A 144179-nucleotide genomic window follows, 5' to 3' on the forward strand; every position below is an offset into this window, starting at 1 on the left:
GGTGGTTTACATTCAGCCACTGAAGCAATTTATTTATTGTTTGTTGAAAGCTTTAAGCAGCTCTTGGTTTGTCCGCAGAATCTTTACTGTCGTTTGGGACAGTAAATAGCATGTAACGGAATGATTAATTTTAAACCTTAAATTCTGACAAACTCAGTCAGTAGTGTGGCATTTTCCAGGCTACCTTGGAGGGATATTTTTGTCTGCTAAAATGATAATGGAAAGTTCCCAAAAAGTGTGAAATCTAAAATATGTGAAAAGAGAATAATTTGGACATTATTTAATACATTTTTTAACAAACATAACTGGTAAGTAGCAGATACCTTATCTTCTTTTTAAGTCTCCTTAATTGAGTTTCACCTCACAAGGTCAAAATTCCTTGAGGGTTTCTCCAGTCTCCAAGTTATGTTGGGTCTCCGATACTTGTCCCCAACTTGTCTTGTATGCAGCAGATGCTTTGCCTCCCCCTTACAATTAAGTATCATCAGAGGACGTGGAACCAGGGGCAAGGACTCCCAATGCTAGGGTTTTCTGCTCTGTTGGCACAATCAGGACCCAATGTAATTATGGAGGCTTCTTTGCTCAATGAATTGAGGTGAACCAGCCTTCAGATGGTGAAATCACCCAAAATGGATTTTTTTTAAAAAGCAGATTTGGCCATTACATAGGATGCTGAGGAAAACATGCTCAAGGACAGGGGATCTGGGAAACTCAGCTTCCGTTAGAGTTTCTGGCTGTTTGGGTTAGGTGCGTGCCAGGGTTGTGTGAGTCATGGCACTGCTGCCTGCCTGGCCCATCATAATTAGATGACGCACTGACTCCACAAACTCTGGCGGGATCAGCTCTTTAGGGCACCAGTGGGCACAATCCTGCAGCAACTGGTGGGAAGGCATCCCAAAGAATTTCTGTGCATAAATATGTGTGTGAAAATTTGAATAATATAATGTGAACATGGAGTTGGAAACTGCTTTTATGTATGATGTCATGCTTAAACCAATTTAATGATTTTCTGAAGAGTTTTTGGGGTTCGGGATTATTTGTTGGGAGCTCCAATTCTGAAATAGGTTGCTTCTTTTCCTTTTACTCTCCTTTGTGCCCTTGCTTACTAGTCTCCCATCACCAACCTCCCTTTCCCCTCCAAGGTTGTTGAATGTGTTTTCGCCTCTCAGATCTCTGCCCATTTCTCCCAAAGATCCCTATCTGAATCTCTCCAGTCTCTCAAACCCTTGTGCCACACAAGCACCAGGCAATAACCATCTTCAACAAGGTAGAATCTAACCTCCTCCCCTTGACATTCAATGGCATTACCAGTGCTGAATCCCCTCCCACTATCAACATCCTGGGGTCACCACTGACCAGAAACTTAACTGGATGATTCACATAAATACTGTGGCTACATGTGCAAGTCAGAGTCTAGGAAATCTGTGGTTGTTATTCACCTCCCGACTCCCCAGAGCCTTTCCACCATCTACAAGTCATAAATCAAGAGTGTGATGGAATACTCTCCATTTTCCTAGATGGGTGCAGCTCCAACAATAATCAAGAAGCTCAACACCATTCATGACAAAGCAGCCCTTTTGATTGGCACCACATCCACAACCTTAAATATTCACTCCCTCCACCACTGGTATATAATGGTAACAGTGTGTACCATCTAGAACAGGGTTGTCCAACATACGGCCCGCGGTCCGGGATCCGGCCGGTCAAAGGTTTCCATCTGGCCCGAGGGTATAAACTATACCCGGGGTCGTTAGTCATCCTCCCCAGGGCTCAGAGACTGGAGATGGGAAATTTCCCATTGTCTTCTTCTTGCAGAGCGGCCTTTTTAAAAACATTGCACTGTCAGTTTCACAGCTGCTGAAGCAGAAACACACTTCCCAACTTTGACAGATTGGGGGTTTTCTGACTTTTTTTAAAGCCTGTCAGAAAACCCTGGATCTGTCCCATATAGGGAAGTGCATTCAGCAGCTGTCAGCTGTGAAACTCAGCGCGATGTTTTTAAACAAACTGACCAACCACAAAGCTGCTGTGCTGAGCACTCCCACTGTCTGCAACTGTCAGAAAGAGGGAGAGAGAGGGAAACAGAGAAACAGAGAGAGAGAGAGATGGGGGAACAGAGAGAGAGCGGGGGGGGGAGGGGGGACAGAGAGAGAGGGGGGGACAGAGAGAGAGAGAGAGAGGGACAGAGAGAGAGAGGGAGAGGGAGAGAGAGAGAGAGGGGGGGAGAGAGACAGAGAGGGGGGGGACAGAGAGAGAGAGGGGGGACAGAAAGAGAGAGAGAGGGTGGGGGGACAGAGTGGGGGGGGGGGGGGACCAGCGGTGGGGGGGGGGAAGGACAGAGAAAGAGAGAGAGGGGGCTACAGAGAGAGGGGGCATAGAGAGAGAGAGAGAGAGAGAGAGAGAGGGGGAGGGAGAGAGAGAAAGAGGGGAAAACACAGAGAGAGGGGAAAACAGAGAGAGAAGGGGGACCATAGAGAGAGAGGTGGGTGATGGGGGGGGGGGGGGGGTGTGTACAGAGAAGGGAGATTCTAGAAGATGCACTGCAGTAATTCTCCAAGGTTTCTTTCACAGTGCCATCTAAACCCATGTCCTCTATACCCTAGAAGAACAAGAGCAGCAGGCACATGGGAACACCAATGCCTGCAAGTTTCCCTCTAAGTCACACACCATCCTGACTTGGAACTATATCGCTGTTCCTTCACTGTTGCTTGGGTCAAAGTCCTGGAACTCCCTTCCAAACAACAGTGTGAGTGTACTTAAACCACACAGACTGCAAAGCTTAAAGAAGGCAGCTCACCACCACTTTCTCAAGGGAAATTAAGGATGGGCAATAAATGCTGGTCTTTCCAGGGATGGCCACATCCCATGAACGAATAATAAAAATGCTACTGTCCCTCCTACAGCACAGAAACAGCCCTAACAAAAGTCATGAAAGACACTCTCTGCAAGTGTGGTGCATTAGCCCTCTTCATCCACCTGGACCTCTTGGCAGCCTTTAACAAAGTCGATCAGATGAACCTCCTTCAACACTTCTCCTTCATTGTGCAGCAAAATAGGACTACTTTCACTTGTTTCCACTCTTACATATCATAGCAATAGCATCTCCAGCAATTCCTTCCTTTCCCACTCCCACACCATAGTCTCCTGGGTCTCCAAGAATCCACTGTTGTTTTCATCTTTTTCCTCACCTAATTGCTCTGTGATGAGATTATCCAAAGCCACGGGGCAGTATCTACATCTGATGACATCAGATCTCTTGACCCTCCATTTCAGCCCAATCTAAGCTTCTGACCTTATATCTTCTCCATCGCAATGAATGTTTACTTAAATTTTACTTCCATGTTATTGGCAGGGCTAAGCAATTTCACACCCAATAGATCAGTTAAAAGCTTTACAGTCCTGCCACATCCAATGGTGAATGGTAATATAAAAGCAAAATACTGCAGATGCTGGAAATCTGAAATACAAACAAGAAATGCTGGAAATACTCAGCAGGTCTGGCAGCATCTGTGGACAGAGAAGCAGAGTTAACGTTTCAGGTCAGTGACCCTTCTTCAGAACTGGCAAATATTAGAAATGTGAAAGGTTATAAGCAAGTAAAGCGGGGGTGGAGCAAGAGATAACAAAGGAGAAGGTGTAGATAGGACAAGGTCACAGAGAATAACCGACCAGAAGGACATGAGGCAAAGGCAAATGGTATGTTAATGGTGTGTTGAAAGACAAAGCATTCGTACAGATAGGGTGTTAACGGACTGATAATTGAACAGCAGCAAGTACAAACATGAAAAAAAAGTGGATAAGCAAACTGAACAAACTAAGATGAAAAAAAATAACCACACACAAAAAAAAGCAGGGGAGAGACCATGATCAAGAAGGTGGTTCTCCCAGGACGAGGCTAGCCCATTGCAATTTGGGTGTGCTGATGCCTGCGATGTCCCCAAATGCATGGGCAGCACAGTGGCGCAGTGGTTAGCACCGCAGCCTCACAGCTCCAGTGACCCGGGTTCAATTCTGGGTACTGCCTGTGTGGAGTTTGCAAGTTCTCCCTGTGTTTGCGTGGGTTTCCTCCGGGTGCTCTGGTTTCCTCCCACATGCCAAAGACTTGCAGGTTGATAGGTAAATTAGCCATTAGCAATTGCCCCTAGTATAGGTAGGTGGTAGGGAAATATAGGGACAGGTGGGGATGTGGTAGGAATATGGGATTAGTATAAATGGGTGGTTGATGGTCGGCACAGACTCGGTGGGCCGAAGGGCCTGTTTCAGTGCTAAACCTCTCAACTAAACTAAACTAAAAGCCCGTCATGCTCTGAAATTCTTGAACTCAATGTTCAGTCCGGCAGGCTGTAGTGTGCCTAATCGGTAAATGAGATGCTGTTCCTCAAGCTTGCGTTCATGTTCACTGGAACACTGCAGTAATCCCCAGGACAGAGATGTGAGCATGAGAGCAGGCGGGAGTATTGAAATTGCAAGCAACCGGAAGCTCGGGGTTATGCTTTCGAACTGAGCAGAGGTGCTCCGCAAAGCCCAGTCTGCATTTGGTCTCCCCAATGTAGAGGAGACCACATTGTGAGCAGCGAATACAGTATGTTACATTGAAAGAAGTACAAGTAAATCGCTGTTTCACCTGAAAGGAGAGAGAAGGTAAATGGGCAGGTATTACACCTCCTGCGATTGCAGGGGAAGGTGCCGTGGGAAGGGGATGAGGTGATGGGGTAACAGAGGAGTGGACCAGAGGGAATGATCCCTTCGGAATGCTGACGGGGAAGGGAAGGGAAGATGCGTTTGGTAGTGGCATCACGCTGGAGGTGGAGGAAATGGTGGAGGATGATCCTTTGGATATGGAGGCTGATGGGGTGGAAAGTGAGGACAAGGGGAACCCTGTCGCGGTTCTGGGAGGGAGTGGAAGGGGTGAGGGCAGAGGTGCAGGAAATGGGCCGGACACGGTTGAGGGCCCTGTCAACCACAGTGGGGGGGAATCCTCGGTTGAGGAAAAAGGAAGACATATCAGAAGCGCTGTTATGGAAGGTAGCATCATCAGAGCAGATGCGTCGGAGACGGAGAAACTGGGAGAATGGAATGGAGTCTTTACAGGAGGCAGGGTATGAAGAAGTGTAGTCGAGGTAGCTGTGGGAGTCGGTGGGCTTATAATAAATATTAGTAGACAGCCTATCCCCAGAAATGGAGAGAGAAGTCGAGGAAGGGAAGGGAAGTGTTGGAGATGGACCATGTGAAGGTGAGAGAAGGGTGGAACATAGAAGCAAAGTTGATAAAGTTTTTCAATTCGGGGCGGGAGCAGGAAATGTCACCGATAGTCATCAATGTACTGGAAAAAGAGTTGGGGGAGGGGGCCTGAGTAGGACTGGAACGAGGAATGTTCAACATATCCCACAAAAAGACAGGCATAACTAGGAACAATGCGGGTACCCATAGCAACACCTTTTACTTGAAGGAAGTAAGTGGAGTTGAAGGAGAAGTTGTTCAATGTGAGAACAAGTTCAGCCAGGCAGAGGAGGGTGGTGGTGGATGGGGACTGGTTGGGCCTCTGTTCAATAAAGAAGCGAGACCGCTCAAACCGTCCTGGTGGGAGATGGAGGTGTAGAGAGATTGGAAGTCAATAGTGAAGAGGAGCTGGTTAGGGCCAGGAAACTGGAAATTGTCAAAATGGCATCGGGCGTCAGAAAAGTCACAGATGTAGGTGAGAAGAGACTGTATTGGGAGAGAAAGGATAGAGTCAAGATAGGAAGAAATAAGTTCAGTGGGGCAGGAGCAGGCTGACACAATGGGTCTGCCGGGACAGTCCTGTTTGTGAATTTTTGGAAGGAGGTAGAAGCGGGCTGTCCGGGGTTGCAGGACCATGAGGTTGGAAGCTTTAGGGAAGATCTCCAGAGGAGATGAGGTCAGTGACAGTCCTGTAGACAGTTGCTTGATGTTCGGTGGTGGGGTCACGGTCCGGGGGAGGTAGGAAGAAGTGTCTGAAAGTTGGCGCTGAGGCTCTACAAGGTAGAGGTCGGTACGCCAGACAACAACAGCACCACCCTTGTCTGCAGGTTTGATGACAATGTCGGGGTTAGTCCTGAGATAACGAAGTGCCTCAAGTTCAGAGGGGGACAGGTTAGAATGGTGGTGGACAATTAAATAACTAACAGGAGGAGGAGGCTCCAAAAACATCCCCATTCTCAATGGTGGCAGAACCCAGCATGTCAGTGCAAAAGACAAGGCTGAACCATTTGCAACCATCTTCAGCCAGAAGTGCTGAGTGGATGATCCATCTCGGCTTCCTCCTGAGGTTCCCACCATCATAAATGCCAGTCTTCAGACAATTCAATTCACACCACGTGATATCAAGAAAAAGCTGAAGGGACTGGATACAGCAAAGTCTATGGGCCTTAACAAGATCCTGGTTGTATTACAGAAGACTCGAGCTCTAGAACCAGTGGTGCCCCTAGCCAAGCTGTTTCAGTACAGCTACAACACTGGCATCTGCCTGACTGTATACAAAAATCAGGACAAATCCAATCCAGCCAATTACTGAAAGATGGCAGTTCTAATGAAGGATCACTGACCTGAAACTTTAACTCTGCTTCTCTCTCCACAGATGCTGCCAGACCTGCTGAGTATTTCCAGCATTTCTTGTTTTTATTCCAGCCAATTAATGCCCTATCAGTCTACTCTCAATCATCAGCAAAGTGATGGGAGGCTTCGTTGACAGTATCATCAAGTGGCACTTAAACAGCAACAACCTGCTCACCGATAAAGGCCTGCTACTCGACCCAAACCTGACGGGACCCGATGACATGTGTCAGGTTTGGGCCCCTCTTTCGGGTCTGGCTTTCGGGCTCAGCTCGGGCCGGACAGACAGGGTAAGTGCTCTGCCGGTAAGTATTAAAAATAAAAAAAAAACTTAGCTGGGATGAAACCGAGTCTGCGCAGTGAGCGAGTGACGTCACTATGACGTCATCACGCATGCACTGCAGCTTCCTGGAGGTTCCGAGTCGGAAGGTAAGTAAAGGGATGGTTGGGTTCAGCTCGGCTCAGGTCGAGTGGGGTTGGGCTCAGGGCGAAATTGGAGGGACTTGGGCTGGGTCAGGCTCAGGTCCGCTGTGGATCGGTTGAGTTCGGGTCGGGTTCTTTCTCCTGACCTAAGCAGGCCTTTACTCACCGATGCTCAGTTTGGGTTCCACCAGGGCCACTCGACTCCAGACCTCATTACAGCCTTGGTCCAAACATGGATAAGAGCTGAATTCCAGAGGTGAGGTGAGAGTGACTTCCCTTGACAACAAGGCAGCATTTGATTGGGTGTGGCACCAAGGAGACCTAGCAAAATTGAAGTCAATGGGAATCAGGGGGAAAACTCTCTGCTGGTTGGAGACATAGCTAGCACAACAGAAGATGGTTGTGGTTGTTGGAGGTCAATCATCCCAGCCCCAGGACATTACTGCAGGAGTTTCTCGTCCTTGGCCCAACCATCTTCAGCTGCTTCATCAAATGACCTTCCCTCCAACAGAAGGTCAGGAGTGGGGATGTTTTCTGATGAGTTTGCAGTGTTCAGTACCATTTGCAACTCCCCAGATACTGAAAGCAGTCTATGCCCACATGCAGCTAGACCTGGACAACATTAAGGCTTGGGTTGATAAATGGCAAGTAATATTCACAATTAGGAATGGGTAATAAATGCTGGCCTTGCCAGTGATGCTCACATCCCAAGAATGAATAAAACATATTTCTGTGACATCACTTGCCCTACCTCATAACTGCTGCTGATACCCTGATTCATGTTTTTGTTACTTCCAGATTCAACCATTCCAATATTCGCCTGCCTGGCCCCCTATCCTCCATCTTCCACTGCTTTCAGTTTATACAAGTCACAGCTGCCTGTATCCTATCCTGTATCAAGTTATGCTTTCCCATCATAACTGTTTTCGCTGAGCTACCTTGGCTCCTTGTGCCCGAACGACTCAAATTTAAATTCATGTCCTTGAGTATAAATCACTCATGGCTTCTTCTCCTCTAACTGTGCAATCTCTTCCAGTCCTACAATCTTCCACCACACTATCTGTTCCTGTGACTCTGGCCTCTTCTGTTTTCTATTTGAAGGTTCACTCTGTGCTCCATCATTAACAGATGCCTTCAGTTTCTTTGCTCCCATTTCTGGAACTCTCCCCCTCTACCACTTCACTACTCTACCTCCCTCTCCTGCTTTAAATTTTTTTTAAATCCACCTGTTTGACGAAGCTTTCAATCTCTTCTTCTGCAACTCATTGTTCATTCATTTTTCTGAAACCTCTGAAGTTTTTTGGGAGGTTTTTCTACATGAAATGCACTTTATAAAGCTGTTGTTGTTAACCCTTCTTTCCCAAACTACAACACAGCAAACTTAAATTTACATGGTGCCTTTGATGTAGAAAATTATCTCAATAAACTTTGCAGTGTTAGCTGTGCTGTAAAAGATCCTATGGCACAATTTTGAAGAAGAGCAGCACGAGTTAACCCCGGTGACCTGGCCAATATTTATCCCTCAATCAACATCACAAAAAACAGATTATCTGTCATTATCACATTGCTGTTTGTGGGGGATTGCTGCATTCAAATTGGCTGTCGGGTTTCCTACATTACAACAGTGACTACACTTCAAAAAAGTATTTCTTTGGCTCTAAAGCATTTTGAGACATCTGGTGATTGTGAAAAGTGCTATATAAATGCAAGTCTTTTTTGTTCTACTAAATAGTACCAGTTTCTTAGGCAACAGAAACGTCTTAGGTCTGGTCATCATATCTCAAATGCTGAGGCAAGCACTAATTTTGGAGCTGACCAGAAAAGCTAGGAGAGTAGGAATTCACATGCTTTGCCCTACTTCTTGCTATCATATGACAAACACCAATGTCCATCCAGTGTTAGTAGTCCTGTTTGTTTCATCTGCTGTTATTGAGGGAATGAATGCTTAAATTTTAAAAAACATGTTTTTGAATAATCTCTAGAAGAAATAACCCTGAATGGCAAATAGGGATTAAAACACTTTGGATACCAAAAGGCATGGATTGACCCCATATTTGTTAATAAATGATTTAAAAGTAAAGCATGGAATCTGATTTTATTTACTTTAAAATCTTATTTTTCCTAGATTCTAGAATACCAGGTAGGGGAGGGCAGAAATGAAGTTTTATCAGAACAAAAAATGATGATAAAGGTGGAAGGGGTAAATGTGGAAGGTTATGAAAGTCAGGGGAAGGGTTGATTATCCTCTCTTAAATTGATTTTAACCACATGGCTCTACCCAAAAAAGGAGGGGTGGTCCACCAGTTTGCTCACATGCTGCTCTTGAGGTGGCTGATCAGAAGTGTATGAAAACAGCACAGGACAATTCATACTTTAATTTTATTCTCTGCGTTGTCTATATGGCATGCACCATGTGGAAAGTGCCTAGATTACTTATGTATCATTGTGAATATAAGTACACAAGAAATGATAGGAACAGGAGAAGGCCATTGGGTTCATCTTTTCTTTGATTGTCTATTCTCAGTGCCTCATTTTCTAATGGAATGACCTGACAATGTGTTTTTTTCTGAAATATGAAGGAGTTCCCTGTGGTGCCCTTTCTGCAATGATGTACAGAACATAGCTGCCCTGGATAGTGAGTCATGGGTGAGGCTTCCAGCAAATTCAATACCTCAATATAGTGATGTTAGGAGGTGTCAGAAGTATATGGAAATGGGCTACTTTATATTTATTCAGTGATACAACATTTACACTGAACAGTGAAAAACAAAATTGGGAAAAACAGTGCCTCAAGCTTTGGTGGGTTGGCAAGAGAACCAAGAGCACTAATGACAACTGAAATTCAGCCCTCTACATGCACATTTCATGCTGCCAGTTTTAAGCCAGCAGCAGCCAATCAAAATATTTGAATCAGGTTCATGTAAACAGGCTGATTTGAAGTTTTGCTGGTTTTGTGCCTCCTTCCACCTCCCCCACCCAGCTCCGCCATATACAACATAGCGGATGTGTGAAGCAGTAATTAGATCTCACCACCTGATCCATGGACTGCTTTGGGAAGGGGCTGTGTAAATGCTATGGTAGTGCTTCAATAGATGGGAGCTGAAATTGATCTGCTATGCAAACAGGAGATCAGTACAAGACATTTATGATGGCCATCAGATCTTTTTCTTTCCCTGTTAAAAAAAACTGTAAATCTAGCTTCCTGTCCAAATCACAAATTGCATTAAGCATTTTTTCCATATCTACTTCCTTTCTGCCTTTAATCATGAAAATAGATATAATTATTATTGCTGGCCGAGCCTGTAGGCATGCTCCACAACTGACAATTAGTTTAGAGACTGCAATCTATAAATGTTGTGCAGTAAGATGATTCTCTGTTCTTACACCAGTTTATCTAATAAAGACAAATAATGCTCCATTTGGAATCAACATTATCCAAACACCGTAATATCATCTGGAAGTCATTTGTAGGTTCTGATGATCTATCACAAGTGTGTGTGAAAAATACGCACCCAGCGTTTATGAGATTTCCAAAATGATGGCCGCCATCTGTGCAAACCCACAAACTCACCCAGCATCTCTCTGGCAAATGGCTGCAAGCCTTTCAGGCCCAGGGAAAACACTGCAGGAATGCAGGGCTATTTATTGTTTATAAAAATAAACCATCTGGACAAAGGCATACAGAGAAATCATATTGAACAGCTGAGAAAGCAAGCTTCTGAATTTATCACTGCCCATCTATGATGCAATCAGACCACACTGACAGACAAAACCTTGAGTTCCCTTCTATTTTGTTGCCCTGTTGCTGAAAATGTATCCTTTTAAACAAGTGGAGTGCACTGTGGGTGGCTAACAATTTCAGATTTTTAATACTTGATTTGTTGTACTAATAACAACGGGCAAATTAGTAAATATAATGTGATTCTCATTTTCCATCATTTGTTTGCTAATTTCTCCTGCTAACTTTTACTAAGAACTGCCATGTAACATTCACAACACTGCCAATCGTAATTGCATAAGTTTTTAACTCAGTTTTCATAAGTACAGAAATCCCCAATAAGAAATGCAACTGGTCTTGCACCTGTAACTGCAGGTAAAATGCAGCATTTATTTTGTATTGCTGAGGGTGACGGGAAAGTCCCAGGAGCTCCATTGCAGAGTTGATTACTTGTGTAAGCAACATCTTTGATTGGAGATTTGGTGTGAGTAAGGATACAGGCAGCAGACTTTTGGACGAGCTTAAATTTATGGAGGGTGGAAGATGGGACTCCAGCCAGCAATGTGTTGGAATAGTCAAGTCTAAAAGGTAATAAAGGCATGGATGAGAGTTTCAACAAGAGATGAACTGAAGCAGCAGTGGAGTCGGGCAATGTTACAGAGGTGGAAGTAGGCAGCCTTATTGTGACACAGATTTGTGGTTGGAAACTGATCTCAGGGTCAAATACGACACCAAGGTTGCAAACAGTCTGGTTCAGTCTCAGCTAGTTGCCAGGGAAAGAGCTGGAGTCTGTGGCTAGGGAATGGCAGGGACCGAAGACAATGGCCTTGGTCTTCCTACCAGCACTCAACACTGGCAAACATCCCATTATTTGGGACCACCCTACCTGTTAGAGCATTAGCTTGCATGATTATCTGGAACCATGGAGAGAATCCCTTTTCCCAGTGATTTGTTACTTCTTCCTGGGCACAACCAGGCTGGTTGGTCTGTCATTAACTCTGGTGTGCTGTAACCCTGCCTGACTCAGATACTGGATCATCAAGTCTGCCACAGAGGTTTTATTTGGCTGCAAACTTTCCTCGTGAGCCATGTGATCTTGTAGCCGCTGCATGACCTGTTTATCTACCGTTCAAGGAGGACAGTCAGTAACAGGTCATTGGACGAGGCTTGGTCGGTGTCAGGAGCTTCTCATGCATGGCACAGTGAGTAGCAAAACCCATCATAAAATGTGTGAGTGTATGATCACCAGCCTCCTGATCACAGCATAGAGACATACCAGACAACATCAAACAGTGGTTTGAACATTTGTGGGGGGGAATTTTATGCCCACGCCCATGGCAGGTTTGGAAGCAGGGAGAACATATAATCGGGTGGGATGGTGGCAGATTGACCCTGCCACCTTCCTGCCTCTGCCAAAATTAAGTCTTGGGTGGGAAGGCCTGTGAATGGCCTTCCTGCCCTGCTGCCATTTGAGGCCCTTAACTGGGAAATGAAAGCCCAACTAAGGGCCTCATCCCACTGCCACCACCACAATTAGCCATGTGGCAAGTGGCTCTGTCGCTGCACAGGAAGCACGGCACGAAAGACGGTGGAAGAATATCTTCTCTCAGAGGGTCCTTAATCTTTGGAATTCTCTACTCCAGTGAGCAGTGGTGGCTGGGTCATTGAATATATTCAAGGCTGAGTTAGACAGATTTCTGATCTACAAGGGAGTAATGGGTTATGGGGGGGGGGGGGTGGTGGGTGATGTGGGGCAGGCAGGAAAGTGGAGTTAAGGCAACAATCAGAACAGCCATGATCTTATGAATGGCACAGCAGGCTTGAGGGGCCAAATGGCCTACTCCTGCTCCTACTTCTTATGTTCTTATGTATGATGGGAGCAACTCCAACAACACTCAAGAAGCTCAACACTATCCAGACAAAAGCAATCCATTTGATTGGCCATTCACCAGCTTAAACATCCACTCGCTCCACCATTAGCAACTTTGGCAGCAGTGTGTACTATCACACTGCAGCAACTCGTCAAATCCCCAACCTCCTTCACCTAGAAGGAGAAGGACAGCAGGTGCATAGGAACACCAGCACCTCCAAGTTTTGCTCCAAGTCACACACCATCCTAACTTGGATATTTATTGCTGTTCCTTCATTATCACTGGATCAAAATCCTGGAACTTCCTACCTAACAGCATTGTGGAGCACCTTCACCACATGGATTGCAACGGTTCAAGTAGAAGACCCACCATTACCTCTAATGGGCAACTAGGGATTGGCAATAAATATCAGCCTTACCAGTGATAATCACGTCCTGAGAATGAATAAAAAAATCATTTAGCTGATGCATGACTCCAGTCACACATCAGCATGGTCGACTCTTAATTGCCCCCAAAGTGGCCGAGTTCAGTTATATCAAATGGCATTTGGGCAATCTGAGATTTGCAATAAATGCGGCCTTGCCAGTGATGCACATCTCCCAAGAATGAATGTTTTAAAAATTAAGAGGAGACACGAGATACAGGGATTATTTATATTTGAATGCAGAAGACTAGAGGAGATTTAATATAGGTTTTAAAAATTATGAAGAGCTTTAATAGGGCAATACTGTTTCCTCTGGTTTGGGAATCAGTGGTCGAAAACTATTTAAATTATCACGAAGGAATAACGAGAGAGAAAAGAGAAATTTACACAGACGTTCCTTTGCCACACGAAATTCTTGAGTCAGCAACTCTTGCATCTAGTAAAGAAGAAGTGGATAAATATTTGAAGTTTGGTAAGATACATCGCTGTGTGGAGACAACAGGGTAGAGAGATTAGTTTTGGACTGCTCCAAGAAAGAGCTGGCACAGACAGAATGGGCCAAATGGCTCCCTCCTATCGTGCACATTTCTATGGTTCTATCTGGGACTGCTGCACATTGAGGTAACCAATGAATTGAATCAAAGCAAATCCATAACTGGGCTCTCTGTAGTCCACTAAACCAAGTATTTCTAGCAGTGAATTATTAACTGACTGATCTTTTTAAGTCTTCTGTTCACTGGAAGGAGCCAGTGGCAAAAAAGGTGAGTTTTGTTCCTTCTTTTACCACCATCATCAGTGCACTGTGCAGTGACCGTAACTCTGTAAGATTTAAGGTAGTTATGGAAAAGGACAAAGAGGGACTGGAAATAAAGGTACTGAATTGGGGGAAGGCCTCTTTCAAAATGATAAAACAGGATCTGGCCAAAGTGGACTGGGAGCAGCTACTTGTAGGAAAGTCTACATCAGACCAGGGGAGTCATTCAAAAAGGAAATAGTGAGAGTTCAGGGCCAACATGTTCCCGTAAAGGTGAAGGGTAGGACCAACAAGTTCAGGGAACCCTGGATGTCAAGGGATATAGAGGATTGGATAAGAAAAACAAAGTGAGGTTATGGCAGATTCAGAGGGCTGAAAATAGCGGAGGACCTAGAGGAGTATAGAAAGTGTAGGGGGCTACTTAAAAATGTAATTAGGAGAGCGGAGAGGGGGCATGAAAAATCACTGCCCGGCAAGATAAAGGAAAATCTCAAGGCGTTTTGTAAGTATATTAAGGGAAAGAGGATAACCAGGGAAAGAGTTGGGCCCATTAGGGACCAAAGTGGCAATCTATGTGTGGAGCCGGAGGACATAAGTGAGGTTTTACTTTTCATCTGTGTTCACTGTGGAGGACGATGTAGGTGTAGAGATCAGGGAGGGGGATTGTGAAATACTTGAACAACTGAGCATTGAAAGGGAGGAGATATTAGATGTTTTAGCGGGCTTAAAAGTGGATAAATCCCCAGGCCCGGATGAGATGTATCCCAGGCTGCTATGTGAGGCAAGGGAGGAGATAGCAGGGGCTCTGACACAAATTTTCAAATCCTCTCTGGCCATAGGAGAGGTGCCAGAGGACTGGAAGACAGCGAATGTGGTGTCATTATTTAAGAAGGGCAGTAGAGATAAACCAGGTAATTACAGGCCAATGTAATTACATCAGTGGTAGGGAAATTATCGGAAAAAATTCTGAGGGGCAGGATTAATCTCCAATTGGAGATGCAGGGATTAATCAAAGATAGTCAGCATGGCTTTGTCAGGGGGAGATCATGACTAACAAACTTGAGTAATTTTTCGAGGTGACTTGCTGTGTAGATGAGGGTAAAGCAGTTGATGTAGTCTATATGGACTTCAATAAGGTTTTTAGATTAGATTAGATTAGAGATACAGCACTGAAACAGGCCCTTCGGCCCACCGAGTCTGTGCCGAACATCAACCACCCATTTATACTAATCCTACACTAATCCCATATTCCTACCAAACATCCCCACCTGTCCTTATATTTCCCTATCACCTACCTATACTAGTGACAATTTATAATGGCCAATTTACCTATCAACCTGCAAGTCTTTTGGCTTGTGGGAGGAAACCGGAGCACCCGGAGAAAACCCACGCAGACACAGGGAGAACTTGCAAACTCCACACAGGCAGTACCCGGAATCGAACCCGGGTCCCTGGAGCTGTGAGGCTGCGGTGCTAACCACTGTGCCACTGTGCCGCCCTTTTGATAAGGTTCTGCATGGGAGATTGGTCAAAAAGGTAAGAGCCCATGGGATCCAGGGCAATTTGGCAAATTGGATCCAAGATTGGCTTAGTGGCAGGAGGCAGAGGGTAATGGTAGAGGGTTGGTTTTGTGAATGGAAGCCTGTGACCAGTGGTGTACCACAGGGATCGGTGCCGACACCCTTGCTGTTTGTAGTGTACTTTAATGATTTAGACATGAATATAGGAGGTATGATCAGTAAATTCGCAGATGACATGAAAATTGGTGGTGTCGTAAATAGTGAGGAGGAAAGCCTTAGATTACAGGACGATATAGATGGGATGGTAAGATGGGCAGAGCAGTGGCAAATGGAATTTAATCCTGAGAAGTGTGAGGTGATGCATTTTGGGAGAATATACAATGGATGGTAGGACCCTAGGAAGTACAGAAGGACAGAGGGACCTTGGTGTACTTGTCCATTGATCACTGAAGGCAGCAGCACAGGTAGATAAGGTGGTTAGGAAGGTATATGGGATACTTGTCTTTATTAGCCGAGGCACAGAATATAACAGCAGGGAGGTTACGATGGAGCTGTATAAAATGCTAGTTAGGCCAAAGCTGGAGAACTGTGTACAGTTCTGGTCGCCACACTATCAGAAGGATGTGATTGCACTGGAGAGGGTGCAAAGGAGATTCACCAGGATGTTGCCTGGGCTGGAGCATTTCAGCTATGAAGAGAGACTGGATAGGCTAGGGTTGTTTTCCTTAAAGCAGAGAAGGCTGCGGGGGGGGGGGGGGGGGGGGCACCTGATTGAGGTATAAAAATTATGAGGGTCATTGATAGGATAGATAGGAGGAAACTTTTTCCCTTAGCGGAGGGGTCAATAACCAGGGGGCATAGATTTAAGGTAAGGGGCAGGAAGTTTAGAGGGGATTTGAGGGAAAAAAAAAATTCACCTAGAGGGTGGTTGGAATCTGGAACACACTGTCTGAAGGGGTGGTAGAGGCAGGAACCCTCACAACATTTAAGAAGTTAAGGGCGGCACAGTGGCGCAGTGGGTTCAATTCCGGGTCCTGCCTGTGTGGAGTTTGCAAGTTCTCCCTGTGTCTGCGTGGGTTTCCTCCGGGTGCTCCGGTTTCCTCCCACATGCCAAAGATTAGCAGGTTAATAGGTAAATTGGCCTTTATAAATTGCCCCTAGTATAGGTAGTTGGTGGGGAAATATAGGGACAGGTGGGGATGTGGTAGGAATATGGAATTAGTGTAGGATTAGTATAAAATGGGTGGTTGATGGTTGGCACAGACTCGGTGGGCCGAAGGGCCTGTTTCAGTGCTGTACCTCTAAAAAAAAAGTATTTAGATGAACACTTGAAACACCATAGCATACAAGGCTCTGTGCCAAGTGCTGGAAAATGGGATTAGAATAGATAGGTGCTTGATGGCTGGCATGGACACGATGGGCCAAAGCACCTGTTTCTGTGCTGTGTAACTCTAATGTTGCTACTTGATTAAGGTCTAGTTCAAGGAAATGGTGCAGTTCATCTATTGTTTCTATTGTGAAGCCTCCTCACACATTACTCCTTGATGAAAACAAGATAGGTGGATTGCCATTGGGTGATATACTGCCTGCAGTAGTATATTATCCTGGAAGCCATCCTACTATTGCTTTGGACTTCATTCACCCTCCTCTGCTGATTGTGCTCATCCTCGGCATCCTAGACTTTTTCCTCCAGAGATGTGAGATTTGTTACGTAGACTGAACATAAGAAATAGGAGCAGGACTAGACCATACGCTCCCTCAAGCCTGTTCCACCATTCAATACGATCATGGCTGATCTTCTGCTTCAATTCCACTGTCAGGCTAACTGGCCTGTACTTTCCTTTTTTCTCTCTCCCTCCTTTCTTGAATAGTGGTGTTACATTAGCTAACTTCCAATCCGCTGGGATCGTTCTCTTCTTCTTAGGCAGTCCCTAAGGAAGGAGGATGACTTTCTTCCACTCCAGGGTTGTGGGTCCTTAGGTGACTGAATAGTCCAATTCTGGATCCGCACACTCTGCCACAGGTGTGGCAGATGCCGTTTGATGAGGCGAGTGAATGGGATGCTCGAAATTCTGAACCCTCCTTCTGCTGTTTGCAAATGGTCACTGCCTGGGCATGTCGATGTTGTTCAAACTGGCTGGCACCATTGTGGATGCTTCTTCTCCATTTTGGGCCGGCTTGAGCAAGAGATTTCCACGAATCGGTGGAGATATCACATTTTTTCAGGGAGGCTTTAAGGACATCCTTGTAGCATTTGTTCTGCCCTCCTAGTAGCCTCTTGCCATGACGGAGCTCGGTGAAGAAAGGCTGTTTTGGATGTCTTGTGTCAGGCATACGGATAATGTGGCCCTCCCAATGTAACTGACCATCCATGACCAGTGTCTTGTTACTGGGGATGTTGGCCTGAGAGAGGGCACTGATATTGGAGCGCCTGTCCTGCCATTGAATTTATATAGGAACATAGGAACAGGAGTAGGCCATTCAGCCCCTCGAGCCTGTCCTTCCATTCAATGAGACCATGGCTGATCCGTGGCCTAACTCCATATACCTGCCTTTGGCCCATATCCCTTAATATCTTTGCTTAACAAAAATCTATCTCAGATTTAAAATTAACAACTGTTCTAGCTTCAACTGCTGTTTGTGGGAGAGAGTTCCAAACCTCTACCATCCTTTGTGTGAAGAAGTGCTTCCTAACGTCTCTCCTGAATGGTCTGGCTCTAATTTTAGACTATGCCCCTAGTTCTAGAATTTCCAACCAGTGGAAATAGTTTATCTTTATCTAGCCTGTCTTTTCCTGTTAATATCTTGAAGACCACCCCTTAACCCCTATAGTCCAGGCATCATTCATGTAAACCTACGTTGCACTCCCTCCAAGGCCAATATATCCTTCCCAAGGTGTGGTGCCCAGAACTGCTCACAGTACTCCAAGTGGGGTCTAACCAGGGTTTTGTACAGCTGCAGCATAACCTCTGTGTCTTTATACTCCAATCCTCTAGATATAAAAGCTAGCATTCCATAAGCCTTTTTGATTATTTTCTGCACTTGCTCATGGCATTTTAAAGATCTATGCACCTGAACCCTCAAGTCTCTTTGGACATCCACTGTAGTTAACCACTTCCCATTTAGAAAGTACCCTGCTCTATCCTTTTTTGGTCCAAAATGGATAACCTCACACTTGCCTGCATTGAAATCCATCTGCCACAGTTTTGCCCATTTACCTAGTCTGTCAATATCTCCTTGCAATTTAACGCTAACATCTAGACAGTCTACAATGCCGCCTAACTTTGTATCATCAGAAAATTTGGATATATGCCTTACTATGCCATCATCCAAGTCATTAATGAATAATGTGAATAATTGAGGCCCTAATACAGATCGCTGTGGGACACCACTAGTCACATCCTGCCAATCAGAGTACTTACCCATTATCCCCACTCTCTGTCGCCTACCACTCAATCAGTCCCCATCCACCGCCACCCTCCTCCGCCTGGCTGAACTTGTTCTCACATTGAACAACTTCTCCTTCAACTCCACTCACTTCCTTCAAGTAAAAGGTGTTGCTATGGGTACCCGCATGGGTCCTAGTTATGCCTGTCTTTTTGTGGGATATGTTGGACATTCTTTGTTCCAGTCCTACTCAGGCCCCCTGCCCCAACTCTTTTTCCGGTACATTAATGACTGTATCAGTGCCGTTTCCTGCTCCTGCCCCGAACCAGAAAACTTTATCAACTTTGCTTCTAATTTCCGCCCTTCTCTCACCTTTACATGGTCCATCTCCGACACTTCCCTTCCTCGACTTCTCAGTCTCCATCTCTGGAGATAGGCTGTCTACTAATATCCATTATAAGCCCACCGACTCCCACAGCTACCTCGACTACACTTCTTCACACCCTGCCTCCTGTAAGGACTCCATTTCATTCTCCCAGTTTCTCCGACGCATCTGCTCTGATGATGCTACCTTCCATGACAGCGCTTCTGATATGTCTTCCTTTCTCCTCAACCGAGGATTCCCCCCCACTGTGGTTGACAGGGCCCTCAACCGTGTCCAGCCCATTTCCCCCATCTCGGTACCCTCACCCCTTCCCCTCCCACCCAGAATCGTGACAGGTTTCCCCTTGTCCTCACTTTCCACCCCATCAGCCTCCATATCCAAAGGATCATCCTCTGCCATTTCCACCACCTCCAGCATGATGCCACTACCAAACGCATCTTCCCTTCCCTTGTCAGCATTCCGAACGGATCATTCCCTCCACGACACCATGGTCCACTCCTCTATTACCCCCACCACCTCGTCCCCTTCCCATAACACCTTCCCCTGCAATCGCAGGAGGTGTAATACCTGCCCATTTACCTCCTCTCTCCTCACTATCCCAGGCCCCAAACACTCCTTTCAGGAGAAGCAGCGATTTACTTGTACTTCTTTCAATGTAGTATACTGTATTCGCTGCTCACATTGGGGGAACCGAACGCAGACTGGGTGACCACTTGGCGGAGCACCTCTGCTCAGTCCGAAAGCTTCCGATTGTTTGCCATTTCAACACTCCCCCCTGCTCTCATGCTCACATCTCTGTCCTGGGATTGCTGCAGTGTTCCAGTGAACATCAACGCAAGTTCGAGGAACAGCATCTCATTTACCGATTAGGCACACTACAGCTTGCCGGACTGTACATTGAGTTCAATAATTTCAGAGCATGACAGGTACCACATTTTACTTTTATTTTTAGTTATATTTTCTTTTTTATGTATTTATATATTTATTTTATTTGGTTTTTTTGTGTGTTTATCTTATTTCATCTTAGTTAGTTCAGTTTGCTTATCCACTGTTTTTTTCAAGTTTGTACTTGCAGCTGTTCAATTTTCAGTCCGTTAACACCCTATCTGTACTAATGCTTTGTCTTTCAACACACCATTAACATACCGTTTGCCTTCGCTTCATGAACTTCTGGTCAGCTATTCTGTGACCTTGTCCCATCTACATCTTCTCCTTTGTTATCTCTTGCCCCACCCCCGCTTTACTTGCTTATAACTTTTCACATTTCTACTATTTGCCAGTTCTGAAGAAGGGCCACTGACCTGAAACGTTAACTCTGCTTCTCTGTCCACAGATGCTGCCGGACCTGCTGAGTATTTCCAGCATTTCTTGTTTTTAATTCAGATTTCCAGCATCCGCAGTATTTTGTTTTTATGCCCACCACAGATGTCAGGCTAACTCGTCTGTAATTTCCTTGGTTCCCCTTTCACCCTTCTTAAAAAGTGCAGTGACATGTGCAACTTTCCAATCCAGTGGGACCACTCCTGAATCTAGGGAACTCTGAAAGATTATAGTTAGGACATCTGCAATGTGCTCCCCTACTTCCTTTAACACCCTCGGATGGAAACTGTCAGGTCCTGGGGATTTCTCACTCTTTAGTTCCATTAATTTCCTTGTTACTGATGTTTTACTTACATTAATTGTATTAGGTCCCTGTCCCCTAACGGCTATTAATTTTTTCAGGACTTCCGGCAAGTTATCCTCCTTTTCAACTGTAAATAATGAGGCAAAGTCATTGTTCAACATGTCTGCCATTTCCCCATCATCAATGACAATATCTCCATTTTCAGCTTTTAGTGGGTCTACATTGCTCTTGACCACTCGCTTTCCCTTTATGTAACTATAAAATTTCTTCTCATTGATTTTGATGTCCCTTGCAAGTTTCCTTTCATAATCCCTTTTAGTCGCTCTTACAAGCTGCTTTGTGACCCTTTGCTGGTTTTTGTATCGATCCCATTCGGCTGGATCTGTGCTGCGTTTTGCAATTTTGTAAGCCCTTTCTTTTAGTTTTCTGCTATCCCTAATCTCTTTAGTTGTCCATAGCTGTTTTTTCTGTGAAGTGGAGCTTTTTCCTCTCAGGGGTATATACTTGCTCTGTTTTTCGTTAAATGTTTCTTTAAATATTCTCCACTGTTCTTCAGTCGTTTGACCCATTAACAGATCTACCCAGTTTACCGTGGACAGTCTCTGTCTCATCCCGGTAAAGTCAGCCTTACCCAAGCCGAATATTCTAGTAGCTGATTCGTGCTTTTCACTTTCAAACGCTACCTTGAATTCGATCATGTTGTGATCACTATTTGATAAATGTTCACGCAGTTAGGCTACTAATTAAATTTGCCTCATTACTCATAACTAAATCTAATATTGCCTGTCCCCTTGTTACATCTAGGACATATTGCTGTAGGAAACTATCCCGGACACATTTCAGAAATTCATTACCATTCTGACAGGTGCTAGTCTGCCTCTCCCAATCTATGTGTAAGTTAAAATTCCCCATTAATACTACTCTGCCTTTGTTACACACTTGCCTAATTTGTGCATTTATACAATCGAACACCTCAGAACTGCTACCAGGGGGTCTATACACAACATCTATTACAGTTTTAGATTCCTTTCTGTTCCTCAATTCCACCCATAAGGTCTCCACTGGATGCTTTCCCCTCATTATATCCTCCCTCACCAATGAGGTGATATTATTTCTAATCAGTAAAGCTCCTCCACCCCCTCTGCCATTTTCCCTGTCCCTCCTGTAAACTTTATAACCAGGTATATTTAGTTCCCAGTCCCGAGCATCCTGCAGCCACGTCTCCGCAATGGCCACCACATCATAATCTTCCATTTGAACTTGCGCCTGCTGCTCATCTAGTTTATTCCTTACACACCGTGCATTTGTATATGGAACTCTTATTTGGGCTATACCCCCTAACCTGTCCCTCAGCACTGATGCTTTATTCGCCTGTTTATTATTTCTCTCTTCTGGTTTAAACAGTATACTTTTTTTTGACCCATTTTTGACCCATTAACAGATCTACCCAGTTTACCGTGGACAGTCTCTGTCTCATCCCGGTAAAGTCAGCCTTACCCAAGCCGAATATTCTAGTAGCTGATTCGTGCTTTTCACTTTCAAACGCTACCTTGAATTCGATCATGTTGTGATCACTATTTGATAAATGTTCACGCAGTTAGGCTACTAATTAAATTTGCCTCATTACTCATAACTAAATCTAATATTGCCTGTCCCCTTGTTACATCTTGCTATTCTTGAAGTAGGGTTCCTGACTGTTTCTTTACTCTCTGCCTTGTTACTTGTTTTTGAAACTGTGTTGACTTCCCCTGAGGCCTCCGCCTCCAACCTATTTACTAATTTAAAGTCCTTGTGACCACCCTATTCCATCCTTTCCGCTAGGACACTGGTCCCAGGTTTGTTCAGGTGGAGCCCGTCCCAACGGTACAGTTCCCTCCTGTCCCAATACTGATGCCAGTGCCCCATGAAATGGAACCCCTCTTTCCCACACCACTCCTTTAGCCATGTGTTTACTTCCCTAATTTTCTTATCCCAATGCCAATTTGCACATGGTTTGGGCAATAATCCAGAGATTATAACCCTTGAGGACCTGTTTTTTAAATTTTGTTCCGAGTTCCTGATAATCCCCAACAGGTCCTCTTGCCTAGTCTTGCCTATGTTGTTTGTCCCAATGTTGACCATAACAACTTGCTCCTCCCCCTCCCTCTCCAATATCCTTTCAAGCCGGTTAGAGATGTCCCTCATCCTGGCACCGGGTAGGCAACATTCCATGCGGGACTCTTGGTCCTGCTTACAAAGGATGCTATCAGTATCTCGGATCTTGCAGGATCTTGCGGAGGCACCGCTGGTGATATCTCTCCAGGGCTTTGAAATGTCTGCTGTACAGTGTCCATGTTTACAATGCATACAGGAGGGCAGGTAACACAGTAGCCTGTAGACCATGTGCTTGGTACCAGGTTTGAGGTCTTTGACGTCAAACACTCTTTTCCTCAGACGACTGATGGCTGTGCTGGCATACTGGAGGCGATGTTGAGTTTCATCGTCGATGTCTGCCCTTGCTGAGGGGAGGCTCGCAAGGTATGAGAAATGATCCACATTGTCCAGATCGTTCTAGAATCTAAGGAATTTTGGAAAACCATAACCTGTGCATCCACTATCTTTGCAGCTACCTCTTTTAGAACCCTAGGAAGGAAGGCGATCAGGTCCTGGGGATTTGTCAGCTTTTAGTGCCTTACGTTTCTCCAATACTTTTTCTCTGCTGATGTTAATTACCTTAAGTTCCTCACTATTATTAGCCCCTTGTTTACCCTTTATTTCTTGTATGTAATTAGTGTCATAAACTGTGAAAACACTATCTTTAACTTTTCAAGTAAACCATGGATGGATCTTTCTTGCTTAGTTTTTGTTTTCTAATGGAATGTATTTTTGTTGAGCATTTTAAATTGCTTCTTTAAATGTTTCCCACTGTTTGGGCTGAATTTTATGTGCCCGCCCCCACCAAAGAGCCACCGTAATCTCAAGCGCGATGGCTCATTTAAATGACGCCATTTTTAAAGGGCTGTCAGCCCTACCAGCTAATTTAAATATTTAAAGAGAAATTGAATGAAATTCAATAAATACATTTCTTTTGCCCCTCTCCTATCCCCCCAATAACAATTAATCATTTGCCCTACCCCCCCAAAACACTTACTTTTACCATCTGATCTACCTCCTCAAACTCCATAAAGTTTAAAGTACAACCCTTTGCACCATTCCCTGCACCCATGACGTGAACTTGATCCTGTCCCCTCCCCACTCACACACTTATAAACTTACCCTCTCCCCTCTCCCCACCAGTGTTGCACCTTGTTTCCCCGAAAGGGATCCGAAGGGTCAGTCTATACGACATTTCTTGTGGACCATGATGAATCTCAGTTACTATAACTCCACCTTCATAGTGATTATCATTAACATGACATAGCCTATAAGGGCATTGTATTGGCGAAACAAGTTCTTAAAAAGGTAAATAATTAACAGCAGACAACATCATTGTGTGCTAACTTAATTCAGGAATTTTGGGAGTCTGGACTCAATGTGCTAATGCCACATCAATGCTAAGACACAAATGACTGTGCATTAACACACTTACTCTGTACCAGCTTTAGAAATTTCACCTCTTCCTATGCCATTTCTGGTTTCTGAGATTTTAAAAGAAAAATTTGTAACTTCCAAAACAGTAGTTTTATTATGCTAAATGCAGTTTTGCTTCTCTGAAAGACAATCAAGCAAAACATGCCATATCTTATCAAGTAAATTGTGGTCATTGAAATGGGTGTGGAGGTATTTCAATTGATACTTTAAAGCATATATTAGTATCCCAATGGATGACTAGTCCTACGGTCATTAACATAACTAAAGGAAAATGCAAGCCCTAATTCTATTTTCCTGTGCTAATCATCTGAGGCCCATTATGTATCCTGCAATTTTACAGTGTCTGCTGACACATACCCTTGGGCAAGGAAACATAATTTCACAAAGTTGCAACATTTAAAGGAAGCTTGAAAAGAAACCAAATTTCACCACATTTTGTCTGCAAAGCATCAAGTTACAAAATTTTCTTTTCTTTCAGGGAAATCGTTTTACTATATTGTAAGCATTGTTAAGTGATGAAACTCTGGTTTGTGGCGAGACTTAACATATTTATGTTAGCAGGAAGTTACAACAATAAAAGCACCATATGGCTATTTGGAAGCCCAGACAACAAAACTTCATTGAACTAAAGTAGGACCACAATCTTGTACCAACGTGAGCTTCAGCACATGATTGGCATAGCCACATTCTCGGTGAATAGCTTTGAGGTTCTTCATCTGAACCAGCAGCTTCCAGGCTTCTCTTCATTTCCTACAATTAAATACTTTGAGTGGTGTGACAATATTCCATCAATAATTACAACCAAATATTTTAATAGCGCAATTAAAAAAAGGCCTAGTGATTTAATCACAAGAGATGCCATTACTTAGATAAAGCAGTTTAATGTTTCACAGCAGTCATGGATGATTGGTAAATAGTGAACACCAATGACAAATTAGGATTTGATCAGGCAGGCAGAACATAGTCAAAAATATTCATTAATAAAAAAAAAAGAAAAAATATAACTGCCACATCCCAGTTAACAAAACACATTCAGAACACTAATACAAAAGCAAAGTACTGCGGAAAATGCTACAAAACACTGTCAGCATGTAATTGTTTTCAGTTTTTAACTGAACTGAACCCATTTAAATTACAGCATTTGCAGAAACCAGCCAAGATTTTGTGCTGTATTCTGCTGATTTTAAGTCAGTAATTGGACAGACATATGTAAATGAAGTGGTAATGGCATGGTGATGTAATTTACCCCATTTTGTTTCACTGTTATCTCATTTATATTGTGTCTTAATCATGCCAATATAAAACTGGCATCCAGGGCTGCAATATACTATCCTGATGCAGAAATATGCTTAAAACAACAAACTTATACAGTTGATGTTGCATCCTAAAACTTAGAAATAATATTACCATTTTTTGTAGTTGCCAACGCTTTCATAGAAACATACAAACATAGGAATAAGAGAAGGCCATTCAGCATATTGAGCCTCTTTCAGTATTCAATTAGAGCATGGCTGATCTGAACTTTAAATCCATTCAGCTGCCTTGTTCCATATCCCTGAATACCCTTGATAGCAAAAATATCTATTGATCTCCATCTTGAAATTTTCAATTGACCCAGTATCCACAGCCTTTTGGGGAATGAGCCTAGGTTTCTAATACCCTTTGTATGAGAAATTGCTTCCTGATTGTATTCCAAAATACCGTAGCTCTAATTTTAAGATTATGCCCTCTTGTTCTGGATTGACTCACCAAGACAATTGTTCCTCTTTATCTACCCTATCAAAACCCTCAATCAATTTAAATACCTTGATTAAATCACCACTCAATTGTTTAAACTAAAGGGAATATAAACCAAATCTATGCAACTTGTCCTCAAAATTTAACCCGTTAAGTCTTGGTATAATTCCGATAAATCTGTGTTGTACCCCTTTCTATGCAGTGACTGTGAAATTTGGCTCCTTAGAGGTGCAAAAACCATAGAGTAGTGATAATGGGGAACTTTAATTATCCTGATATAGACTTGGATCGTAATAATGTAAAGAGCAGAGAGGGGGAAGAGTTTCTAAAGTGTGTTCAGGAGAATTTTCTTGATCAGTATGTATCTGGTCCAATGAGGAAGGAGGCCTTGCTGAATCTGATGCTGGGAATGAGGTAGGTCAAGTGGATCAAGTGTCAGTAGGGGACCATTTAGGGAACAGTGATCATAGTATCATAAGGTTTAGGTTAGCTATGGAAAAAGACAAGGAGCAATCTGGAGCAAAAATATTTAATTGGAGATCGGCCAATTTCATTGGGGTAAGAAAGGATTTGTCCCAGTAAATAGGAAACAATTTTGGCAGGAAAAACTGTAATGGAGCAATGGGCTGCCCTCAAAGGGGAGAAGGTTCGGGTACAGTTGAGGTACATTCTCACGAGGAGGAAAGGTAGGGCAACCAAATCCAGAGCTCTCTGGATACTGAAAGAGATAGAGAGTGAGATGAAGCAGAAAAAGGATGTGTATAAGAGATGTCAGGTTGATAATACAAGTGAGAACCAGGCTGAATATAGAAAGTTCAGAGGGGAAGTGAAAAAGGAAAAAAAGAGATGGGAAGAGTACGTATGAGAAGAGACTGGCAGCTAACATTAAGGAAATCTAAAAGGTTTCTATAGGTATACAAATAATAAAAGGGTAGTAAGAGGAGGGGCGGGGATAATTTGGGACCAAAAAAAGGATCCACACATGGAGGCAGAGGGCCTGGCTAAGGTACTAAATGAGTACTTTGCATCCATCTTTATGAAGGAAGAAGATGCTACCAAAATCATAGTGAAAGAGGAGATTGTTGAGATACTGGATGGGTCAAAAAATTGATAAAGAGGAGGTATTAGAAAGGCTGGCTATACCTCAAGTTGATAAGTCACCAGAACCAGATGGGATGCATCCGAGGATACTGAATAGAGTAAGGGTGGAGATTGCAGAGGTACATATCAAGAGGAAGTCTTCCAGAAGCTTCTCAAGAGAAAGGCTGCATCAGTTTCTTCAGTTCTCACACTGGATTCTCAGGGCTTCTCAAAAAGGTGGAGCAGGATGGGTTGGTTGCTTCTCTCTCTTTGCAGGCTGCAACCCCAACGGAACTCCAAACTAAAACAAAACCAAAACTCCTTACAGCCATAAATCCAGACATGCGACTTCTCTAAGTCCAAACAGTTCCATATTCCATAGGCTCCGGCTGTTTACTTAGCTTAAGACATGTGACTTCCAGTGGGTGTTTTTTTAAAAACAAATCCCAAGTGTCAATTCTGTGATTCTGTGTCCTTCCAGTGACCCTTTAAAAACAAAACAAGTCTAGGCATCTTCTCAGGTATTTTCCACAATCTTTTAAACACAAGTCCTCAAAGAATATTAATAATGGAAGCACTTTCATGACACCACTCTCTGCTTTCTGTCTGTTAACTAATTCTCAATCCATAGCAGCATATTACCCCCAATCCCATCTGCTCTAATTTTGTTTACTAACCCCCCTTGTGGGCCTTCTGAAAATCCAAATGCATCTCATCCACTGGTTTTCCTTTATCTATGCTGCAAGTAACATCCTCAAACAAACTCCAACAGGTTTGTCAAACATGATTTCCCTTTTGTAAATCTATGTTGACTCTGCCCAATCATATCATTATTTTCCAAATGTCCAGTTACCTCATCCTTTATCATAGATTCTAACATTTTTCTACTACTGATATCAAACTAACAGGTCAGTAGTTCTCCGTTTTCTCTCTCGCTCCCTTCTTAAATAGTGGGGTTACATTTGCTCCTTTCCAGTCTGCAGGAACCCTTCCAGAATCTATAGAATTTTGAAAGATAACCACAAATGCACCCATTATCTCTATAGCCACCTCCTTCAATATTCTGAGATGTAGTTCATCTGGTCCAGGGGATTTATTAACTTTCAAGCCAATTAATTTTTCAAGTACTACCTCTTTATTGATACTAATTACTTTCAGTTCCTCATTTTTGCAAGTCCCTTGATTCCCTAGTATTTCTGGGAGATTTTCTGTGTCTTCCTCAATGAAGTCAGACACAAAGTAATTGTTTAGCCTCTCCGCCATTTCCTCATTCTCCACCACAAACTCTCCTGTCTCCCCCTGCAATGGACCCACATTCTTCCTTGCTAATCTTTTCCTTTTCATATACATAAAGAAACTTTCACAGTTGCCTTTATGTTTCTAGCTAGCTTGCATTCATAATCCCTTTCCCCTTTCTTTATCAGTTTCTTGGTCCTCCTTTGTTCATTTCTAAATTGGTCCCAATCTTCCGGCTTACTACTTTTTCTGGCGACCTTATAAGCTTCTTTTGTTAGCCATGGTTGATTCACCTTTCCTGTTGGGTTTTTGTGTCTTCAAAGATTCTACAAAGGTTCTTGTAGACTGGAAAGTAGCAAATGTAACCCCACTATTTAAGAAAGGAAGGAGAGAGAAAACGCGGAACTACAGATGTGTTAGTTTGATGTCAGTAGTAGGGAAAATGTTGGATAATATTATAAAGGATGTGATAACTGGACACTTAAGAAAATAATGGTATGATTGGGCAGAGTCAACATGGATTTATGAAAGGGAAATCATGTTTGACAAAACTGTTGGAGATTTTTGAGGATGTTACTTGTAGCATAGATAAAGGAGAACCAGTGAATGCAGTGTATTTGGATTTTCAGAAAGTTTTTGATAAGGTCCCACACAGGAGTTTGTAAACAATATTACAGCACATGGGATTGGGGTAATATACTGGTATGGATTGAGAACTGGTTTACAGACAGAGAGTAGGAATAAATGGGTCATTCTCAGAATGGCAGACTGTTACGAGTCGGGTACTGCAAGGATTACTGGTTGGGCCACAGCTGTTCACAATCTATATAAATGATTTGTATGTGGGGACCCAACGTAATATTTCCAAATTTGCTGATGACACAAAACTAGGTGGGAATGTAACTTGTGAGGAGGATGCAAGGAAGCTTCAAGGGGATTTGGACAGACTCAGTGAATGGGCAAGAACATGGCAGATGGAATATAATGTGAATAAGTATGAAGTTATACACTTTGGTAGAAAAAACAGAAAGACAGAGTATTTCTTAAATGGTGAGAGGTTGGGAAGTGTTGATGTCCAAAGGGACCTGGGTGTCCTTGTCCATGAGTCACTAAAAGCTAGCATGCAGGTACAGCAAGCAATTAGGAAGGCAAATGGTATGTTGGCCTTCACCACAAGGGGTTTTGAGTACAGGAGTAAAGAAGTCTTGCTGCAATTGTATAGCGCTGTGGTGAGACTGCACCTGGAGTATTGTGTACAGTTTTGGTCTCCTTATCTAAGGAAGGATATACTTGGCATAAAGGGAGTGCAATGGATGTTCACCAGACAAATCCCTGGGATAGTGGGATTGTCCTATGAGGAGAGATTGAGGAAACTGGGCCTGTTTTCTCTAATGTTTTGAAAAATGAGAGGTGATCTCATTGAAAGTTACAAAATTCTTACAGGGTGCAACAGGGTGGATGTAGATAGGATGTTTCCCCTGGCTGGTGAGTCGAGAACCAAGGAACATAGTCTGAGAATAAGGCCATTTAAGACTGAGATGAGGAGAAATCTTTTCACTCAGATGGTGGTGAATCTTTGGAATTCTCTACCCCAGAGGGCTGTGGAAGATCAATCATTGAGCATGTTGAAGACAAAAATCAATAGATATCTGGATACTAATGACATCAAGGGATAATAAAAACAAGAAATGCTGGAAATACTCATCAGGTCTGGCAGCATCTGTGGAGAGAGAAGCAGAGTTAACGTTTCAGGTCAGTGGCCCTTCATCAGAACTGGCAAAAGTTAGAAATGTAATAGGCTTTAGGCAAATAGTGAGACGAGAGATAACAAAAGAGGTGTTGATAGGACAAGGTCACAGAGAATAACTGACCAGAAGGTCATGGAGCAAAGGCAAACAGTATGTTAATGGTGGGTTGAAAGACAAAGCGTTAGTGCAGAGAGGGTGTTAATGGACAGATAAATGAACAGTCCTGGACCAAAGCACAAACATGAAAAAAACAGTGGGCAGGCACACGGTAAGAAAAATGAATGGTGAAACAAACTAAAATAAAAGAAAAAGAAAAAAGAAAAAAGAAAAAAAAACTGAAAATAAAAAGGGGGGCCCCTCATGCTCTGAAATTATTGAACTCAATGTTCAGTCCAGCAGGCTGTAGCGTGCCTAATTGGTAAATGAGATGCTGTTCCTCAAGCTTGCGTTGATGTTCACTGAAACACTGCAGCAAGCCCAGGACAGATGTGTGGACATGAGAGCAGGGGGTGTGTTGAAATGGCAAGCAACTGGAAGCTCAGGGTCATGCTTTCGGTCTGAGCGGAGGTGTTCCGCAAAGCGGTCACGCAATCTGCGTTTGGTCTCCCCTGTGTAGAGGGGACCACATTGTGAGCAGCAAATACAGTATACTACATTAAAAGAAGTACAAGTAAATCACTGCTTCACAGAAAGGAGTGTTTGGGGTCTGGGATAGTGAGGAGAGAGGAGGTAAATGGGCAGGTATTAGACCTCCTGCGATTGCATGGGAAGTGTTGTGGGAAGGGGACGAGGTGTTGGGGTAATGGAGGAGTGGATCAGGGTGTCACAGAGGGAACAATCCTTTTGGAATGCTGACAGGGGAGGGGAAGATGTATATGGTAATGGTAGTGGCATCATGCTGGACGTGGCGGAAATGGCGGAGGATGATCCTTTGGATGTGGAGGCTGGTGGGATGGAAAGTGAGGACAAGGGGTACGCTGTCGTGGTTCTGGGAGGGAGGGGAAGGGGTGAGGGTAGAGTGGCGGGAAATGGGCCGGACATGGTTGACGGTCCTGTCAACCACAGCAGCGGGGACTCCTCGGTTGAGGAAAAAGGAAGATATATCAGAAGTGCTGTCGTGGAAGATTGCATCATCACAGCAGATGCGTCAGAGACGGAGAAACTGGGAGAATAGAATGGAGTCCTTACAGGAGGCAGGGTGTGAAGAAGTGTAGTCGAGGTAGCTGTGGGAGTCCATGGACTTATAATAAATATTAGTAGACAGCCTATCTCCAGATATTGAGACAGAGAGGTCGAGGAAGGGATGGGAAGTGTCGGAGATTGACCATGTAAAGGTGAGAGAAGGGTAGAAATTGGAAGCAAAGTTGATAAAGTTTTCCAGTTCGGGACAGGAACAGGAAACAACACCGATACAGTCATCAGTGTACTAGAAAAAGAGTTGGGGGAGAGGGCCTGAGTAAGACTGGAACAAGGAATGTTCGACATATCCCACAAAAAGATGGGCATAACTAGGACCTTTTACTTGAAGGAAGTGAGTGGAGCTGAAGGAGAAGTTGTTCAATGTGAGAACAAGTTCAGCCAAGCTGAGGAGGGTGGTGGTGGATGGGGACTGGTTGAGCCTCTGTTCAAGGAAGAATTGGAAAGCCCTCAAACCGTCCTGGTGAGGAATGGAGGTGTAGCAAGATTGGAGATCCATAGTGAAGAGGAGCTGGTTGGGGCCAAGAAACTGGAAATTGTAAAAATGACATAGGGTTTCATAAGAGTCACAGATGTAGGAGGGAAGAGACTGGACCAGGGGAGAAAAGATAGAGTCAACATAGGAAGAAATAAGTTCAGTGGGGCAGGAACAGGCTGACACAATGGGTCCGCCAGGACAGTCCTGTTTGTGGATTTTAGGAAGGAGGTAGAAGCGGGCTGTCCAGGGTTGCGGGTCTATGAGGTTGGAAACTGTAGAGGGAAGATCTCCAGAGGAGATGAGGTCAGTGACAGTCCTGTGGAGAGTAGCTTGATGTTCGGTGATGGGGTCATGGTCCAGGGGGAGGTAGGAAGAAGTCTCTGAGAGTTGGTGCTGAGCCTCTGCAAGCTAGAGGTTGGTACACCAGATAACAACAGCACCACCCTTGTCTGCAGGTTTGATGACAATGTCGGGATTAGACCTGAGAGAATGGAGTGCGGCAAGTTCAGAGAGGGCAGGTTAGAGTGAATTGGGGGGGGGGGTGGGGGTCAGAGAAATTGAGATGACCGATGTCACGTCGACAGTTTTCAATGAAAAGATCAAGAGCGGGTAAGAGGTCAGAGGGAGGGTCCAGGTGGAGGGAGAATGCTGGAGGCGGGTGAATGACATCAAGGGATATGGCAATAACGCGGGAAAGTGGCGTTGAGGTAGAAGATCAGCCATGATCTATTTGAATGGCAGAGCAGACTCGATGGGCTGAATGGCCTACTCCTGCTCCTATGTTCCTAACAGAACATACGACAAGTCGTTTGTTCAGACAACAGCTCACCCATGCTCCTCCGCTGGTCCCGCAAAACCATGGATTCCTTCACAGTAATCCATTATTTTCTTATTCCCTCAAAGTTTTAATTATTTAAATTTAAAACCTTGTCTTGTGATTTTCCCCTTCTCCCTCTGAAAACTTCTAACAAATATTATGGTCACTATTTGCAAGATGCTCCTTTACATTAGATTGTCAACTAATTCTGGTTCACTACTCATTACTCAATCTAGTATGGCTTGTTCTCGTGTCAATTCTTTAGCATATTTGGATAGAAATTCCTGGAATTATAATATTGCATTAATGGCACTCCCCATTATTAATTTGTTAAAAAAAAATCTAGCAACTTAGAGTAAAAGGGATATACCATGCTTTCTGATTCTCTGCTGATTACAGGAAGATTTGCACCACTCCTCTGTTAGCCATTCCAAAGTTGGCAAAAGTTTATACTTCACTTAAGGCACCCAATTAAAGTTAATGGCGATCATGAAATTGCTGGATTTATGACGTTAATACGAATTATTCCTGCCACAGCCATTTAGAGTTGATAATTAATGTCATAGAGGGCTGTGTAAATGATGTAATTTATGGTCCTGATATGACACTCGACAATAGTGGCATTGAAAGGGATCAAGGAAGCTGTGGAGTCTCACTCTAGCAGGCAGTGAATTGTTCCTAGAGATGTTTTTTTAAATCCTTTTTATCTTTCTTGGCAGTCTTTTGTGCCAGACCTGCCATTCATATTCCTGTTGATATCGGAAGCAATAACCTTCAGGATGCCAAGCTTTTTTGACACTTAGAAACCAAAATTAGATAGATTTCTTTCAGAAAATAAAATTTTGGGGTACAGTATATGAACAATTTGAGAAATGGTGTGGTGAGTTAAGCATGCTTGGGAGGAAATAGGTGACTTTGGACCTAGGGTACCCAAATAACTCCACTACTGGGGTTTTCCTTGTGTTATTTCTAGGCCTGTTTTAGATTAATTGATGAGATCAATTGCCATGATTACAATTTCAAGTATCATTGTAGCTTACAACTACCAGGATGGTAGAAGGCAAACTACATGGACCTTGGCCTTTTTTTGTCTAGCAATTCCTTTGTACCTGTGAAAGCAGTGAATGTTGTACCCACTGTGTGCTCCACTGTTTCTGATCGTGATGGAGGGACTGTTGGTTCTATAGTTCGTGGGTCAAGCTGTTTGTACACCTACCCTGCAATTCACTCAATAACTTCTGAAGGACCAAACAACAATTCCCAAGCATAACTGGTTTGCAATGTTTGCTTCTTCTGCTTGTTTTTTTCAAAATGCTTTCGTACTTGTTCATTCTGTCTGCTTCTTTCTCTTTCTGGCTCAAATTGAAATCTAATTCACCCTGTTTCCTTTTCTGCCATTTTCTCTGCTTCTTTCTCTATCTTCTTCTTTTATTGATCAAGGAATAAGCCATGTGACACATGTTCATGAGGTCCCAAATGTAACATTGACATTGGTATGCCATTATTGAATCGAAGTTCCAGCAATTTGTGGTGCAAATGTAATGCAATGTCAAAGTTGAGCATAAAACTCAATTAACATTGTTCGCTGCCAAATCCACCATTGTAGCAATTTCTGACCCAATCTGTTTTGTTGATGTTATTTCAGGGATAAATAGTAGCTAAGAAACTGGGAAACCCCAGCTGCTCTTTAAATAGTATCATGGAATCTTTTACATCCACCTGAGCAGGCAGAACCTTAATGCCTTGTCTGAAAGGCAACATTGCTGACAATGCAGCTCTCCCTCAATACTGAACGAAAGTGACAGCCTTGGAGTGGGGCTTAAAACTTGACCTTCTATATCAGAGGTGAGAGAACTACCACTGAGCCAAGTTGAGGGAGGGTGCCTGAGGAAAGGGAGCCATTAACAATGTCGGTTAGCATGGCGAGGAGTAGTTGAGTGGTTAGTAGTTCATTGGGGAGGGGATTGAGGGAGCAGCGTGTGGCTTCTGTGGAAGAATGACCTTGGCGGTGATGGGGGAGAGAAATTGCAGAGGGATAGGGGACCTGGGCTGGAGTGGTTGAATGACTGAGTGGAACTCAGATGGTGGGGGGAGAGGAAGAAAATTAACAGTAGAGACAGCTTATTGGTTTGACTGAATTTTGGAAATGAAGAAATCTAATTGGTCTAGATTTCAAATGACAGACTTTCATATAGTTGACCACACTATTTCCTCAACACCTTTCCTCTATTGTCCAGTTGAGTGGGACTGCCCTTGCCTGATTTCACTTTTATCTATCCAGGCATAGCTGGATTTTCATACAATTCCCACATTACCTCTGGTGTCCCCTAAGCAACCATCTTTGCCCCTCTTCTATCTCTCATTTACATGCTAGCCTCAGTGACATTATCCAAAGACACAATGTCAGGTTCCACGTGTACACTGCCAATACCCAGCTCTATCTCACTGACCTTTTTCAACCCCTGCACTGACATCCGGTTTTGAAAGATCAGAAATGTCCTCCAAATAAATATTGGGAAGACCATGGACACTGTCTTCAACTCTGCCACTAGCTCTGTTCCCTTGCCACTGATTCCAGCCCCCTCCCAGGCCACTGTCTCAGGCTTAACAAGACTGTTTGCAACCTTGCTATACTATTTGATCCTGAGCTGAGCTTCAGACCCCATAACCTCTTTATCACAAAGGCTGCTTACTTGAACCTCTGTAATATCACTGTCTCTGCCCCTGTCTTAACCCCTTGCTGCTGATTCATGCCTTTGCCACCTCTGGACTCAACTATTCCAATGCTCTGCGACTGGCCTCCCATCTTCCACTCTCCATAAACTTGGGCTCATCCAAAAATCTGCTGCCCATCTATTAACTCATACCAAATGCTGGACACTGATCACTTCATGACCTATATTGACTACCAGTCCAGTATTGCTGTCGTGCTGGAGCAGAAAGGTCTGGAGTGTCTGCAACACCACACCAGCCCTCAAGCAGCACTCCTGGGAACCCCTGTGCCAATGGCAGACGTCCAAGGAAGGGCGGGCCCACAGTTTAGTGATGCTGCCTTGCTCATTCTCCTCCAGGCTGCAAGGGAAAGGTGGGAGGTCCTTTACCCCAGCAATGACAAGAAGAGGGTCCTTCCACCTGACTTAGCAAGCCTGGATGGAGATCACAGAGGAGGTAAGCTGCCATGAGGTCATCCAACGAGATTGGGTCCAGTGCAGGAAAAGAGTCAATGATCTCATGCGCTTGGCAAAGTTAAGTTCCACATTGTAGAATTGCTTGCTTTGACCTGGGTGTCCCTACATGGTATGGCACATGGACGTCACTGCCATGTCAAAGACAGGAAGGTTGAGAAGGATTGATGGCACATGACTGGCTGCATATGCGCATCAAGTCACCGTCGTTTGTACTGCAGAACATGTCATACCAATGACAGGGTGAGTCCGTATACCAGACAAAGCATTCCCAGCCGTTGTTGAAACGCCCATGTTGTTACAACTGTGATGTTGATGTTTGGCAATGTTCAATATCTGCATCCTTGCTCTTGCAGGCAAAGAGGGCCCATAATAGAAGGGAGGCGTGCAGGACCCGGTGGCAGGATGCCAGACCTGAGGCCGCTCAAGCCGAAGAAGAGGTGCTGGAGCTAACCGGGAGCCAGGGAGCACATGCCATTTCGGACGTGGAGCTTGGGGTCCCAGATGAACAGAGTGATTATCGCCAAACACAATGATTCCTAATTACATTTCATATGCAGATACTATGCTGTCATCATAGCAATGTTTGTACCATAAAACCTAAATGCCTGTTCTTCACATTGTATCTTTTGGGCAACGCTCCGAGTCGGCCTTGGAGGCCCTGCAGACATCACTCACCTCTGAGGAAGAGACAACCTCAGAGGACGCAATGTTCCATGACACTCCTGCGCCTTCCACCAGCGCAGATCCACTCACCTCGGTGGATAATCGATCAGTATTAGATTCTGGATCACAAGCTGGTGAGAGCACCACACACATGCCAGAACAGCTGACTGAGGCTGAGATAGCTGAGGCCCCTGACAGTTGGAAGACTATGGGTATCCTGGCCCATGCTGAGCCCCAAGCTGATGATGAGCCTCTGGCGTCGGCAGCACGGGTATGCTGGAGTTGCAGAGAGAGGTAAGACAACATCTGGCAGAGATGCCAGAGGCCATGCACAGCCTTGAGCGGACGGTGGGGGGTCCATCCAGGCTATGACAGCTGCCATGTCCCAGGCATGGGAGCTCATGGCTTCATTCATGGAGAGGTTGCTGACCCTCATGGAGAGCCTATATTCCACTGATATGCGCAGACCTGCAAACCCTGGCCTCAGCCATGAGCTCAGCGCAGCAATGGCAAGGCAGGTGAGGGACCAAGAACCTGGAGAGTGTTGCTGCTCCTGGTCCTTCTCCAGAGAGCAGAGAGGTTCCAATGAGCCTTGAGAGGGAGGAGGGGAGCCTGTGCTCCACATCTGGGGGCCCCCCTCAGGGTGATTCCAGTGTGGACATCGGCTCCTCAGCCCCTCCGCTTGTGAGCCCAACTCCAGCAACCACGATGCCTGAGGACAGCCCTGCACTGGTTCGGAGGCCCTCAGGCAGCCGGAGCCCTTCAGGCCTCAGGCATGCAGAGGGCAACCACTGAAGTCATCCCAGGCCAAGGGACAACCTGCTCAGCAGCCTGCCTCCAGTCCAGCTGCCAACGCAGAGGTCACACCGCCAAAGAGCACCCGGAAATGTTTTAAAAAGATGCTTTGACACATATGGATATTCATGGGTGAGATGGCTATGTACTCGTCAATATCAGGAAATGTGCTTCTCTGACAAGTGTAGCCTTTACTGTGTTAAGCACACATGCATCCATGTACCGATTATGTGTCCTCCCATTACATCAGTAACCCGACAGTACTGCCAATGTAAGGAATAATATCATTGCCATGCCAATCTGCATGACATAGGACTGCACGGATGAGGTCACATGGGCTCAGTCAGCTGCTGCCAGTTATGCTGGAGAGACAGATGTTACAGAGGCCGAAGACTTCAGACAAGATGCATGTGAGGAGCATATGTTGCACTTCAGGGATTGTGGAAGCGCTCACTGATCAGGCATTGTCTGACATCCCTTGCTCGCTGCTCGCCATGTCTGCCCTCCATCAATGTGTTCCGTGCTCCCATGCGCGGCTGCTGCTGGATGCCCTCTGAGTTGTCATCATCTGTGAATGTCTCCTGCTCACATGCCTCATCATCTTGCAAGTCCTACGCCCTCTGTACTGCAATGCAGAATGCAGCACACAACAACGATGCGCCCAACCCTGTCTGCTGCATACTGTAGGGCTCCAAATGATCTATCGAGGCAGCAGAAGCGCATCATCATACCGATGGCCTGCTCAATGGCAGCCCGGGTGGAGCTATGGCAGGCGTTGAGGCACTCTTCTGCATCACTGCTGGGATTCCTCACTGGCGTTAGAAGCCACGTCAGTAAGGGGTAGCCCTTGTTCCCAAGAATCCACCCCTGAATTTGAGCCGGTGCAATGAGCAGCAGCAGCACCTGGGACTGGCGCAGGATGAAGGAGCCATGGCAGCTGCCTGGGAAGTGGGAAAACACTTGTAGGAATCACTTCCTGTGGTCGCATACTAGCTGCACGTTGAGCGAGTAAGAGCCCTTTCTGTTGAGGTATGCGGCTGGTTGTTCCTTTGGAGCCTTGATGGCCACATGCGTGCAGTCGATGACCCCTTGCACCTGTGGAGATCCTGCAATGGCCCCAAATCCAATGACCCTCTTGGCCTGAAGCACATATAGTCACCGGCCTTCCTGTACAAGGCATCGGTCACCTCCCTGATACAGCGGTGTACTGCTGATTGCGAAACCCCACACAAGTCGCCGGTGGATCCCTGGAATGATGCGGAGGCGTAGAAGTTTAGAGCCACTGTCACTTTGAGGGCTACAGGCATAAGGTGACTACCAAAGACCAGTGGCTACAGGTCATTATTCAGCAGTGCGTAGAAATGTGACACCGTCTCTATGGACATCCGCTCCGACATTTGCAGGTAGACCATCCGGGTCCTATGGACCCGCTGGCGTCTCTGGGCTAGAATGCACCTTGGTGCCTGCTGCTGTTCACATCTGGGAGCTTTCACATGGACTGTGCCTGTCTTTTGGTTCCGCCTCTGGCTGATATGCCTCATCACAGCACGGGGATCATACTGGGATGCATAATAATGTATACAGAGAAGCTGTTTGCTTATCAAAAGTCGGGTCCCATTGCGAGTGGTGGGGCAGGGGTTGGGAGGGGGGGCGCCACCAGGAAGATTGGGCCCGGCAATCCCTGCATTGGACTGCATGGTGGGCCGCTGCCTCAGCCATCTTCTGGCCACCCTCCACCACGGAGCCCGGCGGGTGCTCAACATAATTCAACCATGGCGTGTGCTGTGGTCATGCAGTGAAACTAAAAACATTCTTGACTGTTCTGTTTGTTTCAAATGTTATTGTGATGCAGAAAAACACAAAACACAGTTAAATAGCAAAAAGCAAATTAAACACTGTGCAGAAATCAAGAAATAAATGAACACGGCAGTTATAGTGCAAAAACATTAAATTACAGCTGTAATCACAATACAAAACATAAACATGAATTACATTTAGACATTCGATGGTTCACCGGATTTTGGTCTTCTATTGAAGTCTTGTATTTTCTCTGAGATGTAATTGTTCATCTTACTGAGCTCTTCCTTGATAGATTCCTCACTGAGCACCTGGGTTTGGTGGTGATGTGTGAAGCATGCTGTAAATAAGAGAAAAAGATAAAGTCACAGACTTCCAAAACAGGTGATAGGGCCTCAGGGTGCTGAGCTCCAGTTGAGAGAAATTTGTGATGTTCTGAACCCTAATGAACTAATTAATTAACTGTAGACACTACATGAAATCAGATTATTCAATGGTTTAGGCACTCTGAATGACTTAAATCATTGTGGACGCCAGTTTAGCACTGCACCAAATGTTATAATGAACCATTACCTTCTGCTGAAACCAACAACGGTTACCTAATGTTTTGAAAATTAATTACAAGAATCATTAACTTGCCATCAATTGCAGTATACAACTGCTCGCTGCATGGCCTTTTCATACTCCATAAAAATTGGGGCTTGCTGACTCTGCCTGGTTGATGCTGGGGGTGCAGGTATGTCTGACACTGTTTGCTCAGACATGGTGCACCGTCACACCTAAGCATGTCTGATTCCCTTGCTGCAACATGAAGAAAAATAATGGGCATCATTCATATAATAGAGTTGGGAGGCCATTTGCGCAACTCCAATTTACTCTATCATCTGTTTCCGATCAGACAGATCTGTAAGGTCTCTGATCCTAGCTGAGTTCTTAGACAAGACTAAAAGGGCAACAGACAATGGTTTTGGTGCAACAAGTCAACAGAATAAATGCTTAAACAAAATACTTAACAATAGGTGATAATTGACAAGCCGCTTTCGATCCTTGAAGCTATCTTCGGTTCTTCTCTGATGTCTTCTTCTACTTGAGCTTCTTTTTCTGTGTGAGTTTTCTCCTGTGGTTCTTCCTCTGTCTCATAGAACAGTACAGCACAGTACAGGCACTTCAGCCCACGATATTGTGCCGACCCTTTAACCTACTCTAAAATCAAACTATCTACATACCCTTCATTCTACTATCATCCATGTACCTATCCAAGAGTCGCTTAAATGTCCCTAATGTATCTGCTTCTACTACCACCGCTGGCAGTGCATTCCACGCACCCACCACTCTCTGTGTAAAGAACCTACCTCTGACATCTCCCCTAAACCTTCCTCCAATCACCTTAAAATTATGCCCTCTGGTGATAGTCCTTTCCACCCTGGGAAAAAGTCTCTGGCTATCCACTCTATCTATGCCTCTCATCATCTTGTACACCTCTATCAAGTCACCTCTCATCTTTCTTCGCTCCAATGTGTTCTGTGGTTCTTAGGACCCTGCTTTTGTATCTTTTTTTTCAGAGCTGCTATATGTCAACTAGCTCCACTTAATTCCAACTGGTTCCACTTTGACTGCCAACTGGTACCAGATGATCCCAAATGGTTCCAATTAAAGTCTACTGGGCAATTGCGAATACCAAATGGTTACCGTTTAAAATTAAAATTATCCCAGACAACACCAGTTGAGACCACTTACTTGGAGCTGAGACCAGAAAACAACTGTTAATAACATTTGATATTTCCAAGTGGTTTAAACTGGTTTGGAAATTTGGAATCCCTCAATGGTTTCACAGCTCCCTAGCTATGTAACCTCCTACACCATTAGAACCCCCTGAGAACTGTGCATTCCTTTAACTCTGGCCGCTTATGCAACCATCACTTTCTTTGGCCCACAATTGGCAGCCATGCCTTCAGGCATCCAGGCCCTAAGCTCTGGAATTCCCTCCCTAATCATCTCCACCTCTTCAGATCTATTTCCTCTTCTGATGCTGCTTAAAACATACGAACAAACGAATTAGGAGCAGGAGTAGGCCACTTGACCCTTTGAGCCTGCTCCAGCATTCAACAAGATCAAGGTGGATCTAATTGTTGCCCTAACTCCACATTCCCGCCTACCCCCAATAACCTTTCACTCCCTTGCTTATCAAGAATCTATCTACCTCTGCCCTTAATAATATTCAAAGACACTGCTTCCACCACCTTTTGAGGAAGAGCGTTCCAAAGACTCATGACCCTCTGAGAGAAAAAAGTTCTTCTCATCTCCGTCTTAAATGGGTGATCCCTTATTTTTAAACAGTGACCCCAAGTTCTAGATTCTCCCTTTCCACATCCACCCTGTCAAGACCCCTCAGAATCTTATATGTTTCAATCAAGTCGCCTTTTATTCATCTAAACGCCAGTGGATACAAGCCTAGCCTGTCCAACCTTTCCTGATAAGACAACCTGCCCATTCCAGTTAATAATCTAGTAAACCTTCTCTGAACTGCTTCCAACACATTCACATCCTTCCTTAAATAAGGAGACCAATACTGTACACAGTATTCCAGATGTGGTCTCACCAATGCTCTGTATAACTGAAGCATAACCTCCCTACTTTTGCATTCAATTCCCCTCGCAATAGCTTTCCTAATTACTTGCTGTACCTGCATACTAACCTTTTGCGATTCATGCACCAGGACACCCAGATCCCTCTGCATCTCAGAGCTCTGCAATCTCTCACCATTTAGAGAATATGCTTATTTTTTAATTCTTCCTGTCAAAGTGGACAATTTCACTTTTTCCCACATTATACTCCATTTGCCAGATCTTTGCCCACTTACTTAACGTATCTACATCTCTTTGTAGTCTCCTTATGTCCTCTTCACAACTTACTTGCCTACTTATCTTTGTGTCATCAGCAAATGTAGCAACCATACCTTCGGTCCCTGCATCTGAGTCATTTATATAAATTGTAAAAAGTTGAGGCTCCAGCATTGATCCCTGTGGCACACCACTTGTTACATCTTGCCAACTAGAAAATGACCAACTTACGCCTACTCTCTGTTTCCTGTTAGCTAGCCAATCTTCTATCCATGCCAACATGTTACCCCTTGCACCATAAGCTTTTATTTTCCGCAATAACCTTTGATGCGGTACCTTATCAAATGCCTTCTGGAAATCTAAGTACAATACATCCAACGGTTCCTCTTTATGCACAGCACATGTTACTTCTTCAAAGAACTCCAATAAATTGGTTAAACATGATTTTCCTTTCACAAAACCATGTTGACTCTGTCTGATTACCTTGAATTTTTCTACGTGCCCTGCTATAATGTCTTTAATAATAGCTTCTAACAATCCCTATGACAGATGTTAAGCTAACTGGCCTGGAGTTTCCTGCTTTCTGTCTCCCTCCCTTTTTGAATAAAGGAGTTATATTCGCTATTTTCCAATCTCATGGAACCTTCCCCAAATCTAGGGAATTTTGGAAAATTAACTAGCATCAACTATCTCAGTAGCTACTTCTTTTCAGACCCTAGGATGAAGTCCATCAGGAGCCAGGGACTTGTCAGCCTGCAGCTCCAACAATTTTCTCTTTGACCACCTCTCCAGATGTCTCCTTCTTTGACTCGGTATCAAATTTTGTCTGATTACGCACCTGCGAAATGTTTTGGGACCTGGGTGCTACATAAATGCAAGTTGTTTTTGTTATAAAGGCTCATTCGAACTTGATGAATTTGGTTGGTTCAATGCATAAAATAGATGTCAGATTTAAATATAAATAAATCCATGTAAATTCAGCATCCCTTTTGTACACTAAACAAGGTATGACTGCTCAAACAGTGTGAGACCATTACTAGTAGCTTGACAGCCTTTTGTATTCTTGATTCACTAGAGCGCATTTTTATCTGCAGATAGCTACCCCTGCTGTGATCATACAGTTTAAATGGAGCAGCACTGATTCTATTAACATGGGACTTGAATTGAAGAAAATGGTAACTTGTAAGTTAAAAATTTCTAGTTAGAGTTTCCATTTATTCAGCAGGCAAAGAATTAAAAATTTAACTTGATAATCATAACTTGAACTGTACAGAAAACAATATGAGTATCTGTTATACAGTGGCAAATGTATGTGTTTTGAAAGAAAGTATTTAATATTCAAAGGATATGCTAATATGAATAAACAACATTATTCTTCCAATTATTAAAACTATGTGCTGACTTAAGGAAAACTTTCAGAATCATAGAATCATAGAAAGTTTACAGCACAGAAAGAAGCCACTTGGACCATTGTGTCTGCGCTGGCCGAAAAACAAGCCACCCAGCCTGATCCCACCTTCCAGCATTTGGTCTGTAGCCCTGCAGGTTATGGCACTTGAGGTGCATATTTGTTTTTTAGAGTTAGAGATACAGCACTGAAACAGGCCCTTCGGCCCACCGAGTCTGTGCTGACCATTAACCACCCATTTATACTAATCCTACACTAATCCCATATTCCTACCACATCCTCACCTGTTCCTATATTCCCCTACCACCTACCTATACTAGGGGCAATTTATAATGGCCAATTTACCTATCAACCTGCAAGTCTTTTGGCTGTGGGAGGAAACTGGAGCACCCGGAGGAAACCCACGCAGACACAGGGAGAACTTGCAAACTCCACACAGGCAGTCCCCAGAATTGAACCTGGGTCGCTGGAGCTGTGAGGCTGCGGTGCGAACCACTGCGCCACTGTGCCGCTGTTTTGATGGACTGCAGCAGGTGCTTGACAGTTTTCCATGTTTGTTTTTTTTTCAATAGAAGTCAGGACTTCCCCTTTCTTTCAGCAGTTCACTGAAATGTTTACAAGCTGCCTAATGGAATGACAGAGCTGTTCGATAGACTGTTCCAAGGTTTACCCCTTTGCTTCTTTTTGAGCTACAGATTATTTAGTTTGTTCAAGCTTGACTGCTTTAATGATTTTTTTTCCAGCCTTAGCTGCATTAATCGAGACTGTGCTGTATTTGGGGATTCACCGCTTTTTATCTTCACGATCGGACCTTTTTTTCATTTTGCACACTTTTCAGGGTTTTCCCCTTTTTTCTCTCTCTCTCTCTCACATGGAGCCTTTAGAAAACATTTTTAAGCTCTTCAAAGGCTTTTATTTAAACCAAGGTTTCTCGATTGTCGGCAAAATGACTAATCCGATTGCTTGCTTTTCAGCTACACTTCAATTCTATATAACTTTTCTCCGCCTTCTCAGGTTGGTAGTCTGTTTTTTCTCTTCAGCGACTTGTTTTGAAGTTTCTTCTCTTCTAGCTGTAGGATTATTGTTGCTTCAAATTTTCTCTTCTGGGTATAGAACTTCAATTCCAGCGCTGTTCACCATGTTATACATTGGGTTCTTTATGCTGCCACCTTACAGAGTCTAGACTGAGAGGTAGTGTTTAAAAATGTATCTTTATTGTATAGTAACTATATACACCCACACTCGTCTATGTGTCTCCTTCAAAAGCAATGCTGCAACTGTTCTCGAGTCTCTCCCACATGATCTCTCAGACACCTTTTAAATGACTTGAGGGTTTCTGCCTCTACTGCCCTTTCAGGCAGTGAATTCCAGAGCCCCACCACCCTCTGGGTGAAAAAGATTTTCCTCATCTCCCCTCTAATCTTTCTACCAATCACTTTAAATCTATGCCCCCTAGTCATTAACCCCTCTGCGAAGGTAAATAGCCCCTTCACATCCACTCTATACAGGCCCCTCGGAATTTTGGACATTTCAATCAAATCTCCCCTCAGCCTCCTCTGTTCCAAGGAGAACAACCCCAGCATGTCCAATCTTTCCTCATAGCTGCATTTTTCCAGTCCCGGCAACATCCTCGTAAATCTCCTCTGCACCCTCTCTCATGCAATTACATCCTTTCTGTAATGAGGTGACCAAAACTGCACACAGTACTCAAGTTGTGGTCTAACCAATGATTTATACAGTTCCAGCATAACCTCCCTGCTCTTGTATTCTATACCTCGGCTAATAAAGGAAAGGATTCCATATGCCTTCTGAACCACCTTATCGACCTGTCCCACTACCTTCAGGGATCTGTGGACATTCACTGTAAGATCCCTCACTTCCTCTACACCTCTCAGTATTCTCCCATTAATCATGTATTCCTTTGCCTTGTTTGACCTCTCCAAAACTTCTCCAGGTTGAAGTCCATTTGCCACTTTTCTGCCCACCTGACCAGTCCATCGATATCAGACCACTTTGAATTGAATTGAAGCTCTAATTGCTGTCGAAGAAAATTCATGGCAGTGATCATTTTGACAGTGTGCCAGCAGTTTGTACCACTTAAGCTTTCCATACCAATGTAAATATATAGACATTGATGGGTCGAAATTGATGTGCATTGCACCCACATTTGGTTGCTAAAAATGCGCAAAGTGAACAAATTTAGCAGCGGAATAGCCTGTGCCAGATCTGCACAAGCTGCTAAATTTGTGGGGGAACATTTTTTGAGGCATCCTGGGCAGATGCCAGGCATTAGGCACCTTACATATGTTACTGAGGTGGCTAACGCCTGTTTAAAGGGGATCCCCTTCAAGCTTCCTGCTCCTTTGCAAGAGTAGTTATCAATGAGCAGGCGTTGGGCCTGCCCCAGTCATGATTCTTCAGTGGCCTCTGAGGTTGCCAACAAAAGCTAAGAGTAAGGTGTATTTTTGTTTTAATTTAAGCTTGCTGTGGAGCCAGGAGAAACAGAAGTGCTCCCTCAACTCCAAAGTCCTGATGATTGCCCCACAGTTACCCAATCTGGAACTAACCTGAATTCCTTTCTTTCATGGGCTGAGCTGTCGTTGGAGGCATGCCAGGGGCCAGCAGCTCACTCGAGAAAGTAGGTGAAGCCTGAAGCCTAGATTTGGGGCATCCTCAAGCTTCTCTGTTCATGTACCCACGGCACGTTGGGAGTCAAATGTCGGAGAGAAAACAGGCACGGCATAATTTCTACCTCTTAAAAGCTAAAAATGAGTCCTCCAAATGGCTCAATTTGTTAAACCACAATAGCAACTTATATTTCTATCACACCTTTAACATAATAAAACATCCCAAGGCGCTTTACAGGAGCATTATAAAACAAAGCTTCAAAAGGAGATATTAGGTCAGATGATCAAAAACTTGGTCAAAGCAGTAGGCTTTAAGCAGTGTTTTAAAGCTTTAAAGAGGTAGAGAGGTAGAGAGGTGTAGGGAGGGTATTCCAGAGCTTGGGGCCTCAGCAATGAGGTTAAGACAGTGAATACAGACTAGGAAGGTTCCAGATTTAATCAGTGATTTCAGCCAGAGTGTCTATAAGGGCCATACAATTGGCCTCAAGGCTACTGGGTGAATGAGGAGAAATGTGACCATGGTTAGTGCTCCTAATTGTTGTCAAGTGACCCTTCTGGTAAAGATAGGATCATTCGTGGTTTTGCCAGCATTCACTGTCAAGGCTGACACATGAAGAATGGTCCCTTGACAAAGGTCTGGGAGAACGTGTGATGTTCATGGAACTACCATGCCAAAGGGATCAAGGGATATGGGGAGAAGGTGAGAACAGGGTACTGAATTAAACGATCAGCCATGATCTTTTTTGAATGGCGGAGCAGGCCTGAAGGGCTGAATAGCCTACTGCAGCTCCTATTTTCTATGTTTCTATGTTACTTTCCAGTAAAAATCAATGCTTCCTGGTTGGGAGGTGGGGGTGGTATCAGGAGGAGGGGGGACTGGCAGGGTGGTGATGGAGAAGCTGAAAAAAGAGAAAAAAATTCTTAACAGGAAACAATAAGCATATCATTTTGTAGTCTAGAATAGACTTGTGTCATCATTTCAAACTTTATGACAGCTACGTCCTTCAATTTTTCACCTGCACATTCTTAAGTGCCAGTTTATCACCACACGGTCCACTAAACAACAGTTTAACCAATGTAAACATAATAAGGCAGCATTTTCAGTGGGCTAATAATTTTATTTTCTAATTACTGCTAAGCAGAAAAGTGATGGTATGCTCAACAACGTCAATACCACTCTGCACATTCAGCTATAACAGCAATAACTTAAGTACAACAGCCAATTTTGATCTTTTGAAAGATGTCCGATACCATCGCTGTGTGTCATGTTGGACTAGATTTTGATGTAATTGTCAAAGCTAATGTAGCGTGACAGACTGTTGTCATGCAGGGCCCCACCCACCAAGAATGAGGAATATTAATTTCGCCACATGAACATTGATTTTTAAACAGTTACTGGAGTAAAGAAGGAACTTGCTTTTTAAAAGAAAGCAACATAAGACCCTTGACTGGAAGGAATTTTTGCACATTTACAGACTGTACTTAAATGGGACAAAGGACCATTCCCTGCTCCAATTTAATCCACAATGGACTTTTGATTACCAGACATTGAGGGTGGAGGAGTTCGCATTCCAGGTTAACTGCTAAGATGGCCGAATATACAAACAGACATGGTCAGACCAGTTTAGTCACAAGACTAACTAGCAGTTGGAGTTGTTTTGAATTTGAACTTGCCACAGAGTTTTAAACTGGCAGAAAGCTGTTTGCTCCTGGACTGAAAAGACTTCTCGTGGCTGGCTTGCCGCAGCCTCTCCCGCCTGCTCCCATCTCTTTCTCACAGAACTGAAGACCCATTGAAGACACATGAGCCTCAAGAGAAAAAAGTCTCCAACAGAGAATAAGGTTTAAGAAGAATACTGGGCTGCAACGAAAAGCAAGACTACCTACAATCAAGGACTCTACAGTGAGTTCGAAGCACAGTGACGAACCTTCTTCAGAGATTGCCTCAAACGTTTTCACTTTATTTTTACTTCTGCTCTTTACTGTCTCTATTTGCATTTGCGTATCGCGTCTGCATGCTAGCGTGGGCCGTGGCGTGTATCAGTAGGTGTTAACTGAATTAGACTTTCAGTTTAAGTTTTAATACATTTCACCTTTCTTCTTTAAACCTAAGAAAGCCTGTGTGTGCTCATTTCTTTGCCTTCTAATTGGAAAGCAGTGAACAAGGATTCACCAAGGGGGAGCTCAAAACAGGGTGTGTTTAAAAACAAAACCCTGTTACAGTAAGACCAGGCGAAGGCTGAAAGGGAACCCTAGACCTCTTTCTCACCTGGTTGTAACACTGTTAAGAATGGACTTTGACATAAGTTGGTATAGCTATTGTGTTTAGTTTAGTTTAGTTTAGTTTAGAGATACAGCACTGAAACAGGCCCTTTGGCCCACCGAGTCTGTGCCGACCATCAACCACCCATTTATACTAATCCTACACTAATTCCATATTCCTACCACATACCCACCTGTCCCTATATTTCCCTACCACCTACCTATACTAGGGGCAATTTATAATGGCCAATTTACCTGTCAACCAGCAAGTCTTTGGCATGTGGGAGGAAACTGGAGCATCTGGAGAAAACCCACGCAGACACAGGGAGAACTTGCAAACTCCACACAGGCAGTACCCAGAATTGAACCCGGGTCGCTGGAGCTGTGAGGCTGCGGTGCTAACCACTGCGCCACTGTGCCGCCCAACCACTGCGCCACTGTGCCGCCCAGAAAATGTGGGCAGACAAGAAGAAAATGTAAAGGAGAATGCCATATGCATGTGAAAAGCTAATATAGGCCTAGAGTGAGTTATCTGGTATTATAACAGGAGCAGTTTATTTGGATGTTTAGTTCAGCAAAGATATGAAACACTGGCTTTGGATTTTGAGCGATTCATATGGCACATTTATATTTTGTAACTAATATTTTAGTTGTTTTCTTTAATATTTTCTCTGCTTATTTTCTCCCTGCCTCTCCTTTCCTGATGGATTCCCAGCGGTGATACAATTCCATAGATATCAGGCACTCTCCAAAATCAGGTAACTTAATACAGCCCAGAAATCAAACCTGGGACCTTTTAGGTCTACATGATTTTGCTGTTACTTGTAAATCCACTGAGCCATCAGGAAAGCCTTTTACAATACATTAAATAATTGTGGATGTGTGAGCCTGAATGTCTTAACCTACCACCCATAGTAAATCAAGATGTAGCAGATCTGAATATTCACCTTGGCAATGGATGTCCCTTGTTACCACCAGATCATTGTCTAAAGGGTCTTTGTGTTTAATGATTTATCTGCTCTAATGTATATATATATATACTGTAAAACAGTTCCCTTCAAGGCAAACTAACAGTAAACGAAAGGAAAGAATATCCCTGATCTGCTAGTGTCCTAACCAACATCCCTTCCTCGACCAATACTACATAAAAAACAGATGAACTTGTTGTTACAGCAACCCTTGCCATACACAAAATGGCTGCTGTATTTGCCTAGACAATAACAATTGCTGCATTTCAAAGTAATTTATTGCATCAAAGGTGCTTTGATAGAGCCATTAGTGGAGCCATTACTATCGCAAATATTCTGTGAAAGTCTGGCATAAGCCTTTGCCTCCCTCGTGTAACATAGACAGCAAAAGATTGATCTGGGTTTACCTGAAATGTTAACCTCTCATTTTCTTTTTACGATGCTGTGTATTTCCAGCACGCCCTGTCTTTATTTCAGATTTCCAGCACCATCATTTTCTTTTCATTTGGAAGCAGTTCTCCTCTGATACAGAGAGGTACCTTTGTCGTAGTCAATAGACTTGATCCTGGGGTTAGGTCATAGGTAGACAGAATGCTTCTGATGTAGTTGTACCTGCCTATGATTCCTCCTTAGATACTCTACTACTCTTCCTCCTGCAAATCTGAAAGATTCCTATCAGACTTTTGGCTGCTGAAGCTGAAATATCAGCTGTTAGCAGCAATGTGGTGGGCAAACCCGCAGCAAAACACAAAATATAATTCAAAAAACAAAAGCAGATGATAATGCCACAGGAAGAATGTTGTTGAAGAAATTCAAAAAGCACTAATATACAAATCTCAGCAAACAATGTAATACATCTTTAAGAAACCAACTTTCAAGCCCAGAACGTGCTTTCGCATCAATCTACCTCATTGATCAATCTTTTAGTCATCCCTCCTAATATCTTCAGTTTTTGCCTCAAAGTCAATTTTTGTCCAATTATGCCACTGTGAAGCAGCTTGGGACATATTCTGCATTAAAGATACTATATAAATACAAGTTGTTGTGATTGTTCATTTTATATGGGTATACAAAGCTATCATTGCATACCTGGTAAACAGCATGGCAAATAGTGGTGGACAGTTATTGCCATAAATTGGCATTAAATTTGAGACTTTAAAGAAGCATTTTGCACTTTGCCCCTGTTTGTTTTCTTGCTGGAAACCAAACACCTCACAAATCAGGCAAAAGGCAGGCCTAAGGCCTTCTTGCCCAATTCTTCAAGTTTGTTTGTCTGATCGGTAGAGCCTGGCCTACCAGCGCACCTGAATGAGTAACACATTTTATAATGTAATAACTTCATACCTTGATGAGGTGTTGTTAAGTTTGCTTCAGAGATGAAAAAGTACAGGACTGTTTTACAAGGTATACTATAAAATAGTGAATTCTGAACAATTTTCCATTATGCACAAAGATAACTATTATGACTTTTATTAAAGGATAGTGGGAAAGCTGAGAAGACATTGCTACTGCTGGTACCTTATTACGTGACTTTTCTTAGCAATTTATCATTTAATATCAATTAATAAATATTAATTGCTTCTTTTGAAAGTAGTATTCCTACATGGTGCAGTATACTCACAAGGTAACTAATTATAATTGTAGCTCTTTTAGTAGCACCTGGGACCACCAAATGATTGATTGGAGCCAGACTGTCTGGAGTTGTTGAGATCTGCGTTCAGTTTCACTTCATCTGGCCTGCGATATGTTCTGTTATATGCTAGATTGGCTTAATTTTCACAGAAGCTTATGAATGTTAGCGACTGGAGAAATGGAATTCAAGTTTTAATAGCACTTGAAATGTGACAACTTGAATAATATTTTTAAATATTTAATTTTTTTTTATCAGTCTGCCAAATAGACTTACCACGACGTGAGTGCCTTGGGCAAACTAAAGTAAAAACTTACATTCTGTCTGTCAGATTTTAATGGCAAACTGTTCTCACTGATTATTTGGATGAATTTGGACTTCAGATTTGGATTTAGTCCCTCCTCTCCACCAGCCCAGCTTCCTGATTATCGGCATCAGAACTCACTCCAAAAACAAATCAACACTATGGTTCCTGCAGTAATCTCTAAGTAAATGTCTTGCATGTTGCAGTCCTGAGCCATGTACAGCAGGAAGTCCCAGGCTTGATCTCTAGTATGTTCTGATCTCAGTAAAGGTGGCTCAATTGATCTTAGTGTCCCTAAGCCTAAGGAAGGGAGAAATCAACCGAGGTTCTTGCTCTTGGTTTCTAGTAATTCCAACCGGAAAGCGTACATGTTGGGTGAGGACAGAATTGATGATCCTATTTCAATAAAGCCTACCGATCAACAGTGGTGTTGCTAGGGATGGAAATTTGGATGGGTCTGGGTTGGGTGGGGTGGGGGAGAACAAGGGCAGCTCCGCTTGTGCTTTCAGCTCATTCCTGTGCTTCTCTGCCACAAGAAACTCAACACCATCCAGTACAAAGCAGCCCATCAGCACCCCATCCACCACCTTAAACATTCACTCCCTCCACGACCGGCACACAGTGGCAGCAGTGTGTACAGTGTACCATATACAAGATGCACTGCAGCAACTCGCCAAGCCTCCTTCGACAGCACCTTCCTAACCCACGCTCTCTACCAGCTAGAAGGACAAGGGCAGCAGACGCATGGGATCACCATCACCTGCACTTTCCCCTTCAAGTCACACATCATCTTGACTTGGACCTATATCGCTGTCATTCGCTGTTGCTGGGTCAAAAACCTGAAACTGTCTCCCTGGCAGCACTGCGGGTGTACTTACGCCAGACGGACTGCAGCAGTTCAAGAGGGTGGCTCACCACCACCTTCTTAAGGGCAATTAAGGATGAGAAAAAAATGCTGGCCTTGCCAGCGACATTCACAGCCCATGAAAGAACAAAAAAAAGAACAATAGGCAAGAAATGGGAGCAGGAGCAGGCCAATTGGCCTCTCGAGCCTGTTCCACCATCCAATAAGATCATGGCTGATTTGATTGTGGCCTAAACTCCACTCTCCTTCCTGTCCCCATAACCCTTGACTCCCTTGTAGATCAAAAATCTGTCTAACTCAGCCTTGAATATATTCAATCACCCAGCTTCCATTGCTCTCTAGCGTAGAGAATTCCAAAGGCTAACAACCTTTGAGAGAAGAAATTCCTCCTCATCTCTGTCTTAAATTGAAAACCCAAAATCTGAAACTGTGCCCCCTAGTTCTAGATTCCCCCATGAGGGGAAACATCCTCTCAGCATGTACCCTGTCAAGCTCCCTTAGAATTTTATATGTTCTAAACTCCCATGAAGTATAGGCCCAACCTGCTCAACCGTTCCTCATATGGCAACCCCTTCATCCCAGGAATCAACCTTGTGAACCTTCTCTGAACTCCATCCAATGCAAGTATATCCCTTCTTAAATAAGGAGACCAAAACTGTATGCAGTACTCTTGGTGTGGTCTCACCAACACGCTGTACAGTTGTAGCAAGACTTCCCTACTTTTATACTCCATCCCTCTTGCAATAAAGGGCAACATTCCATTTGCCTTTCTGATTACTTGCTGTACCTGCAGGCTAACTTTTTGTGATTCATGTACAAAGACACCCAGATCCGTCTGTACCGCAGCATTCTGCAGTCTCTCTCCATTTAAATAATATTTGCTTTTCTATTCTTGCAACCAAAGTGGACAACCTCACATTTTCCCACATTATACTCTATCGTCCAAATTTTTGCCCACTCACTTAACTATCCATATCCCTTTGCAGACTCTCTGTGTCCTCCTCACAACTTGGTTTCCCACCTATCTTTCTATTGTCAGCAAATTTGGCTAGAATACATTCTGTCCCTTCATCTAATTCATTAATAGATTGTAAATAGCCGAGGCCCCAGTACTGATCACTGTGGCACTGCACTAGTTAAAGTTTGCCAACCCGAAAATGCCCCATTTATCCCAAATCTCTGTTTCCTGTTAGTTAGCCAATCCTCTATCCATGCTAAAATGTTACCCCAACATCATGAGCTCTTATCTTTTGCAATAACCTTTAATATGGCATCTTATCAAATACCTTTTGAAAATCCAAATACACTACATCTACTGGTTCCCCTTTATCCACCCTGCTCATTACATCCTCAAAGAACTCATAAATTTGACAAACACGATTTGCCTTTCTGCTTGATTGTATGATGATTTTCCCAATGTCCTGCTACTACTTCCTTAATGATAGATTCCAGCATTTTCCCAATGACTGATGTTAGGCTAACTGGCCTATTGTTTCCTGCTTTCTGTCTTCCTCCTTTCATGAATAGTGGCATTACGTTTGCTGTTTTCCAATCTGCTGGGACCTTTCCAGAACCTAGGAAATTTTGGAAGATTATAACCAATACATTAATTATATCTGCAGCCACTCCTTTTAAGAGCCTAGGATGCAGGCCATCAGGTCCAAGGGACTTGTCAGCCTTTAGTCTCATTAGTTTTCCTCATACATTTTCTCTAGTGATAGTGCACGTTGAGGTTGGGTGGGACGCTCCGCCCATCGGCCATAATGTCAGGGGCAGCCTGTCTCCGTTGGGCCTGGGGAGCCACACCAGGATTTTACGCTCCCCAGGCCCCGAATTGGCCTTGGGGAGACTTCCATCTCTCTGAGGCAGGAAGTCTCAACTTATGGAGCTGCCAGCCAATCATCAGGCCGGCAGCTTTCAGTCACAGCAGCGCCACCATTGGTGGCCATTGCTGGGACTGCACCCAGCTAACAGCAGCAAGAGGGATGATGGCGGCAGAAGACAGGTAAGTTTTTGGGGCCTCGCTGGGGACAATCGGCTGGGCCCTGGCGAGGCAAGGGGGTTCTGTTGGGGGGTGGGAGGGAGTGTTGTGCAGTAGGGGTGGTTGGACCATTGGGGGGCCCTCTGTGGGGCATAGGGTGCCTGAACAGGAGGGACCCCACCTCAGCCTGCAAGATGGCCACCAGGTTTTACCTGGTGGCATTCTAGGGGCCTTTGCCGCCCGGCCCCTCGAGCCTGCACCGCCATTCAACAAGATCATGGCTGATCTGATTGTAATCTCAACTCCACATTCCTGTCTATCCCCAATAACCCTTCACCCCCTTGCTTGCCAAGAATCTATCTACCTCTGCCTTAAAAATACTTAAAAACTTTACTTCCACCGCCTCTTGAGGAAGAGAGTTCCAAAGACTCACGACCCTCTGAGATAAATTTCTCCTCCTCTCTGTCCTAAATGGATGACCCCTTATTTTTAAACAGTGACCCCGTAGTTCTAGATTCTCCCACAAGAGGAAACATCCTTTCTACATCCACCCTGTCAAGACCAAGTGCTGGAAAATGGGATTAGAATAGATAGGTGCTTGATGGCCAGCACGAACACGATGCGCCGAAGGGCCTGCTTCTGTGCTGTATAACTCTAGAACTCTATGACTCTAAGATCCCTCAGAATCTTATATGTTTCAATCAAGTCACCTCTTACTCTTCTAAATGCCAGTGGATACAAGCCTAGCCTGTCCAACCTTTCCTCATAAGACCACCCGCCCATGCCAGGTATTCGTCTCGCAAAGCTTCTCTGAACTGCTTCCAAGGCATTTACATCCTTCTTTAAATAAGGAGACCAATACTGTACATAGTACTCCAGATATGGTCTCACCAATGCGTTATATAACTGAAGCATAAACTCCCTACTTTTGTATTCAATTCCCCTCGCAATAAGTTATAACATTCTGTTAGCTTTCCTAATTACTTGTTGTACCTGCATACTAACCTTTTGCGATTCATACACTAGGACACCCAGATCCCTCTGCATCTCAGAACTCTGCAATCTCTCACCATTTGGACAATGGTGGACAGTTCTTCCTGCCAAAATGGACAATTTCACATTTTCCCACATTATGCTTCCTTTTTTAATTCTCTTTGGGATGTGGGCATCGCTGGCTAGGCCAGCATTTATAGCCCATCCCTAATTGCCCTTGAACTGAGTGGCTTGCTCGGCCATTTCAGAGGGCAGTTAAGAGTCAACCACATTGCTGTGGGCCTGTTGTCACATGTAGGCCAGACCAGGTAAGGACGGCAGATTTCCTTCCCTAAAGGACATTAGTGAACCAGATGGGTTTTTATGACAATTGGCCATGGTTTCATGGTCACCATTAGACTAGCAAGATCTTTGCCCACTCACTTAACCGATCTATATCCCTGTGTAGCCTCCGTATGTCCTCTTCACAACTTTACTTTCCTGCCTATCTTAATGTCATCAGCAAATTTAGCAACCATACTTTCGGTCCCTTCATCCAAGTCATTTATAAAAATTGTAAAAAGTTGAGGTCCTAGAACTGATCTCTGTGGCACACCACTTGTTACATCTTGCCAACCATAAAATGATACATTTATGCCTACTCTCTGTTTCCTGTTAGCTAGTCAATCTTCTATACATGCCAATATGTTATCCCCTACACCATGAGCTTTTATTTTCTTCAATAACCTTTGATGTGGCACCTTATCAAATGCTTTCTGGAAATCTAAGTACAGTACATCTACCAGTTCCCTTTATTCACAGCACAGATTACTTCTTCAAAAAACTCCAATAAATTGGTTAAATATGATTTCCCTTTCACAAAACCATGTTGACTCTGCCTGATTACCTTGAATTTTTCTAAGTGCCCTGCTATAACGTCTTTCATAATAGTGTCTAAAATTTTCCCTATGACAGATGTCTTAAGGGCTTTGATTGGCTGGGGGTGGGTGAGCCATTTCTTGCCACTGCCACCCCGCATAAAATTGCAGTGGGGTCGGGAAGATATCGGGAGCAGCAACCCCTGCCTCCCACTCAATTTTACGGCACCCCTGCTGCCAACCCGTACCTGTGGGGGCCATAAAATTCCGTCCAGTGATTGCTTTACGTTCCTCCCTCCGTTTTGCCTCTTGATTTTCTACTATTCTTGAGATGCTTTTTATATCCTCTATTGTGAAGACAGATAAGTCTCCGCCTTTTCCTTGTTTCCCCATTATTAATTCCCTAATCTCATTCTCTAAGGGGCCAATGTTTACTTTATCTACTCTTTTTGTTGTTATATACTTGTAGAAGCTTTTACTGTCTGTTTTATATTTCTTGTGAGTGTACTCTCATTTATCTAATTCCTTCATTTTGTTTTAGTCATCCTTTGCTGGGTTCTAAAAATTTCCCAATCATCTGGCCTACCACTAATCTTCGCAGCATGTTCACCTTTTCTTTAAATTTTATACCATTTTTAACTTCCTTAATTAGCCAAGGATGATGCATCCTTCTCATAGAGTCTTTTGCAATGGTATATTTCCTTAAATGCTTGTCACTGCTTATCTACTTTCATACCTTTTAACCTATTTTCCTAGTCCACTTTAGCTAACTCTGCCTTTATATCTTTGTAATTGCCTTCATTTAAGTTTAAGACATTAATGTCAGACCCAAGTTTCTCACCTTCAAACTGAATGTGAAATTCTGTCATGTTATGATCACTCTTCCTGAGAGGATCCCTGTTCTATGAGATCATTAAATAATCCTGTCTCATTACCCATTACCAAGTCTAAAATAGCCTGTTCCCTGGTTGGTTCCACAACTGATTGTTCTAAGAAACTGTCTCGAATACAGTCTATGAACTCATTCTCAAGACTACGTTTGCCAATTTGATTTATCCAATCTATTTGAAGATTAAAATCACCCACGATTATTACAGTGCTTTTTGTACAAGCTCCCATTATTTCTTGATTTATGCTCTGTCCTACAGTGTAGCTCCTGTTAGGGGGCCTATAAAGACCTCCCAGCAGTGACTTCTCTTCCTTGCTCGTTCTTATTTCCACCCAAACAAATTCTACATTTTAATCTTCTGAACCAAGATCATTTCTCACTACTGTACGGATCTCATCCTTTATTAACAGAGGTACCCAACCTCCTTTTCCTTTCTTCCTATCCCTTTGAAATGTCAAATATGCTTGAATATTTAGTTCTTAGCCTTGGTCACCTTGTGACCAAATCTCTGCAATGGCTATTATATCATATTCATTTATTTCTATTTGTGCCATCAATTCACCAATCTTGTTACAAAAGCTTCTTGCATTCAGAAAAAGAGGCTTTAATTCTGTCTTCTTACCATTTTTCCCTACTCTGACCCTATTTGCTAGCGAACTCTTATGTTTGTACACTATGTCCCTTCCTGTCACACTCTGGTTATCATTACCCATATCACTACCCTGTACAATTGCCTTGCCTTTCTCTTAAACTTTCTAAATTTCCCTCACCTAAACCCCCCCCCCCCCCCCACCCCCCACTATTTAGTTTAAAAACCCTCTCTACAGCCCGAGATGTTTGATTCGCCAGGACATCGGTCCCAGTTCGGTTTAAGCGAAGCCCGTCCCAACAGAACAACTCCATCTTTCCCCAGTACTGGTGTCAGTGCCCCATTAATTGAAACCCATTTTTCCAAACCATTCTTTGAGCCACAAATCCAACTCTCTGATCTTATTTACCCTTTGCCAATTTGCTTGTGGCTCAGATAATAATCCAGAGATTATTCTATTTGTGGTTCTGCTTTTTAATTTAGCCCCTAGCTGCTCATACTCGCCTAGCAGAACCTCTCTCTTAGTCCCACTTGTTGTTGGTACCCATGTGGACCACAACAACTGGATCCTTTCCCTCCCACTCCAAGTTCCTCTCCAGCCCTGAGGAGATGCCCTTAACCCTGGCACCGGGAAGGCAACACAGCCTTCCGAGCTTACACTCTTGGCTACAGAGAACAGTATCTAGCCCTTTAACTATACTGTCCCCCACTACTAATACATTCCTTTTTACTCACCCAACTTGAATGGCCCCCTGCATCATGGTGCTATCGCCAATTTGCTCATCCTCCCTGCAGTCCCTGCTCTTGTCCACAGGCTGCAAGGGCTGAGGCTCCTCCAGTGCTACCTTCTGGATCCCCATAGCTGCATCACTCGTAGTCACACCCTCCTGTCCCTGACCATAATCCAAATCCGAAATACTTAACCTAACTGACTGGTCTCCTATACTTTATTCAAATCGGTCTTCTTTCTGAAATCCTCATAACATCTGCGTGACCTCTAAGTTTTTTGGGAATGGTTTATATTGTATAGGATGCATCCTCAAAATCTATCTCAGTTTCTATAACACATGCTGGTAATCTTCAAATGCATTGCGTCAGCCGTGGCTCAGTGGGAAGCACTCTTGCCTCTGAGTCAGAAAGTTGTGTGTTTAAGCCCCACTTGAGCACTAAATCTTGGCCGACACTCCAATGCAGTACTGAGGGAGTGCTGCACTGTCAGAGGTAAGATGTTAATCTGAGGCCCCATCTGCCCTGTCAAAGATCCCAGGGCATTTTTTCAAAGGAGTACAGGCAGTTTTTTTTAAGAGATACAGCACTGAAACAGGCCCTTCGGCCCACCGAGTCTGTGCCGACCATCAACCACCCATTTATACTAATCCTACACTAATTCCATATTCCTACCACATCCCCACCTGTCCCTATACTTCCCTACCACCTACCTATACTAGGGGCAATTGCTAATGGCCAATTTACCTATCAACCTGCAAGTCTTTGGCATGTGGGAGGAAACCAGAGCACCCAGAGGAAACCCACGCAGACACAGGGAGAACTTGCAAACTCCACACAGGCAGTACCCAGAATTGAACCCGGGACGCTGGAGCTGTGAGGCTGTGGTGCTAACCACTGCGCCACTGTGCCACCCAGTTCATCCTGGTATCTTGGCAAATACTTATCCTTCATCCAGCACATAAAACAGATGACCTGGTCATTATCACATGCTTGCTGTGTACAAATTGGCCTCCTCGACTCCTACATTACGACAGTGACTACATTGCAAAAGCATTTCATTGGCTGTAAAGCGCTTTGGCATGACCTGAGGTTGTGAAAGGAACTATATAAATGCAAGTCTTTTTTATTATTGTTTCATCCTTTTGAAGTGAATGCTTTTGATTTTTTTAAATTTTATTTTTAAGAACACAAGCACTACATGAACCGCCCCCATGACATAAAGTGTTCTGGAATCTTCTAAACATTTTACCAACTCTATAATTTAGCATTCCTTTAAGCCTACACTCATCCCACACCTACATTTCATACAGTGCACATTTATATAAATTGCAGGTCCTGTACAAGATGACGACTTCTCCAGACTTAGAGCTGAAAGCTCCTGGTACAAAAATACATTGCAATCAACCACAATAGTTAAGCAACTAGTGAACTAATTGAATGTGGTTGCTTACAAATTGCAAGACCAGTCCTGAAAGAAAAGCTCAACACTAGGTAAATTGTATGCTTCTAAATGTAATGCAGCTATTTGACTCAACTTTTTCTCATTTTAATACATAATTTAGATGATAATATATAATACATTCAATATACTAATTTTCTAAAGTACTTTACCATTATAAAGACGTACTTTTTTACCATTTACAATTTTGCTCTTTTCTCCTCCTCACTTTCTCTCTACGAAGCCTCTTGCAGCTTTGCATTTTCTTATAGCTAGGAGTGCAGGATAATTTTCTAAATTTCTCAAATTTCTATGGACCTGCTGCTCTGTGGTTGGCCACATTGAAATATGAGCACTGTAGAATTATCTGAAAAGTGCCAGGACAGCTCATCCATTACAAGATGGGACACTGTACTTCCACATTTCTTAGCTATGCCGGAGAATATAACTAATAACTGCAGCTGTAGGTTGCACTGATGCCTCTCTTTATATGCCCATAGTTTATAAAATAGTCTGTAATGTAGACTAGAGTATCCCTTTATTGTTCAACGAGATGATCTTTGTCTATATCCAGAAAAGGCAAAAACTGTCACAGCTTGGATCTCTAATTCCCAGTTCAGGTCATGTTAAATCATGGGAACGGAAGTAGGCCATTCAGCTGCCCGAGCCTGTTCTGCCATTCAGTTAGATCATGGTTGATGTGTACCTCAACCCCCATTTACCTGCCTTTGATCCGTATCCCTTGATCCCCTTGCAGAACAAAAACCTGTCAATCTCAGACTTGAAAATTTAAATTGACGCAGCGTCCATAGCCTTTTGGGGGAGACAGTTCCAGATTTCCACTACCCTTTGTATGAAAAAGTGCCTCCTTATTTCAAACCTGAATGGTCTAGCTCTAATTTTAAGACTGAGCCTCTTTGTTCTCACTCCCTTACCAAAGAAAACAGTTTATCTTTACCTTATTTAATTTTAGATACCTCAACTAAATCACACTTCAACCTTCTAAACCCATTTATATAACCTGTCCTCATAACTTAATCCTTTAAGCCCTCATGTCATTCTGATGAATCTGCTCTGTACCCCCTCCAAGGTCAATATATCTTTCCTGAGATGCAATGGCCAAGCTGACCACAGAAATCCAAATGAGGTCTGAGCAAGGCTCTTTACAGCTGTAACATAGCTTCTTTCCATTTGTGGTCAGCCCTCTTGAGATAAAGGCCAACATTCCATTAACTTTTTTGATTACTTTTTTGTACCTGTGTACTAACTTTTAGTGATATGTGGAACTAGATACCCAAATCCCTTTATTCCTCCACAGTCCCTCGTCTTTCCCAGATCCAAACACTTGCCCACATTGAACTCCATCTGCTATACTTTTGCCCACTCACTTAATCTGTCTATGTCCCTTTCATGCTGCCCCTGACTTTGCTCTGACTAGGCAGTAGGAGGATATTATCAGCAGTAACACCATTTCTTCCTGTCTAGGTAATTTTCTACTTCAGACTGTAACCACAATCTTCCCACAGTTCTCAGAATTCCTGTATTTTACAGGGAGGTTTGAAAGGGTAGGCCAAATAGTCCAATGGCTTCTTCCTGCCCAAAACATGATAATGTCACTGTCTGTAAATATATAAGAGAAGATTGTGGGCTGAGTTAAGTAACATAAGCAATGGTGACATGAAAGACACTAATTAGTGTTGGCACCCCAGGGCTAAGAAAATCAGTGAGTTCTTGCTCCTAACCACTATCTGGTGAACATGTTTGGAGGTCTGATGAGGATAGTATTAAGTTTCCTGTGGTTCCCACCTTCCATGAACAAGTAGCCTGCTAGCACTCACTGTCTCCACTCCTGCATGAAAAATTCAATTTTAGTGAAGTAGCAGTGGTTAGCACTGCAGCCTCACAGCTCCAGGGACCCGGGTTCAATTCTGGGTACTGCCTGTGTGGAGTTTGCAAGTTCTCCCTGTGTCTGCGTGGGTTTTCTCTGGGTGCTCCGGTTTCCTCCCACAAGCCAAAAGACTTGCAGGTTGGTAGGTAAATTGGCCATTATAAATTTCCACTAGTATAGGTAGGTGGTAGGGAAATATAGGGACAGGTGGGGATGTGGTAGGAATATGGGATTAGTGTAGGATTAGTATAAATGGGTGGTTGATGGTCGACACAGACTCGGTGGGCCGAAGGGCCTGTTTCAGTGCTGTATCTCTAAACTAAATTAAAAATATAAAGTTTATAATCTCTCAGAAAGCGTACATTTTTAATAGCTAATTAACAGGTCATAGTGATTTTAAAAACTGGGACATTACAGGGTGTAAGAAACAAAACAGGCAGGATGTGTGTCTCATCCATAGGGATGTAACCAGCAATCAACAAACTAGCAATTTTCAATCCATGGGGCCCATTGTGGAAATGGCACATGTGGGTTAATGAAGTACACAAGTCGCAACTATGTTCAATTCTTGCATTTCTATACTATTTAGCAAAATATCATAACAATATCATTGTTTCGATACTTTTCCTGGTGTGCTTTTAATTTTTTGGGTAAACAGAAATATAGAGGAAAACTACCAAGGAAATACAGAAAAAAAATGTTTGCTGGCTTGACAAATCTGAGCATAATTTTTTGAAAACTGGAGCCAATACATTTAAATTTTTAAACGTCTGCCCCATGAATTGCCTGCAGGCTGCTGACATTTTTCATGGGCACTGCCTCAGGTACTGAAAGGGCAGAAAATCCACGAGGGCAATAAGTAAAGCATTTGAACATCTGAATTTCACAATTAGCAGCAACTCAGCATGAGGCTAGTAGATTTTTATAACTTTTATTTTTAAACTAGGTAGCAGTGGTAACTCCAAACAAAATTATTACCCTCTGCATCTAAGGGTTCACAACAGTGGAGAAAAAAAAATCAGGGTAACACAGGATGGGATCTGCCAAGTTTCGACAATGAACTGCGGCCACCAAATATATGTTTTGTAAAACCTCACTTATTATTTTCTTTGGTTACAAAACATTCTAGTTCAGCTTGTTCCCTTGGGCCTGAAGTTGCGCTCCTGGTGGTACTACCAGCACAGGACACTTTGCATCAAGAACATCCTGAAGGGACTTCTCCCAATTTTGTGCAGCCCTTTCATTAGCATGGGGGCACATGCCTGGCTCGCAACAGTGCTCAATTTCTGGGGTAAAGATTTTTAAAAGTGCAGGTGAAGCACCTGTCATGCAGGCCTCCACCTGCCAAGAATGTGGCATATTAATTTAGTCATGTGAACATTGATTATAAACAGTTGCTGGAGTGAAGAAAGGACTTGTTAAAAAAATCACCAGACTCTTGGCTGGAAAAACATTTGCATACTAACAGACAGTGCTTGGAGAGACAAAGGACTATTCCCTGGTCCACTTAACCTAAAATGGACTGTGATCAACAGACATTGAAAGTGAGGATGCTCACATTCCAGGATGATTGCTAAGATGGCCGAATCTACAAACAGAAGTGGTCAAACCAGCTAGTCACATGACTGACCTGCTGGGCAACCTGGGATTTTTTGAATTGTGCCACAGAGAAAGAGGCAGAAGGCTGTTTGAACTGGAACCTGGAGCAAGGAAGCCTCTCTCTCTCTCTCTCTCCCAAGCCACCAGACCCACAGAAGACACATAAACCTCAAGACAGAAAAGACTCCAACCTCGAAACAAGTTGAAGTGTGCACTGGGCCCTAATGAATTGCAAGTCTGACCAGCAACCAAAGACTTCACAGCAAACTCAAAGGACAGTAAAATAGAAGTCCATCTATTGCCTCAAACTTTTCCCCTTTATCCTTTTCTACTTTTCTGTCTCTATCTGTTTGTGTGTTTATCGTGTGTGCATGCTAGAATGGTCATGTCGCACATTCGTAGTCGGTAACCGCATTAGAGTTTAAGATTAATAAACTTCTACCTTTCTTGTTTAAAATCTAAGAAAACCTGTCTGAATTGATTTCTTTGCCTTACAATTGGAAAGCGGCAAACAAGGATTGACTAATGGGGAGATAAAACATGGTGTTTTTCTAAAAATTAAACACTGTCATGGTTAAACCAGACCTTCTCACCTGGTCGTAACACACCTTAAAGCTTTGTGCACTCCCAGTGAGATATAAAAGGGTGGTTTCGAGGGAAGCTTTGATGGCGGGCTGGAAAATGAGTACAAAATATTGCAAATCCCACGGTGTGGCAGGAATGCTCTCTTTACTTTGAGTTTTGCAAGTCATGTTGAAGAAGGTGCAGGCAAGGGGGCATGCCATCTTTGGCTGTGAGAGGGATCCTGTTCAACAAAATACTGTGATGTCTACATGGAAAAAGGTGGAGCAGCGGGTGGAAAATGGCATGGCACCTTACCTACACCTTCCTCAGCATGACTCTCTCAGTAAAGGTAGTGTAGAGGCCAGACTTTCCCATCAGGGGAAGGGAACCTCAAGATGTCTGCCAAGACATGTGAGTCTTCTCCTTATTTGTTTGTACTTCTTTACGATACCATGCTTGCAACACACACACACATTGTCAGCTTAATCAAATGCATACTGATCTGGAATACTTCCTTCTCTTACATACTGCCAGCCACCAATCCCTTCATTGTTGGTGGGAAGGAACATTAAAGACTCCATCAATATTCTTTTGCAAACAATCTGTCTCTTGCACTCTTATCTAGGGAGGCGTAATGCCCAATTGCCTAACTCTGATCGGGCTCAGGAAATATTCAATCATTCATTAACGGATTCTCATAGTAATGGAAAGAGACGCACAGCAGAAAGAAGAGACTGAATACTGGAGGTCTGCCACAAATCTCCACACAGAGTCATAGAGAGATACAGCACTGAAACAGGCCCTTTGGCCCACCAACCAACAACCACCCATTTATACTAATCCTATATTAATCCCATATTCTCTACCACATCCCCACCATTCTCCTACCACCTACCTACACTAGGGGCAATTTACAATGGCCAATTTACCTATCAACCTATTTTACTATTTAATCCATGTGAATGCTTTATTCAAGTCTTTGGCTGTGGGATGAAACCGGAGCACCCAGCAGAAACCCATGTGGTCACAGGGAGAACTTGCAAACTCCACACAGGCAGTACCCAGAACCGAACCCGGGTCGCTGGAGCTGTGAGGCTGCGGTGCTAACCACTGCGCCACGTTTTCAGGAATTAATTTGGAGATGACCCTGCCAAAAGAACTAAGGAATCATTCTCACTGTAGGAACCCCTTGCAGTCATTGATAAGTCTGAATGCGCCTGCCCTTGTACTCAGTCACCAAGCCCAAATTGCATGACTTCAGTGGATTGGGAGGCGGCATGTGACCAGCTGCTGCCCACCAGAGAGGCCAGAAAGTTCAGCTAAAGCAGGCCTGCTGGCTTCTTCTCCCCGCTATCACCACCACCCCCCACCCCACCAGAAATAATCTTGAGCTTTGTTGAAATGCAACATATAGAATTTTAAAAAAATTATGAGGTCCTCTTCAGGGGTCCAGCTGTGACCCAGGCCTGGATCATCAGGTAAGCCCTATTTCTGCCACATTAGCAGCATGCCCACTTTCGCTAGGCATGCTATCACCAAGGATACATTGGATAGCTCTGAGGACCACGGTTACAGACACTCCCAAAATATGGAGTCCCCATCCCTGGCATACACCCCCTCCCCATGTTCCTTGTAGCTTATCACCCTTACAATGATACTCTTGCTCAGAGCAGGCAGAGGTTCTAACCTGACAAAAGCCATTTGGAAATTTGAGTGACAGGATCCAAAATTTCCAAGGGCTGGCCTCCCCTATAGCAGTTTTTGTCACATCGGGTTGCAGTATAACAATGGCAAAAAGATAAAGAAAATTTCAGAGAAAATGCAGACATGCTCCCAGAACCACAGAACATTGTTACGACCAGGTGAGAAAGGGGTCTAGGGTTCCCTCTCAGCCTTCATCTGGTCTTACTGTAACAGGGTTTAATTTTAAACACACCATGTTTTTAGTTCCCCCTTGATGAATCCTTGTTCACTAACTTCCAATTATAAAGCAAAGAAACTAACCAAACAGGTTTTCTTAGGTTTAAAGAAAAAAGGTTGAACTTTATTAAACTTAAACTCTAATTCGATTAATGCCTATGGATACGTGACGCGCCCATGCTAGCATGCATATGCGATACACACATGCAGTTAGACACAGAATAGAGCAGAAGAAATAAAGTGGAAAAGTTTGAGGCAATATCTAAAGATGGTTACTGTTCTTCAAACTCGCTGTAAAGTCCTTGATTGTAGGTAGGTCTTACTTTTTGTTGGGGCCCAGTATTCTTCTTAAACCTTGTTCGATGTAGGAGACTTTTCTTTCTTGAAGTTCATGTGTCCTCAGTGGGTCCAGAGGCTTGTGAGAAAGAGATGGGAGCAGACACTTCTCACTCCAGAAGCAAACAATCTTTTCTGAGTTCAAAAGCTCTGTGGCTAGTTCAAAAAACCCTGGACCAGCCTGTTAGTCATATAACCAGCTAGTTTAACCATTCCTGGCTTATGTGGATTGTATCACATCAGCAGTCTCTGGAATGCCCTTCCTTACACCTTCAATGTCTGGTGATCAAAATCCATTGTGGGTTGAATGTGTCAGGGAATGGTCCTTTTGTCTCCACAAGCACTGTCTGTTAGTATGAAAATGTTTTTCAGCTAAGTATCTGGCAGCCCTTTTAACAGGCCTTCTCTTCTCAGCAAGTTTAAAATCAATGTTCATATGACAAAATTAATATGTCTCATTCTTGGCAGGTGGGTGCCTGCATGCCAAAATGAAGTTTGTAGTTGACAACTCCCTTCAAAGATTCTGGGGAAGATATTCAGCCAAAGCCCAAAGTTTTGAGATAGACTGAAAGCTTGAAGTAAAAGTCTTAATGAAGGGATTAGAAGACACCAAAGGAAATTCTATGGGTAATTAAATCATTGTTATTGTAAAACATTTTTGATGTTTTTATTTTATTTACATTTTTTAAAAGAGATTTAGCTCCTGAGAAAAAAAGGCAGGTAAAATGACTTGGAATTTTCCCAGAGTGATTTGATGAATTTGTCTGGTCCTTTCTTTTAATTATCAGTACCCAGGACTGGTCATTCAGGATTGGTTGTTTTATAAGTTGTTTTATCTGTTTTATAACAGATTCTCATTGATAGTTTCTAGCTGTGTTCCAAAATTTAGAAAAGTTCTGATTCACTGTTGCTTATTTTGTCAATGTGTAACGGAAAAAAAAAATAGAAAAAAAGTGACAGAAGGTATTATAAGAACTCTTACACTTACAGGGAGTGCACACTATGGACTGAATTTTACTAGCCCTCTAGGGACTGGTTGGGAAGTGGGTCGGGGGGGTGGGTGGGGAGGACTGTAAAATGGCGAAGGAAGGGGGGTGGCGTGCCTGTTGCCTTCTCGATGCCATGGAATTTTATCAGAAGTAGGGAAGGTGGAGGACGGTCTACCTGCCCAGAGGTTAATTGAGGCCGTTGAATGGCCAATTAAGGGCAACTTCCTGCCACCGCTGGCATTTTACTAATGGCTCTTGGGCCTCCCACTATGCAGGGAGACTGCCCAGTAAAATGTCGTGGCCTCCCTGTCTACTGGGGGGGTGGGGGGGAGGTGGTGGGATGGCCTCCTCTTTGGGCACTTTGTAGCCCAATGGAGGGACACTCCAGCAGCAAGGTCTGCCCCCGTGGAAACATATCACCTGCTCTTACAAACCCCCTCCCCCAACCCTCACCGGGGTCTGCCTGATTGGCCCCGGTGACTCCTGACTCTACTTACCTTGTGGGGAGGTCAGCATCCATTTTTAATAGCTGCAGTCCCAGCAGTGGCCACCGCTCCCTGTGGCATGGTTGAGACTGCAGAGCTGCCCACCGTCTAATTGTCCTCTTGCTCTTGGTGGAGGGCTCCATCTTTTGCTGACAAAATTCAGCCCTATATTCAAGAACTTTACGATATTGTAGATATAACTATGTTTTGTATAGAATAAAAAGAGTCAAGTGACAGTATAGAAACATAATCTGGAGGAGCCTTTCTCACAAAAAATAAAAAGATTTAAATAACACATCACCTTATCGCATTGTCTAATCATCTCAAATGAATTACTTATTTGGAGTCCAGTGACTGTTGTGTGGGAAACTGCACATCTCACAAACAGCTGAGATAAAGTCTACTGAATATGTTTTTATTTTAGCAATATTGTTAACCAGAGAAATGTTGGTCAGGGCACTAGGAAAACTTCCTGATTTTCTTTGAATAGTTTCAACGATTGTTCATAGTTCACCTGAACAGGCAGCCTGGTGAAATACCGCTCCTGAAGGACAGCAGCTCTGGCAACACAGCACTCCCTCAGTGCTGCACTGAAGTGTTAGCCTACATCCTTGGGTGAAGCTCTGACGTGAGAGTTTGAACCCACAACCTCTGACACTTCAACAGTATTACCAACTGAGCCAAGGAAACACTTCTTTTTGAAATATAAATTATTCATGACCAATTGATCTATGACAGTTGAGTGTATTGGATTTTGGTTGGCAGATTCTCTTGGCCTAATTTCATTTCATACAAGGCAATAATGGGCAAATGCTTCTATGCAAAGTTGTGTAACCATGCCTGCTGTTTCTATTTCTTTTGTAGCTGTGCCATTACCCAGGGCCTTGAGTTGCCAAACAATTTTGGATGGTGATGAGACTTGCTTGGCTTGTACTTGTGCTGGTTGATTCTTAAGTATTTAAAAACATGAAACGAGTCTGACAATTTGTACTGGCAAATCATAATTCCATCATTGAAATAACAACACGTTCATAATTTGTAAATGTAATACCTTTATTTTTTAAGAAACAAGTTCAAATTTCACCTAATGGGTGGAGATAGGAAACTGCTAATTAGTTTTTGTGATCTACTGTCGCCAACTGCCATAATAAATAAGTTCTCTGAGACTTACCAGAAGCCCGTAATTTAAGTAGGTGTTTGTGTATTAGGTTGTGGGAAGAAAATCTGTTCACATAATTCTAATAACTAATGCCTTTCTTTTTTCACACCTTTAGATGCTATAATGGATACAAATTGTCTGCATTGGACAAAAGCCACTTTAATAGAAGAGCAAAGTACAATGGGAAATATTTAAGATATGCATTTATATAATACATAGCTGCAGGGAGAATGCTTTAACCTTTTCAGAGCTGCAAGAATACCTGGCACAAGTTTAAAGTTATAATTTTAGAGAGTAGCTTAAAGTAATTGGAAGCTGGCTTATAAGCTTTGTTTCAAATGGGCAGGAAATGGTAAGGTTAGAGTGGCAAGTTTTCCCCTTTGCTGACATTTTTGAGCATACAAAATTTACAGCTAAGCTTTTGTGCTTTTCCATTTTTAAACATTGAGTCACAAGCAAACAGAGATAAAGCATACATGTACTTTGAAATCTATAACTGGAGCTTTGCACTTGAAGGGCTAATGCAAAATTTTATAATCGCTATTAGCAAGGTTAACAGCAATTTAATGCATCTTTGCCTTAAAATGGTATTTCTATTGGTGGTATAACTGAACACCACCTCCTCAATGTGCCAATTATAATTTTCCCTGGATTTTTCTACGCAAGTCACATCTGCCATGTTTGTAGTTGTGCCACACAGAACTTGCAGAAACAGGCATTGCTGGTAATTATGACCCTTCCAACCAGTATTTTCCATCAGTTATACATTGTATGCCTCCTTGCATTTAGTTTTTTCCCCCCAAATTATTGAATCTTTCAGCATAGGAGGAGGCCATGCAGCCCATGATGCCTATGCTACCATTTAAAAGAAAGTCCCACTACCCTGCAGTTTCCCCATAGGCCTGAACATTTTTCCTTTTCGTTATCCCTTTTACTTTTGAAAGCACTGACCCATATGGTGGCAAGAGGTCCTCTGTACTCTTCCTGACAAGAACATTTTTGATGTACAACTCTTATTTGGTAATTGTAAGCTATTTCACAGTGGGATGAATCAGCTGTTTCTTTTCTCACCTAGCTCATGTGCACGTGTGCAGACGCACATAGATGCGCACATGCATGCTGTTATGATTGAGGCAGGAACAATGCACTGTTAATTCAGTCCCGCTTCTCCACAGGTCACAACACATTAATAAATTTTCCCACTTACCAAAACAGCCAAGTAGATGCTCTATTTGTCCCCAGAATAAAGCACACCCACCGGGTTTCTTCAAAAATACAACAAAATTAACCGTTTATTATAAACCAATTCTTAATCAATAATGAAGTAAATATATATGTGAATTGAGATGTTAAAGCCCTGTAATATAATCCTAGCCCTCATGCAGACACAAGTACATCCAAAAACCGGTTAACTGGGGGGGAGAAAAGGGGATTTTTGTTTACAGCTATTACAAAGAAATAGAAGGAATAAAAAAAACTTAGTCTGCAATGATCAAAGTCGAATAGTTGGCTGCCACTAGGAATCTTTCCAGGCAAGGTTGATGAACAGTCTGTTTGGGTTGGCACTCAAAGATCTTCAACTGCAGAAGGCTTCATGTAGGTCTTACAGCAGTTGTGCAGCAACAGAGTTTCAGTACTCACACATTCGATGCAAAGATCATTTGAAGATGCAAGGGGCTAAATTTTACCGGCCCCGCGACACCATGGGTCGCGAAGGGGGGTGGGGGGGGGCCAGTAAAATCCTGTGGGGAGAGGCCCGCCTTGACCCGCGACGTCGAGAAGGGTCCGCTGCAAATTACTGGCGGTGGAGGGACCTCGGTGAGACCCACCCGACGCATGGCGGCGGCACCCCAATTACAATATGTTAAACGGTACTTACCTCTGCAGATTATGCAGCTCGCCACCTCTTCATTGACACTTACTGATTTTTCGCTGAACGGGCAGCCATCACGTGCCGTTCTGTTCACGATTTGAAAAGGCGGGTCCTCAGAGGCAGAAGGTTTCGCGGCAGAAGGTAAGTTCCTTTTCAGGAGTCTCACTCTGCATTCTTAAAGGGAGGAGGGAGGGGGGGATAGACAGGGGTCTCGCTCTGCATACTGGAAGGGAGGAGGGAGGGGGGGGATACACAGGGGTCTCACTCTGCATTCTTAAAGGGAGGAGGGAGGGGAGCATTACAGGGGTCCCACTCTGCATTCTTAAAGGGAGGGGGTCTGGGATTACTGGAGGGAAAGCTCTGCTGACATGAAGGGAGGCACTGTGTGCCCTCCCTCCATTAACAGTGTACACTCTGTGTTTGTTTGTGTTTGTGAAGGAGCAATGGCACACTAGGCACCCTGTGTGTGGGGAGGGTGCCAGAAAGGGCAGGAGCCTTAAGGTTATTTGGATGGTGGGGGCAATCGATTCAGCTGGTAGCATCTTGATGTGGTCATGCTGTGCCACTCTGAGTGTTAGCCAAGATGGGCAATGCCATGGCATGCTGCATAGTTGATCCAGGACAGCAGCTGATGTACCCGTCAACACCAATCCCTGCCCTGTTGGGAACCTTCGAATACATGAAGAGTTCAACTTTATTTATCACATGGAAATAGGTATGGCTTACCCTACATTGTGTGATCCTCTGCTCATGAGGATCCGTATGTGCCAGAGGCAATATTAACAGGCAGGTACGATCCACATAGAAGCCCCTGGTCGTGAGCAGCAGCCCCTAAGCGGAGCTTGCCATTACGATTGCTGTGCATCTACAGACCCCACATATAATGCCATCGGATGTCAGAGCACCAGTGTCAGAGGTGATTGCGCATGTAAATGTAGATTGCCCTGCTCAAAGATGACCTGCAGCCCATGGGCTTCGGTGGACATCCTATGCCTTTGGTCCTCATAGTGGCAGTGATTCTCAAGCTTGACATCTATGCAGCTTTTCAGGGGCCCACCAGAGACCTTTGTGGGGTCACACAGTCAGCAGTGCACTGCTGCATCAGGGAGGTCACCGATGCCCTGCACCGGAGGGCCAGTGAGTATGTCCATTTCAGGACGGACTCTCACAGCCAGGCCCAGAGGGCGAATGGTTTCGGCATCATTGCCAGAGAACCATAGGTTGTAGTGTTCATAGACTGCATGTGACCATCAGGCCTCCTGCCAGGCTACCACTTGCAGATGTCACCATTACAGGAATCCTCTCAACCTAGGTGAAGCTGGTATGTGATCACCGCAGATGCTTCATGAAAATCTGTGACCACTTCTCAGGCAGCTGCCATGATACGTGCGACCTGTGCCAGTGCCAGCTGCCACCACTGTTCACTGAACTGGCTCAGATGGAGCGGTGGCTTCTTGGAGATAAGGGCTATCCCTTGCAGACATGGCTCCCGACACCAGTGAGAGACCCCGCCACTGCTGAATAGGAGAGATACAACGCCAGCCACTGAGCTGCAAGAGCCACCATTGAGCAGGAAATCGGCATGTTTAAAAAGCACCTCCAATACCTGGATGGATAGGGTGATACCCTGTACTACAGGCTGAAAAGGCCAGCTTCTTTCTTTGTTGCTCTGCACAACTACGCACCCAATAGGGGCCGGGCCTGGCATTATGAGGAGAGACGTCAACAGAATTCTTCCTCGGACTATGAGGACGCTGAGGACCTAAAACATGAAAGACGCATGGGAGGACAGATGGCACCCAGGCTCTGCACGCAGGGCTAGCAGTGAGCTAGGGATGTACGGAAGTGGCTTATCAGACAAAGGCTGTCTGCTCCATAGGAACCTATATGAGGTCTGCAAGCCACACATCACCCTCTCTCACCTGCTTTGCACCAGATGTGTCACCACATCTGCAGCATCCCTGTGTAAACCATTAGAGGCAGCAGGTGACTGAGCCAATGTCCATGTCACTGCATCCGTGGAGACGCTCATGAGTAATGGTGGAACGGCAATGATGTTACTGCATACGTTGGCTCTTCTGAAGGGCCAACGGTGCAAGGGGATGTGATATTGGCGCTACATGCTGGCACACATCATTCACACAGAGAAAAGGACACACATGTTGGTGAGGAACATTTAGTGAAAGACATATTTACATTGCTGTGACACCCGTGCATTCCCATTTGTGTCAGTGTGTTCTCTGTAAACCTCTGTAATACCTTTTATGGTATATTTAAATCTCACGTCTTGGAATGTGCAAAATTAAGATTATTCACCCAGGTGCGACACGCCTATAAAAAGGAATGTTACACTTGAGTGGGAGAAGAGGATCGCAACTTCACAGGTCACTGGGACACTGCAGGGTAAGTATGTGGCAGCAAAGCGGAAAGTGCTGGGGTAACTCAGCAGGTCAGGCAGCATCTGTGGAGAGAGAAGCAGAGTTAAATATCAGGACTGTGAACTTGGACAAGTTAACTCTGCTTCTCTCACCACAGACGCTGCCTGACCTGCTGGATTTCAGCAGCACTTTCTGCTTTGCTGCCAGATTGACGGCAGCCCCACTCTTCAGCAGTCAGGTAAGTATTCTTTGACAGCTGTCAGGAAGCAGGTGCTAGAGCACTTAAAATAGGGCCCCAACACCTGCTGCACAACTGTCAAAAGGTCCCTTAGTGCACCTAATGTCTCGCCTCTCCCCATGTAATATGGGGAGGACGACTTGGCACCATGATGCTAATGAGCCCCCGCGCGTAATATAGCGCGGGCTCTGCTGCGGCCGCTAAATGCAGGCACCCCGCTGAGTTTAAAGGGCGCTGCCGCACAGTGCGGTGCCCGAATAAAATTCAGCCCAAGGTTTCTGCAAACATTCAGGAGTTATTCAAAAATACAGGAGGCAAGAGCACAACCTCATACAAGCTTTTGCTTTTCAAGAGCAGGGATTCTTTAAAGAAAGGTAACAGTTTTCTTCTGATCTCCTGGCAGGTCTATATGCAGATTCCAACTGCCTGCATTTAGTCCAAAAACCAGCATCTTTTAACATTTCAAAGTGAAACCAAACTTTTTTCCAGGCAAGTCTCATGCGAATCATAAATTCTCTCTTGTCACAACAAAATAACTCTAAAGTCAAATCCCCTGTGATGTTTACTTGAAATCATAGGTTTTCCAGTACTTGTTTACTGGTCAACGCTTTTTAAAAAAACACACGAAGGTCAGCCTCTTCAGTTTAAAAATATAGATTCCAAATTTTAACAAAAATATATGGAAATTCCATAACAATTCCCACACATATCTTCCAGGAGAGTTCCCTGGATAGGGAATAGGAATGGAAACTGAAGCTGATTTTTCACTTCATTGGGGTCTGAAACTAATTGTACCATTACCATTTCTATCCCAGCTGAGATCTGCTAACTCAACACAAAGTGGGGTTCGAACCCATGGCCGTCCTGGTCTATATTGTTCAGCATCACACTACACAGTGTACTTACCCACTTTACCAGTGGCAGAGCTCCACAATAACATTTGTTTGAAAATAAATTGCGCAGATATCTTTCTGGACTCTTGCACCATCAAGGAACAACAATTCTTTACCCCAACATCTTTTTATCCCTCTGAACCTCAGCATACATTCTTAACTGAAATGTGAAGCCAAAACCATTGTGACCACGAGTTTGAATATAATGGCATTGATAGCATTTTACTCACTGAAATTAATTTAGTGTTTCCTCCTGTCCAAACTGGCAGGGTGCAAAATTCCAGTGTTGCCAGTAAAGTAGAATTTTTCATAGCGTGCATTGAAAAACCTTCACATTCTCTATGTCTTTTTGCAGGTAATGTTAGACGATATCCATGTCAGTTAACTTTGCAGCATCTCACTGAAAGAAATAGAACAGGTAGACAGAAAGAATTATTTTAGCGGAAGATGTATATTTTTAAGGGTGGTAATATCACTCACCACCACCTTCTCAAGGGCAATTAGGGATGGGCAATAAATGCTGTCCTAGCCAGTGTTGCCCACATCCCCTGAACAAATAAAAAAAGCATAGATTCAGTCGAACCTATAAGTACCATTTCTGTTTTGACTGCAATGGCTGACACAGTTAATAAGAGTAATACAGGGTGTCAAGGGATTTTGATCTTATCATCTCTGTCTGCAGACTATAATTTTTCTGGATATATCATACTTCGACAAAGCCAAAAATACATATTTGAAGCAGTGTTACTCTGTTATTACAACATAAGAGAAAATATCCTTTATGATTTTCCTGAGGAGACTGTTTTTAACGTAAGATTAGCACAGTTTCATTACAGGTTTCCTTATTATCGTCAGGCTGTTCTTGTAAATATCTGTCTGCCTGCAGCATTAGAATGAAAGCAGACAGGATGGAGCCCATCTGAAAAAAGCACATGATAATTAGAGGGAATGCTACAACTTCATTTCCGTAAAGAACCAGAAGACTGGGTGTTTAGACAGACCTATAAGTCCCCTCGTGACCTTACTCTGATATTTAACAAAACATTAATCTTCTTGCCACCAATTATAAAGAATACAGTGATGTAGCTCTTGCTCAGCCAGTGAGTAATAGTAATTCCATTGTTCTCAGTTATTTATGCCCTGGCTGTGCCAGGCAGATGAGGTAAGTTGAGGCATATAAATGTTATTATTCAAAACTGGCAATACATAAAGGCTGATTACACAAGTGTCTGTCTGTTTCTTAACTACATCAGTTCACTCCTCCACACAATTCGATACTACAGCATGTCAACATTTCCCAGATATGAATTCATGATATTCCACCACTGCTGTTTTGCCTCTGATGAAATGCTTTCCAGTCTTAAAATGTGTTGACAGCCACAGCCCTCAGGATAAAAGCAAGGTGTTCTTCCACTTCCACATCTAATTCTAAAGTTATATTATCACAGGTTTAGCACTAAATGCCACATACAGTACTATTTTTGTGCCAGTGTGATTTGAAATTTTGCTAATCAAATTATCAATCATGGTCATTAACAGAGGAAACCAAAGTTTCCATCAGTTTGAAGGAAACCGTCCACAAAAAGCATGCAGACAGAATATTCATGAACATCTTAATGGATCCAGTTTAGTGCTGTAAATCATCTTGTGCACAAATAACTGCACAAAGCTAAATCATCATTTCAGAGGTCACTATAGTGACTGCTTTTATATGAAGGACACATTTATAGGAGACAATAAATGCTTCATTGTTCACTTTTTTACTAGTAATGTTATGACCCCAGCCTGAACTGGGCATGCATGATAAGTTAAGCACCTTGTCATGACAAATGCTTACTCTAACCCTACCCTAAATATAGGGAAAAATAAAGGTGACTCCATGAACCGAATCTACTTTAGGCTCAGAAATAAAATACCAACGGGTGACACAAATCAGTGTGGGTTAGTGGGGCAAGCAGACTATAATTTTTTTTCTCTATGTTCTTATATTACTATAGACATATTGATATCATTTTGGACCTGTACATATGGCATGCTGGTGTTGAAAAAGTATTACAAATAATCTTCATAATAGAGACTCATGGTAAAACTGATACAATTCAGACTTGTACCTCCAGCATTGCCTTACAGTCTTCCAGTAGCTTTTTGTTTCAGTACCCATGTTGGATTCATACATGCTCATACTCACACTGAACATAAAACGCTAGCTAGCTGACTGGCATTGGCTTTATCAATACATTTAATGCAGGATCATAAACGACAGTCACCTTTGCATTCCACAACTCATCTGTTGACATGTGTAAAGAGGGAAGCAGATGGAGTGAAATGCAATTGCTAGAGGGGGGATAGACAATTACATGTGACTACAGAAATATGTCTTGATTGGGCTTGGTTTGATGTGTTACAGAAAGTGTTGCCTTGGTTCAGGCACATTATTGCAATTGTGACCTTTATTTTGATCATTCGGTGACTGTCAAAGATAAGATAGATTAGTTATTGACTTGGATTGTGAAGTGCAGCAAAACATTCCTAGATCAGAATTTGTTCAGCAAGTCTTGTCACATATATAATTGCAGTAATACCTGAGCATCTTTGAATTCTTTCATGTTTTTTATTCAAAGGATAGGGCCAAAAGCAACTCATGAAATAATCAATACTACTATCCTAGCTAATAATTTTTGTTAATTAAAAACTTATACCACCTGCAATCAAAATAGTATTCTTCTTACCACCACTGAGAGCTTTGTTTCTCGGGACCAGAAAAGAAACTTGAATGTTGTTAGGATATCTGTTTGTTTATGGTAACTGCATGAGGAAGAATCTCAGTCAGATTATTAATGTGTCAGAAGATTTTCATCACTCATCCAAGCAATCTATTCAATGGCATTTAAACAGTAAGCTGTCAGGCCTGGCTCATCCCTTTGAAGTAGTATTGGGCAAACAACTAGCGTGATAGGTCCTGATCATTTTCACCAAGAATGACCTTCCTGGCCCCCAAAGATGAAAAGAAGTATCGCTGCTGCTCACCCGCTCCTTTTATAGTCATTCACAAAAAAAATCAACACTTTGATATGCTAATCAAGCCAACTTCATAAAATTTAACCTCAGAGAGTTGGTTTGCAAAGAGTGGGCTATCTTTAGCAAACTCAGTAAAAAAGGACAATTGACACTAGAATATTGTATGAGCTCACAAAGCATTGTGAACTAATCTATACAACACCAATACTTAATGGGCCCGAGCCATTAGCATCATTATCTGTTGAGAATGCAAAGGGAGATTTCTCAGATATGCAAGACTATTGTCCTCTCCGCAAAGGGTAAGAATGGATTTTACAGATGATCTTTTATACTCAGATCTGTCTTATTCATTAAGTATTTAGTAAATCTTCCTTTTAAATACAGGAGGTGTACCTACTGGGGCCCACATTGGAACTAGGAAGATGCAATAATGGCACTTTTGACCTCACTGCATTTATTGAGCTTTCAGCTCCTGTCCCAATCTGCTACTTTATATCAGAAACCCATGCTATAAAGTGTAACTAGCTTGTAGAACACACTGCTGTGGAGGTCTGGCAGTTGCATTCATGAAACCATTCCCTCTTTGCAGGCGTAATCAATCTCCTGTTGCTATCAGCAGGGGAGTGAATCTTCTTTGCTTTATTGCTTAAAAGTAGTTTTGAACAAATTCCATTTTAACAGCAGCACTCACATGATTAAAAGGGCAAGATGCAGAGCCAAGAACGATCTCATCTGAATATAGCCTGGAGTTTTTTGTTTATGTTTTCTCTACATCTTTAAAAAAGTTCATTTATATGTTAATATTTGCCAGCACCCCTCACTAACCAGCCATAATTGTTTCATGGGAAGCTGACAAATTTTGTCAGCTAGTCTATACTTCCACATTTCAATGCTGGCAATAATCTTGATTAGCAAAACAATGGGGGCCAGAGGGGTCCTGCTGTTCCTAAGACCCCGCTCTCAGGTTACAGTTTGCTAATGTGGTGGAGCGTCAATGCTGAGGCTTGAAAAATTCTCAAAAGAAGCAGAATTTAGGCAAATGAAGGAACCCATTTTTCACACACAAAGGGGTTAATTCAATTGAATATGTCTCCAATGACTTATAATAATCATTTACTTAACAAGCACATTGTGCACAATTCAATGGGAACTGGTGATTTCAAAACGTAAAGTTATAAAGGAATATCTGTTTATTCAAGCTGTGTGGGAAATACAGGCACAGCAGTAATTACAGAATGTAGTATCAATGCTTGTTTAGCAAACTACTGTGAACTCTTGCAAACATTTCAGAGAAACTGGCTGCAAATAAAATTCAAGGACTTTTTTTCCCGCACGTTCGATATTTAATGTTATTACTCCTTTCAGCGTTGCACGCACAAAAATTTCCATCTTCAAAAGGAATACATATGAAACAAATATGAGAAAGGGCAAAAAAAAAACTGGAGAACAAACCAAGCAGAATGTAAGACAAAAAGGCAACAAAGGATTGAAAAACGTGGAAAAGTGTGTTTGGGAAGGGCATATGTGTGAAAAGCAAAGAAAATGTTAAATATCTGACAAAATAATTAAAGTATGTTTCAAAAAAAGGAGAATGAAAGATACAGCCAACAACATAAATATAACACAGCAATTAAATACAAAGCACATAGCTTTAGTCTTACATGGGGTTCGAAATGAACCCAACCAGGCTCAAACTTTAGATAAATCAGAACTCAGAGATCTGAAAAGCTAACAGAGCTGGTTTTGTTCCAATTCATTCTTTCTGTTGAACATTGTGAAGAATGTTTAGTTATATATTAAAATCCAAGGTACAACTAGTCCTAAACAAATCCAACAAAAAAATTCCATTACATTTCAAGAGAGCAAAGTGTCAAAGGTCCCCTGCTGCTGTTGTTGGTAAAGTCAGCATTTTAATACATTAATACTATAATTTCAGTTAATTGTTATCTGCCAGGAGATAAGAAATACATGTTTTCTGAGAAATAGAGGAGGTTTTTTAAAAAATATATCAGAGCAGAATGCCATTATCCAGCAAGAAATCCAACTTCATTTAATTAAATTTTCATGGAAAAATGTCAGTGTACATTTTCTTTGTAAAACCTTGTTTAACAGAAGAAGTTAAAAAAAACATTTGATAATACTCAGACTGCATGGAATTCATGTCAATAAAACCTCGAGAGAGCCATGTTGTGTCAGTCTTTTTGCTATCACAACAACAGGCTGTTGGGAATATATTTAAATCCCTGTATAACAGGTTTGACCTTAAAAATGTCAATCCATGCCAAAGCATTGTTAATTTTAACTATTGTCAAAATTTTCCACAATCAGCTCACATATTGCCTTATTAATATACATTGAGGTGAGTCAGAGCCCAATCAATTGGAAATGAAAGGAAGAAAGATTAATTTAACACAAACATGTGCAGTGACATAATTATATGTGTTGTTTATGAACCTCTGGAGCCATGTCAAAAAGCAGCAACCCCCAACTGTGATATAAAGGCTTAATCCAATTCTACAGAAATTCTGTTCCAACTTTCAGTAAAACACGGAAGTTATCTCACTTTAGGGCAACATAAAAACTGTAAATATATAATGAGGAATGATATTATTACACAAACATTTACAGCCAGTGATTCATTAACCAAAAGAAAATAGTTTTAAATTATGACTTCTTAATGCACTGTAAGGTAGAAGGTTATGCTTTTTTGTTTTTCTGTAATCAGCATATGGATTGAACATGTAATATGTTTAATTATTTTTCCTAATATGGCTTTGACACATCTTTCATGTGTAAATTGTGTATCAGTAACACTGGAAGTGGCTGAACTCCAGTGAATTTATTTAAACCACAGATTTGACTTCACTTGTGTGCTACACAGTTAACTTCCATCAGTGTTGCACAATTGTCTGTTTATCTACCAAAGACTGCAATAATATCTATTACAATAAAACATCACTATTCTTACATATTTGATTTACAGATGATTTTGCATATGTTTGTGAATATGCTGGAATCTATTGTGGTTTTCTACAAATCTGGATCCTTACTGTAAAATGATTAGAAATTTATAAAACATTTTTACAGCCGCTACAAAAGATGTGTGGGGTTAAAGAATGAGCTACAAAGGAATGATCAAACGGTTATCTCCAAATCAACCTAACAATGTGGTTTTAACAAAAACTCCTATATTTAAACAGATTCATTGTCGATCTGTTCCAGAAGCCTGGTATAAATTAAACGCAATGAACCCATGGATTTTTAAAAACACACCCACCAGTATTTTAAAGAGAATGACAATCTTTATAATTGAGATTTGCTAAATATTGCTTTGTGAAGACTTTTTTTTTATCATGGGGCCAATTGCAGGTGCAGATTGAGCCTTCATATTTATAGAATATAGAAACCCATCATTAATCATTGTTCATTAGCATATTTGAAGCTTTTTCTGGATCTGGCAGATTATATTGCTCTCCTAGCCTATTAAAGAAGACACTGACAAGACTTTTGTGGAGTTCTTTTGTGTTGTGGATTTTCATAATTAATCAATATAAAGGAAAGGGGAAAGATTATCAAGGAGTGATACAATAACAGCTAATTAAAAGGCTTGTTCACCTTTTATACACAGGGATCTTTATACCGTTCCTGCCTTATTAAACTACAACACATTAAAACAGTGTTAGCTAGTAGCTGCACACGAATCACTGTGACCTGAATCACATAATTATGTTTTGCATAATTGTGTTTTTATTTTCCATAGCCCTTATTTCTTTGTTTTCACATAAAAGATGATGAGAAAATCAATTTGTGAGACATGTAAACAGCTCTTTATAATTTCTGTCTTATTAAATCTTCAGAAGAGAAGAAATTTGATCAACACATAATGGATATAATAAAGAATTGGTAAGATTCTAAAACTACAAAGCTTTCAGGTGAGCTGGAACTGAAGGTATACTCATATCTGAAGTACTTTTTCACATGGAACTGAACAGCTGATACATGGCTGTTCAAAATTGGATCAACTCTCTAAGAATGCTATTGTGTGCTTCTGACCAGTAGTAAGGCAGAGATGAGCAATTTTTGAATTTAAATGAATGCAAGTTTGGCCAATTTAGATCAATTCCTGTTTTTACAAATCTGCCAATCAAAGTTCCTGCACCATCTCTGGCAGTCCAGGTATATGAAGGGATGGACAAAGCTGCCAGTAAGAAAGCAGAATCCAAAGTCAGGAATAGGATTCCTTCTTCCTCAATGGCTCCCAGACTAACAGAGTCTGACAGACAAGAAAGGTTTCATGTTTGACTCTAGGCTTTTGTGACTTGGCTGATTTCAGTTTGGACGGTAGAGGGATAATGCAGTTGGCCTCTAAGTGCAAAAGCCAGAGAGGAGGAAAAGCATCAACTAGGTTCTGCTCCTATTGTTATCCAGTGGTCCTGCTGAAAAGTGTTGTGTGACTATCAGTTGAGGACAGTGTCAAATTCAACTCTTATGTCCCCCCAGCCTCCTGCTTACAGTCAATTGTACAAGGTCACAAATGAATATCAGCCTTTGGGTCCTTACGGTAGGTACTTGGAAGGCAGTCATACCTGCAAAGCCGTTCCTAACAAGAGTCACTGATTTCAGGAGAGGATGAAGATAAATTGTAAAAATAAAATGGCTTCCCAGATATGCTTTATGCTCTGGGAACCTTGAAGAGACATTGCTTCTTAAGTTGTTTTTTTTTCAATTCTAATGTGGATCCTGGGAGCCTGGCATCTTTGCAAGTTTATGTTGTCAGATCTGCTTGTGGTAGAACTGGGTCTAGGAGTCTGCCACCAAGCTGCAGAAAATGCATAAATGCCAAATGTAGACTCATGAATGCCAAGGTCAGGAAATGCAAATGAAAAGACCAACAGAAAAGCAGCTCAAAGAGGAAAATTATTGAAACCAAAAGTTATTTACCAGTACTCTAAGATAACATGTGAATCAAAGTTCTGAAATTTCAAATGTGCGTTTTTAACATGTACACCATACAACTCACAAAAAAAAGAGATTCCTTTCAGTTTAAAAGGGAGAGATTCAATCATAATAATGGTGCTTTGGCTGTGTAACAAGCACTTAAACAGCACTCTTACTGCTTAACAGTAATATGTAAAAGGTATGCTGAAGTTAACAAGTTAGCACTGATAACTTTATTTTCAGTAATGTAATCATACTATTCAGCCACTATTATGATATTATTGAACATCAGCAAGCAAGTAATGATATATTATTTTCATATATAGTCATAATAACCAAGTTGTATATTATATCAAATGTTTTATATTCCCTAGTATTAATTTTGGGGATTTTTTTTGTACTGTCTTCTTTTCTCAACATTCAAACAATGATTGTTAAAAGCATGTTTGTGTCCCACATAGTCAAGAAAACATCCTTTCTCTGAACCTTCCCCTTGGAGAGGTGTGTAATCACAGAGCTAACAATGATCTCACTGGCAGCCAACTGCTTACTAGTTTTAATATACTGTTCCACCATGCCACAAAATTCTCTACAAAACGATAGATAATATCACATAGAACAACAGTTTGAAGCAACTAGATGTTTTATTTTGAAACCATCAGCAATATAAAACAATAATTGGCAAATGCTGAAATGAAAAAGTGTATAACGTAAACACTTAAACTGAAAGATGTTTCCATTGGATTAATTACCCTTTGCAAGAATGGTCTGATTTCGTTCAGACCTCTCTTACAATTGACAAAGTTTGTCTTAATACCCTGCAAATTCAGCTTTCTTTTGCATTTTGGCACTTGCTCCCTTTCAGAACCTTTCAGAAGGAGCTTCCCAGCTCCTTCTTTTTAACCCCTTCTATGTCAAATCACAAGTCTGTGGTTACTCAAGGCAGTATGAATTTACAAACAAAACAAATCACGTATTGTGCACAATTTCCATCAAATTCTCCATCAGAAAAGTAGACAGATCTCACAAAATACAAATAGCGAGGTATATATGAGAGACAAACAAATTTTGCATGTAAAGGTCAAATGGACATGTTAGTTAATTGATTCAATGTTTTCGCAAAGAAATAAACCACTTTACATCTTTATATTTACACTTTACATCATAGGAAACAACTGCTAACTAAATTAATGAGATAATTTGAACATTAGAGTCAAGGAGACATGCAATTCAGACTCTTTCACACCTGACATTGTCCAGTTTCCTATATTAATTAATGGGCCAGTTATTCCATGCACATATTATTATTTTGTTTTTTATTAGGCCATATTTTAGGGCTATAATTTTTCTGCAGTCCAATATATACATATATTTCCAATTTAAGCTTTGCTTAGACTGATAATGGATAAATCTGTGACTTCTAAAAGAAAACTGGACTCTGGTTTCAAATAAGATTCTCAAAGTATGTGAAAAGCAAGTCAATTATTGTCTGAGGATCAAACAAAGCTAGGAGATGTAGTACAGCTTCAAAAAAGAGGGCAGAGATGATGACAGTTTGGGTGAAGATGTCAAGGCTGCAGTTTCAAGTTCCCTGGGCAGCTAAGAATCTGCTTCTTCATATAGCATGTAGTTTCTCTGGTTGAGAATTGATAGGGATGAAGGTGGCAGAAAGCACAACATTAATTGGAAAGAAGGCATAATAGATATAATACATGAAACAGAGAACCCAAGAGGTATTTGACAGAAAATCTCTCATTATAAGAATACTTAGTGACAGATATCAGCAGATTGAAGTTTCATAGTCAGAAAAAAGGGCAGTAAGTGGTGAAAACTAAGGAATCTGTTGGTGCCCAATTGTTCATGGTCTTTGCATTATAAAAGCAAAGTTGAACACCGAGCTTGTCTGATAAATCTGACAGGAATGACTTACTTCTTGTTCTTGAACGAGCTTACCCATGTGGCACTGTACACTCTGCCATGTGAACTTGCTGAGAATCAACCCAAGTGGAAAGATTGTGTGATTTTACAAATCTCTTCTTGATGTGGCAAAGTACAAGTTGAATCTGACTCCAAGAGATTTTGTTGTGGCAGTAAGAAAGTATTTTTGTGAAGAAACAGCACAAGAAATTTGCGCTTTGAAGTCCTTTGCTGTTGTGGGAGATGATGTGAATCAGCATTCTGTACTTTCATTGCAATAAAGAGGGGGAATCAAGTTGTGAGATTTATCCTTTCATAAAATTGAAAAAAATTGAGGAAGAATCGTTGAGTCTGTAGTTTCTGAATTTATGAACTCATTGTTCATTTGTTATCAATCCTGTGATGTCAGCGCAAACGATAATGTTCAGGCTCACATCCAAAGGAAGTACTGCCATGAACAGTTGTTCACCTGGTGCCAAATAGATATGGAATATTTGATGGTGGTTCATGTGACTGAATCATTTCCAGAAATCAGCAACTTCTTGCAAGCCCAACTGGTCTCTTTTACCATAAGGTTAAAGTAAACACTATGAAAATGAGTGAATCTGATTGGAAGCTCATTCTGCTCTCATGATTGAAAGCTTTTGTATGATTAGGGCCACTCAGTTACAGTCACTGAATAAGTCAATTTCTGTTTTCATTCCATGAAATTCTGGTATTTTTACCAATTGTTTTGAAAGACTGCATTCTATGATTATATCTGCTGAGGGTCGTTGCTTTTTAGTGCCCTATTTAATCAAATTGGTTTTTGATGCCACTCCTGTAATGTTGGCATGAAGTTTAATATTCAGGTGAGCATGGGCACTATCTTTCATGCTGTCAAATGAGCAATAAGATCTTGGAATTTCACTTGTTCTGCTTAAGAATTAAATTCTACGAATCCATCAATTTTTCAATGAAAACCACAAATTGGTGACCTTGCAAATGATGTTCTTCATATGAATGTTGTCATGGTAATGGACAAGTCGGAACATCGGAACAAAAGTAGGCCAAGTTACTCCTTGAGCCTGTTCCGCCATTCATTGTGATCATGGCTGATTTGTGACTTATTCCATACACCTGCCTTTGCCCCATATCCCTGAATAACTTTGGTTAATGAAAATCTTTCAATCTCAGATTTGAAATTGACAACCGATCAATTGTTGTTTGCAGAAGAGAGTTCCAAATTTCTACCATCCTTTGCATGTAGAAGTGTTTCCTAACTTCACTCCTGAAAGGTCTGGCTCCAATTTTTAGACAATGCCCTCCAGTTCCAGACTCCTCAGTGTTATCAAGCAGTTGGTCTCACATTAAGTCTGTCTGTCTCTGTGGCACAATGGGTCAGCGCATTTAGCTGTTAACTGAAAGCTTGGTTGTTTGAGCCCAGGGATGCAACTGACTGAATAGGTTGCTCTTTGTGGCATTGGTGGTTCAGGGGTAGAATTCTTGCCTGCCACGCAGGAGTCATGAGGCCAAATGTTTAGAGCCCCCTGGGGGCAGGAGCGGACGCGCATGTGGTTTAAAGGTCACATTCTCGGAGGTCGGCATTAGGTCCCACCACCTCCAGAATGTGAAGCTATTTTTAAAGGTACGTCAGGAGGGAGAGAATGGCAACCCTACATGCCTCCAAGTAAGTACCTGTTAAGCTCATTGAGGTGCTTGCAGCTGCAGTTTACAATCTTCAAAGGAACAGCACAGGGAAAATACCAAGTGCTGCATTTTGAAAGCCCGCTGCCGAAATAGATGGCAGGTGAAAAACATGGCGACCCACACACACGGGGCACACGTCACGGAGCCGCCGCGATTCCAAACACGGCGGCTCAAAAGCATGGCTGATGCAGTGGCACCTACCCCCACTCCCCCACCCCCGATGACGTGGAGAGGACGGGCGAGTCGTCCACGGCAACGGTGTCCGGCACCAATGCGCAGGCGCCAGCGCATTTTTAAAGGGCTTACAGCCCTAAATAACTATTTAAATTTTTAAAGACACAGTGAATGTAACGATAATAAAAATGAATGAAAAAATCTTTCAATGCCTTCTCCCACCCCCCCCAATCGCATTACACATCTTTCCTGCCCTTGCCTCCCACCCCGGAATACCTACCCTGAATATATGACATTCCCCCCCTCCCCAAAGTTCAGAACCTTTGTCCTTTACCCCTTCCCATCAACCCCCCCAACCAATCCGAAGAGCTTCACCCTGTTCCCCCCCCCTCTGCACTGAGAAAAGTACCTCCTCCCCACTCCCCACAAGAGTTGCGCCTTGTTTCCCCGGATGGGAATTCGAAGGCGCAACATTGCCGGATGCCAGAATGAAGATTGGTGCAGCAAATAAGGAGGCGACTGGACCTTCATTAATTCAGGTAGGTTAATTTATTTACATATGGAAATCGTGGTCCCGTCGCTGAGCAGCGGTGGGGGAGTGGGGTGGGGGGTGGGGGGGGGGGGGGGCGCCACGAGGCCTCTCCGCCTCCGTTGACAGTGGGCCGGGCCCTGCTGGCGCGGGGCCGATGGCGGGCCTCATCTGTAGCGATCTTCATGACTCCCCGCCATTGTTCCCAGTGTCGGGGACTCTTTGAAATCCAGTCCCATGTCTGGAACACGGCAGGGAGTACAAGTTGTAAACAATGTGGAGGGCGATGAGAGCTATGGGATGGGCTGCTTAAAATAATGCGGAAGCACAAAATAAAGCTCAGCTGCTCGAAAAGCTCCACAGAGTAGCCATTGTTGGAGCTGTAAGACTTGCTTTTCTCAGTGGTGAGTGGCAGGAACCGGAGAGGAACGTGAGGCTGCTGGCATCACTTGGGCAGCTGGCGTTGGCAGAGGAAGGCCTGGTGAACTCACAAGGCTCAGCAGAAGGAGTTGATATAGGAACAGGTTGCTGTGACATTGGACAGAGCAGCCAGGATGAGCTGCAGCAGATGCAACCTGCTGGACAGCAGGAGGCCAGAGGAGAACAATGGGGGCTGCTAGGGAAAGAAGGCGCTACCCACGACATCGGGTCTACTGCCCAAGAGTCAGCTACCTGAAAATGACAGAGCACCAGTGCCGTAGGAGGCTGCACCTATCCAGGCAGATGGTCTCGGTCCCGTGTGATGTGATCCACAATGATCTGAGGTCTCACTGCCTCCATGGCAGTCCCCTACCTGCAGCTGTCACCATCACCCTAAACTTCTATGCAATTGGGCCGTTCCAGGTATCAGCTGCGGACCTGGGTGGCATCTCACAATCGGCAGCTCGTCACGCCATCAGGCAGGTCATGGATGCCATATTCCAGAGGGTGGGGGCCTCCATCCACTTTGACACAGATGGGCCAGTGCAGGCACAGAGGACTTTGGGCTTCGCTGCCATTGATGGATTCCCTCAGGTCTAGGGGGACACCAATTGCACCCACGCAGCCATGAAGACACTGACAGATCAACCAGTCAGATTTCTGAACAGAAAGGATACCACTCATTGAATGTCCAGCTGGTCTGTGACGAAAGGGAGAAAATCTTGCAAGTCTGCACTTGGTCCTGGGCAGCTTTCATGAGTTCTTCTATCTTGTGAGAGTCCCAGGTGCCACACCTCTTCAGTCCCACATCCAGACTCCATGGGTGGCTGCTGGGGGATAAGGGTTATCCCCTAAGGAGGTGGCTTGTATTGCCCATTTGACAGACACGGACAGAAAGAGGCACTGCAACCAAAGCCATCTCCTAACAAGGACCTGCATTGGACAGATCATTTGCCTCTAGAAGACACGGTTCTGTTATTGACTGGTCGGGTAGTGCCCTCCAGTACAAGCCAGCCAGAGTGTCCCATATCGAGATCACCTGCTGCGCCCTGCACAACATGGCACTTGAAAGAGGCCTGGAGATGGATGAGGATGAAGAGCTGGAATGCCATTCCACTTCGGAGGAAGACTGGGAGGAGAAAGAGGATGAGGAAGGGAATGTTGCAGAGGTGGCCAGCACCCAGGCAGTGGAGGACACCTGGCAACGCCGTCCCTGATCTCAGGGTGAAACTGCAGGCTGGCATGACAGCAAGGATTCAGCAGCGCTTCACCTGATCTCCCCTGATCTCCCCTGTGCCCTTACAGCTGATGACTTCCAAACTCACCTTCCAGCACACAGAGCTATTTCACTGCTATGACCCTTAACTGCAAGGTCACATTAGCGGCAGATGGAGGGTTCCTCCATTCACCATTGTCCATTATCATAAGGCATGGGCTCAAAACATTCTCAGAACCCCACATCCCCGCCATCCGCCCCACAATGCAACATCCCCCTTCTGAGATGAGACATCAACAACACATCTGTCAGAGTGGTGAAATAAAGAAATTATATCATGAGGCAAACAAAATAGCAGACAGATGAAGTTCAATGGCACCCAAGTTACAAGAGCAGGTCAGAGGCAGGGAATTCTGCAGCGAGTAACTCACCTCCTGACTCCCCAATGCCTGTCCACCATCTACAAGGCACAAGTCAGGGGTGTGATGGAATACTCTCCACTTGCCTGGGTGGGTGCAGCTCCAACAACACTCAAGAAGCTCGACATCATCCAGGACAAAGTAGCCCACTTGATTGGCACCCCATCCACCATCATCAACATTCACTCCCTCCACCGCCGACGCACAGTGCAGCAGTGTGTACCATTTACAAGATGTACTGCAGCAACTCACCAAGGCTCCTTCAACAGCATATTCCAAACCCACAACCTTTACCACCCAGAAGGACAAGAGCAGCAGATGCATGGGAACACCACCACCTGCAAGTTCCCCTCCAAGCCACACACCATTCTGACTTGGAACTATATTGCCATTCCTTTACTGTTGCTGGGTCAAAATCCTGGAACTCCCTTCCTAACAGCACTGTTGGTGTACCTACACCCCAAGGACTGCAGCAGTTCAAGAAGGCAGTTCACCATCACCTTCTCAAGGGCAATTAGGGATGGGCAATAAATGCTGCCTAGCCAGCAACAACCACATCTGATGAACAAATAACAAAAAAGGTGACCCATTAAGTGAATTCAATGCCATGGCACCTTCCTCTCCCTAACACTTCTACAGGATGCTCCCACTGTGGCAGAGGATGAGGTGGAGGCAGCCTGCTCCCGACACTCTGCCACCAGCCGAGATGCCCTCGTCTTCTGTCCTCATCTTGAAGGTGCCCGTGGGCAAACCTCCACAGGCTGCTGTGCCTGCGCACTGGCAAGGGCAGTGTCTGTCAAAAGGCCCTGGCACACTGATGGAGGGGGTGAGGGGCCGAAGGGTGACCCTGGTGCCTCCTGAAGGATGGCCCCTTCATCTGTTATGACGACTGTCTCAGCCCTTTCCTGGCACCCATGGATGCTGGAAATGGCCACTGACTGGCAGCTGGCATCCATTCCAAGCACCGTTGCGCCATCAGCGACACTGAGATGTCAATGCTACAGAAAGTATCACTCCTTCTGTGCATATCAGTGTGCAACTCCTGCACCCACTCAGAGTGGTGCTGCATTTGACTCTCCAAGAGGTTGCCCCATCTATCAATGGAAGAATTCATGCGATCGAGTCCCTGAGTCATGACAGAGCACATGTACTACATGGACTCCTCCATTGCCTGCCCATGGCTTGTCAAGTCCTCATGGAACTCCAACAGACGGGAATTTATCTACCTCTGGTTCTTGAGGGAGGCGCTCCTTGTCTGTGACACCAGAGGCCCAGCACCTTCACCCAGTGAAGCATTGCTGTATTTGTCCTCCTTCCTCCGAGGGGGACTGTCCACAGGTGATTTGGCCTCATCCTCCTCCTCCTTCTGACCTGTGCAGCCAATGAAGTACTTTTTGAAGTGTAGTCACTGTTGTAATGTAGCCACTTTGTGCACAGCAAACTCCCACAAACAGCAATCTGACAATGGCTAGATAATCTGTTTTCTGTAATGTCAATTGAGGGATAAATACTGGCCAAGGCAGTGGGGTGAACTGCTCTGTTTTTCTTCGAAATAGCTCAATGGGATCTTTTACATCTACCCAAGCATGCAGATGGGGCATCGGTTTAGTATCTCATCTGAAAGTGAGCACCTCTGACTGTGCACCACTCCTTCAGTACTGCACTGAAGTGTCAGCCTTGATTTTTATGCTCAAGCCCTGAAGTGGGACTGGAATCCATAACCTTGTGTTACAACCAGGTGAGGAAGGGGTTTCAGGCTCCCCTTTCGCCCCTTCTCTAGTTTGACTGCAACAGGGTTTATCTTTTAAACACAGTGGTTGAACTTACCAACTCAGTGAGCACTTGCTCCTGTTACTCTAATTACAATTGCAAATGAACTAATCAGACAGGTTTACTTGAGTTTAAATCAGAAAAATGTAAGTTTATTAACCTTATCACTCTCAACCAGTTAAAATTACTAAAATACGCGACACATCCACGCTCACATGCAAACGAGAGGCACACACACACACACAGATACTGAGGGCGAAAAAGAGTTGGAGAGTACAGTATAGTCCGGAATAAATGGCATTCAAATACTGAGTTTTAGTCTCCTTAGTTGAAGTTAAAGTCTTGAGGTTCTCGTTGAGCCACGTGCACAATTCAGGCTTGCTCCTTTGTACCTGGAAGGCTGAAGGGAGGCTTTATCCTTCTTCTTGGTCATTGTCTGTAAGATTCTGTAGTCTTGAGGCTTAGTAGCTGCCGCCATAACTTCCCTGGGACTTTGCTGGAGAGGGAGACAGAGAGAGAGATGCTTTCTTCTTGGAGTTCAGTTACAGTCTCTTTCTTTCTGAGGCACAATGCACAAAACTCAGTTTTACACTAGCAGTTATGTTATTGACCACCACTTGATTTGAAAACAGAAGATTCTGGAAGGTTGTTTGAATTTCAGAGTTCTTCAACATACTTGGTGGTGGGGGGAGGTGTTGGCTCTTTCAAAGTCAAAGGGTGTCGACGGCTTTTGATTACCACTATTGACAAACCATTCTCATTAATTGGTTCAAAGAGCACCCCCATTGTTCTAGCTGTACTGGGTAACTTATCTCTGTCTCCCGGCCAGCCTTTGTCTTCTCATGTGCAAATGACCATCTTTCGCTGTTCTGTTCTGCTTTTTAAAAGTTATTTGTAATGTCCAATAAAAAGTCTCAAGCTAGAGTTCCATACAACGAAATTAATATTTTTCATTTGGCTTGTGTGATTTCCGTCACACTTGTGACACAGAGGCAAGAGTGCTACCAACTGAGCCACAGGACCATTCGTTTTCAGATCAGCCATAATCTCATTGAATGGTGGAACAGGTTTAAGGAGCTGAATGAACTGCTCCTGTGCTTATGTACCTGTGAGCAACATTGCGTTACTTAAGACCTTTCTAGTTTTGCAGGCAGTACCAATATAGGAATTCACTCAAGGAGAATTTATTGATTTGGGCCAGGTTCTCCACAGCTGAAACCACAGGCAAAAGCTTCACTACAGGTTCATACCAAGCACCTCAGCACCAGTGGTACCAGTGCCTGAGTGTCTAGCAGTAGGTGCTCCAACTTCTTTCTTGTGCTGCGTTGTACTATTCAGTGTTGTTGGACAGATCTCACCTGAGATCAATCTGCAGAAAATCAACAGACCTAGCAGTTGAAAATTCCAGACAGTAAATAACAGGACCTGTGAGTCTCAATCTACTGTGTACTGGACAATGTCAAACTGAAAAACTCTGTCGATGCAGAAAATGCCAACCATCCACATTTAATAAAGAAGAGACTGTTTTCTGTTATTAACAGTAACATTGAGCTTGTTCCTGCTATTTCTCTTCCCTCTTTGCTACCAAATAAAACTGTAAAACTCAATAAATGGAATTTGCTCCCTTTCTCAAAGTCATTCCTCCCACTGAATCAAAAGTAACTACTTTGTGTGCTTCTCACTTATACCTTGCCTACAACAACAAATGGAAGTCACTCCTACCAAAAGTGAATCAGCTTAGCTGAACAGGCTCTTGCTTACAATTACAAATACAGTGAATCAAATTAAACCCACCTTTTTGGTAGGTTTCAAAGTGCAAAGAAACAACGTGTAATTTGTATGCAAAATTTGACTTCCTGTTTCTGTCATGTTTATTGTATTAACTTTTCCATTATAAATTCCTATGGCATATTCATAATGGAAAACCTCTATGTAAACTTGGCAGTGATTGTGCAATCATTGGTGATGGTGCTGCAACCTTCTGAGTTGTCTGTGCCAGTTTGGATACCATCTTAATTGTTTTTTGGCTGAGCTTTAAAAAGGTAAAAATTAATCTGGCCAATAAAGCTGTTAACCTCTTAATGTTTTATGTCTCAGTTTAGTTTTTAAGTCAAACATATAGTTTATAACACTTTATGCTGGATCTCGCCATAATTTTTATCAAAAAGTCAGCAGGTTTCACTGACCTCTGGGCTGGAACACTCACTACCCCATTGATCTCCACTGTTTCCAGCTGATGCAGAGAACTGTTAAGTTTAAGTGTGTATAAATTTAGGTTAACTATAACAGTACTGAAAAATGTACTACTCCGTAAATCTTTAATCCCTAACCTCCCTGATTGCATCCTTATTTCTAATGGGATCCTGGACATAGTCACTGTTTTGATATCGGCCCTGTTGTACTTCAGATTCTATTATGTATATGCACTTAGGAATTTATAATGGAAAAAGTTGACATATCACATAAAAAAAACAGGAACAGAACATATGTCTTCAAAATGGGAATTGTATTATATACATGCCTTGGGTTAATTAGTTCCCACCTTCTAATGACTGCTTCATAACAAGATGACATTTGGCATTGACTCCCTGTGGGCAACACCACAGGAGATCGATTAGTAATATATTAAAAATCTTACCTTTGCATGCATTTCCTGTCAATTGTTTTCTTTAAAAATCCCTATGCCCACATTTATAATAGATGCTGTTGATGTAAACTTGTCCTGTTCGAATTATACCCTTCCATTCATGTGGCACTGTACTGCCTCAGTGTTGCATCTTCCAATTTCTGAGCTCATACTGCAGAGGAATTCCTATATTCCAACTGATGCCATTTTCTGCTTCCCAAACACATTTTGCTGTTTGACTATAAAAATACAAAATCAAAGCATTAAATGAAAAGAACAGAATATATGACTTTACAGTGACAAGTGAATTGTACCCATATGCTGTAGTCCAATTATTCACCCACCCTCTAATCAAGCTTCACCTGAAGAGTATATTTGGTCTTGATGCTGTACCATTGGAGTATAAAAATTTATATTTGCATGACCTGTTTTTGCAAACTGAAGCACAACAGGTTACACAACCGTTTTTCTAGACATGCAGTTAAATACTGATATTCTGTCTTATAGTTTGCTGTATGTTTTTTCCCCCCAGTTAGTGGTATAAACTACAGGGGTAATTTTCTTTGTCAGCTCTTGGTCAATAAGCTGGAGGAGTGGATCCCCTGCCTGCTGACAGGAGAGCTGTCCCACAGGCGAGTCAAGCAGCAGCCTGACATAGTCATACTCACGGAATCATACCTTACAGACAATGTCCCAGACACTGCCATCTCCATCCTCGGTTTTGTCTTGTCCCACCGGCAGGACAGAACCAGCAGAGGTGGCGGCACAGTGGTAAACAGTGGGGGGGAGATTCCCTGAGAGTCCTTAACATTGACTCCAGACCCCACATAAGTCTCATGGCAGCAGGTCAAACATGGGCAAGGAAACCTCCTGCTGATTACAACCTACCGTCCCCCCTCAGTTGATGAATCGGTACTCCTCCATGTTGAGCAGCATTTGGAGGAAGCACTGAGGGTGTCAAGGCTGCAGAATGTACTCTGGGTGGGGGACTTCAATGTCCATCACCAAAAGTGGCTTGGTAGCACCACTACAGACCGAGCTGGCCTAGTCCTAAAGGACATAGCTGCTAGACTGGGTATGCAGCAGGTGGTGAGGGAACCAACAAGAGGAAAAAAATACTTAACCTCGTCCTCACCAATCTGCCTGTCGCAGACGCATCTGTCCATGACCGTATTGGTAGGAGTGACCACCACACAGTCCTTGTGGAGATGAAGTCCTGCCTTCACATTGAAGATACCCTCCATCGTGTTGTGTGGCACTACCACTGTGCTAAATGGGATAGATTTCAAACAGATCTAGCAAAGCAAAACTGGCCATCCATGAGGCGCTGTGGGCCATCAGCAGCAGCAGAATTGTACTCAACCAAAATCTGTAACCTCATGGCCCGGCATATTTCCCACTCTACCATTACCATCAAGCCAGGAGACCAACCCTGGTTCAATGAAGAGTGCAGGAGGGCATGCCAAGAGCAGCACCAGGCATGCCTCAAAATGAGGTGTCAACCTGGTGAAGCTACAACCCAGGACGACTTGCGTGCCAAACTGCATAAGCAGCATGCAATAGACAGAGCTAAGCAATCCCATAACCAACGGATCAGATCGAAGCTCTGCAGTCCTGCCACATCCAGCCGTGAATGTTGGTGGACAATTAAACAACTAACTGGAGGAGGTGGCTTGACAAATATCCTCATCCTCAATGATAGGGGAGCCCAGCACATCAGTGCGAAAGATAAGGCTGAAGCATTTGCAACAATCTTCAGCCAGAAGTGCCAAGTTGATGATCCATCTCGGCCTCCTCCTGAAGTCCTCAGCATCACAGATGCCAGACTTCAGCCAATTCGATTCACTCCGCGTGATATCAAGAAGTGATTGAAGGCACTGGATACTGCAAAGGCTACGGACCCTGACAACATTCCGGCAATAGTACTGAAGACCAGTGCTCCAGAACTTCTCGTGCCCCTAGCCAAGCTGTTCCAGTACAGCTACAACACTGGCATCTACCCTGCAATGTGGAAAATTGCCCAGGAATGTCCTGTACACAAAAAGCAGGTCAAGTCCACCCAGCCAATTACCGCCCCATCAGTCTACTCTCAATCATCAGTAAAGTGATGGAAGGTGTTATCAACAGTGCTATCATGCAGCACTTGCTTAGCAATAACCTGCTCACTGACGCTCAGTTTGGGTTCCGCCAGGGCCACTCAGCTCCTGACTGCATTCCAGCTTTGGTTCAAACATGGACAAAAGAGCTGAACTCAAGAGGTGAGGTGAGAGTGACTGCCCTTGACATCAAGGCAGCATTTGACCGGGTATGGCATCAAGGAGCCCTAGCAACACTGTAGTCAATGGGAATCAGGGGGGAAACTCTCCGCTGGTTGGAGTCCTACCTAGCGCAAAGGAAGATGATTGTGGTTGTTGGAGGTCAATCATCTGAGCTCCAGGACATCACTGCATGAGTTCCTCAGGGTAGTGTCCTAGGCCCAACCATCTTCAGCTGCTTCATCAATGACCTTCCTTCAATCAAGGCCAGAAGTGGGGATGTTTGCTGATGATTGCACAATGTTTAGCACCATTTGCGACTCCTCAGATACTGAAGCAGTCCGTGTAGAAATGCAGCAAGACCTCGACAATATCTAGGCTCGGGCTGATAAGTGGCAAGTAACATTCGCGCAACACAAGTGCCAGGCAATGACCATCTCCAACAAGAGAGAATCTAACCATCTCCCCTTGTCATTCAATGGCTTTACGATCGCTGAATCGCCCACGATCAACATCCTAGGGGTTACTATTGACCAGAAACTGAACTGGAGTAGCCATATACCATAGCTACAAGAGCAGGTCAGAGGCTAGGAATCCTGCGGCGAGTAACTCATCTCCTGACTCCCCAAAGCCTGTCCACCATCTACAAGGCACAAGTCAGGAGTGTGATGGAATACTCTCCACTTGTCTGGATGGGTGCAGCTCCAACAACACTCAAGAAGCTCAACACCATCCAGGTTAAAGCAGCCCGCTTGATTGGCACCCCATCCACCACTGACGCACAGTGGCAGCAGTGTGTACCATATACAAGATGCACTGCAGCAACGCAGCAAGGCTCCTTTGACAACACCTTCCAAACCTTCGACCTCTACCATCAAGAAGGACAAGGGCAGCAAGTGCATGGGAACACCACCACCTGCAAGTTCCCCTCCAAGTCACACTTGGAACCATATCGCCAATCCTTCACTGTTGCTGGGTCAAAATCCTGGAACTCCCTTCCGAACAGCACTGCGGGTGTACCAATCTCACATGGACTGCAACGGTTCAAGAAGGCAGCTCACCACCACCTTCTCAAGGGCAATTAGGGATGGGCAATAAATGCTGGCCTAACCAGTGACGCCCACATCCCATGAATGAATAAATAAAAGCCCACTGAAAGCAGTGGATTTGCATTTGACACAAGGCTTTTGATATATTAATATGGATAGTTTAGTGGCTATACCATGGTATTATTCATATGTCAGATGATACACCCTTGTATCAGGTCAGGAGTGTTATTCCAGAAAATGCACTGTTCCAATCTTCAACTAAGATGTCGTTGAGTCTCTTTCAGGTCACAAAGTCAACTAGTGTTGAGCAAACAGAGCTTTGGATAAATTAGAGTTTAATTGCTATTTAGTGAGGAAATTGTGAAAAAAAAACTGGGAGATTCAAATTCGAAGTGAAAAGAATGAACACTTTTTATAAAAATTATTTTCTATCTGTAAGATAATGTGTCATCTTGTGTAGCATTCCTGGGTTTTGTTGGATAAAATGCAAGATACAGCAGCATAACTTTGCATTTATATCGTGCCTTTAATGTGATAGAACATCCCAAAGAGCATTGATGAAACACAAATTTGACACTGAGCAACATAAAGAAATATTAAGATGGCTGACCAAAAGCTTGGTCAAAAAGGCAAAGAGAGAGGGAGAGAGGCGGAGTGGTTTGGGGGGTGGAATCGTGGAGCTTAGGGCCTAGGCAGCTGAAGGTATGACTGCCAATGCTGAGATGGTAGAAACTGACGATGTGCAAAAGGCCAGAATTGGAGGAGTGCAAAGATTTCAAGCAGGTGGAGGACATTACAAAGATAGGGAGGGCTAGGCCATGGAGGGATTTGAACGCAAGGATGAGAATTTTAAAGTCAAGGCTTTGCCAGATTGAAACCGATGTAAGTCAGCAAGCACAAGTGAAGAGTAAATGGGAATTGCTGTGAGTTAGGATGTGCATCGCAGAGGTTTGGATGAGTTGAAGTTTATGGAGGGTAGAAGGTGGGAGGGCAGCTCAGAGAACATGGGAATAGTTTATACTGGAGATAACAAAACTCTGGATGAGGATTTTAGCAGCTGATGGGCTGGGGCAAGATTGGAAATGAGTGATATTACAGTGGTGGAAGCAGGCAGTTTTGATGATGGCACAGATATGGTGATGACATACTCTATACACACACACGTACTCTTGGAGTAGATTTCTTGTGGCTCTTCTTAAGGGAAATCAGAGGAAATGGGGTGATAAATTGGGCTCGTTAGCACCCATTCTTTGGCCCCTATGAGTGCCCAGAGAGGTCCAAGCTGGCATCCGTGGTGCGCATGCACACTTATGGGTGAATTGTGCCAGATGCCATATTGCTGCAGACATTAACATGTGTCGGCACAGACTCGGTGGGCCGAAGGGCCTGTTTCAGTGCTGTATCTCAAAAAAAAATGTGCAGAGTGAATGTCCACTGGACGTATGCGATGATGATGGTGACATCCGTCCGTCTCAGGAGACGACGGACTGTGCCCAGGGTGTATGTCACTTCTGCATTGAACATTGTCTGTTGTGGCTGTAGAGGCTGACTAGTGAGTGGCAATCCCTTCCGCAGCTGGCACAGATGAATCGCGTTGGCCCAAGGTCGATTGATGTTTTTTTATCCTTTAGCTGGGCTCCCTTTCCCGCCATTTGGTCATTTCTTTTGTTCTCTGCTTTTTCCATGGCCTTCGTGACTGCTTGTCTCCAGGCACTCCGGTCAGCAACAAAGACTTCCCATGCACGCGTCCGATCCCGGTCATCTTGAGATCACGCTCGCAGACATCTTTGTATCACAGACGTGGGCAACCTGTTGGTCTGGTGCTGATAGCAAGCTTGCCATAGAGCATGTCTTTGGGGATTCATTTGTCTCACATGACCCATCCAACAGTTGCCGCCAGCTAATGAGGGCAAACATGCTGGGGATCCCTCCACGCTGCTGTACTTCCGTATTCGGCACTCCGTCCTGCTAGGAGATACCCACTATTTGTCTGAGCTAATGGAGGTGGAAGCTGTTCAGCTGCATTTCTTGGCTTGCATAAGCTGTGCATTCTTTGCTACTGTATAGGAGGGTGCTGAGAACACAAGCCTGGTACACGCAGAGCTTTGTATTTTCAGTTAGTTTGCTGTTGGTCCACAGTCACTTTCTCAGCTTTGATATGACAGCTGCGGCATTGGCAATCCTGGTGCTGATTTCGGCATTAAGAGACAGGTTGCTGATGATTGTTGATCCAAGGTACGTAAAGCTGTCAACAACCTCCAGAGTGAGGTTGTCGATGTTGATGAAAGGTGGAGTCTGTACGTCCTGGCCCATAACTTTGGTCTTCCTATGCTGATTGTCAGTCCAAACTCTGTTAAGGCCTGGGAGAACTGATCTACAAGCTGTTGTAAGTGAAATTCAGTATGGGATACCAGCGCAGCACCATCAGCAAACAGCAATTCACGGATTAGGAGTTTATGCACTTTGGTCTTGGTGCGCAGTCTTGCCAAATTGAACAACTTGCCGTTAGCTCTGGCATGCAGGTAGACTCCTTCATTTGAGTCGCTGAAAGGGTACAATAGCAACATGGAGAAAAATAGGCAAAGAGAGTTGGTGCCAGGACACAGCCCTGCTTGACCCTGCTGCTGATCTTGGAAGCATCTGATGTTGCTCCATTGTAACTGATGGAACTGTGCATGTTCTCGTGGAGGACAGTTTTCTGCAGCAGTTTAAAGAGGTCGAAGGCCTTGGTAAGGTCAATGAGGGCTGTTCTCTTCGCGACACTTCTCCTGTAACTGCTGAAGTGAGAAAATGATATTGACTGTCAATCTACCATTCTGAAGCCGCACTTAGACTCAGGATAGATCCGTGACATCAGGGTCTGCAATCTGGTCAGAGCAACACGAGCAAAGACCTTCCCCACAATACTTATCAATGGGTGTCTTGGTAATTTTTGCAGTCACTACAATCCCCCTTATTTCTGTCTAAGGTGACTATGTTTGCATCATGCATGTCTTGAGGCACAGATCTTTCCTTCCAACAGAGACACAGGAAGTCGTCGAGATGCTGCCGCAGTGCCGGTTTTCCACTTTTGATGATTTCAGGTGGGATGCTGTCATTTCCCAGGGCTTTACCACTGGTGAGACAGTCAATGGCCTTGTTGAGCTCCAGTATGGTGGGCTTAATGTCCAACTCATCCATGAGAGGAAAGTCTGGAATGGCGCTGAGATCTTCTTCAGTGACAATGTTCTCTGTCAGATAGGGTTCGAGGTAATGCTCCACCCACTTTTCCATCTGCTTGCTAGGTTCAGTGATGATCGACGATCACCCCTGTCTTTGTCTTCAGGGAGCTGATTTGGTTGCTGTTGGGTCCGTTGCTTTCTTAATTCCTTCATACATCCCTCTAGCATCCCTGGATTCACCAGCTGATTGTATGCTGTTGCAGATTTCCAACCAGTAATGATTGGCGCAGTGCTGAGCAGTCTGATTCTGGAAGCTCTAGGAGCATCTAGTTTTGTTTGCTGGGGACTTGCTTGTAGTTCATGAGTTGGTTGCAGTAACTGACTGCATTTCAGTCCAATAAGTCTCAAAGCAGTCAGCATTCCTCCAATCTCTTTTCCCGTACGCAGTGATGCAGTTATAGATGGTGACGTGCAGATGATCCCACTTTGACACTGCACTCTGGCCTTGGGCATTGTTGTCTGAAAGAGCCTGATCAAAGATATTGAGGAACTCCTGGGTCCTTGCTGGGTCAGTTGTATGGTAAGTGTTGATCCAAGGGAAACCTTTCTTCTTGGAGTGGTATAACTTCCTTGGCTGAAACCTGACCTTGCTACACACCAGGGTGTGGTCAGTGTCACAGTTAGCGCTGTGACAGCTATGAGTGATGAGGACACTGTTGAGGGTGGTAGGTCTGGTGATAATGACATCTAGTTGGTGCCTGTGGAGTGATCTCTGATGTCTCCAGGGCACCTTGTGGCACAGTCTGGTTTTGAAGTAGCTGTTCATCACACAGAGCCCATGGTAACCGCATAGCTCCAGCAACCTGTGTCCATTTTCGTTCATCTCGCCGATTCACTGGTGCCCTGTGCACATTGGCCAAGCTGTGTAGTCAGTACCCACCCTTGTGTTGAAGTCCCCTAGAAGGTACAGTCCCTCGGTTCTGGGAATTCTGCTGATGGCAGCGTCGTGTGTCTCTTCGAACTGATCCTTGACATCTAGGGTGGGGGTGAGTGTCGGGGTATAGATGCACATGAGGTTAACTGGGCCCACGCTTGTTGACAAGCAAAGAGTAAGAATTCTCTCTGACCCTTCTGTGGGGGTTTAATCATCGCAAGTCGTGTTTTTTACTGCGAAACCCACACCATGCTCAAGTCTTTCCTTACGGGCTTTCCCCTGCCAGAAGAACATGTAATGTTTCTCTTTAAGGGTCCACATTGAGCTTTGTAAGTTGTTTGTTGATCGCTGTCTTGTGTATGTCATTGACCTGCAGAAGGTCGTCGGTAAGGCGAGGACACAAGTCCCTACGTTCCAGCTTGTGATGCGAAAGACTGGTGTCTTCTTTGTTGAGTTTGTCTTGCCTGGTGCATAGATTATTGACCCGCCAGTCGAGAGATGACTCTCTAAGCTCCAAGCAAGCAGGTTGTGGCAGGACAGCACCAAATTGACGGGGAATGCCCAGCTTGGTGCAGGCGGTAACTCCAATGAGACGCGATGATCTCTCCCACTGTCGGAAGTAACCCCTGGTGCTCATGCTCTACACCAATCAAGCGAGAGCTTATAGCCAGTAACTGTTGCTTCCCGTGTTGTGCCAACATAAACTACGAAGCTGGAGTGTCCTCTCCAGGGCGCAGGCTGGGCAAATAGTATGAGTTGCCGAACCATCAGCATCCCCCTCTCAGTATTACTAGTAATGTCTAAAGGAAAGGAAGAAATCGGTACTGTTGCAGGAGTTGCCGGAAAGCTCTCTGATAAATGACAGATAGCCGGCTGCGGGACTCCATTCTGGATTTTCTGTTGGGGTTCTGTTAGCCTTCTTCTCTCCCAAGACACCCACAAGGCAGTGAGGCTACCTACACATAGCTGGGGGTCTGGTTCGTGGGCACCTGGGTGGAATCACATGCCAGTGGGCCGACATGCCATGTGTCTGGGGGCCAGGCCTTCTCCGAGTCCCCTGTAGTTTAGCCTGGGACCGAGGGTTACCCAGTTTACATATGTCGCCACGGGGAGGCACTACATAGGCCTTGCTTATGGAGAGGCTATGTACTGGCAAGGAGAGACTTACGTCCTTGGCTCTCTGTTTCGTAATACTTGTACCTGTACTGCTAACCAGCGGTGAGAGCTGAAAGAGGTGACAAAGCAGACTAACCAGTATGCACCACACTACACAAACACATTTAACGCTTCACATCAACCGGAGATGTATGCAGAGCAGGCAGATCAGGACCATTACAAAGTCCACTTGGCCATAATGCAAAATTAAAAATCACCACAAAATAAACATTCCAAACCAAATTTATACATGAAATCATATTACATTGCATACAAAAGTCAACTAATCACCTTTGTGCATTCCCTTAGTGCATGTCTCCTGCTGCCTTTGTCTGTCCTAATGCTCCTATGCAGTGCAACCAAAGTGGCTGCAGCATGGTTGGCGGAAGCTGCTGACTTCCAGTGGAGGAGATTTCAGATGGCCTTGCAGGACAACATCGAACAACTCTAAGCCTACAGTGCCTGTTGTGGACCATCTCAGCATGGGCAGCAGCATTTTGGGCTAGCTGGCTGACAGGCAACTGGTAGGGGTGGAAGGACGAACGCTGAGAGAGGAGCCTCTGCCATTCCCCTAGGCTGCATCTCAGCAATCCTGTAATCTGCTGTGAGAGCATGTTAAGCCCTTTTTCACACTGTAATGCACCACCATGATGATAGCAGTCTGCGCTTCCACTGAAGGATTCAGAAGTTGGGTGGCTACTGCTTCTACTGCAATGGAAGTTGCCACATCAGCCATCAGACTGTGCATCATGGTTGGGGCCAAAAGTGTGTGAATGGAGATGGCTGCCACTTCCATGCTGGAAAGAATGGATTGCAAGCTCTGTACAGAGCGCTGTGCCAAGTTGGTGACTCCCCTCAGCAAAGGCCTCACCACCCCCACATGCTCCCATCTCAATGACTTTCAGGCTCGACACTGAGGTTTGCCTTTACCTCCGCACCCAACTCTTTGCCCAGGCGTCTCCTCTGCGTGCAGCGGACCCTTACTCCTGTCTTCTGAGCTCTTGCTCCATCTGTATTCCTCCCTCTGGCCTCTTACCCTCTCTTGATCATTTCATTGAGAACTGTCAGACTGAAATTGGCTGTCCAAATCTTTCTGCTCCCCTCACCCATTCTTATTATCTCCTTCTGAATCTGTAGCACTCTGTTCTCTTCGGTCCAACCCTTTAATTATCATTAAATCTGCTAACAAGGTATTGCTGTTGTTGTTTGGTGAACAAACCTCTACCTAGCAGGGGTTGAATGGCAACTCTCTGCCACTTCCTCCTACCTCCCCTGGATTATGACACACCATTGAACGTCAAGCTATTGTTTCCAAGATTGTCACTAACCTCATCTCCACGGGAGATCTTCCATCTACGGTCTCCAATCTCATAGTCCACCAAGTGTCTGCCCCTACCTCCTTCCCAAGATCTACAAACAGGACTTCACTGACAGTTCCATCAAATCAGCCTGTTCTTTCCCCACAGAGCTTATTTCAGGGGCAGGCAGTCAGTGCAGGAATCCCCTGTGGCTATCCCCCTCTCTAACAAGTATACCGTTTTGGATACTGTTGGGGGGGATGGCCTATCAGGGGAAAACAGCAGCAGCCAGAGCAGTGGCACCACGGCTGGCACTGTTGTTCAGCAGGGAGGGACAAAGCGCAGAAGAGCAATAGTTATAGGGGACTCTACAGTCAGGGGCACAGATAGGCGCTTCTGTGGACATGAAAGAGACTCCAGGGTGCCAGGGTCAAGGATGTCTCTGAATGGACAGGGGGCATTCTGAAGGGGGAGGGTTAACAGCCAGAGGTTGTGGTACACATCGGTACCAATGACATAGGCAGGAAGACTGACGAGGTCCTGCAGGGGGAGTTTAGGGAGTTAGGTAGAAAGTTAAAAGACAGGACTTCTAGGGTTGTAATCTCAGGATTACTCCCTGTGCCATGTGCCAGTGAGGCTAGAAATAGGAAGATAGTGCAGCTAAACACGTGGCTGAACAGCTGGTGTAGAAGGGAGGGTTTCAGATATCTGGACCATTGGGATCTCTTCAGGGACAGATGGGACCTGTACAAGAAGGACGGGTTGCATCTAAACTGGAGGGGCACAAATATCCTGGCTGCGAGGTTTGCTAGCGTCACTCGGGAGGGTTTAAACTAGTGTGGCAGGGGGGGTGGGAACCAGAGCAGTAGGACAGCAAGTAAAGTAAATGAGGGGAACTAGTAAATAAGGCCAGTAAGACTAAGAGGAAGAGCAGGCAGGGAGATGTTGCAGAGCACAGTGGGACTGGTGGTCTGAAGTGCATTTGTTTCAATGCGAGAAGTATAACAGGTAAGGCAGGTGAACTTAGAGCTTGGATTGGAACTATGATGTTGTTGCCATTACAGAGACTTGGTTGAGGGAAGGACAGGATTGGCAGCTAAATGTTCCAGGATTTAGAAGCTTCAGGCGGGATAGAGGGGAATGTAAAAGGGGTGGGGGAGTTGCATTACTTGTTAAGGAGAATATCACAGCTGTACTGCGGGAGGACACCTCGGAGGGGTCGTGCAGCGAGGCAATATGGGTGGAGCTCAGGAATAGGAAAGGTGCAGTCACTATGTTAGGGGTTTTCTACAGGTCTCCCAACAGCCAGCGAGAGGTAGAGGAGCAGATATGTAGACAGATTTTGGAAAGATGTAAAGGTAACAGGGTTGTGGTGGTGGGTGATTTTAACTTCCCCAATATTGACTGGGACTCATTTAGTGCTAGGGGCTTAGATGGGGCAGAATTTGTAAGGAGCATCCAGGAGGGCTTCTTGAAACAATATGTAGATAGTCCAACTAGGGATGGGGCCGTACTGGACCTGGTATTGGGGAATGAGCCCGGCCAGGTAGTCAAAGTTTCAGTAAGGGAGCATTTCGGGAACAGTGACCATAATTCCATACGTTTTAAGGTACTTGTGGATAAGGATAAGAGTAGTCTTTGGGTGAAGGTGCTAAATTGGGGGAAGGCTAATTATAACAATATTAGGCAGGAACTGAAGAATTTAGATTGGGGGCGGCTGTTTGAGGGTAAATCAACATCTGACATGTGGGAGTCTTTCAAATGTCAGTTGATTAGAATCCAGGACCAGCATGTTCCTGTGAGGAAGAAGGATAAGTTTGGCAAGTTTCGGGAACCTTGGATAACGCCGGATATTGTGAGCCTAGTCAAAAAGAAAAAGGAAGCATTCGTAAGGGCTGGAAGGCTAGGAACAGACGAATCCCTTGAGGAATATAAAGACAGTAGAAAGGAACTTAAGCAAGGAGTCAGGAGGGCTAAAAGGGGTCATGAAAAGTATTGGCAAACAGGATTAAGGATAATCCCAAGGCTTTTTATACATATATAAAGAGCAAGAGGGTACCTAGGGAAAGGGTTGGCCCGCTCAAGGACAGAGAAGGGAATCTATGTGTGGAACCAGAGGAAATGGGCGAGGCACTAAATGAGTACTTTGCATCAGTATTCACCAAAGAGAAGGACTTGGTGGATGATGAGCCTAGGAAAAGGAGTGTAGATAGTCTCAGTCATCTCATTATCAAAAAGGAGGAGGTGTTGGGTGTCTTGCAAAGCATTAAGGTAGATAAGTCCCCAGGGCCTGATGGGATCTACCCCAGAATACTAAGGGAAGAAATTGCTGGGGCCTTGACAGAAATCTTTGCATCCTCATTGGCTACAGGTGAGGTGCCAGAGGACTGGAGAATAGCCAATGTTGTTCCTTTGTTTAAGAAGGGTAGTAAGGATAATACAGGAAATTATAGGCCGGTGAGCCTTACATCAGTGGTAGGGAAATTATTAGAGAGGATTCTTCGGGACAGGATTTATTCCCATTTGGAAACAAACAAACTTTTGTGAAGGGGAGGTCGTGTCTCACTAATTTGATTGAGTTTTTTGAGGAAGTGACAAAGATGATTGATGAAGGAAGGGCAGTGGATGTTGTCTATATGGACTTCAGTAAAGCCTTTGACAAGGTCCCTCATGGCAGATTGGTACAAAAGGTGAAGTCACACAGGATCAGAGGTGAGCTGGCAAGATGGATACAGAACTGGCTCGGTCATAGAAGACAGAGGGTAGCAGTGGAAGGGTGCTTTTCTGAATGGAGGGCTGTGACTAGTGGTGTTCCGCAGGGATCAGTGCTGGGACCTTTGCTGTTTGTAGTATATATAAATGATTTGGAGGAAAATGTAGCTGGTCTGATTAGTAAGTTTGCGGACGACACAAAGGTTGGTGGAGTTGCGGATAGTGATGAGGATTGTCAGAGGATACAGCAGGATATAGATCGGTTGGAGACTTGGGCAGAGAAATGGCAGATGGAGTTTAATCTGGACAAATGTGAGGTAATGCATTTTGGAAGATCTAATGCAGGTGGGAAGTATACAGTAAATGGCAGAACCCTTGGGAGTATTGACAGGCAGAGAGATCTGTGCGTACAGGTGCACAGGTCACTGAAAGTGGCAACGCAGGTGGATAAGGTAGTCAAGAAGGCATACGGCATGCTTGCCTTCATTGGTCAGGGCATAGAGTATAAAAATTGGCAAGTTTTGCTACAGCTGTACAGAACTTTAGTTAGGTCACACTTAGAATATTGCGTGCAATTCTGGTCGCCACACTACCAGAAGGACGTGGAGGCTTTGGAGAGGGTACAGAAGAGTTTTACCAGGATGTTGCCTGGTCTGGAGGGCATTAGCTATGAGGAGTGGTTGGATAAACTCAGATTGTTTTCACTGGAACGACGGAGGTGGAGGGGTGACATGATAGAGGTTTACAAAGTTATGAGCGGCATGGACAGAGTGGATAGTCAGAAGCTTTTTCCCAGGGTGGCAGAGTCAGTTACTAGGGGACATAGGTTTAAGGTGAGAGGGGCAAGGTTTAGAGGGGATGTGCGAGACAAGTTCTTTACACAGAGGGTGGTGAGTGCCTGGAACTTGCTGCCGGGGGAGGTGGTGGGAGCAGGTACGATAGCGACGTTTAAGAGGCATCTTGACAAATACATGAATAGGATGGGAATAGAGGGATGCTGTTCCTGGAAGTGCAGAAGGTTTTAGTTTTGGCAGGCATCAAGATCGGCGCAGGCTTGGAGGGCCAAATGGCTTGTTCCTGTGCTGTACTGTTCTTTGTTCTTTGTTCTTTGTTCTTCCTGTCTGGACATGATTTTTTTCTCCCCTTGCCCAGTCTCTTCCCACCCATATCCATGAATCTTCCGATGCCCTTCACCATTTTAACACTTTCCAGTTTCCTGGTCCTAACAGTTTCCTTTTCACCATGGACTTCCAATCCCTCTACACTTCATCCTCCACAAGTCTGGTCTGAGAGCTCTCCACTTCTTCCTTGAACAAAGGCCCAACCAGCCCCCATCCACCATCACCCGCCTCTGCCTGGCTGAACTTGTTCTCACATTGAACAACTTCTCCTTTAATTCCACTCACTTCCTCCAAATAAAAGCTGTTTCTTTGGAAACCCATATGGGTCCTGGTTATACCTTTTTGTGAGATATGTAAAAGATTCTTTGTGCCAAGTCCTATTCAGGTCTCCTCCTATTCTGGTACATTGATGACTGTATTGGTGCTGTTTCCTGCTCTGGCTGAACTGGAAAATATCATCAACTTCCAATTTCTACCCTTCCCTCTCCTTCATATCATCCATCTTTGGCTCTTACCTTCCCTTCTTCAACTTCTCTGCCTCCCTTCTGGGGATAGGCTATGACCAATATCTACTGTAAACTAAGTGGGTCTCCTGTAGTGTTGAAATGAAGCTCATCATAAGCTCAAGGAATAGCACCCGATTTTTCGATTAGACAGTTTATAGCATTCCAGACTCAACATTGCATTCAACAATTTCAGATCATAACCTCTGCGCCCATTTTTTCAGACAGCAGCAATTCTGCAATTCTCATTTACACCTCCTCTGGAAGCATCTTTGGTTTCTTTAGTGGTCCCATTACCATCTTCTTTTGCCTTGCACCATCATCCCTTTTGTCATTGAATCTCTCATGCTTTCCACCTTATCACAGACTTTGGGCAGCATTTTTAGGTCCTGATGGGGGTGGGAATGGAAGCAGGTGGGTGGGCATGAAGAATAGTGGCACTGGTCAGTGTGCCAGTTCCCCACTGCCTTTCCTGCTGCTGGCGAATCTCCTGAGTACAAGAAGGCATGCCCCGTAAACCCACGTGATTCAGGAATAAGGTCAATTAGTGTTTTTAATAAGTTCATTGTCAGTTCGTTGAGGGGCAGTTTGGGATTTTGGTGGGGGTACACGTGTTGCACGCTGGATCAGGGACAGACCAGGTACATGGAGGTGGGAAAACAGCAGGGAGCTAGTCATGGCTGCACCATCAACTTAGGTGGGCCCATAGAAGGGAGCATGGCTGAGAAGGGCACTCAACCGATGTCACTCAGGTCTCATCGGGTGTGAAGACGTTGCGGGGAGAGTGGTCTGTATGCGCCTGGGCAGTGCAGAGGTTGTGACCTTCCTAGCATTGTGGGGGCAGAAGAGGAGGAAGTTAGGCTTCCAGCTATTATTGAAAGTCCAGCCGAGCCCAAGGAAGTCAGCAACTGGTAAAGGGAGCAAGATTCTCAAATATCGGATCTAGTGGTGATGAAGATGAACAACCTCAGCAGCAGAGGCAGGACCCCAGGCATGAGGAGTGTAGGGCAGAGCAGAGGGACGAGGGGCAGGAAGGCAACAGATACCACAGCCTCAACATGGGATCTGCCAGGGAAGATGGATCTAGCTGGAGATGTTGGAGAACCAATGCGGCAGGAGACAGTGCCTATCCAGGCAGATGGTCACAGACATCTGTGCCCTCATGGTTGAAGACCATACACTTTGCAGCACTGCTCGCCATGCCCTGTCAGTAGCTGTCAAACTCCTTCGCCTTTGGCTCCTTCCAAGGATCAACTGCAGACATTGGTAGGAGCCTTGCAAATGGCTGCGCACCATTGCATTGCAGGCACAGAGGGCAATGGGTTTCACCTCTATTGTTGGATTTCTGGACATCATCGAATGCACCCATGTGGCCATCAAGATGCCGACTGACTGACCAATGAGAATTTACCATCAGAAACGGCTTCCACTCCCTCAATGTTGAGCCGGCCTGTGACCACAACAGCAGCTTCATGCATGTATGCACTCACTTTCCTGGCAGCTGCCATGACTTCCTTCATCCTCTGCCAGTCCAGACTGCTGCAGCTCTTGTTCCACTCTCCCCCAAAAGTATGTGGATGGATTCTAGGGGACAAGGGTTATCCCTTGAAGAGATGGCTCCTCACTCTTTATCTGAACCCGAGAAGAATCCACTGAGACGCTACAGCAGAAGCCATCTGCTCACAAGGACTACTATTGAGCAGGCAATCCTGCTTCTAAAGATGTGGTTCCGGTGCCTAGTCTGTTTGGGTGGCACCCTGCAGTACACTCCTGCATGGGTCTCGGGCACTGTGGTGGTCTGCTGCGCTCTCAGTAACATGGCCCTCCAGAGGGGAGTGGACCTTGAAGAGGGTGAAGCATGAAAACGACACAGCTCATTAGAGGAGGAGGAGCATGAGGAGAAGCAGGAAGATGCAACAACAACAACTAATATTTATATAGCACCTTTAATGTAATAAACATCCCAAGGCACTTTACAGAAGTATTATAAAACAAAGTATGACACTGAGCCACATAAGGAGATATTAGGTCAGATGACCAAAAACTTTGTCAAAGAGATAGGTTTTAAGGAGTGTCTTAAAGGAGGAAAGTGAGATAGAGAGGCGGAGAGGTGTAGGGAGGGTATTCCAGAGCTTAGAGCCCAGGCAAATGAAGGCGCAGCCACCAATGGTGGAACAATTAAAATCAGGGATGCTCAAGAAGCCAGAATTAGAGGAGCGCAGATATCTTGGAGGGTTGTGGGGCTGGAGGAAATTACAAAGATACGGAGGGGCGAGACCATGGAGAGATTTGAAAACAAGGTTGAGGATTTTAAAATCAAGATGTTGCTCGACCAGGAGCCAATGTAGGTCAGTGAGCACAGGGGTGAAAGGGGAATGGGACTTGGTCAGAGTTAAGACACGGGCAGCAGAGTTTTGGATGACCTCAAGTTTACAGAGAGTAGAATGTTAGAGACCAGCCAGGAGTGTGTTGGAACAGCCAAGTCTAGAGGTAACAAAGGCTTGAATGAGGGTTTCACCGGCAGATGAGCTGAGACAGGGACGAAGTCGAGCAATGTCACTGAGGTGGAAATAGGCGGTTTTAGTGATGGCACGAATATGAGGTCAGAATCTCATCTCGGGGTCAAATGTGACACCAAGGTTGCAAACAGACTGGCTTAATTTCAGACTGTTGCCAGGAAGAGGAATGGAGTCGGTAGCTAGAACAGAGTTTGGAGTTGAAAACAAATGCTTTCAGTCTTCTCAATATTTAATTGGAGGAAATTTCTGCTCATTCACTACTGGATGTCATATAAGCAGCCTGATAATTTAGCAACAGTGGAGGAGTTGAGAGAAGTGGTGGTGAGGTAGAGCTGAGTGTTGTCAGTGTACATGTGAAAACTAATGCCGTGCTTTGGATGATGTCACTGAGGGGCAGCATGTAGATGACAAGTAGGAGGGGGCCAAGGATAGATCCTTAGGGGACACCAGAGCAAACGGTGCGGGAGAAGGAAGAGAAGCCATTGCAAGTGATTCTCTGGCTAAGGTTAGGTAGATAAGAATGGAACCAGGTGACAGCAGTCCCATCTAGCTGGACGACAGTGGAGAAGGATGCCAAACACAGAGGTGCCCCAACTGCACAAGGAGGTGGCCAGGCCTGGCGCAGGACTTGAGGGTCTCGTTAGGATGCCGTCAATGTCAGGGATCATCTAATCCAGGCATGTCCCTTAAAAGCCAAGGGAATGGCATGGTCTGGAACATACTTTGAGCTGCCTGTGAGAACACTTCCACTGAAGATGCTGCCTTGAATAGATTCACTCTGAGCACCAATGAATGATGCAGATCTGTCTAGGAGTCTCACTGACCCCCTTCGAAGACCTTTGCTTCCCTTCACCACCTCTTCCCTCTTTTTGAGTTTTGCCATCAAAGAATAGGAGCTCACACATCTGGAGTCATGCATCCACATTTACACTTTGCTCAAAAAGTGAAAAATTGTACATTTACAGGTGAGGCAAACCCCAGGGACCACTCAGTGCTCTGCCCAACACTGTGGCCTCTGCTCTCAGCCACTTCTACCTGGTGCTTCCCTTGTGACCTCAGAGGAGGTGGAGGCAGCCTGCTCACTTGCCTCTACTTGCGGCTAAGATGGACATGGCAGTCATCCTCATCGTGGAGGCTGCTAGACAGGTGTCAATGCAAGGGTAGCCTCAGTCACTGGGCCCTGCTACATAGATGGTCCCTCAGTCAGAGGGACCAAGGAGGCCAATGATGATGGCACCCCATGAGGGTAGCACCCTCATCCTCTTCAGTGACTGCCTCAGCCTAAGGATGGTGCTCTGGATGGCTGGAGGGGAGCACAAGTTGGGGCGCAACTGTTATCCCTCCAAACATCTCTGTGCCATTAGCACTACTGACCGGTCCAGGCTACATAGTGTGGCATGCGTCCTGTGTATGTCATAGAAACAAAAAACATAGAAAATAGAAGCAGGAGTAGGCCATTCGGCCCTGCGAGCGTGCTCCACCATTCATTATGATCATGGCTGATCATCCAACTCAGTAACCTGTTCCCGCTTTCCCCCCATATCCTTTGATCCCTTTCGCCCCAAGAGCTATATCTAATTCCTTCTTGAAAACATACAATGTTTTGGCCTCAACTGCTTTCAGTGGTAGTGAATTTCATAGGCTCATCACCCTCAGGGTGAAGAAATTTCTCCTCATCTCAGTCCTGAAAGGTTTACCCCATATCCTTAGACTATGACCCCTGGTTCTGGACTCCCCCACCATAGGGAACATCCTTCCTGCATCTACCCTGTCAAGTCCTGTTAGAATTTTATAGGTTTCTATGAGATCTCCCTCACTCTTCTGAACTCCAGTGAATATAATCCGAACCGACTCAATCTCTCCACATACGTCAGTCCCGCCATCCCAGGAATCAGTCTGGTAAGACTTCGCTGCACTCCCTCTATAGCATGAACATCCTTCCTCAGATAAGGAGACCAAAACTGCACACAATATTCCAGGTGTGCCCTTACCAAGGCCCTGTATAATTGCAGGAAGACATCCCTGCTCCTGTACTCGAATCCTCTCGCTATGTAGGCCAACATACCATTTGCCTTTTTTACTGCCTGTTGCACCTGCATGCTCACCTTCAGCGACTGGTGTACGAGAACACCCACATCTCATTGCATATTCCCCTCTCTCAGTTTATAGCCGTTCAGATAATAATCTGCCTTCCTATTTTTGCTACCAAAGTGGATAACCTCACATTTATCCACATATACTGCATCTGCCATGCATTTGCCCACTCACTCAACTTGTCCAAATCACCCTGAAGCCTCTCTGCATCCTCCTCACAACTTACCCTCTCACCCAGTTTTGTGTCATCTGCAAATTTGGAGATATTACATTTAGTTCCCTCATCTAAATCATTAATATATATTGTGAATAGCTGGGATCCTAGCACCGATCCCTGCGGTACCCCACTAGTCACTGCCCGCCATTCGGAACAAGACCCGTTTATTCCTGTCTGCCAAACAATTTTCTATCCATCGCAATACACTACCCCCAATCCCATGCACTTTAATTTTGTCGAAAGCCTTCTGCAGTCCAAATAAACCACATCCACTGGCTCCCCCTCATCAACTCCACTAGTTACATCCTCAAAGAATTCGAGTAGATTTGTCAATCATGATTTCCCTTTTGTAAGTCCATGCTGACTCTGTCCGATTCTACCACTGTTCTCCAAGTGCTCTGCTATAAAATCTTTGATTTTATGTCCTTACGTCAGTGGTCGGGAAATTATAGAGAGGATTCTTCGGGACAGGATTTACTCCCATTTGGAAACAAACGAACCTATTAGCGAGAGGCAGCATGGTTTTGTGAAGGGGAGGTCATGTCTCACTAATTTGATTGAGTTTTTTGAGGAAGTGATGAAGCTGATTGATGAAGGAAGGGCAGTGGATGTTATCTATATGGACTTCAGTAAAGCCTTTGACAAGGTCCCTCATGGCAGACTGGTACAAAAGGTGGAGTCACATGGGATCAGAGGGGAGCTGGCAAGATGGATACAGAACTGGCTCGGTCCAGAAGACAGAGGGTAGCAGTGGAAGGATGCTTTTCTGAATGGAGGGATGTGACTAGTGGTGTTCTGCAGAGATCAGTGCTGGGACCTTTGCTGTTTGTAGTATATATAAATGATTTGGAGGAAAATGTAGCTGGTCTGATTAGTAAGTTTGCGGACGACACAAAGGTAGGTGGAGTTGCGGATAGTGATGAGGATTGTTAGAGGATACAGCAGGATATAGATCGGTTGGAGACTTGGGCGGAGAAGTGGTAGATGGAGTTTAATCCAGACAAATGTGAGGTAATGCATTTTGGAAGGTCTAATGCAGGTGGGAAGTATACAGTAAATGGCAGAACCCTCAGGAGTATTGACAGACAGAAAGATTTGGGCGTACAGGCCCACAGGTCACTGAAAGTGGCAACGCAAATGGATAAGGTAGTCAAGAAGGCGTACGGCATGCTTGCCTTCATCGGTCGGGGCATAGAGTATAAAAATTGGCAAGTCATGCTGCAGCTGTACAGAACCTTAGTTAGGCCACACTTAGAATATTGCGTGCAATTCTGGTCGCCACACTACCAGAAGGACGTGGAGGCTTTGGAGAGGGTACAGAAGAGGTTTACCAGGATGTTGCCTGGTCTGGAGGGCATTAGCTGTGAGGAGAGGTTGGATAAACTCCGATTGTTTTCACTGGAACGACGGAGGTGGAGTGGCGACATGATAGAGGTTTACAAAGTTATGAGCGGCATGGACAGAGTGGATAGTCAGAAGCTTTCTCCCAGGGTGGCAGAGCCAGTTACTAGGGGACATAGGTTTAAGGTGAGAGGGGCAAAGTTTAGAGGGGATGTGCGAGGCAAGTTCTTTACACAGAGGGTGGTGAGTGCCTGGAACCTGCTGCCGGGGGAGGTGGTGGAAGCAGATACGATAGCGACATTTCAGAGGCATCTTGACAAATACACGAATAGGATGGGAATAGAGGGATGCTGTCCCCGGAAGTGCAGAAGGTTTTAGTTTTGGCAGGCATCAAGATCGGCGCAGCATTGGAGGGCCGAATGGCCTGTTCCTGTGCTGTACTGTTCTTTGTTCTTTGTTCTTTGATAATGGACTCTAGAATTTTCCCCACTATTGATGTCAGGCTGACTGGTCTATAATTCCCTATTTTCTCTCTACTTCCCTTTTTAAATAGTAGGGTTGCATCAGCTACCCTCCAATCTGTAGGAATTGTTCTAGAGTCTATAGAATCTTGGAAGATGACCACCAATGCATCCACTATTTCTAGGGCCACTTCCTTAAGTACTTTGGGATGTAGATTTTCAGGCCCTGGGGATTTATTGGCCTTCAATCCCATCAATTTCCCCAACACCATTTCTCTGCTAATGCTGATTTCCTTCAGTTCCCCCCTCTCAGTAAACCCTGTGTTCCCCAACATTTCTGGTATGATATTTGTGTCCTCCTTTGTGAAGACAGAACCAAAGTATGCATTTAGTTGGTCAGCCATTTCTTTGTTCCCCATAATAAATTCCCCTGTTTCTGACTGTAAGGGACCTATATTTGTCTTCACCAATCTTTTTCTCTTCAGATACCTATAGGAACTTTTATAGTCAGTTTTTATGTTCCCTTCAAGCTTACACTTGTACTCTATTTTCCCCTTCTTATTCAATCCCTTGGTCCTCCTTTGCTGAATTCTAAACTGCTCCCAATCCTCAGGTCTGTTGTTTTTTCTGGTGAATTTGTGTGCCTCTTCCTTGGATCTAATGTTATCTCTAATTTCCCTTGTAAGCCATGGTTTGGCTACCTTTCCCATTTTACTTTTGCGCCAGACAGGAATAAACAATTGTTGCAGTTCATCCATGCGCTCTTTGAATGTTTGCCATTGCCTATCCACTGTCATCCCTTTAAGTAACGTTTCCCAATCCATCATAGCCAACTCGCACCTCATACCTTCATAGTTTCCTTTATTAAGATTCAGGACCGTAGTCTCAGAATCAACTATGTCACTCTCCATCTTGATGAAGAATTCTATCATATTATGGTCGCTCATCCCCAAGGGATCTCGCACAACTAGATTGTCAATTATTCCTCTCTCATTACACAATACCGAGTCTAGGATGACCTGTTCTCCAGTTGGTCCCTCAACGTATTGGTCCAGAAAACCATCCCATATACATTCCATGAATTCCTCCTCTACAGTATTATGACTAATTTGATTTGTCCAATCTATCTGCAAATTAAAATCACCCATAATTACAGATGTTCCTTTATCACATGCATCTCTAATTTCCTGTTTAATGCCATTCCCAACATCACCCCTACAGTTTGGGGGTCTCTATACAACCCCCATTAACGTTTTTTGCCCCTTAGTGTTTCTTAGCTCTACCCATACAGATTCCACATCATCAAAGCTAATATCGTTCCTCACTATTGCGTTAATTTCCTCTTTAACCAGCAATGCAACTCCACTGCCTTTTACTTTTTGTCTGTCCTTCCTAAATACTGAATACCCCTGGATCTTCATTTCCCATCCCTGGTCACCCTGCAGCCATGTCTCCGTAATCCCGACTATATCATCCCCGTTTACATCTATTTGCGTGATTAATTCATCCACTTTATTGCGAATGCTCCGTGTGTTCAGGCCAGTGCGCTGTTCCTGTGTGCACTCAGAGTGCTGCCATAGATGGCTGTCCAAGAGGTTGGTTGCTCTCTCAATGGAGGAGCTCATGCGTTCAGAGCCCTGAGCCATGGTGGCGCACATGAGCTGAAGGAACTCCTCCATTCTCAGCCCATGACCTCGTGCAGTCTCAGGGAACTCTGACAATTGGGTACACATCTGTTGTTGCTGGAGGTCCTGTATCTACATCCAGCTGAGCACGGCTGTGTCTGTCCATCCTCCGAGGGGGACTGCCTACAGCTGCCTCTGCCTCTCTCACCTCCTCCTGATTATTCATGATGTGATCATCACCCAGTGCTACCCTATCTAATTGTGTGCGATGACCCACCAATGTGAGTGTATCTGCGCTGGTGGAAGGTGCGCTTGTAAGATGTGATGGTGCTTTCTCTGCTGATTCTGTTTCCTGCGATTGTCCCAGTGCTGTGACAGGACTCTTGTCATTTGCCCTCCACGTCAGAACCTATATGAGACACAAGAAGAGATAATGAGAACTAGCCTTTGAGAGCAGAAACTGCTGCAATATTGAGGCTTCCCAATGCAACTGAGGCATTGTATGCTGTTATCCCTTCATCTACACATTGCAATATCTATTCACCCTTTCCATCAGGACTGGCCATCTCCCCTTTCCTGACTTGTTCCTGGGGGGCCACCCTTGTGATCTCCATGGCAGTCATGATGAGGAGATAGGAGAGCCCTTTCTCTGGCACTATGTGCCCTTTTCTCCTACAAGGACAAAAGGGAGAGAGATAAGGCACTTGCTGGCCTCTGTGACCAAACCAGTTGCTCATTGATGTAAGAAGCTGCATGTCTTCAACAGTGCTATGGCTCTGGGCTTTGCTGAGGGGTCAGTAAGTACCCTGGGCACACATTCCTCCTGTATTCAGGAGCAGCATGCAGACTCAGGCTTCTTAGCTGGAGTGTCTGCTGGAGGTCGAATACACAAAGGCCTGTCATCAAGGTCTGGCATTGCACTCACCTTGCCAGGGTGAAGAAAGTCATGAACCCTTTTCTGGCACTGGACCCAGTTCTCCCAGACCACACTTTCGCTGCTGTGGGTTCAGCAACCTGCAGCCATGCCAGCTTTGTTGGGGAGGGTGGCCATCTCCTTCCATGGTCCAGAAAGAGGATCTCCCTCGTCTCTATCATTGCCTCTAGAAGGACCTCCAGGTTGGCATTGGAGAAGCGAGGGGCAGTCCTGTCCTGGTTGCCAGCCATCTGCCTCTCTTCCTCAATCCCTAGTGCCTCCATTTTCTCCAGTAAACAGCAGCACAGTAATGACAGACCTTTGTGTATTTGTATATGCCTTTGTACTATCTTGTCAGTGCGCTATTAGTATTGAATGAGGAAAGTAGACTCTGTGTCAAAGTAACAGGAGTTTATTTTCAGGGCTCTTCTTACAAGGGTATCTACATGAACACTGAGCAGCAGGAGGTATAGATTTTCACCACACATGGCAATCTAGACCTAGCGATCTCTGATAATCGTAAACAATTTGCGAAGGAGGCCTTCCAGCAGTTTGCAGAAATGTATGGGTTTGCCCTTGTTCTGAGTTCATTGAGGTATTCCCAGGGCAATGGTGAAACAGGGAGAGGTGTTCGAACCATGAAAATGCTACTGAAGAAGAATGAAGATTTTCAACTAGTGCTGTCGATCAACACCACTCCAGAAAGGGCCGACTCCATGTGAGTTGCTAATGGGTAGGAGGTTGAGAACACAACACTCCCAAACACACTTCAGCCACGTGCCGGTGCTGAGGACTGGGAAAGGGTGAGAGAGAGAGAGGAGAAAGAAAGTCATCTAAAATGGAGAATCCTGATAGACGTTACAGAGCAAAGAACCAAACAAACCTACGACCTGGAGAACTGGTTTGGATTAAAGACCAGGGTTGATTTGGGGAAATGATGGAGAAATCTCCATATCCTCGGTCATACATAGTCCAGCCAGACCAAGGATGGATGAGGAGAAATAGAAGATCTTTGATACTGGCATCTCCGAAAAAAGAATTGATGAAAGATCACGGGAATCAGCTACTAGAGAGAGCTGATCAATTGGTGACACAACCAACAAGATATAACCCACATGACAGTGAAGTCGGAGAACATAAGTCATCCGCTAGTTCCACTCACACACAGAAAACTGAGGAAGAAGAATTAAGACTCAATACCCCAAACAGGTCAAAAAAGAACACGCTATGGCAGAGTCGTGAGACCTCCGCAGCGTTACAGACCTAATGAGTGAAGTCAGAGACTTGGGGGGAAGATGTAGTATAACGTACATATGCTGTTGCTGGGTAGATTATGTATAAAGACCTTAAACATCATCACAGGATGTGATGTCACAAGTCTCTACCTCATGCCGCTCAGTGTTCATGGAGATAACCTAGTAAGAAGAGCCCTGTAAATAAGCTTCTGCTACTTTGACCCAGAGTCTACTTTCCTCATTCAATACTAATAGCACACTGACAAGATAGTACAAGTCAGCCGGCAATTTGCTAGAAAATCAGAGCTTTCACCTATCTGGCAGTAGGTCGAAACATTTTAAAAGCAGTAGCTGAAGCCATTGTTGTTAGCTTTCCCAGTATTTCTGTGCTTTGTGGGCAGGGCTTCATCCCAAAAGAGCATGAAGGACTCAACAGTGCCATGGGAGGTCCAACATGAAGTTTAAAACTGGTTGTGGCAGCTGCAAGTACTGCAAGCTCCCTGCCCTCTTAAAAACAGCTCTGTTGAAAAAAATGGTCATTCACTAAGCTAATAAAAAATCACACAGCAGTGCCAACAAACAGCCTCTCTGTGCAAATACTGAGAGCTATAGTCTTTCACACTTGAAAAGGGCAGGTACCTAATCTGCCTTAAAAGGGAAAACAAAAGAACGATTCCTGTGTAAAATACAGTATTTATATAAAAAAGATCAATATGACAATGGCTTTCAGATATCCAGTTATGGACTTGAAGATGTCAGACATAGCGGCTGTATTTAAACTATTCCAACTTAACTGACAAAAAATGGAGCTGTTTCCTAAACCTGCAAGTCACTGAACCAGAGAAACAAGCTACCAAAATTAAGATTGCACTGGGCAACAAAGGTTTGAAATGGCTCAATACCTCAGGATTGTCAGATGAAGATCTGAAGGACCCTAATAAGATCTGACATTTCTGGAGCAGCAACTGAAGGTATAGCTAAATTTCCGAAGCTTGAGCTTATGACTTACTGGCAAAGGCAAGATGAGTCCATTGTCAGTTTGTTGCAAGGTGCCGATACAGAGCTCAATATTGTGTCTTCACTGATACTGAATTGTCAGAACGAGTTATAGAGCTGGCAATTGTGTCTACCCCACCAGAGGCCTTTCAAAAAGAGTGAGTGAAACAGAAGGTGCAGATGGTGTAAGCATACACCTCTTACTTTAACCCCTCCTTGCACCACAATCATACCCTTATGCCACTTTCCTTTCAGATTTATTAATCAAGGATAGTCAACATGTCTTTGTCAGGGGGAGATCATGTTTAACAAACTTGATTGAATTTTCAAGGAGGTGACTAGATGTGTAGATGAAGGTAAAGCAGTTGATGTAGTCTACATCGTCTTCAGTAAGGCTTTTGATAAGGTCCCGCATGGGAGCTTGGTTAAGAAGGTAAGAGCCCATGGGATCCAGGGCAATTTGGCAAATTGGATTCAAAATTGGCTTTGTGGCAGGAGGCTGAGGGTGATAGTCGAGGGTTGGTTTTGTGATTAGAAGCCTGTGACCAGTAGTGTACTGCATGGATTGGTGCTGGGACCCTTGCTGTTTGTAGTGTACATTAGTGTTTTAGACGTGAATATAGGAGGTATGATCAGTAAGTTCGCAGATGACATGAAAATTGGTGGTGTCATAAATAGTGAGGAAGAACGCCTTTGATTACAGGATGATATAGATTGGCTGGTAAGATGGGCAGAGCAGTGGCAAATGGAATTTAATCCTGAGAATTGTGAGGTGATGCATTTTGGGAGGACTAAGAAGGCAAGGGAATATACAATGGATGATAGGGCTCTAGGAAGTACAGAGAGTCAGAAGGACCTTGGTGTACTTGTCCATAGATCACTGAAGGCAGCAGCACAGGTAGATAAGGTGGTTAGGAAGGCATATGGGATACTTGCCTTTATTAGCCGAGGCATAGAATATAACAGCAGGGAGGTTATGATGGAGCTGTATAAAACGCTAGTTAGGCCACAGCTGGAGCACTGTGTACAGCTCTGGGCACCACACTATAGGAAGGATGTGATTGCACTGGAGAGGGTGCAGAGGAGATTCACCAGGATGTTGCCTGGGCTGGAGATTTCAGCTATGAAGAAAGACTGGATAGGCTGGGGTTCTTTTCCTTAGAGCAGAGAAGGCTGAGGGGGGACCTGATTGAGGTATACAAAATTATGAGGGGCATAGATAAGGTAGATAGGGTAGCTAGGAAGAAACTTTTTCCCTTAGTGGAGGGGTCAATAACCAGGGGGCATAGATTTAAGGTAAGGGGCAGGAGATTTAGAGGGGATTTGAGGAAAACTTGTTTCACCCAGAAGGTGGTTGGAATCTGGAACACTGTTTGAGGGGGTGGTAGAGGCAGGAACCCTCACAACATTTAAGAAGTATTTAGATGAGCACTTGAAACACCATAGCATACAAGGCTACGGGCCATGTGCTGGAAAATGGGATTAGAGTAGATAGGTGCTTGATGGCTGGCATGGACACAATGGGCCGAAGGGTCTGTTTCTGTGCTGTAGAACTCTATGACTTTATGACACCAATTCCTGCCTCTCCAAGTGGAGATTAATCCTGTCCCTCAGAATTTTTCAATAGTTTCCTTACCACTGATGTGGTAAGACTCACTGGCCTGCAATTACCTGGTTCATCCCTGCTCCCCTTCTTGAATAATGGTACCACATTCGCTGTCCTCCAGTCCTCTGACACCTCTTCTGTGGCCAGAGAGGATTTGAAAATTTGTGTCAGAGCCATTGCTATCTCCTTCTTTGCCTCACATAACAGCCTGGGATACATCTCATCTGGGCCTGGGGGTTTATCCACTTTTAAGCCTGCTAAAACCCCTAATGTCTTCTCCCTTTCAATGCTAATTTGTTCAAGTGTATCACAATCCTGTTCTCTGATCTCTACACCTACATCGTCCTTCTCCATAGTGAACACAGATGAAAAGTAATCATTTAAAACCTCACCTATGTTCAGTATTTCTCTGTGATATTTGCTCCTGGTTCCTACACCCCTGACAAGTTACCAGTTTTGCCTCCCTCCAATCTGAGCTCCCTCTTCCCCTTGTGAAGTACCTTGAGGGGTTGCTGTTGCTTGAAATGTGTTATATAAATGTAAGTTGTTGTTGCATGGATGTTTGTGAGGTTAAGACAGCCTGATCTAGGATCAAGGATATTCACACTGATCATGAAGCTGAATTTGAATGTACTGCTGTGTTATTTTCTTATGCTTGTCTACTAATACTCCAGTCTGTTCATGTTTTATACTTTGTTTCTAACAGAACGTTATTGCATGATTACATCTTATCGGCCCCAAGTTACATCAAGCTTACATCAGTACCCATTTAAATTTAATCCACAGTACTGACAGTGCAAGGAAAACTGAGAAAGTTTACTGCACGTGGCTAGTTGTGCACGTCCGTAAAAGTATGCAATAGAATCTGTGGCCATTCCATTCCCTGGGTCATCATTCTAATGGTAAAGTGTTGTACCAACTACATGATGTAATGTTGGAAGCTAGCTTGGCTTTTGTTCAGACTTGCTTACCCTTGTTAGTCAACTTAAATCAGCTCTCAGCTGACTTGCAGGGAAGTGGTACATGAAGGTTTGGGATATGATGAAAAATTGTTCAGCCCATTCTTGCAATGCACTCGCCAACCTCCTGTAGGTCATTTGCAGAGTAGCTTTGCCAAGAGCTGTGGAGGAATGCTTAAGATAGACAACTCACCCCTCACAGCAGGAGATTGCAGAGGAAGGTAGCTGCAGTAGGGACCATAAAGGGTTGGGGGGGGGGGGGGGGGGTGGCGGGGTGGTGGAGAATCAACAAAAGTGTTAAAACAAGTCACCCTGAGCTGAGTTTGGATCCATCCACTCTGGAAACTTGGATAGACAATGCGCTGAGCCTGGTTTCCACTGGTTTAAAATTATATATCAGGCCATCATGCACATATAACTTGTTTGTCCACAGGTTTTTATAAAATGCTTAAAAAATAAAACTGAATGATGTTTTTGAAGAGATAGCATTTATATGAAGCATAACTGAAAATTACAGGAAGCTGTAAATTGGACCTGTCTGTGGCTTCTTTTAAAAAAAGAAACAGCCTTCCGTTGAATAAATGAATGGGCTTAGTAATGATGCCTGGAATTTTCCTGCTGGAGACTACTGCCCCAATATAAGTTTTATGGCTATCCAGTTAGCCACAGTGCAGAGTGCATGTGGCAACAGACACAGAGACAAACCACAATGGATTCAACAGGCTGTATAGCTATTGGAAAAGTTCAGTAATGTGCAGATATTTGTAAAATCTACAGAGATTTCCTGCAGAGGCTTGAATACATTTATTAGGTCTTGTCCTGTGCAGCAGGGTTACAGATACATCCACACTGTAAAAACATAATCTTGTCTATTGCACATGGTACAGTGTCATTCGTCACATTGGCTGACCTATGTATTGGGATTTAGAGATGATAAAGATCAAGTAGAGAGAGAGAAAGGGAACATATGCTAAACTCAGCATTTACTCATAGTCCATTTATTAGAATATACACAGATAAGCGAAGGGATTTGCACTGGCTCAGCATTAACACCATATGGGTAGTTTATTACAAAGTAATTACTGCTTGGGCTAAAGTACCAAATCACAATCAGAGAGCTGACAGATGATAAATAAATAAATGATACCACACAGCAACTAATCTCTAAATCTAAACAGGTGATTATGAGGAATTACAAGAGATCGATTTATCAGGAGGAATTGTGTGACTGGAGAAAAAATATCCGGGAATTCCTTTCTTCTTTTAAAAATTCTTAAATAGAAATCATTTTCAGTCACAATATTTTATATGTACATGTTGCTGAGAGGAACTCCTGCAGAAAGTTGCACTTCCTCCAATTTTAATAATATATCTGAACGTATTTTAGACTTTCACAAGTGTTCAAATGCAATGTATCAATAATTCGGCCATGTTTTTGATGAAAACAGATGCTGTCCATCAACATTACTTCCGATATCCAACAATCCATTGTAAGCATACACTGTCTTAATTCTAGATTCTAATAGAAATGTTTAAGTCTGAAAGTAAAGTGATTTGCCCTGATGGCTCAGCAGTTAAATGCATTGCATGGAATAGTGCTGAGCCAGACAGATGAAGACAGTCTGAGGTTCCATTTCCAGACCGTGCTGAGATAGGCAACCTCAACTGGAGTAATGATAGGTGATTACAATAGGGTGCAGCTTCAATAAATAAAGGGAAATTGGTCAGTTACAACACGTCAGTGATGGTGAGGGCAGCGGATTCAGATTATTGAGGTCAGTAGCAGGGGCACTAATGAAGTTGGCACTGGATGGTGTTGAACTTCTTGAGCATTATGCTGTCACAGCACCCATCCAGATGAATGGTGAGTATTCCATCACACCTCTAACTTAAGCATGTAGATGGGGGAGGGATTTGCTGCAGAGGCTTTGCTAGAAGTTTGTGCGTGCGGGTGTCAGATAAGAGGAAGACACTTGGTTGCGATTCCCCTGAGTTTGAATAGTTTGCCAAGGTTCATGCCTGAAGAATGGTCACTTGAGTGAACTAATATAAGAACTATACCTCAGCATATCCCTGATGTTTAGGGTGCTGACCCTACATAACTTTATACCTACAATGGGGCAAAACCTCCAGTCCATATTGGGCTTGGTATTGGGGAGGTCACCGGGAAAAGGAGAATTGTATGTCAGAAGTTCTGAAAGAGTTCTTTAGAAAGCATGATGGGTAATGGGAAGTGGCCATGTAAAGGAAAAATTCAGCAATGGGGATAAAGATGACTACTATTATTTTTCATGTGTATGTTAGTTTTACCAAGGTTGTTTAGCAATAGAAATACCAAGCATATCTCAGTTCCAATAACGAGAGTTTGCTCTCTCTATCTTTACTTGATCTTTCTCACCTTTAAACCCAATACCTAGGTCAACCATTGTGGCAAATGACAAAGCACAATAAATATAGAGGCAGAAAATTATGGGCAAGTGACAGACCAGTGTAACATGCCAATCTCTTGTGTGATGGCAGGCAAAATGTATGCATTAAATATATAATTTTATATGTGTTCTCAGGATATTGGTGACACTAACAAGGAAGCATCTATTATCCATCCCCATTTACAGGTCAAGGTGTTTTTATTTCTTTGAATTATTGCAGAGAGAAGGCCAATCACCACCTTCTCAGGGCAATTGATGTGGTGGTATTCCCACAATAGTGTTCAGTAGAGAATTCCAAAGATTTGACCAAACAACAATAAAGGAATGGTGGTATATGTTCAGGTTAGGATGGTGCGTGACTTGGAGGGGAAGTTCAATGTGATGGTGTTCCTAAGATATTGCTGCACTCTTCTTGTTAGTCAAGATCATGGATCCAGGAGGGGCTACCAAAGTAAGCTTGGTGAGTTGCTGCGATGCATTCTGTAGATCATACATATTTCACTTACAACATGTTGAGGTTGGGGAGTGGGGGGGGGGGGGGGTGGTGGGGGGAGAGTTGCGAGGGGTGGGGGGATGGTTATTGAGGTGAATAGCAGGAGCACTTATGTGGGCTGCTTTGTCCTGGATGGTGTCAAAGTTCTTGAGTGTTGTGTTGTTGCTGCATCCATCCAGATGAATGGTGAGTTTCCATCACATCCCTGACTTAAGCATGTAGATGATTAGGATGCTTTGAAAGGTCATGAGGTTAACCACTTGTCAAACAGTACTCAGCCTTTGCCCTACACTTGTAGGTTTGGTTTAGCTGGTCCAGTTCAACTTTTGGTCAGTGATGACCCTCAGGATGTTGATGATAGGGGAGGCCAATGATGGTGGCGCCATTGAAGATCAGAAGGAGATGTTTGGGCCTTTTCTTATGACGGCGGCCACTGCAGTGATTTCCCATTGACCCCAATTGATTTTAGTGTTGCTCAGGCTCCTTGGTATTATACTCAGTTGAACATTGCCTTCACGTCAAGGATAGCTACTCCCATCTCATCACCAGCATTCAATTCTTGAATCCATACCTTGATTGAGGCTGCAATGAAATCTGGAGCCAAGTGGTTCTTGCAGTGCCCAAACAGCATTGGTGAGCTGTTATTGGTGAGTAGGAGTTTTTTAAATGGCACAATTGATGAATTTTTCCATCACTTTACTGAATTTGGAGCAGACTGATTGAAAAGAAAGAAAAAGGAAGCCTTTCACAACAACCAAGCATTCCAAAGCACTTTACAGCATTTTGAAGTATAGCCACTTTTGTACTGTAGGAAATGTGACAGCCAATTTGAACACAGCAAGCTCCCACAAACAACAATGCGATAATGACCAGATAACCTGTTCTTGTGAAGTTGACTGATAGATGAATTTTGGCTGGAACACCAGGGATAACTCCCCTGATCTTCTTTGAAATGGTGCAATAGTATCCTATACATCCACCTGAGAAAGCAGACAGGGCCTTGGTTGAATGCCTCATCCAAAAGACACCACCTCTGACAATGCAACATTCCCTCAGTACTGCACTGGAATATCAGCCTTGATTTTTGTACTCAAGTCCTAGAGTGGGACTTGAATCCTCAACCTTCTGAGTCAGAGCTGAGAGTGTTACCAAAAGAGCCATGGATGGCATTTGGTCAGATTAGATTTGTTTTTTTTTTATTTGTTTGGGGAATGTGAGCATCACTAGCTATGCCAGCATTTATTGCCCATCCTTAATTGCCCTTGAGAAGGTGGTGGTGACTTGCCTTCTTGAACCGCTGCAGTCCTTGGTGTGTTGGTACACCCTCGGTGCTGTTAGAGCTTGTCCTACTTTTAAAGATACCTGGGCAACTTTCCACATTATTGGGTAGATGCCAATATCAGATCTGTACTGGCCAGTGGGCCAGCTGGTCCTGGTGCACAGGTGTTCAGTGCCACAGGTGGGATCTTTTCAGGATCCATACTGTTCACTACTGTATAGCAATGTGGAGGGTGAGCCCGCTCGTCAGCCCAAATCATCCTCCTGATAGGACAGAGGGAGGTGGAGGAAGAGGACCTCAGTGCGCAGCTGACCAAAACTGCTACTGATAGTACTACTACTATAGTGCAGGTGTCTTTGCAGAAAAAGACACGTGACTGCATTTTGACTGTCTGTCGACCTAGGTCCTTTCTAACCAGTTCTGTATGTTCACTGTCTCTGAAGTAAATAGATGGTGGGTACCAGCAAAGGGGAGATAATCTGCCCCAGCAGGCAGCAAGGCAGCCAAGCCTTTGGCCCAAACCACAGTGATGGACCCCTCAAAGTATACCACCATAGGTGTGGCAGAAACAGAACATTTCCTGAGGGTTACCAAGATTTTGTTTTAAATGGAATGGGGTATCCCCATGCCCCTTTGATGAGACAGGCAAGTCCATTGTCCTGCTCAGAGATACAGGGGCCACTCAATCTTTAATGCTGGATAAAAGCATGACCTTTCCACCTGACAGCTTGCTAAAGGCAAAGGTTCTGGTAAAAGGCATTGAAGGTGGGTACATGTCCGTGCCCCTATATCTAGTTCACGTGCAGTGTGACCAAGTCTCTGGACCGATTACAGTTGGAATTGTTCCTAGTCTGCCCGTGGCCGGAATAGATTTGCTGCTTGGCAATGATTTGGTTGGAGGTAGGGTGGTAGCAGCCCCAGTGGTCTTAGACCAGCCAAATGAGGCCAAGGAGACAGAACAAATACAGGAGGAAGTCCCTGGAATATTCCCTGATTGTGCAGTAACCAGGTCCATGGTTAAGTAAGCTCTGCCAGAGCGAGGGTTGGCTGGCTGAAACATTGTTTGGAGATTTAGGAGAGGAGAAGGAGGTATACAGTAGATCCTTTTTAATTGAAGCCCATCAGACAGACCCTGATTTAAAAAGGATAGCGCAGATCGTCTATTCTGAGGCAGAGGCAGAGAAAATGCCTGTCCATCAAATTGTAGTTTTCCCTAAATATCATTGGGAGATTTTGAGGATTGCCCATGAAATCCCAATGGCTGGGCACGTGGGTATCAGAAAGACCCAGGCCCGGTTAAGCCAACACTTTTACTGGCCTCAAAACCACAAAGATGTGGTTAAATTCTGCAGGACCTGCCATACCTGCCAGGTTGTTGGGGAACCATAACCTACAATCAAACCTGCTCCACTAATCCCCATTCCTACTTTCGAGGAATCCTTCAGCAGAGTTCTGGTTGATTGCGTGGGACCTCTATCCAAGACTAGGGCAAGTTTCCAACACCTCCTAACCATCATGGATATGGCCATCAGATTCCCAGAGGCCATACCCTCGAGGAAAATTATAGCTAAAGCCGTAGTTGAGGTGCTGACCCAGATTTTCACCCGATACGGACTGAGAAAAGAAAGTCAGCCCGATCAAGGAACTAAGTTCATGACTCGAATGTTCCAAGAAGTCATACACGGCCTTGATATTGACCAGCTGAAATCTTCAGCATATCACCCACAGTCACAAGGGGCTCTGGAACAATACCATCAAACCCTAAAAACCATGATCAGGGCATATTGCTGTGATTATCCCCATGACTGGGATGAAGTGTAGCTTTTTTGCTGTTCGTTACCAAAGATTCACCAAATGAATCCATAGGCTTCAACCTATTTGAATTGTTTTTTGGACAAGAGGTGAGAGGCCCCCGAAATTGATCATGAAAAATTTCCTGGATCAAAAGGAGGAAGCCTCACTGCTAAGTTACGTAGCCACTTTTCGTGAAAGACTTTTTAAAGCCTGTGCAGTAGTGAAAGAACACCTGAAAGCATCTCAGTAAAACATGGAAAGGCAGCAGACAAAAAGGTTGCAGCTCAAGAATTTAAACCTGGGGACCAGGTTCTGATACTGCTACTGTTATGCAAGGAAGGAGCCGTGATGAAATATACAAAACCACAAGAACATGGCCACTTGTACCACAGTCAAAATGGAGTAGCAGTCACGTGACCCCTCCTGTACTGGAAATCAATAAACCTGTCTAACATACATAAGAGAATATGAATTAGGAGGAGTAGGCCATTTGGCCCCTTGAGCCAGCTCCGCCATTTGATAAGATCATGGCTGATCTGATTGTGACCTCAACTCCACTTCCTGTCTAACCCTATAACCTTTGACTCCCTTGTCAGTTCAGAATCTATTTAGCTCAGCCTTAAAAATATTCAATGACCCAGCCTCCACTGCTCTCTGGGGAAGAGAATTCCACAGACTAACGACCCTCTGACAAAAAAAAATTCTCCTAATCTCTGTCTTAAATGGGAGACCCCTTATTTTTAAACTGTATCTCCTAGTTCTAGTCTCTCCCACAAAGGGAAACATTCTCTCAGCATCCATCCTGTCAAGTCCCCTCAGGATTTTATATGTTTCAATAAGATCACCTCCCATTCTTCTAAACTCCAATGGATACAGGCCCAACCTGTCCAACCTTTCTTCATAAGATAACCCCTTCATCCCAGGAATCAATCGAGTGAGCCTTCTCTGAACTACTTCTAATGCAATTATATACTTTCTTGAGTAAGGAGACCAAAACTGTACACAGTACTCCAGATGTGGTCTCACCAATGCCCTGTACAACTGAAGCAGAACTTCCCTACTTTTATGTTCGATTCCCCTTGCAGTAAACGACAACATTCCATTTGCCTTCCTAATCACTTACTGTACCTGGATACTAGCTTTTTTTGATTCATGTACCAGGACACCCAAATTCCCCTGTACCGCAGAGTTTTACAATCTCTTTCATTTAAATAATATACAGCTTTTCGATTATTCCTGCCAAAGTGGACAAGTTCACATTTTCCCACATTATACTCCATCTCCCATATTTTTGACCACTCACTTGATCTATCTCTATCCCTTTGCAGACTTCTTATGTCCTCTTCACAACTTACTCTCTGATCTATCTTTGTGCCATCAGTAAAGTTAGCAACCATACATTCTGTCCCTTCATCCAAGTCAATGATAAAGATTGTAAATAATTGAAGCCTCAGCATCGATCCCTGTGGCACACCACAGCTTACCAACCTGAAAATGACCCATTTATCCCTACTCTGTTTTATGTTAGCTAACCAATCCTCTATCCATGCTAATATGTAACCCCCTACACCATGAGCTCTTATTTTGTGTAGTAACCTTTGATGTGCCACCTTATCAAATGCCTGTTGGAAATCCAAGTATACCACATCTACAGGTTCCCCTTTATCCACGTTGTCTGTTACTTCCTCAAAGATCTCTAATAAATTAGTCAACATGATTTCCCTTTCAGAAAACCATATTGACTCTGCCTGATTGCATTAAGATATTCTAAGTGCCCTGCTATAGCCTCCTTAATAATAGATTCTAGCACCTTCCTAATAACAGATGTTAGGCTAACTGGCCTGTAGTTTCCTGCTTTTTGTCTCCCTCTTTTTTTGAATAGAGGAGTTACATTTGCTATTTTCTGATCTGATGGCACTGTTTCAGAATCTAGGGAATTTTGGAAAATTACAACCAATGCATTGACTATTTCAACAGCTGCTTCTTTTAAGACCCTAGGATGCAGTCCATCAGGTCCTGGGGACTTGCCAGCCTTTAGTTCTAATAGTTTTCTCAGTACCCTTTCCCTGGTGATTGTATTGTTTTAAGTTCCTCCCTCCCTTTCACCTTTTGATTTATAAGTATTTCTGGGATGTTACTTGTGTGTTCTACAATGAAGACAGACACAAAATATCTGTTCAAAGCTTCTCTGAATTCCTTATTTCCCATTATTAATTGCCCAGACTCAATCTCTAGAGGACCAACGCTCACTTTAATTACACTTTTCCTTTTTAAATACTTGTAGAAACTCTTGCTATCTGTTTTTATGCTTCTAGCTAGCTTTCTCTCATACTTGACTTTCTCCCTCCTTATCTTCTTCATTCTTTGCTGGTTTTTAAATTCTGCTCAATTTTCTGGCCTACCACTAATCTTTGCAGAATTGTATGCTTTTTCTTTCAATTTGATACCAACCTTAACTTCCTTAGTTAGCCACAGATGTGTCCTTCTCAAAGTATTTTTTCTCATTGGAGTGTGTCTTTGCTGAGAGTTATGAAATATCTCCTTAAATGTCTGCCACTGCATCTTTACTGTTGTACCCTTTAACCTAATTTCCCAGTTCACTTTAGCTAGCTCTGTCTTCATATTCTTGTAATTGCCTTTATTTAAGTTCAAAACACTAGTCTTAGACCCACCGTTCTCACCCATAAACTGAATGGGAAATTCAGTCATGTTATGATCACTGCTACCTGGAGGCTTCTTTAATATGAGGTCATTAATTAATCCTGTCTCATTGCATATTTCCAGGTCTAGAATGGCTTGCTACCTGGTTGGCACTAGAATATACTGCTCTAAGAAATTGTCCTGAATCTACTCTATGTACTCATCTTCCAGGCTATCTTTGCCAATCTGATTCATCCAATCTATATGTAAATTAAAATCACCCATGATTATGCAGTAGCTTTCTTACAAGCCCCCATTATTTCTTCTTGTATACTCTGTCCTACAATGTAGCTATTGATAGAGGACCTATAAACTACTCCCACCAGTGACTTCTTTCCTTTGCTATTTCTTATTTCTACCCAAACTGATTCTCCATCTTGATCGTTAAAACTAAGGTCATCTCTCACTAATATATTAATGTCATTCTTAATTAACAGAACTACCTCACCAGCTTTTCCTAACTTCCTGTCCTTCTGAAATGTCAAATGCCCTTGAATATTTAGGTTCCAGCCTTGGTCACCTTGCAGCCATGTCTCTGTAATGGTTATCAGGTCATTCTTATTTCTATTTGTGCTGACAATTCATGTGATTTGTTACAAATGCTGTGCGCATTCAGATACAGAGCCTTTAGTTCGGTCTTTTTATTATTTTTGCAAACTCTGGCCTTTTCTGCTGGCCCACTCTTAAGTTTATACATTCTGTCCCTTCCTGTCATGCTCTGATTATCATTACCCTTATTGCCACCTTGCTCTATTGCCTTGTCCTTTCCCTTTAATTTACCAAATCTTCACTCACATGATCCCTCCCCCTCCCACTATTTAGTTTAAAACCCTCTCTACTGCCCTAATTATATGACTCGCCAGAACACTGGTCCCAGTAAGAATTAAACTCATTAACCGTGTCTGAAATAGCTCTGGGGAGAACCCCTTTGAAATTGAAAAAAGCACTGTTGCATTAATGAATCTTATCAACATGAATGAACTAACAAAGGATTCTAGACACTAATGGAGTCACAGCACAAACCAAAATTTAATAGGTATGAAATAGCACATGTTAACAGAAGGGTCCCCATTCAGACACCAATCGATAGCCATGGTCTCCACATCCTGGTCCACTGTGTGGTCACACCAGGGGAGTGAACCATGTGTCACCTAACAGAAACTCTAATGTGATGAATTTTTACTTTAAAAAAAAATAACCCTCTGGAGAGAGAGGGGGAGACCAAGCCAACTCCTTTAGAAAGCAGCCGGCCAGAGGCTGTGAAAAGAGATCCAGCCAAGCAAAGAAGAAGCCCTGCTGCTAATCCTACACTTCAACTTGTTGCAGCAGAAGACTTAAAGTGACCACCACCTCCAGTCTGAATTGTCAACCACCAGAAAATTTACAATACCCCAACAAGTTCAAGACTAGAAACACCCAAGCCTGCACCTTTAAAATAGACTGTCATCCTGAGACAATTCAACAGGTTTACTATAAACCACGAACACCTACCTCACTTTGAACCTTAAGCTACTTACCCTTTTTCTTTCTATCTACCTATTCTTGTGTATGTGTGTGTGAGTGGATGTGTGCATGGGTGGATGTGTGTGTGGGTGAGGATGCGACCATTTCAGGAATTGTGTAAAAATAAATAGTTTTTTTTTAACCTACAAGAAAACCTATCAAACCTATCAGAGAAAGCTCTGGCTGGTAAAAGTAGGGAAAATCCCAAGATATTCTATAAGTATATCAATGGGAAGAGGGTAACCAGGGAAAGAGTAGGACCCATTAGGGACCAAGGGGGAAATTTGTGGGTGGAGCCAGAGGACATTGGTAGGGTGTTGAACGAATACTTCACATCTGTCTTCACCCAAGAGAATGAGGATGTAGATATGGAACTTAGAGAGAGAGACTGCGAGGTTCTTGAGCAAATTGTCATAGGGAGTGACAAGGTATTGGAGGTTTTGGAAGGCTTAAAAGTGGACAAATCTCCAGGTCCGGACGATTTATGTCCCAGGATGCTGTGGGAGGCAAGGGAGATTGCAGGGGCTCTGACCCTAATTTTTAATTCCTCTCTGGCCATGGGGGAGGTGCCAGAGGATGGAGAACAGCTAATGTGGTCCCGCTATTTAAGAAAGGTTGTAGAGATAAGCCAGGGAACTACAGTGAGTCTCATGTCAGTGGTAGGGAAACTATTGGAGAAAACTCTGAAGGAGAGAATCTATCTCCACTTGGAGAGGCAAAATTTGATTAGGAATAGTCAGCATGGCTTTGTCAGAGGGAGGTCATGCCTAACAAATTTGATTGAATTTTTTGAGCATGTGACCAGGTGTGTAGATGAGGGTAGTGAAGGTGATGTAGTTTACATGGATTTCAGCAAAGCCTTTGACAAGGTCCCACATGGGAGACTTATCAAGAAAGCAAATGCACATGGGATACAGGGTAACTTGATAAGGTGGATTCAAAATTGGCTTAGCTGTAGGAGACAGAGAGTGATGACAGACGGAAGTTTTAGTGACTGGAAGCCAATGTCCAGTGACGTACCACATGGATCTGTGCTGGGTCCCCTATTGTTTGTCATTTATATCAACGACATAGATGACTATGTGGGGGGTAGGATCAGTAAGTTCGTGGATGACATAAAGATTGGCCGAGTGGTTAACAGTGAGGTGGAGTGTCTTGGGTTACAGGACGATATAGACGGGATGATCAAATGGGCAGAAAAGTGGCAGATGGAATTTAACGCTGAAAAGTGTGAGGTGATACACTTTGGAAGGAGCAATGTGACACGGAATTATTCAATGAATGGCCTGACACTGGGAAGTTCCGAGGAACAAAGGGTCCTTGGCGTGTTTGTCCATAGATCTCTGAAGGCAGAAGGGCAGGTTGATAGGGTGATGAAAAAGGCATATGGGACACTTGCCTTTATCAATCGAGGCATAGATTACAAAAGCAGGGAGGTCATGTTGGAGTTGTACAGAACTTTGGTAAGGCCACAGCTGGAGTACTGTGTGCAATTCTGGTTGCCACATTATAGGAAGGATGTGATTGCATTGGAGGGGGTGCAGAGACGATTCACCAGGATGTTGCCTGGGACGGAACATTTAAGCTATGAAGAGAGGTTGGATAGGCTTGGGTTGTTTTCGCTGGAGCAGAGAAGACTGAGGGGTGACCTGATCGAGGTGTACAAGATTATGAGGGGCATGGACAGGGTGGATAGGGAGCAGCTGTTCCCCTTAGTTGAGGGGTCAGTTACGAGGGGTCACAAGTTTAAGGTGAGGGACGGGAGGTTTAAGGGGGATTTGAGGAAGAACTTTTTTACCCAGAGGGTGGTGACGGTCTGGAATGCCCTACCTGGGAGGGTGGTAGAGGCGGGTTGCCTCACATGCTTTAAAAAGTACCTGGATGAGCACTTGGCATGTCATAACATTCAAGGCTATGGGCCAAGTGATGGCAAATGGGATTAGGTAGACAGGTCAGGTGTTTTAATGCATCGGTGTAGACCCGATGGGCCGAAGGGCCTCTTCTGCACTGTATTATTCTGTGATTCTGTGATTCTGTGATTTGTCTGTTTATTTGACTAAAAAAATTCAGGGACGAACTCAGTACTTTTAACAAAACACATTTGCGGTCAGTTGGGAGGTGAACAGTAGGAACCACCCATACCCCTTTCAATTTGTCCATAACAGCTACCACTACATGGTCAACACCTAAAAGCCAGATTCAGGGGCCCACACAGTGTAGAGAAAAAAGCCAGTGAAGTGAACTCCTAATTAACTCACCAGACCGGAGGAAAAAGCAAAGACTGCACACATAAATATGCTTAAAAAAACACAATGAGGAACCAGATAGACCAGTGAGTGCATGTCAGGCAGTGAGAACAGTGGAAGAGGAAACACTGGTGAAGATGAACGAGGAGAGAAAGGGAACCCAGAAAATTCCCAAATTGAACCTACTACTGTAAAATTGGAAAAAACTGAAATTTTAAGAAGATGCCAGAATTGACTATCTATATGATCAGTAGAAAAAAGGACTTAGCAACACTCCTAAGGGAATTTGAGGAAGTTTTCAAGGACAAACCAGGTCGTAGCTCTCTAACTAGACATGATGAAGATGTAAGAAAGACCCCAGCTATAAAACAAAACCCTTAGAGACTGAGCCCCGATAAATTGGCTCAGGTTTACCAAGAAATCCAATATATGCTGGACAATGATTTAATTGAACACAGCCAAAGTAGCTGGAGTTCATCCATTGTACTAGACCCCAAACCTGATGGATCAATCAGACTTTGCATTGATTACCGCAAAGTTAATGCAGTAACCCGAACAGACTCATAACTAATCTCCTGTATTGAGGACTGCATTGACTGAGTTGGAAGCTCCACCTACGTTAGTAAAAATTGATTTATAGAAGGATACTGGCAAGTTCCCATGACCACCCAAGCAAAAGAAATTTCAGCATTTGTCAACCCCGATGGCTTAAAGTAATGCTATTCGGCTTAAAGAATGCCCCAGCAAAGTTCCAAAGACTAATGAACCAGGTGGTAACTAGTTTAAACAACTGTGTTGTTTACCTGGATGACTTGTTAATTTACAGTGATACCTGGGAAGACCACGCCCATTTAAGGGAACTCTTTAACAGTCTACAAAATGCGAATTCGCTAAGGCTAAAGTAAACTATTTGGGCCATATTGTAGGCCAAGGTCGGGTGTTGCCAAAGGTAGCAAAAGTGCAAGACCTGCTAGATTTCCACATTTCCAAAACTAAGAAGGAAATCATGTGATTCCTGGGAATGTGCGGTTTCTAGCAAAAATTTGTTCCCGACTTCACCACCTTAGATGCACCCTTAACTGACTTATTAAAGAAAAATGTAAAAGTAGTGTGGTCAGAACAGTACCAGCTGGCTTTCCAAAAGTTGAAGACGATTTTAACAAATGACCCAGGGAATCAAGAGATATGGCGATCGGATGGGAAAGTGGAGTTGAATCCTCAGATCAGCCATGATTGTTCTGAATGGCGGAGCAGGCTCGATGGGCCATATAGTCTACTCCCGCGCCTCGAGATGCCAATTGGCACCACAGTGGCGCAGTGGTTAGCACTGCAGCCTCACAGCTCCAGCGACCCGGGTTCAATTCTGGGTACTGCCTGTGTGGAGTTTGCAAGTTCTCCCTGTGTCTGCGTGGGTTTCCTTCGGGTGCTCCGGTTTCCTCCCACATGCCAAAGACTTGCAGGTTGATAGGTAAATTGGCCATTATAAATTGCCCCTAGTATAGGTAGGTGGTAGGGAAATATAGGGACAGGTGGGGATGTGGTAGGAATATGGAATTAGTGTAGGATTAGTATAAATAGGTGGTTGATGGTTGGCACAGACTCGGTGGGCCGAAGGGCCTGTTTCAGTGCTGTATCTCTAAACTAAACTAAACTAAACACCAAAGAAAATATTCCACAATACAGAAAGAGGCATTAGGACTCCTACTAGCCTTTCAACATTTCTAAAGTTATGCAAATAATGGGCACAGAGAAATCAAAATCTATACTGACCATAATTCCCTCACATTTCTGGAAAAATTCAAAGCTAAAAATGCCACACTATTCCGATGGAGTTTACTTCTCTAGCCGTTCAACTTGAAAATTATACATCTAGTTGGGAAGAATCACATTATTGCTGGCGCGCTGTCCCGAATTTACACACTGTACTACAAGAAGTCATGACTGAAAGCCTTAGGCGTGCATGGGATGAATGTGTGCAGATGTGTACTATTTTATGTCTAACTTTCTTTCTGAAAAACAAGAAACAACAACAAATAAAATACCAAGGAATTTTATTTTTTCCCTTTTTGTGGGGAGGTGTCACACTCATGAAAAGAACAGTGATGAAATAGGAAACTGAACTGAGCTACAAAAAAAGGACACATTTGTGCTGCAGGCAAGATGGAGCAGAGATCAGGTGACCCTCCTGTATTGTCAATTAACATGTTTGTCTGTTGAAGATGAAACCCATTATCCATGTCTGAATTAGTTTTGGGCAAAACACATTGAAATGGAAAACAGCCCATTCAATGCTAACAAGTCCTATCTTCAGGAATGGAGCTAACAAAGACTTTTGCAGACAGACTAATTTCAAAGCCAGGGCAAAGTAATAGGTGTGAAATAACACCTATTTATCAAAATGGACCACATTCTGATGCCAGTATGTAACAATGGTTCCCATAGCCTGGAATATTGTATGTATCACCCCATGTGAGAGAGCCCTTAGTCACCTGACCAACACCCCAACCTGATAAATTTCTACCTTAAAAGGTATATTTCTGGAGAGAGAGAGAGGCAGAACAGCCAGAGGTGGTCTTTTGCCAACCAGAACAGCTGTGAGATAGTTACAGCTAAGCAGGAACCCTGCTGATAACATTTTCTAATTACTACAGCAGAGAAATTGCAAGGTGACTTTGGAACTCCCCATCTGCAAAAGTGAATCAGGATTTCCACCATTGACTTCGGATTGAGACTTAATCACAAGGAGCATGTGACACATCATCCTTTTCAAGACAATGAAGTTGACGCCTGTACCACTGAAAGATTTCCTCCTGAAAAGCTTCTAAAGGTTCTTTAAAACAACAAACTCTTTTACAACAATTGGACACTAAATTGCATGCTACTGCTCTACTCTCTATCTTTTCTTGTGTGTATGTGTGCGAATGCGTAAGTGGGTGAAGTCGTGTATATTTTTTGGTTATTGGGTAAAAAACTACAAGAAACCCTATCGTTTGTCTATTTATTTTACCCTTAAAACACTAAAACACTATTTTTAAAACACTATCTTCAGTCAATTGAGAGGAGAAAAGTGGAAGCCACTCACACCATTTCCTATCTGTTCATAACAAAAGGCAGAGACAATGCTTTTACTATAGGGAACTTCAAATGTGTTCTACATTTCCTACATTACAACAGTGACTACACTTCAAAATTACTTCATTGGCTGTAAAGTGCTTTGAGATGTCCAGTAGTCATGAAACGTATGATATAAATGCAAGTCTTTCTTTCTTTCTTCTTTCACTCTCATAAGCAACATATCCCAGAACCCCTGAGCACTCACATAATATGGATAAGATGAGGTTTGTTAGGGAACTTCTGAACTGGAATATTTCATGGCCATGTTTCTAATATTCATTGGTTTGAAATTATTGAAATTCATAAAGTAACTACACCAATGCCAGAATTTTATGCCGCCCCAGCGGGTTAGATGGCGGCGTGAGGGCAGCGTAAAATTGAGTGGCAGGCTCTGGGAGGCTTACCCGCCCCGCTTCCGCCTCCGGACAAGGCGGTCAGGTGGGGGGGGGGGGGTGGGTGTGGGGGTGGTAGGTGGGAAATGGCCCACCAGCCCGAGGCTAATCAAGACCCTTAAGTGGCCACTTAATGGCTACTTAAGGGTCCTCGACCGTCTCCACGGCTATTTTACCCATGGCAAGCGGGTGTGCTGGGGACATGAAAGGATGCCCAGCAATAGCTGCTGGCCTTTCTGCACCCTGGGTGGAGGGGCATGGCAGTCGGGAACTGCCCCAGCTTCCCAGCCCACCCCCAGGACCCAAGACACCTCCTCCCCCCAAGTGACCACTCCAGCCTCACCAGGGAAGGACCGATCCTTCTGGTGAGGCATGCCCCTACTTACCTTCCCTCCTCGATCCATGGTGTCGGCTGGGCTGCAGTCCCAGCAGTGGCCACCGCTCCCGGTGGCGCTGCTGGGACTAAGAGCTGCCGGCCCGCTGATTGGCTGGCAGCTCACTGAGGCGGGACCTCCTCTTTCAAGTGGGTGGAAGTCCCGCCTCAGGACAATTAAAGCCCGGGGACCCGTAAAATACGGGAGGAATCCCGGGCAAGGCGGAAGCAGGTTCGCCACTGGACTTTCACGTCGTAGTCCGGCTCCCATCCATCCACCGTAAAATTCCGGTCCATATGAATAATCAACTTCGACAGTGGTGAAACTCAGGGATTTGTATTCAAAGTATATAATCTTATTCTTCACTTCCCCAGACAATGGATTTAACCAGATGATAATTTAGCAGGAATGTGAGATTCAGCCTCTACAAGTACCAAGACAATATAGGTGCTTTAATCAGAATGAAATGGCAGCACATTTCAGGAACATGAGCTTCATTCAATATTGCTGTCCCATTTGTTATCATTGACCAGAGACATGCAATGCAAATATGTATCACAATCCTTTTCCTTTCATTTTCTCATTTTGTTTCCACACAATTACTGAACATGAATTTGCAACCATGTCAGGAAAACAGACACAAAAAAACATCTGCTCTAAAGTGTAGGCAAAGCATGGTGTTGCTGAATTGTTTGCAGTACAACTTAATTCTATTTTGGAAACTAATTTTGCAGGATCAATCTATATAATTAGAAGGTTTACATCTAGCACTCATCCACAACATCACACATTTCAAATGTGAATGAAAACAGGCACAGAGGTATTTTTACCCATGGAACTATTTAAGTATGCCAAATTTCTCAATTATATTCCTGTCTCTCAACTAAGCTTCATTTTTTTTTACATTTTGCTGGATGTGTGTGAAGGAGGGGTCAGCTGTAGGTGGTGTATGGCGTGACAGGCCAGAATTTTGACTGAGGAACTTATATTGCTGAGGAACTAACTCTTCAACTTAATTTCATCCCTTAATTCTTCTTTTCTTCTTTTGGCCTCCTTGTCTCGAGAGACAATGGGTAAGCGCCTGGAGGTGGTCAGTGGTTTGTGCAGCAGCGCTTGGAGTGGCTATAAAGGCCAATTCTAGAGTGACAGACTCTTCCACAGGTGCTGCAGATAAAATTGGTTGTTGGGGCTGTTACACAGTTGGCTCTCTCCTTGCGCTTCTGTCTTTTTTCCTGCCAACTGCTAAGTCTCTTCGACTCGCCACGCTTTAGCCCCGCCTTTATGGTTGCCCGCCAGCTCTGGCGATCGCTGGCAACTGACTCCCACGACTTGTGATCAATGTCACAGGACTTCATGTTGCGTTTGCAGACGTCTTTAAAGCGGAGCCATGGACGGCTGGTGGGTCTGGTACCAGTGACGAGCTCGCTGTACAATGTGTTATGGGCATCCCTTGGAAACTATTCATTCATTTAGGTTGCAGATTACTTAAAGGTTTATCAAGAAGTAAACTTTTCTGTTAATGAACATTGTGGAATGTTGTACAGGTGCTTCAATGCCAACTGGGTGCAATTTATGTACTCTTGGGAAGGCCAAATCTTAGGAAAGACCAAAGCCTCTCACATTACTGCAGACCTGGAGTGTTTAATGTGTGCACCAGCATGTTAAAACAGGGCATCTGTGGCTTGGATAATATAACATTGAACCACAAACTGACTGATTCTTGTCAAGTTTCCTACTTTTGGATAGCCGGAACCCCTGACAAAACAATTCTGTGCCATTGTCAGTTTTACCAATACTGACAGTGGGATGTTGATGTTGTTCCTTGGTTGCAGGTCTGGTTCCTGGAAGTAGCACATTTAATTGAGAATTAACAGCCTCCTCACACATTGCTCCTTTGTCAAGATGTAATAGCTTGATCACTGGCAGTGGACACAGTGCCTGGATTAGCTGTGGATTCGAGCAATTGTCCTTTAGTAGCTTAGAACTTCCCTGACTTTTCTCAGCTGCATTTCCTATTATGAGACCGGAGACAGAGCAAGAGAGAGAGGAGCACTGTGGGAGCAGAGATTTTAAAAAGCGCACCAAAAGCCCAGAGTCGGAGACCGGAGACAAAGCGAGAGAGAGAGGAGCATGGCGAGAGCAGCAGGAGCAGAGCAGGGAAAAATCGAATAGTGACGTCACAATCAACAGAGAGAGCAGGGAAACAGAGAGCCACGGGGTGAGTATACAGGTAAGCTTTTAATTTAATTTAATTTGAAACAAACATAGCATCAAACATCACAGGCAAGCAGTTAGGTGATTGGTTTGGGAAGAAGCTACTTGTTTGGTGAGTATCTGGTAAGTGACTAAAGTAAGTAAAGTGGGTTAGGAACTAAAGTAAAGGGAAAGGTAAGGTCTACAGTTTTTTAATATAATATCAGTGTTTTTCAGGGAATCAAGGTCCCTCGTGTAAATTATCTCTAATTTTTGAGAAATTTAAGGGAGTAAATTAAGGGTAAGTCATGGCAGGACAGCTGGGCAGCGTTGAGTGATCCTCCTGTGCAATGTGGGGATTCAGGGCCACTTCCAGTCTCCAGGGTGTCTAGGGTGCAGGAAGTGTCTCCAGCTGCAGCTAATCGAAATCCACCTTTCGGATCTGGAGCAGTGACTAGGGACACTGTGGAGCATCCACGAGGCTAAGATCATTGTGGATAGCACATACAGGGAGGTGGTCACACCACAGGTAAAGATTGCTCAGACAGAAAGGGAATGGGTGACCGCCAGGCAGAGTAGAAGAACTAGGCAGGTAGTGCAGGAGTCCCCTGGGTCCATCTCCCTCACAAACAAATTTTCCGCTTTGGATACTGTTGGGGGAGATAGCTTCTCAGGGAAATGCAGCAAGAGCCAAGTCTGTGGCACCACAGGTGGCTGAGCTGCACAGGAGGGGAGGAAAAGGAGTGGAAGAGCGATAGCGATAGGGGATGTTATCGTAAGGGGTACAGATAGGCGTTACTGTGGCCACAAAAGTGACTCTAGGATGATATGTTGCCTCCCTGGTGCTCGGGTCAAGGATGTCACAGAGCGGCTGCAGGACATTCTGAAGGGGGAGGGTGAACTGTCAGAGGTCGTGGTTCACATTGGTACCAATGACACAGGTAGAAAGAGGGATGAGGTCCTGCAACAAGAATTTAGGGAGCTAAGTAGCAGATTAAAAAGCAGGACCTCAAAGGTTGTAATCTCTGGATTACTACCAGTGGCATGTGCAAGTGAGTATAGGAATAGGAGGATAGAGCAGATGAATGCATGGCTGAATAGATGGTGCAGGAGGGAGGGCTTTAGTTTCCTGGCTCACTGGGTCTGTTTCTGGCAAAGGTGGGATCTGTACAAGTCGGACGAGTTGCACCTGAACCCGAACCCGAGCAACATCCTTGCAGGAAGATTTGTGCATGCTGTTGGGGGGTGGGGGGGGGGGTTAAACTAACTTGGCAGGGGAATGGGATACTGAGTGGAGGTACAGTAGGGGGTGATGCTCAGCCAAATATAGAAGAGAAATTAAGTCAGTCTGGAAGGCAGAGCAAATATAGACCTGTTAAGGCACAAGCGAATAATACAAGGCTGGATTGCATTTATTTTAATGCAAGAGTCTTACAAGTAAGGTAGATGAATTGAGGGCATTGATTAACACATGGGAATATGATATTATTGCTATCACAGAGACATGGCTGAGGGAAGGGCAGGACTGGCAGCTCAATATTCTAGGGTATAGAATCTTCAGGCATGACAGAGGGGGGTGCAAAAGAGGAGGTGGCATTGCACTATTGATCAAGGAATCAATTACTGCCATAAGGAGGGATGAGATCTTAGAAGGTCCCTCAAATTAGGCCATATGGGTAGAACTTAAAAACAAAAAGGGGGCAATCACTTTGCTGGGAGTGTACTACAGTCCTCAGCACAGTCAAGAAGAGATAGAGGAGCAGCTATGTCAGCAAATCTCGGAGAGGTATGAAAATAATAGGGTAGTAATAGTAGGGGATTTCAACTTCCCCAATATTAACTGGGATAGTCTTTGTGCAAAAGGCTTAAAGGGGACAGAATTCTTAAAGTGCATACAGGAGAGCTTTTTGAACCAGCACGTAGAAAGTCCTACAAGAGAAGGGGCGGTACTGGACCTAATCTTAGGGAATGAAGCCGGACAAGCGTTAGAAGTGTCAGTGGGGGAGCATTTCGGGAATAGTGATAATAACTCTGTAAGATTTAAGGTAGTTATGGGAAAAGACAAAGATGAACTGGAAATAAAGGTACTGAATTGGGGAAGGGCCAATTTCAATATGATAAAACAGGATCTGGCCAAAGTGGATTGGGAGCAGCTACTTGTAGGAAAGTCTACATCAGACCAGTGGAGTCATTTAAAAAGGAAATAGTGAGAGTTCAGGGCCAATATGTTCCCATAAAGGTGAAGGGTAGGACCAACAAGTCCAGGGAACCCTGGATGTCAAGGGATATAAAGGATTGGATAAGGAAATAAAAGGAGGCTTATGGCAGATTCAGAGCGCTGAAAACAGCAGAGGCCCAAGAGGAATATAGAAAGTGTAGGGGGGGTACTTAAAGAAGTAATTAGGAGAGCGAAGAGGGGACATGAAAAAACACTGGCGGGCAAAATAAAGGAAAATCCCAAGGTGTTTTATAAGTATATTAAGGACGAGGATAACCAGGGAAAGAGTAGGGCCCATTAGAGACCAAAATGGCAATCTGTGTGTGGAGCCGGAGGACATAGGTGAGGTTTTAAATGATTACTTTTCATCTGTGTTCACTATGGAGAAGGACGATGTAGGTGTAGAGATCGGGGTGGGGGGGGGGTGGGGGGGGTGGCGCGGAATTGTGATATACTTGAACAAATTAGCATTAAAAGGGAGAAGGCATTAATGGTTTTAGTGGGCTTAAAGGTGGATAAATCCCCAGGCCCAGATGAGATGTATCCCAGGCTCTTATGTGAGGCAAGGGAGGAGATATCAGGGGCTCTTACACAAATCTTCAAATCCTCTCTGGCCGCAGGAGAGGTACCAGAGGACTGAAAGACAGCAAATGTGGTACCATTATTCAAGAAGGGTAGTAGAGATAAACCAGGTAATTACAGGCCAGTGAGTCTAACATCAGTGGTTGGGAAACTATTGGAAAAAATTCTGAGGGACAGGATTAATCTCCACTTGGAGAGGCAGGGATTAATCAGGGATAGTCAGCATGGCATTGTCAGGGGGAGATCAAGTTTAACATACTTGATTGAATTTTACAAGGAGGTGACTGGGTGTCTCGATGAGGGTAAAGTAATTCATGTAATTTACATAGACTTCAGTAAGGCTTTTGATAAGGTCCTGCATGAGAGATTGGTCAATAAGGTAAGAGCCCATGGGATCCAGAGGAATTTGGGAAATTGGATCCAAAATTGGCTTAGTGGCAGGAGGAAGAGGGTGACCGTCGAGGATTGATTTTGCGATTGGAAGCCTGTGACCAGTGGTGTACCACAGGGATCGGTGCTGGTACCCTTGTTGTTTGTCGTGTACATTAATGTTTCAGATGTGAATATAGGAGGTATGATCAGTAAGTTCACAGATGGGCGGCACAGTGGCGCAGTGGTTAGCACCGCAGCCTCACAGCTCCAGCGACCGGGTTCAGTTCTGGGTACTGCCTGTGCGGAGTTTGCAAGTTCTCCCTGTGTCTGTGTGGGTTTCCGCTGGGTGCTCCGGTTTCCTCCCACAGCCAAAGACGTGCAGGTTGATAGGTAAATTGGCCATTGTAAATTGCCCCTAGTGTAGGTAGGTGGTAGGAGAATGGTGGGGATGTGGTAGAGAATATGGGGTTAATGTAGGATTAGTATAAAATGGGTGGTTGTTGGTCGGCGCAGACTCGGTGGGCCGAAGGGCCTATTTCAGTGCTGTATCTCTAAATAAAATAAATGACCCGAAAATTGGTGGTGTCATAAATAGAGTGGAGGAAAGCCTTAGATTAAAGAACAATATAGATGGGCTGGTAAGATGGGCAGAGCAATGGCAAATGGAATTTAATCCTGAGAAGTGTGAGGTGATGCATTTTGGGAGGACTAACAAGACAAGTTGAGGGGTGATAGATATAGGACAGATGTGAGAGGTAGTTTCTTTACTCAGAGAGTAGTAAGGGCGTGGAACGCCCTGCCTGCAGCAGTAGTAGATTCGCCAACTTTAAGGGCATTTAAGTGGACATTGGATAGACACATGGATGAAAATGGAATAGTGTAGGTCAGATGGTTTCACAGGTCGGCGCAACATCGAGGGCCGAAGGGCCTGTACTGCGCTGTAATGTTCTAATTCTAAAAAAAAAGGGAATACGCAATGGATCCTTGGAAGTAGTGAGGGTCAGAGGGACCTTGGTGTACATGTCCATAGATCACTGAAGGCAGCAGCCTTTGGGATACTTGCCTTTATTAGCCAAAGCATAAAATATAAGTGCAGGGAGGTTATGATGGAGCTGTATAAAACGCTAGTTAGGCCACAGCTGGAGTACTGAGTACAGTTCTGGGCACCACGCTATAGGAAGGATTTGATTGCACTGGAGAGGGCGCAGAGCAGATTCACCAGGATGTTGCCTGGGCTGGAGCATTTCAGCTTTGAAGAGAGACTGGATAGGCTAGGGTTGTTTTCCTTAGAGCAGAGAAGGCTGAGGGGGTCCTGATTGAGGTATACAAAATTATGAGGGACATAGATAAGGTAGCTCGGAAGAAACTTTTTCCCTTAGCGGAATAACCAGGGGGCATAGATTTAAGGTAAGGGGCAGGAGATTTAGAGGGGATTTGAGGAAAACTTTTTTCACCAAGAGGGGGTTGGAATCTGGAACACACTGCCTGAAGGGGTGGTAGATGCAGGAACCCTCACAACATTTTAAGAAGTATAAGGTGAGCACTTGAAATGCCATAGCATACAATGCTACGGGCCAAGTGCTGGAAAATGGGATTATAATAGATCGGCGCTTGTTGGCCGGCATGGGCACGATGGGCCGATGGGCCTGTTTCTGTGTTGTATAACTCTATGACCCTATGACTCTATACTACAGCATTTCCAGCAATTATGCATACTTTAGAGTGGACTGAAATCTCATTGGGCTGGATTTTGTGTCGGGCGGACGGGAGCTGGCCTCCGACGTAAAATCCAGTGGCAAACCCGCTTCCGCTTAGCTTGAGGTTCTGTCCCGTATTTTACGGGTCCCCAGACTTTAATTGTTCCAAGGCAGGACTTCCACCTGCTTGAGGGAGGAAGTCCCGCCTCATTGAGCTGCTGTCCAATCATCGGGCCGGC

The sequence above is a fragment of the Heterodontus francisci genome, chromosome 17 (assembly GCF_036365525.1).
Source record: "Heterodontus francisci isolate sHetFra1 chromosome 17, sHetFra1.hap1, whole genome shotgun sequence".
Lineage (NCBI taxonomy): Eukaryota > Metazoa > Chordata > Chondrichthyes > Heterodontiformes > Heterodontidae > Heterodontus > Heterodontus francisci.